Source organism: Alosa pseudoharengus, unplaced genomic scaffold (genome assembly GCF_046254945.1).
Source record: "Alosa pseudoharengus isolate Yale_2024_CS ecotype anadromous, Long Island Sound unplaced genomic scaffold, YU_APseudo_1.1 YU_APseudo_1.1_scf_18, whole genome shotgun sequence".
In the NCBI taxonomy this organism is placed as follows: Eukaryota; Metazoa; Chordata; class Actinopteri; order Clupeiformes; family Clupeidae; genus Alosa; species Alosa pseudoharengus.
The window spans coordinates 32,016,345-32,128,975 of record NW_027468650.1 but is presented as its reverse complement, the minus strand read 5'-3'; the positions used below and the strand labels follow the sequence as shown (position 1 = coordinate 32,128,975).

Sequence of the window (112,631 nt, the reverse complement as noted above, 5' to 3'; positions counted from 1 at the left end):
GAATGGCTGAATATGAGGTGTTTTAAGTGCTTGGAGGAGTAGATAGGCGCCATATAAATGCAGTTCATTTATGTCTCTTTGCCACATGAAGGTGAACCTTTGGCCCACTCTGAGGACCTACGCACTCTGGAGCAGGTTTTCTCCACAGATATCCAAGAAAAATGCAAGAATTCTTAACACTCTACTCTACCCTGCCACTGAAAAACACAGTATGATGCTGCCACTGTTTCACCGTTGTGGTGATATTGGGCAGAAGACGAGTATAGGCTAGTGCTTTGTTTTGTCCAGACACAATGCTTTAAATTGGTTTCATCAGACCAGAGGCTCACAGTCTGAGTTCTTGTTTTATTTTTTTTAAAGCATGTATTTATTGAGTTTTTGTAAGTCTGAGAGTTCTTGAAGTGATTTGTTTTGCATCTTATCACTTTTCATTACTTACTACACTGCAGTTATTACATGTATTTTAGTAACATTATACATAGAAAAAAAAAAAAAATTCTGTGCACCTACAAATGCATGCACATAATGTTTGCGGGCAGCAGAGGGCAGCATGCAATCATTCTAAACAGAGCCGTTTAAATAGAGAGTTTGGCCAACTAGGGAATCGAATGGGTGCCATGTTGAATACCAATATATCTGTAAGGGCCTTTTACATATTGACAAACATTGATGACAACATGTATATGCCTGTTATAATGGTGAAAATAAGCTATTTATGTCAACATAGCATTTTCGCCCCATAGGGTTATGCTGTTGAGTCGTATCCAACATGGCGGAGTTGGCCAAACTCTCTCTATATGCTATGCGGCTCTGATTCTAAAAACCAGGCACTGTCAAATGTTCCTCTGGTCTCAATTTCTCTTCTGGCCACTAGAGTGTACTATACACCTCTTGAATTACGGAAGTACATTTTGTTCTTTGGTCTAGCAGCTTTAATAAAACATATAATTTACTTTGTGTATGACATTTGTTTGTTCAATAAACATTGTGATTATGGCTGGACCATGAAATTACAATAATGTAGCACTGGATGTCTTCCTGGCTCGTCATACTGAGTGTGGTTATATATTGTTAGAATGACCATCCCAGACATGTATCTTAATCACATTGTTTGCCTCATTATTAGTAACGAAATGAAAAATGTTTCAAATCCACAGACCAAAACTGTGTTTCAGTGCTCTCCACGTCCTTGTCAAACAACTCCTATTCTACCTCTCAGCTCCCATCAACATCTGAAACCTGTGGACAGAGTGTTGTGAGACCAGCATTTTAGCCAAGCACCCAGCTGCGGTAATTATATTTGTCAAAGGTGTTTAAAATTGGCCCGTGTGACCCAGTCTGTCATGCTTCAGATATTAAAGCCATCAGGACACAACCTCTGCCTCTGTTGGTGCCAGCTTGGTTTCTCATGGCAACCGCAGCAGCCCTCTGCCCCAACTGCCAAGGCTTCATATAAGCAATTTGCCATTTCTGTTTAAACCCCATTATGAGTCTGATTTGGCCATACCCGTCATCTCAGTGGTGGATAAAATCTATATTTGTCCTGTTCTTTCTTTTAGGGAGGGTGGCCGGGGATGTGTTTGAGTTCTCAAGTGGATGAGATGCTTTCCTCCTCATGTAGGTCCTCCAGTTTCCTTCTCTTAGCTTGCCATAGTAAAGGAGATCTATTCCTATTAATATAACGACACTGAAAGAGCCCCCAGGTTGATGACTAGCACATAGCTGTTTTTCGTTATAGTAGATTCTTTTTCACAGAAATAACCCAGGTAACAGTAATGGGGATGTGCAAAGAAGACTTCACCAGATGCCATTTGACAATTATGGTTACAAGGTATTTTAAAGTTCCCTAGAAAATGGCCAAAAGGAAAAACATAATTCATTGACCTATCTGAGGTTTGTGAAGAGCATGTCTGAAACTCTGGCTTATCTGCTGCTGCCTGTGAAAATTCCCCTGAAACTTCCGTATGCCACACTCCACGCCTAGAATTGCTAGCAGCACATAGCCGCCCAATAATAAACGGTAGCACCTAGACAAACGCTGCCAAATGTCTCCCAGGATCGTGCCATGCATTTCAATAGCCTCTCTGGTGATATATGGTGGCTAAGCTCATTTGAGAAGCACCATCTTGCTCTTGGCAACCATAGAGCTCTCCAGCTGCTGATATGTTTGAAGCTCGAGTATCTGTCCACGTGTGGTGGTGGACCAGGTGCTATATAGTGTACTGTGGGACTTTAGCCTTCTTAAGCCTTCTCATCTGGAATGTACTGTATATGCACATTCATGGAAAAGCTGTCTTAAAAATGTATTGACCCCTCTGTCAGTTTAAGCCAGTGTTTCCCTGCATGTGTTAATCCATCTGACCTGACCAGGTGCCATAGTAGTTTGGCGACTGATGGTGTGGACGGCTGACCTTTGGCAGCATGCCCTGCCACGCTGGTCTGGTTAGAGAAGGGCACAAAAGGGGGGCAGCGAACTGAAGCCCATATGGAGACCTAAGTGGTTTAACCCTGTGAGGACTAAGCCTGTCGGCAGCCACTGCATCCTCCCCAGACTTGGGGGGGGGGGGGGGGGTTAAACCGATGTTTGAATGCTTGTGGATTGTGGATTACGGGAGCAGGATCTTTTCCTTTGTTTGCAGTGGTGGGTAGTTTGGGTGGATGATTCGGGATGGAGGAAAAATGCAATAAGACAGAAGACAGATTGACGTAGCAGTGTTTGCAGGGGGTATGAGGGGATAAATCGGAAATGCTATGAAACAGCCCCATCCAGATGGTGCCATTTTATTAATATGGTTCACCCCATACCCACACCCTCATCCTACAGTCCAAACAATCCCTTATCACTGTCTCCCCCAAGGATGAACTAAGGTGCTGTCTCATCTTCACTCCAAAGGCCTGCCATTACTGGCAAAATCCTGTCATGCCATGCGGCTGCCACATACCACTGAAAATGAATGGCATGTAAATGCCAAATACCTTTGCTGAATATCCCAATGATATCCCCATCTATCCCCAGTTTTGATGGATATAAAGCATTCTTAACTATTGTTCTCCTCCCCCCACAGACAACATCCCAACCCCCATGCTATTGCACTACCACCACTCCAGCTGTGTCTCTGGTTGCAAAGATAAGCCTTTGCTCTCATCATCCACACTGTCCATAAGATAAATAATGGCAACAGCACAGTTAATGGGAATCCCTTCTGCTCAAAACATTCCACAATGCCATTGTGTTTCTGCGGAAATAGAATTAGGAGAAGAGGGTGCATGTCGATGACTATGAATATTTTAGGCCTGGACTACTTGGCTTGTTTGGAGTTTGGGCATGTAGGCCCAACAGAAACTGACAAGCAAGTACTTGACAATACCGCCATACACATTTGAGAACACACTGCAGCAACTTTTTGCAGTTGGGTTTTGTTTTCATACTCTGATTACCTCATGTCAGGCAAGAGTTGTTTTGTGTCTGTGTAACTGTGTTTATGTTTCTAAGTAAGAAAATTAATATAAAAAAGGCTTACTGTCCAGTCACAATGGAATATAACTGATTGAGAGAACAAATCCACATTGGACTTTATGAAATTATAAATGACTGTCATGTCTGAGATCAGTTATCTCCTTTCATTTACTGACCTTCAGGCCGGCCAGTTTTCTTAACAGGACAATTAATGCTAATCCGCAGGAGCTCTTGTAAACCAAGCTTCTAATCTCAACGAGCTCCAAAAAAGAGGCATGCCTGCTGTTGCAGCAATATGTCCTCATTAAAATTCCGTGGTCGTACTGCCTCCACTAAAGTCTTGTAGTACAAGAGTGACCAAAAAGAACGCAGTGGTCTTTACCTAAGAATTCTTGGCTTCCGGTCATTAGAATGACTGCCTTCTCTACGCGCCTGTTGCCGCTTCTGCGTGGTTATCCTGGCGAATAACCAACCCTTACAGCCGGTGGGGTCGGTAGTCCCGGGTTCTCCGGGTGGTGTAGGATTGGCCCCCTCCTCTTGCCCCTACCACCAGTTAATCCCCTCCCTCTCTCTCCCCCATTGTGTTTGACTTGAATTACTGAGTGACTCCCCAGGGGGGAGCGCTGAGCTTGGAGCTGTACAGGGGGGAACAACAGTACAACAGCGCACTGACCACAGCACTCATGTGACGCCGTGATACCGAGCAGGCAACATGTGCACATTCACATTGCCTATGTGACTTCGAATGGTGACACAGCGCCTTCCTGGAATCCATACGCGCGGATCCGTGAAGTAACGGAGTTTCTCTGTGGATAGGTAAGTGGTCGCATTCACCTGCCGCCTTCTTGGTTGACATAAACTGCTTTCGTTGGATAGATTTTTCCCCCCGGATATTGTGGAGATGTAAGATCGTTTTCGTTACCAGGTTTAACACTGCGCACTTGGGGACCATGCTTAATAAAAAAAAAAATCAGTGTATTCCGCTTACGTGTGTTTAAGCACAAATCGTTATCGCATTGTTATTAAGAACACACTTTCTGTCTAATATTGCAGTATGGGTCGTCGCCTTGCTATCAATGAATAGTCTCGTGGGAACATCTCGCCTATTCGTTTAGGAGCCGGGTTTGTAGGCGATGTGAGAGAATCGTGTTCGGATTGAAAAGTAATTGTTAAGGTATCCTTTGAGATTTCAACAATTATGCTTTCTATAACGCTTTTGAAATGACGGGGCGGTGGGTTATGCAGCATCAACTAAAGTTATAGTTTATCAGTGTGGTTTGAATGTGATGTATCGATTGACTCATACGACTCTCGTTTCCCCCCTCTGAGAGAGATAGAGATAGAGAAAGAGAAATGGAAAAGAATGAGATACTGACCTTTCACGGAATGTCGACTGACCATCGGACTTGTGTGGCCCGCCCAGGGGGCAGAGTCGGAATCGTGGTAATACCGTTCTTTGTCGTTTTGTTGATCAGTTTGTAGTTATCGTTGGCCAAATGTTATTTTGCAACACTGACCTCTGGAGTTATTTTCATGTAAAGTTATTTAGGCCTAACATAATTGGATTATAGCTAATCATCCAACCACAAAGTTTGATGGAATATGTATGTTCAATGTCATTTGCCTTTTTCAGAATTAGTTAAACCTATGGTAGGCTATACCTAACTTGATATGCTATTCTCAATAGCATTGTTGTTGTCCTGGATTAGATGACATTTTGATGCCAGATCATGCCCAAGGTTTTCGTTGTGCCATGTGCCAACTTTCACACTCACTTATATATATTTTTTTTATGGTATAGTTTAATTTATGTATCATTATTGAAGGCTTTTATGAAATATAGACATTTTATACATTTTCTCTGAAATTAAAAACAAAATGTTGACATACAAGATCAAAATAGAATCCACTTTTCCTACAAACGAAATATCATTTAGTTTAGAGTTAAAAATGAAAACTCCAGAAATGGGTTTAGAAAGGGTTCTTTTGAAAAAACAAAACTTCTCTTGATTAATGCAGTGGACACTTGAACGTGTTTGTTCATAAAAAAGCGATCTTAGACTGGGTCCATTGTCAGTGGAATGCCACACAGTGCTTCCTCCTCAATGCACTTTTGTTGCACAGTTCCTCCACTAGTCTATATAACCCACTGGCAGGGTTGGGGGAGTGCTGTTCTGGTGTGGGTCAAGGGGGGACATCTGTAGCTGACAGCCTCCTCAGAGTCGGTTGACTTAACATGTCATGGAAGGAGGGCGCTGAGGATTGAAGATGTGAGAGGAGCACTTGATACACTGGGGTCAAAGGGCATTGCAAACCTCTCACTAGCCCCCTCCTCAAAACAGCCCATGCTGTGTAATAACCTGTGACTACACATGTCAGTCCTCCTCCTAATAGCTCTTTTCCTGAGGGACCCGTTTAGGTAAGCTTCACTAACCATGTGGGATTTGAGGGTTTAGCTTCCTGTGGATAGCCCCGACAGGGTGGTGTCAGAGAAAATTGGGATGGGATAGCTTATTTCTCTCGGGCCACAAATGAAATACTTCCTTTAAAGAGGTGCTGGTGCGCTCCGCAGAAAGCTCTGGAAAAACCATCCACCTGTGCCGTGATGCTGTCGGCCGCCTGTCCTGGAATTCTTTCATGTGGTTCAGATTTGTGGAGAGCTAAATGTTTGAGTGGCACATGGAGGACACTAACCATTCCCTCTTCATGACTTATGGCTGTGCAGGCTCCAGTCTTCACCCTTCCCTCGGAACGTATTGTGTGTGTGTGATAGGAGACAGACCCTAAGGAAGACATATAGTCTGCCCTTTGTCACAGTCTTTTGCCCTCAAAGCATTAGTCACCACAGTCAACATAGAATGAATTGTCATGGTGACCACAACCAGTGTATTCCCTGGTCTTATCAGGAAGTACAAAAACACAGAAATTAGACATCTTATGCGCCTTTCAAACAAGCAAAACAAAAAGGCATCTGGAAATCTCTGCCTTCCAGTGATGAAAACAATCTCCGGAAAAGATCCTATGACAACCTTATCAGGAATGTTCATGGAAAATGTGGGACAATGGGCTTTCCCTATCAGTATAAATGGGTGGGGCTCTGAGAGGGGCTTTTCCTACTGACTATAAAACTGTGAATCTGTAGGAACGCTGATTGGGGCTCAGTAAACAACATTTCCCCATCAGGCCTGCTCCCCTGGCCTGAGCAGTGAGTGGTACTGGATGGTATGAGGAATTCGGCATTCCTGTAAGGAGCATGGCTGAGCAGCATGTAATCTGGAGGGCGATAACACCTCCAACTGCAGAAGTGGTGAGAACAGCCCCTCGAATAAACACGCTGTAATGCTACCAGAAAGGAAGACAGATTTGAGGGGTATTTTTCCTATTTCCTGTTCATTGTGAATGCCTAACAGTGTTACCAATGCACCCAGTTGCCGGAGGTCTGCTCCATGGCTTCAGATGTTCTATGCAGCGGTTGTTGGACGCTTTGTGTCTAGAGCCCTCGTACTGTACTGGGCACTGACTGTCAGCTGCAGCCGTTTCTGGTCCTTTCGGTTCCAACTGTGTCCCACAGGAGAGCGGCAGAGCTTCAGTCTGGTTTGTTTGATGGTCTCTTTAGAATGCCTATTCCACTTGTTTGTGTGTGGCAAAATGTGCCTGTGTGTGGTGGAGGTGGAGGTAGTTGTGAACGTGCTGTAAAAATCACACAAACACACACACACACACACACACACACACACACAAACACACACACTCACACAGGTATCCTGCTGTTTGTGGGGAAAGCCACCGAGGGGTATGTGAACAGTGTGAGCGGATAAGCAGTCATTGGCGTGATTAGAGGTGCCGATGACCGCGCGGGGAGATAAGGGCCGGCCGTATGGGTATGGCCAGCGCTGCTCAAGCATGAAGCGTTTACTGGGGGAATTCCTGGAATTCCTCTTCTGCAGCCATGCCACCCTGCTCTCTCTCAATCCTGCCTCCTGACGAGAAACCCCCCAGCCCTCCTCTCACCCCCCACCTCTCACATATACTATTCATTGTCCTCTCCCCTTACCAGAAGAGCCATTAGAGTAATACATGTCATTTATGTTGAATTCAGCTCACAGTCTATTATGAAATATTAGCCCATGTGGATTTAACTCTGACCATAACTAAGTATTTTGATGCCTTCAAGCTTTGTATGCGGCAATTGATTTGGCCGGATGATCATTAATGTCTTTTGTTTCTGTCAGTGTTGAATACTATAATGCTTTCAAAGATAATTGATATTCTGGAATAAATCAAGTGCCCTTGAAATTTAATCATTTTTCATATCGGTCTAATGGAATGGGTTGTGAACTGTGAAGAAATGAAAATTACCACTTATTCAAGTGTCGGAGAATAGGCAATATTTTTAATATTCTGAGGAAAATTACTGATAAACCTGAAACATAATCACTGACTTGTGTGTGGACATCTCTACTCAAAATATGTGGGAAATTCCATCTGTTGAACTCAACTTATGCGCTAATAAAAGCTTTGGTCTGACAAATGCTGGTTAAAATATGGAAGCAGGTCCTCTTGCTGATGTCGAGAAGCTTTTTGGATATTCTGTATTCTATTAATTTCCTGTAATCCTTGTGTGTTTTGGACTAAAATCTCTAAATCAAAACTAGAAAATGTAATTTCAAGGAAATTACCAGTGCATGAAAATATAAACATACTGTATATTAACATAAAATGCAAAACAAACTTTTATTTGATAACAGTTGGCAGAAGTCATAGTTGATAACAACTGACAGTTGAAATGGCTGAACAGTTAAATAGTTGAGTAGTTTAAATAGTTACATTATTTAATAGTGAATTATTGTAGTGAGGACATTTATTTTGAAACAGTTGTGGGCAGAGGAAATTGTTGAACAGGATCTGTAGAGCCAGATTGTATGTTTAAAGCCTGAGACAGAGTATATAGTTTAAAAGTTAAATATAGATAGTGTAATGGATGTTGATAGACAGAAAGTTGAATGGATGTTGATAGGCAGATTGTTTAATGGATGTTGATGCGATAGTTTAATGGGTAGATGAGTTAATGGTTTGAAGAGGATGAATGGATAGAAAGTTGGATGGAATGTGCCTTATATCCTTGTAGAATAGAGATACACAGAGAGAGTTGGCCTAATTGAGCAGAAAGCAGTTGATACAGGTGCAATCAGTTTAACTAGCTTTTTGATGGGACCTAGTTGAGCAGCTGGAAGTTGATACAGGTGCAAATCAAGTTAATTAGCTCATTATGATGTCATAGTCCCCATACAAAGTCTATGGGGAAAAATAGGCTTGTTTTTTATTAATATCTCAAAAAGTATAAAGTTTACAAAAGTGAAAAATATATTCCTCAAGTCTCCTTTTCAAGTTACAAAGTTTGAACGAAGTTTCTACATTAAACGGTTGAAGCTGAATTATACGCAGAAATTTGGTGGGAAGAATAACTAGAAAATGTAATTTCGAGGAAATTACCAGTGCATGAAAATATAAACATACTGTATATTAACATAAAATGCAAAACAAACTTTTATTTGATAACAGTTGGCAGAAGTCATAGTTGATAACAACTGACAGTTGAAATGGCTGAACAGTTAAATAGTTGAGTAGTTTAAATAGTTAAATTATTTAATAGTGAATTATTGTAGTGAGGACATTTATTTTGAAACAGTTGTGGGCAGAGGAAATAGTTGAACAGGATCTGTAGAGCCAGATTGTATGTTTAAAGCCTGAGACAGAGTATATAGTTTAAAAATTAAATATAGATAGTGTAATGGATGTTGATAGACAGAAAGTTTAATGGATGTTGATAGGCAGATTGTTTAATGGATGTTGATGGGATAGTTTAATGGGTAGATGAGTGAATGATTTGAAGAGGATGAATGGATAGAAAGTTGGATGGAATGTGCCTTATATCCTTGTAGAATGGAGATACACAGAGAGAGTTGGCCTTATTGAGCAGAAAGCAGTTGATACAGGTGCAATCAGTTTAACTAGCTTTTTGAAGGGACCTAGTTGAGCAGCTGGAAGTTGATACAGGTGCAAATCAAGTTAATTAGCCCATTATGATGTCATAGTCCCCATACAAAGTCTATGGGGAAAAATAAGCTTGTTTTTTATTAATATCTCAAAAAGTATAAAGTTTACAAAAGTGAAAAATACATTCCTCAAGTCTCCTTTTCAAGACCTACGTTACAAAGTTTGAACAAAGTTTCTACGTTGAAGCTGAATTAGACACAGAAATTTGGTGGGAAGAATAAGAAGAAGAAGAAGAAGAAGAAGAAGAAGAAGACTTTGGATAACAGAACAGTGCATTTTCATGCACTGTAATAAGAGGAAACAACAGATTTGAGGGTAAAAAAATAACACGCAAAGTGGTTGTGGGTGGTTGGAGCCTTTGCTTTAGATCAATCAGCACTTTTTGAGATGCAATAGTCTAATAGGATTAGCCAGTCGGGTTAGGGTAACAGAGGGCGATGGGGGGTGCAGTCCACCCCCATGCTCCTGGCTCGACCTTCCCTCTGTGTCATGTGACTGGGGGAGAAGGTGAGGGTAGGGTGGGGGTCTTTGCTCGGGGATGTGGCTGGGAGAGATGGTCATAGGGTGGGGGTCTTCTTGTTCCTGGCAGGTGCCATCTCTTTATTAGGGCTCTGTAATTGAGCGGAACAAGATGCAAGAAAGACGTGGAAGGCCTGGGAGGATCAGTAATGACTTAACAAGGCAGGACTCTTGATCTATAACACAGAAGCTTTGCATGTCACCGCACACTTATGCATGCACAGAAGGAGGTGAATCTCAAACTAAATTTAATCTAGGTTGTCAGCCATCCTTTCTAGTAGTGCCTTTGGCTTTTTCATCGACACAGATTTTTATAACATCAAAAAAACCTGAATGAACACCTAGTCATAGATAGTTTCCATGGCAACTGACCCAACACAGACAAGACAGTTGTGTGACCTTAGTTTGCCACTTCCATCACGTCACACTCTTTTGAATGGGTGAGGTGGTATTGTGCCAGTGGTGGGGGTGGACAGCCTATTTGTGTAGTTACCTTCACTGCAACCTACTTGCAGTTTCACAGCTCATGCCTGGCTTGCGTAACCAAGGTTTGTCTTAAGGCCAGGCTGTGTGCTTGGTCCCTTTGTTTCATACTGTCAAATCCCACCTCATCTCTTTAAGAACAAGAGGAATTAGTCAGAAGGGAACCCAGTCGTTCCAGTGTATAAGTGGACGTGGTCCAGGAAGCGGCAGCAGCACAGAGAACAGGACCTCATGTTTGGGATTTGACGCCATTATTGTTGCCTAACCCCTGATACAATAATGTTATTATTACATAACCACATCTTCCATTCAGGTGATGTGGCAAGTGATTTACGGCTCAAACTTAATTATGTTCCTGCAGAGGAGCTGAAGGGGGATGGCTGCCATAGGGGTTGAGGGCAGTTGCAAAAGATGCCGGGTTCTCTAGAGAGAGAAAAGATGAGAAAGGCACACTTTGAATGGGGAGTCAAGGTTATTATCCACATCTTGCGACACTTGTGCTTGACTTTAAGTCCAGCTTTAGCTCTCTATATTATGAAAGCAATGTTTGATCCCTGCAGGCTTTGTTTTTTTCAGGGAGCTGTTGTGGGTTGCACAGAAGAAGCTATTCAGACAGTTTGGTGTTGGATGGTCTTTGCTTTGCCATGATCTTGGCTGAATATATGTGTTAGGTTTGCTAAGTCTTACCATTTTTCTGCCTGTACCAAACTTATGTAGTAGCGGGACAGAAGATATTTGTCATCAAAAAGATTCAAAGCCAGATATCAACCAGTAGAAACATTCAGCACACAAAAAGACAGCAAAGATTGAGTCCAACAAAAGCTGCCACTCATTCTTTTATCTGTTTGACAACCAGGCCATACAGTTCTAAATCTGAATCAAGAGGAAAATCTTACGCTTCCTTCCTTCCATCCAGAGGAGCCTTGGTTCACACAGACTGCCCTCGGGCTAGACAAAAGGAAGAAAATGTAAAAGTTCAGAGGCAGAATCCCTCAAAAAGTAAAAGACTAGTCCAACACCAAGTCCATAGGGGATACCAGAAACATTCTCTGTGGAATGTTAATTCAAAGGGATTTGGGATACTAAGGGACCTAAAGGAATTACAACTCAGATTGTTATTTGGTGGATTTCAAGGAGGCATGATGGTCTGAAGCTTCCACCAGTTGTGTGCATCAGCTATAACCTCACTATCCCAATAGTGATGACTATGATGATGTATTGCACATTGGAAACATGTTTGGCACTTCCTGATGTGACTTATATTGAAAAATGAAAGCATCTCTGATGAGAACTGAAGTAGAGTTTTCTCTCTCGATAGTCCTCATACCATGATGGATGTTGTCTTGGTATTCTCCTCTTCTTGGTTAGTAACGATTCCTAGGACTGCTCTACTTTTCCTCTCTCTTCATACAGGCCATTCCCTAATGGCACAATAACATATTACTCTTAACAGCCTATTTTATGTTCTTTTCAAACTGATTTGTAAATGTACTTGTTTACGTCTTGATGTCACACAAGAGTCTTCTCCATTTAAGGGCCCTGTTGTCCACACATTAGAATAGGTATTTCAGTCTCTTGAATAATAGGTCTTGACACATCCTAACACTACAACAGTTCCAGTGGTCTTGTATCTCACCTACTGTCTTGCTGTCTTTATGGCCAGCAAACTGACTGCTTTCCCTCAGTGCATAGCTGCACTCTTCTCAGGTGTTGTACTTCTCTCTCTCTCTTTTTTTCTCTCTTTCTCTTTCTCACACACATGTAGTGTCTCTCTCTCTCTCTCTCATACCTGTCTCTTTCTTTCTTTCTTTCTTTCTTTCTTTCTTTCCTTCCTTGCCCTTTCTTTCTGTGCGCTACTCTCGACTCATTTCATGGCTGTGCGATTATCTGATTGATTTGCCTGCCCGCGACGCGCTGCCATTACCCAAGTGGCCCCGGCGGCCAGCCAGACGGACTGTCACTGCAGGGTTGACTCCAGGTGAGGCGAGGGAGCCCGACAAAAAGATGAAAGCCCCTCCATTTCAATTCAAAAAAACGCTTCTGGGCGTCCGACGCCTCGGTGCAAGTCATGCACATCTCTCCTTGTGCTTTTTAAAAAAAAACGTGGCGAGACAGCTCACACCTTAATCACACAATTAGCTGCCTTTAGCACGCTGCCTGTCTCATCTCCCGGTGGTGCAGGCGTGTTCAACTTCTGCATGTTAATATCAGAGGTGTTAAGTGTTGCAGTTTTGTCATGCATATATGCCAATTAGAGGAGCGGCGTCTGTGATTTTCCTCTGCCACACTTTCTCTACTTTCCTATGCGCTCTCCCTTTGTATGTCTCTTTCCTACCTCACACTACTTGCCTGGAGAGATCCCAGCCCCCTCGGGGATAGGGTAGAGCTGTCGGGTAATCTGAGACGACATTAATTTTGAATAAGATGGAGAGAGGCGTCGGGCTGGCAAATTAATTCCCATACACAGGGCTGCTGACACTAATGAATAAAGCTCCCACATGGAGCAAGAAAAAGTAGGAAAGAGAACACTCTGTGGAGCAGTGCTGTAACTCTGGGTTTGTACTTTTGTGCACTTGTGTTTTTGTTTGTTTGTTTGTTAGTGTGTGTGTGTGTGTGTGTGGTGGGGGTGTTTCCACCAGCCACATCACCATGGAGACGGTGACAGATTGCTTTTAGAGAAACCAGGAGTGGACAAAATCAAACGCAGCAAAGAATAGTGACAGGCTTGTGGGAACAGACAACAATTCAGTTGGTACATCCTGAATCTTGGAATGAAAAGATGATAGATTCACATAGCTGCCATGAGAAAACACACTTTCCCTCAGCATTAAATTTGTAGTCCACGTTATGACACCCCAACATGTCACGAGCCTGGAGTATTAGTGTACCTCAGCCTTTCAGAGTGTCTCTGAACTGACTAGTATAGATTTTGTATCGTCCCTTATGAATTTCTATAATGTCTTTTGTCACAGTTAGACACCCCATTCAGAGCTAGCCTGCTCATATGCATTGCTCAACACCAGCGGTGATCCCCACTGCCGTGCCATCTTTCATACACAAGTGCTGTCACACCATACGGTTGAATGAAGACAGCTGAGTCTCTCTGCATGCATAATATCAACTGCAACTGATATGGCGCTGTGGCTGCTTCTCATTTCACATTATGATGAGATGAAATGAGGATGCTTGAAAAATGGATTTGACCCAGCTGGTTTGACCCAGCCTCTCAGAGAAAGGTGATGATTGAGCTGTTTAACAACAGTGCACATCCTTGAGGTAGTTTCACCCCGTGTTGTTCAGATGAAGGCAGCTACAGGTGCTTTCAGCACAACCCCCCCTCATTGGTACCTTCATCAATGTCACCTGGTGCAGGTTGAGTTATGAATCTTGGTGTTTGAGAGAATGATTTCCTCACTCCTGCCGGTCTAGTATAGATCCTGGCCAAGATTGCCCAGGTGTCCGTGCTACATAATATATGGTATTTTGGACAACAGCCGGAGGTAAATGAAATCGCCCTATTCACTCAGCTAAGCTTTTCTCTCCGTACAAGCCAAACTGGAAAGAGATGACTAGGCATTTTTGGGGCTTATTCACTGAGAGGCATGCAAATTGGCCAAAAGCGGTTACAGGACAGGCTCTTTCCAAGCCAGTAAAATCAGCGCAGATGCTGTTGATTTATGAGCCATCTATTTCTGGGATGGACAGCAAAAATGTTTGTCTTACTGAATGACACAGTAAATGATGTCGAAATGAAAGTCTGTAGGACAAGTTTGAATGTTTATGAAACAGAGGTGTAAGGTACATTAATATCTGTGTGTGTGTGTGTGTGTGTGTGTGTGTGTGTGTGTGTGTGTGTGTGTGTGTGTGTGTGTGTGTGTGTGTGTGTGTGTGTGTGTGTGTGTGTGTGTGTGTGTGTGTGTGTGTAGTGAGTCACTCCCTGTGTTCTGGCTGTCTCTCTCATAGCTCTGCTGTGCTTTACCATGCTGTAGTCATATCCTCAGGAAGCTGTCACCACAGCAACCCCTGAATCAATGTTAGCGTGGCTTGGCTCAATGCTCTCTTCCCCTCTCTCCTCCTCTCCCTTCTCCCCTTGGAATCTGCCCATCTTTCTCTCTTCCGCTAATAATAGCCCCTGCTGATCATTCCACCACCCCATTGTGGTGTTGAAAAGGATGAAATTGAGCAAGACAGTAGAGGAGAGAGAGAGAGCATAGAACTTGCTAATTCTGTTCCTGTCACCCTCCCATTCTTGACTTTCCCCAGGGTAAGGTGTTTGGCATTTAACTGCCCCAGTCATAAACAGAGGGAAATGCCATTGATATTCATTCTGTCTCGCAGACTTTTTTATTGGATGTTTTTTACTTCCCTCCCTCTCATTTTGTCACAGACTCTAATCCACGCACCGTTCAGGTTCTAGACCCTTAAATCACTATGCTATTATATACTTTCAGGGCCTTCTAAAGGAAGTTAAATCGTAGCCAAAACCTCACACCCAAGCATCTCATCTACTTTCCACACTCTTTCTGTGAAAAATCACCCATACCTTGTCTTTGCATATTTCGACAACATCCCACTGACCACTAACCAGTCCCACTGAGACTTATACAAGCTTTTGGGTATTGAATGTAATACATGGTGAAATAGAACTGCAATCTGTTTCACTATATGTCTTGCACTGTTAATTGGTCAAATGGTTGCACTGATCGTCTCGTACTGACACTATGTTTTGTTAGCTTTTAATCGTGTCGGTAGGCTTGATCCCACTCGTACCATGTGGACACAACGCAACCCAACCTCCCAGTAATGACTCCAGCATGCTGTGTGGCTATCAAAGCCTGTCCTCGGCGGTCATCCATATTCATAAAGCGCCCTGAGTGGCAGCGTGATTACTCATGATGCCGGACGAGTCGAGGCTCACGTGTCACCGCAGCTAGTGATGCACTGCACTCCGCTCTTGCTCTCTCTCTCTCTCTCTCTCTCTCTCTCTCTCTCTCTCTCTCTCTTTCTCTTTCTCTCTCTCTCTCTCTCTCTTTCTCTCTCTCTCCTCTCTGTCTCCTCTCTCTCTTGCCTGTGCTATTTACTCATTCATTTATTCACCAGTGACTGATGGTGCGACCTGGCCGGCACTACCCCGTCTTGGTGAAAATGAAACATCTGTTGGCGGTAGCCTGTTAAACATCCCCACCCCCCACCTGCCCGTACACTCCGCCCCTCGTCCAGGACCTGCCCACATTGCAACACTCGCCGTCCCAGGTGACCTGGGCTAGCGCGCGCTGTAATTAGAGCACTGAACGCTAGCGTTGATTGCTTCATTATTTCTCCAATAAGCATCTGTTGGGGGCGTTTGATGGATGCCGTGGATTTGACTCTAATCCTTGGCAAAGCCCCTTAAGAACACAGGGCCTGTGCAAAGACAGGAACCACTTCATACGTCTGAGCCAGGCTTTGTTCTGCACACAACAGACCACTTTGATGTTAGTGGAGGGTCCATAGCCGGTCACTCTTGCTCATTTTACAGCAGAAGGGCAGGTAAATGTTGACCACTCAGTTGACTCTCAAGACCACCGTTTACTGGTGAGATTAAAGACAACAAAAGCAGTGTGTTAAACATCAAACACTGACTTGAGGCTGGGACCTAAAAATAGACTGGCACTACCACTCTATATACTCCAGATCAATGCAATTTGTGCATGCTGCCAGCTCAGGGTTAAATACTTAAAAAACATAAAAGCATAAATCCTATTATAGAGGAATGCAGTCTGAAGAGAGGAGCCCCTTGAAGATAGCAGAGGAAGTGTGCTTCTGTGACTCTAGTCTGTCCCCACACTCTGATAACAGCAGAAGACTGTGACATTTGTCTCTTTAAAATATGATGTTGCAGACATTCTTTACACAAAAAAAGAGTTGTTTCCCATTGTTACTGACTTTGCACAAGGGCACTTTTTTGTTATATGGTGGCTGTGAGGCAATATAGATGTGAATGTCAGTATAAAGACAAAAAAAGTATAACAGCAATGATTTATGTTTTATATTGCATTTTCATCCATAGCTCTCACTGTACAACACACAGGGAAATGTCTAGTTATGGTTCAGTAATGAAACCTTGTACAAGGTATGTGTTGAGTAACTGTACCAGGCTACTAAATGTTCTCACTTTCACTCAGCTCCCCAGCATCACCTGTCTGAATCTGCCACAGCTGGGTCATGGCTCTGTGTACCTCCTGTTCTACCTCCCCAGTGCAACAGCACCATGTGTTACCTGTTCATATTTGCAGTGGCTACGTTGCAGCAGCATGTAGGCTATTCCTTACAAAAAATCGTTTAGCAATGTGTATCAGCTTAAAGCTAATCTACTTCAATAACTTTCATTTCAAATTTCATGATCATAAACGTCATTATCACGATTCATCACCATGAGTCAATCAAAGAAATGTTATATAGATAGATAGAGAGATACTTTATTGATCCCCATATGAATCATCAAGAATCATCACCATGAGTCAATCAAAGAAATGTTATATGAATCATCCTCATCAAAATTGTCCCTGTGCTACTGTGCTGCTGCTGCTCCTGCTGAGGACGTTTGTTTGTTTTGCTGCCAAAGTTCTAAGGACAGTCTCCATGTAAGATGAGATATGATGACAGGCGGCAGCCGCTGTAGCAAGGCAGCTCACTGCTCCGGGTTAGTGTGTGCTTCACCTCACTGTGTGTTCACTGTGTCACTAATTCACGGATAGATAGATAGATAGATAGATAGATAGATAGATAGATAGATAGATAGATACTTTATTAATCCCAAAGGAGAAATTCAAGATGGGATAAATGCAGAGACTAAATTCCTTGTATACGCCAGTATACTTGGCATAGAAACCTGATTTTACATTTTTTACATATGCATGTTAAAAAGGCAGAACTTCTGTGCAATATGTTCAGTCTGCTGTTAAGAGGCTCCTTAGGATCCTGAAGCATTTCAGGCACGCTGCTGATAAATAGCTGCTGACTAAACACTCACCAGACCCAGCTATGATGGAACTAATGAGGACCAAACAGCTCTGAGGCGCTATTTCCTCATCACAAAAAGAGGGGGGAAAGACCCAAAATGGCTGCCGTTCTCAGCTGCGTGAACGAGTCTGGATTATTTTGAGGGAAGTTCAAACAAGGATAGTGTTCTCCTGGACTCTTTCTCTCCTCACTTTTCTCTCTTAGTGTGTTCCTTTCCTTGCTTGTCTTCGTAATGTCAAAACGAGACCACTTCAATGTGTCTGCCTTTCCAAAGGCTGGCAGCCAACATACCTCAGATTCAAATTAGGAAACAAACCTCGGAAAAGGATGGGACAAATTGATGTTGTTGCTGTAGGATGTTTTTGTGACTGTCAGAGATGTACACATGTGGTACATCTTTGTTTACCACAGAGAGACTCAGAGACACACACTGTCTAGACGTGTCGTCCCGCTCTTATTTTTGAGTTAGAAAGAAAGTAGTCTCAGGCACATGGGGAGCCTCATTCAAACGTAACCACCCTGAGGCCCAAACAACAACTCAATTCCTAGCAGATGATGGCCCAGGTCTACGCTCCTGTCTGTGCTGAATGAGTATATTTATGATGAGTCATGTCCCCAGCAAATGCACCCAGTCTGGTACAGCTGATGATGCTTCAAAGCATCATGGCAGTGGCCAAGAAGTGAATAAGTGCTGGGCGGTAATGCTCGTGGTCCTGACTGAGTATACTCAATATCAGTGATGGTGGCTGGCTGAAACAAAGATGCCACTGACTAGGTCCATGTCACACACTTCAATGAAGCCTCTATTGTGCCTTTTTCATACCTAATAACAGGCACTCATTTCTGAGTATAAGTTAAAGGCAATACATTTCCCCTTCTAAATCTATCTCAGTTTTTTTCCCTCTCTTTTTTCTCTTTTGTTAGTCCATCAATAAACATTTTTAAACCCCACCGCCACTCTGAAAAAAACTCTTTCTCTCTCTCTTTCTCTGCCTATACCATCTGTATTCCTCTGCTCTTGCATTCTCAGTGATGAAGGAAGCCATGCACAATGCACATGTACCCTTCCTCACATCCTTCCTCGTGTGCTACCGTTCCTGCCATTGTCCGTGTGACAGAAGTCCAAGTCAGGGAGTAAAATTAGCCTCAAGCATGTGTGTGAATTACGCACTTTCCTGCACTTATCCCACCAGTGGATGATTGTGAGTGGCCATGAGCTAGTGTGATAAATCGACTACACAGATCAACACTGGAAAGTTAGCGCTTGGCTCTTTGCAGTCTTTTGTTCATCTGACAGTGTTTGTGTGAATGTGTATGTGTGTGTTGCATAGTTTGACATCAACATAGCTATCCCACTGCGGAATTCCTGGGCTTTCAAGAGAGGCTTGTTCCTGTCCAGAACATAGCGTTCAACCTAGTCATAAACAGAGAACAACTCATAGCTACATTGCCCTGGAGATCAGCATGTGTGACTTCAGTGTCTATTTACAGGTGCGCTGTGGTATGAAATGGACTGTTTTAATGTAAATATTGTCATCTTTATATTCTGATTCTCATCATATAACATGAATATAATGTAATTTTCAAAAGTAATGTAATTTTCAAAAACAATATGAGACAAGTAAAAGAAGCCATTTTTACATATATTGAAAACCTTGTGCTAGACATTGACAATTCAAAGCTCTCTTACTTCAGCACAGTGAATGCATTACTTTCTAGCCATGAAGGACGTGCACACCAAGGGTTTATTTTTTCAGATTACTTCCTTAAGAATGAAGCTGCAAAGAAATATCACAGCAATAAATGAAAATGAAAGATTCATCATTCAATAGAGGAACATTTTACAGACCAGCTCTTTTTAAAAGCTGTTTATTCATTTTTATTCTTTTGCGTCCTTGTGGTCTTGGTGCGTCCCATACAGTCTAAAGACTTGTTCAGTCAAGTCTTGCGGTGGCAGACGAGACTGTGGTTACCTAATGAGAGAATGAACCATCCTCCAGTGAGCTGGTGATTCCTGTTTGTGGTTTCAGACTGGCGGCAGGAAGTCAAAGCTCAGGGGTGGATTCAGGGCACACCCCTCAGAGCCATGTAGCCACAGCTAAGCAGCGTTGCTTGTTGTATTATAGCTTATTTTCTTATTTTGTATTTAAATTACATTTATTTTATTTAATGCTTAAAAGTGATTGGGAAAGGAACAGACAAACAGAATTTCAAAACCTCTCAAAATTACAGCGGATTATTTAACCATAAGACTACAGAATGTTTCAATAGCTGTTTTTCTCTAATATTGTTTCATAAACAAGTTGATCTCATATGGTTGGGGGTGCTGTTAAAAGTGTGTCCAAGAACAGACACAATTGTCTCAAAGACAAGAAGAGACAATAAACCACACATAAGTTTCAGTTTGCAATATCCTCCAAGCCAGAAGCAGTCCTGGGACCACGGATGATTGGCTACATTTATTAATGTTGCTGACAAAGGCCTGTGGGCTTTGAAAATGACACTTTCCCCCCTTTTTTCAAACACATGTGATCCATAAACATGTGATATTAATCATTCATAAAGCTAGCGAATCTGTGCAAATCTTCCCTGTGGGTTTACAATCCCACAACAGCCCTGCACAATGATTACTCAGAAGCTGTTCTTACCGCTGGATTATCAACTCATAAGGTTCATTACTCCTTCAGAGCAGGGCCACTGGATCAGGGAGGCTCGATGGGAGACCTCAGTGGCTCTTTAAGACCGTTATTTGTTATGGCAATGGCCTTGATACTGTGTTATGTCTGGTTGTTCGGTGGCCTAGCAGTTCGATGTAGATTGAGATGAGGGGTGCATGTTTCTTTTCAATGAACAGATGATGTTTAAATGCCTCTAATGTTTAAAAACTCTAGAAGTGCCTTACTTCTCCATGGAGCCTGTATATGATCATGTTATGCCAGTACAAGTGTTGCCGATTTGTGTCGTTGCAGTTTTTATGGGCCCAAGCATTCTTGATAACATGTCATTTTCAATAATTAAATTTCATCCAGATTATGTTCGGCCAACACCAAGACAAGAATTATAAACCATTCCATTTTATAGCTGAATATTGACATGAAAAATTGTGTTTTTAGTGTTTACAACCTTATCAAGGTCTTGAGCAACTCTATGACAGTGTGTCAGGAGAGAGTAGATTGTGTGTGTGTGTGTGTATGTGTGTATGTGTGTGTGTGTGTGTGTGTGTGTGTGTGTGTGTGTGTGTGTGTGTGTATGCGTGTGCGTGTGCGTGTGCGTGTGTGTGTGTGTGTGTGTGATGCCTGCTGGGAAATGCCAGGATGGATGGCTGCTGACAGCTCCCACGCCGGTCGAGCTCCACTGCTGTGTCATGCTCTGCCATGGCCTGCCCTGCTGTTTGTCTCCATTTACCCAGCATCCTCTGGGCCCATCCATCTCCATGCTACATCAGCCGCTAAAAATATTTCCTAGTTCTGCTCAGCTAAACCAGCCAGCAGAAAGGTTAGTAGGAATGTGGAGGTGTTATTCGAAAGGGACATTCTTGTTGACCCAACCCCGTGCAGTGTGTACAGACTGCAAGGGATGGTGGGAAGCTGGGCGGCACACAGTCTTGACCATGTTCAGATGAGGTCATTGCCTAAGGAACGGATCACTTTAGCACTTTAGCTATTTTTCTGTTCAATGGTGTGAGTATACTTTGAGGACAAGACTGTAAATAGGCTCAGTGTATTTTCGGGACCCATCAATACTTTTCATGTAAGATATTGAAAGGGAGAAAATAAAAAGAGATTTGAAGGTGAAATTGGTGATGATTTAATGATTCCACAATTTGCCTTCCATTCATTTCCACAATTTGCCTTCCATTCATACATTTCATTCATGTGCTGCAGAAGAGCCAAATGAAAACTAAAAAGCATTACACAGCACCTGAATTGCTGCTAGAAAATGCCTTTGGTGTCAAGGTATAAATTGGAGTCTTTTGTCATGATGAAGTAAGTTCAGGTCTTGCCAAATCACTTCGATCCAATTTGCACATTGCATAAGATGTTCCTTGAAATTTGAAATTATTATTTAATATATCAAAAAGAATGCAAATTAATTGCAACCTTATAGCTTTCCCTAGCTCAAGGGACATTTTGAAATTGAGCTTGTGTTTTTCTTGCTTGTTATTGAATGTCTGGTAGGACACAGGAAAAATAAAATTATTTTCTAATCTTTCTAAAGGATTAATACACTTGTGTGAACGCCTCTTTGATTAAGTGTATCTGAGCTACTGATATGCTTGCTGATGATGAAAGCCCATGTCCCACACTGCCTCACCTTATTTGTGATAGGAGGATTCCATCATAACATTCAGGAAGCTAGTTCACTCGACAAATCTGGAGAAGAGGTTGCATTAGCATAATTTCATATGTAACTGAGCTTTCTATGAAACTCTCATCTTTGAGCAGTAAGTTAGAAGGAGCTCTCTGCTTACTTTATAGTGAATATTAAATACTTGGAATGGGGAAAAGAGAAGACATCATTCACCGAAAGAGGCAAAAAATGAGGGAGCAATCTCCACATTATGGCTTGGATAAAAGTGGATGTGAAGAGCTGTTTTTTGTGTCGTTAGTGGCGTTGGCGAGCAGGGTGATTGGCTGGAGGAGAGAGGCGAGGGGGGGTGTGTTGCCTGTATGGCGGGGAGAGTCTTGGCTTTTGTGGCTCAAAGCAGTGTTTTAGCAGCGCTTTAGATCCTCTGCCAGCCCCAAGGTCTCCACCCTCTCCACCCACAGGGCGGGAGGACTCTTCTGAGCTTTGAAAACAGCTGATAAACAACACCGCCGAGCCGGCATCACTGGAGGCGCACTCTGCTCCACCCCACACAACACTCAGAGTCAGAACTGCGACCTAAAATCACCCCATCACTAGAGATGCAGTTAAACCCTTATCCCGCTAACATATTCTCTGAACACATTGCTATAAAATGACTTCAAAGGGAAATGCTCCAAGTTAATGTGAACACTGAGCGTAACTGTAGCTTTCTTGGGCTTGGGGAAATCTTGACTATAGAGCCTGGCTTCAATTGTTCACATACTGTAGATTTTGTGTTAGTCCCTCTGGGCTCATTCGATATGCTAAGCATCTCTGCAGAGACTGATAATGCTGACCGACTAGTGCCCAGTGCATCTAGTGCTCTGATAAGCACCTCATTGAGCAGAGTGTATCGGGGCCTCAAACGTGAATGCCATTGAACCTCTATCGGGTTAAAGGCTAAGTGGCTAAACGGATCTCATCACTAGCATCAGGATCTCCCTCTAACATCATGTTCAATAATCAATATGTCACTGCAAGGGTATGCAGCCCTGTCACACCTGGTAATGGCTAGCTTCTAGGAGATGTAATGACAGCGATGGTATCTGTGTGGAGGTGGCAGTGTACACAGACCAGACCAAATGTTCAATCAATAGTCATAGTCCACACTCACTGAACAGCTTTTAATCAATACAACAGTCCTGGGGGACTTTACTCAGGTTACTCAAAATAGCAATGCATTAAGAACAGCAACAACAGCAATGGCTGTATGACCACAGTGTTGGGACATCACCAACTCAGTTGGGGCCTGCTGGGTGTTGCACAAACAAGCATTGATTTATTGAACCATAAACGATAACCAGCAGCACCGTACAAATGACTGTAATACTGAATGTGCCTAAAACAGGTAGGATATTTTGGACAAACCTCGTCCCCTCTCCTCTTTCATCTTGCGTTTTATCCACTAATTTCATCATCCCTCTGTCTCTGGCTGCTCCAGCAGCTGTCAGCCGAAGCGCTCACCTCTGATTCCGGTGTGATTAATACACACTACCCTGCTGCTCCGACACTTGTAGGGGCGCAGCGAAACCCATGTTGTTGACTGTGCCGTACGGGGAGAATGTCAAGTCTTTCTCCACATTCTCCCGAATCCATCCTATCCTATTTCTATGTTTCATTGACATTATTTATTATCAGTGTGCCTCTGCACCGTCTTGCGTACAGACTACACGTCTCGATGAAAGGATTTCCTCCTCTGCGTGGAAGTGTTTGCCCTGGAAACATCAGGCCTGTGATAATGACACGAGTGGGATGAGGAGATTTACCGGCGGAGGCGAGCTGTCAGTGAGCGGCAGTGGTAGCGGTGCGGAGGTCGTGCTGTTGTGTGCAGCCTCGGGGGCGGGAGCCACAGCCTCCCTGGAGGGACGGCCTTTGATGCGGTAACCGTGACCTTTTCCAGCATCGCCGGGCGTCCCTCGAGGGGCCATGCTCCCTCTGCGGGGCTCCCTCGGGCTATGCCGGGGTAGTCAATCTGTCTGAGATGCAGACTTTCTTTTTTTTTTTGGAACACTGTTGTGTCGCAGAAAACATTTCAGGCTTTTGAAAACCATCTGGCTAGTTTCAGGGGATTGCTTGGCATTTGTGAGCAGAACATGACTGTGACAGGCTTAGCAAACAGCCATCAGTGCAATTGTCTCTACATTTACAAGGAGTCTCTACATTTACAATAGAAAGTCTTGATTATGTACCGGCAATCACCTTTATGAGATTGTACCGCTGAAAGGCAATACCTGGACCCTGAGTGGGTTTTACTTAACCTAGGGAAACACAGAGATCACAATGGACTGGGTTTTGGTTTGGACTCTCACTATATAAAAAAAAAACTTTTTCCTTTAAGAAACTATAGTACATGGCTGTTGACGTTATTAAGTTCAGCAGAGTAGTTTTCAACCCAATAGGGTCTTCTTATGATGTTATGAGCTACGGTTATGAAGTGCAACATGCCATTGTAGTTGGGAAGAGAGTGTTTAGTTAGGTCACAAAGACTGGAAATGAGAATGACAGGGATGGTAATGGCATTAAATATTGTGGCTTGCATTACTTTGCCACTCACTTCATCTCTCACTAACTCCTAAGGCTCCTTCAACCTTGCAAACAGCGTTAGTGTGGGTGTTTTATGCTGTGAATCGTGTTAATAGTTTGTGTGTGGGTGGATGTGTGTGGGCATTTGTGTGACTGTGTTTGTACCTAACATAAGCTCACATCAGCTTTTGAGATGCTCGCTCTCTGTCTCTCTCTCTCTCTCTCCCTCTCTGTCTCTCTCTCCCCCTGTCAGATAGCGTAGTGTCCTCAGCGTAGTCGCCCACTCCTGCTGTCAGTGGAGCAGCAGTGTGTCTGACAGTTAGTCAGTTTGTTTGCCGGTTCGCATCAGCGTGTCACCTCTGCTTGTGCCCAGTCAACCCTCCGAAAGCTCTGTCTGTGTACGGGGATCCATCCGCTTGATGCCCTACATCCCACCGCCATCCACCCAACGCCTGTGTCTGCCAGGCTGTGCCAGGTTTGGTTTTTATCAGATGACACTGAAGTCATTAAATTAACTGAAGTCAGTCTTAACTCATAAAATGTAATTTGCTGGCGGATCCCAGGTTGAGGTAAATCTATATGTAATCTACCATGAGTGGATCACTTATGTTGTCGGCAGAGCCATGTGTACATACATTTTTGTTTTGTTTCGGGGATAATTCTTGTGATATGCCAAGAAGCTTGGTCAGTGAATTGATAACAGTGGACAAACAGGGGGCAGATCAATTTCAATTTAATATCACTGATAAGAGCGCCAAACATTGCACATGTCTCATGGCCCAGTGTTAAACACACAGATCAAGATGTGTGTGTGTGTGTGTGTATCCATTGTGCTCCCCCCAGGCCGCATTTGCAGGTGGGCTGCACCAAGTTGGAATGTGTGGGCTCATTGTGGTGAGGTGAGTAAGAGGCCCATTCAGGAGCAGTGTGCTGCTCTGCTGCTTTCTCTCCCTTGCACTCTTTTGTTTGGAGTGAGTAAGCTTGCCTGAGTCGTCCCTGTGGTCCACCCACACAATCACGGCCGAGGTCAGAGGTGGCTCTCAAACTCCCATCGCTTATTCTATGACGTCGCCACGGCCCCCATCACCATCGTGAGCACCGCCACCCACGCTGTGCGCTGTGTGTCATCAGCCCACACTTCCATTTTTATTTTTCGGAGCCAGTGCCATAAGACTTGACACATCACTGTGTTTCTGCACTAATTGGGATTTAGCGCCTCGTGTGATTTGTCCCCGAGCTGTGTGTGCTCATGCTGACACGTTGAGCTAAAGTTGGTGCGCCGTGGTGACGTTGGGGGCATCAGTGTTTAAAAATACGCCCCTAGCTCCTATCAGAGTCCCTGGTGCCACACGAGGACGATAGGGAAAGGAGGAATGATGATGCTCCACCCACCAATGCTAGCCCCCCTAAAACTCACCCGCTGGGGGGTGAGAGGCATGCTGAGAAGCCTAATGTATTTTTAATGGGCCGTGTGTCAGTGTGCCGTTGTGAGGGCCATGGGGCTGTGGCACTGATTGATGACCTGGCAGTGTGCAACGCGATGAGTGACGCAGCAGCACCAACAGCAGCAGTTGTAATTGGCTCTACTAGTGCTGCAGACAGTCCTGTGACTTAGCATTAGCGCAGCACACTCACTATACGTGTACTAGGGGCCTGTTGATAGGGCTAAATGCTTATGCTAACAAGCTAACGCTCATGTAGTTTTTAGTAAAAGACAGCAAAGATAATGAATGCCAACATTCGTTGGGGATCAAAACAACGTCAATCAGAGTAGTTTTGAGTGAAATAATAAAATAGCATGATGATAGCCTTGGGGGCACGTTCGCTACGTCAAAGTACACTTTCAAAGTTAAAACTACTTTGGTTTGTCTGCAGGGACCCTCTCCGCAGTATCACACAAGTGTAATGATATTTTGAGCCTGGTCAGTGACTAAAACAAAGTAGCAATTTACTTTGACTATGCAAGCTTGCCCCCAGGTTATAGCTATATGCTATTCCATTGTAATACCATATTCCAGTTAGCCTGACATCAATTCTAGTCAGAATTTGAGACTGATACTGGTCCATTGGGACATGATTATGGGGCGTGTCTCAACCGATACAGTGGGGAAAATGCCTCTGCAATCAAATGGATAGACCTAACCAATCAGAGCAGCGAAATAGCTTACCGTGAGCTGTAGTAAGGATACCCGAACCATCCTTCTTCTCCACAAATGCCTTAAAGTTGCTTGAAGTGATGTGAAGTGGTTTCTAAGCTAAAATAATTTTTGTCGCATACAGCAAACATCACCTCACCATCCACTAGCTGTCTGCTCTGTTTTCCCTTGATCAAAGTGAAACCGGAGTTTTTCCACATATCCACTTTGTTTTCAGAACTAATTGTTTTAAGTGAAACCTTCGTTTTTGTGTAAATGAAAGGCCAAACTGCATGGAAATACATGCATTTTTCCTATGTGTGAACGGGGTCGTAGAAGCTATCTGTCTAGCTTCTAGCCACAGCGTTTTTGTTGCAAACAAAATCAACCTAAGCCTGCTCAGATGCCGTGATAGACGAGGCATTGTTGCTCATCTGTCCATCATCGTACAAAGCCAAATTTGATTGGTCCAAACAGCTCTGGTTCGGGCATAGACCTCTCCAGAATAAGTCCCGCCTCCGTAACTTCCGTATCCATCCAACTTCCGGGCGTGGATTGTCTATGAGGAATAACATGGCGTTTCGAAATATCATACCGGTAAAACATCTGTAGGTAGCGAAGTTGAAAAAGCTGGTGGGCAGATTGACCTACACACTTCTGCCATCTAGTTTCCACTGGATTTTTTGATTGTCGGTGCCGTTTAAGTAGTATACTATAGACTATACTACTCAAACGGCACCGAAAATCAAAAAATCCAGTGGAAACTAGATGGCAGAAGTGTGTAGGCCAATCTGCCCAGCAGCTTTTTCTACTTTGTCACCTACAGAGTTTGACAGGTACGATCTTTCAAAACGCCATGTTATTTCCCATAGACAATCCACGCCCGGAAGTTGGATGGATACGGAAGTTAGGAGGCGGGATATATTCTGGAGAGGTCTATAGTTTCTCCACAAATCCTGACCAAACTTCCTCACCTCAAATGTTGTGGGCGGGGCTAAGTTCGGCTGACACCCAGGCTTTATTCCAATCTTACTGAAAACACTCAGTTACCGTCATTTTGGTCTCCAACAAATGTTTACATTGACAATTCCACGCAATACTGTCACGTCCATAACGGCAACTAAATGCCATGGTATTTGTATGATTCAAACGATTTTGTGAAAAGTTTTTCATGTAAGTTCTACAACCAAGAAGAGTGAATGCTCAAATTTCAAGTAATCATCACTCACATCATAACATACCATGGCATTGTGTTGGTGTTATGGACGTGACAGTTTTGCATGGAATTGCCCACATTAGTTATCATCCAAAAATAGACCCTAGGTCATTCTTAGACCAGAGTTGTCCTTTAAAGGTCAATAACTTCCAAGGGTTGACGTAATAGCAAATGAGACAATTGTATTTGGCTAGTGATAGCACCTGTTCTGTCTGTGTCTTGATTATGTCATTCAAAACAGTTAATTTCAATGTGACCGTGGACTAACACCTTTAAACTGTTTATCAAAGGGCTAATGAAGACTGTATGAATCAGCCGTATAATTAGGTCTTATGTAAGCCTATTAACACTCTTCAAATCCTAAACTCAAACTGCCCAACTTGCTGATTACATAACTGTTGCTTTTTGTCTTGTTAATTCATAACAAGGCTTAACAATATCCAACTTAACATCGTGTACATAGTGTATGAGAACGGGTTATGTGCTTTTAGCTCCTTTTCAGTCATGATACAGTGAACCCTCGCAGGCCAGCGGTACCTGTACAGCCCACTGCTTCAGTATTTGTCAAAGGTTAAGAGGTTATCAGGGAGGTCGAGGCTCTCGAAACGTCTATCTGATCTGGATCACAGCCAGGTTCTGGCCCCCTGAAGTTGCCCACGTTGAGAGTACAGGAAACACATGCGTGGGGTCGTGACCTCCAGTGGCTATTATCAGCGCTGGTATGCAGATACGCATCAGAGAGGGCGAATCGCTGGAAAAACATGAAGCTCGGGCGGCGCGGCGCAGCGCAGCGCGCCATGATTGACTCACAGGCTACTTAAGCCCCTCGGGCTGGGCACAGAGAGAGCAGAGCTGAGCTGATCAACATCTTTAAGCCCGTTAGACATAAGGCTCTCGTGGGACGGACGCAATTAAAGCCCTCCCCTTCAAAGTATCGCCTCATCCTCTGATGCAATTGAAAGATGCCATGGCAACCATATTTGGGGGTCTTTATCTTTTCTCACTCTTGCCTCTTGTTTTGCTGTTGACTGAGATGAGCTTAGGGCCACTCCAGGAAAATGCTTTTTAGAAGCTGCTGTTTGGATTTTGTCTTAGTCGTCATCTGCTACATTAAGATTTTTAGGAACAGTTTTTGATCCACTGATTCTTGATAAGACATTGTTCTCTATCAAGTCTCAACTAAAGTGCATTATCCAGAAACAAGCCTGAACTCAATCGGAGTAAAAACAAAAGAAATAAATAATAAACATGTTTTCCTTTTTTTCTCCTCTTAAGGGAACAGTGATTTGAGTCGTGCTGTTATCAGTGTTGGCTTCAGCAGTGACTGATATGTGGTCGCAGTCTGTAGGTCCCATATTGGAGAAGTTGAGATTAAGCCGGACTAATCAGCCTCGTAAACGAGTTTGTGGGTAAATTAAATCAATCAGTCAGTCACTTCAAACTATGTCAGACAACATGAGCATGTGAGAGAGAGAGAGAGAGAGAGAGAGGAGTAGAAGAAGAGAAGAAGATCCAGTGCTATAATTCTGTGCGGTATCATTTTAAAGGGTTGATTTATGATGAGAGACAGAGGCCAGTTATATCTTCACACCTGGTTCTTTTCTACATGCTACATTAAGCAGTGGATTAATATTTGTTCTTCTAGACTCACAATGGGAAAACAATGGGTAGAATTTCTCCCGTCATAGGCTACTTCTCTTGTGACTGAATCACATATAGATTTTCCATGGTACCTACTTTGGGACCAATTTTGTGATTTCTCAAATCATATTTATATAGTATATATAGTATATAGTTCTGAATATTTTTCGATATTTGAATATTTATTGATATTTTTAGTCATATATTTCAGTATTTGTGCTATTAGCAAAATGTTCCCGGTATTCCAAAGAATCATGAATCTTTCACTCATGTCGATGTCCAGTGTTAGAAATGAGGTCATCCCACCCCATTATTATCCTCCTGCCAAGGCACCATGCAGGTTAAAAGTGGTTGTCTGGCTCTGTGCGGACGTCACCTTGGAGAGTGGATTTGTGGCGCACTCTGTGCCCTCACACCCCATTCTAGTGGTCAGAGCTGAGCATGGTGGGAGGGATAGGGATTTACTCTGCTCCTGCAGCTCTGTCCTGCTTCTTGCATTGCTATTGCAGATCAGAACAGGGAGATTCATCCAATTGCTTGAGTATATTGTCTTCCCATATGGTTTGCTGGCATGAATCAATTTCACATACTTTGACTCTCTCTCTCTCTTTGTTTCTGTGTGTGTGTGTGTGTATGTGTGTTTTGGGGCCGTTCTGATTGCTGCCGTGTTCCCTTGGTACTTGAGACTTAAGTCCCTTATTTTTTGTATGGATCAAGGGAAGTTTCAGGACGCCTTCCAGCACTAAGGCCGATTCCAGAGTGCTGACAGTGAAATAGAGGGAAGTATAAAATTAAAAGCATTGTTATTCTTGCGGCCTGTGTCCAAAGGGAGATCGATTGACAGCTTTATACCGTAACGCCATCTCAGCTGACCTTGGACAAGCTCTAAGCTCAGCTACCCATTCCACACACACACACACACACACACACACACACACACACACATACACACACACACACACACACACACTGCTTCTCCTCTGAAAGACTATTTAGAATGGCTGTCTGCAGTCATTGTTGAAGAAATCAGCAATTGGTAGTTGTTGACAGGGGGACAAATCAAAAACCTCCTCTATTTTAGTTTCAAGGAAAGTGTGCGACTTGTTTATCTGGAAAAGTGAAGTCAGTTCACGCTTGGATATTTGAATATGATATACTATTAGGGTTGCCACGGCGACCGCTGTGGTCTCAGCATGTGTCAGTTGCCATGCAGTGGTTTGTTATTCCTGAGCAAGGGGACTTGGAACACTACCAATCACACACACACACACACACACACACACACACACACACACACACATACACACATACACACACACACACACAAGTTGGCATTATAGTGATTCAGCCTCTGCATAATGCTCAATATTAGTGCTAACAGAGATTGCAAGGTTGTCCTGGAAATGCACGCTGTCAGTCTTTTGGCAAGATCTCTCTCTCTCCCTCCCTGTTTTTCTCTCCCTTCCTCTCTCTCTCTCTCTCTCTCTCTCTCTCCTCCGTTCATCGATTCCCCCTCTCTCGCTGATGTCTTGCATAAGTAGGCAAAGGGAGTTGTGAAATTGGCCAGGACTCCGAGACAGGAGCGTTGTCCTCCTGTGACTGATGACTTCTTGTCTTGTGTGATGGCCATTTACTCATGCTGCCACCCCACATCCATCCTCTGACACCAGGCCAATTTCAAAGCCACCACCCCCCTCCAGGGCTTCATAGCTCTATTGACTGCACACACCCTGCACATGTAATGCTACTGATTAGGAAACACATTAGTTGATTTTACGGCTCCAATTATGGTTCAGACTGCTGCCTACACTGAGGTGATTAGTCACTTCTTGGAAGATAGGGTGGGAAGCGATCATTACATACAAAGTTAAGCCTCTGAGATACAAAGCAAGCCTCTGAGACTATCCGCGCACACTTAAAATGAATTAATTGGTGAAACAAGTCAAGTAGACTTACCGTTTGAGAGTGACCACCTGACTTTTGCTCTTAGAATAGGGCTCGGGAGGACCTAGAGTGTTGTATTAGGAGTCCGTGCCCAGCCAACAAGCAATTCAAGGGATTAGTGCTCTAGAATTGGGTTCTGGAAGAATGAGACACCTGTGTCCTTTGGGCTCACTGACAGATGGTGGGCACTGCTGAGGTTGTGGCCAAGTTATCCATCTCTTGGCACCAGGTTAAGGAATGCCATGGTGGAACGCCTCCTATGGAACCCAGGGAGAAGAGCTACAACAGCTTGTCTACATGTGGGAGGTCCATAGTCCAGCCTTCAGGCCAGGAGTCCATACATTTTGTCAGTGTCAGGTCTAATGAAAGGGGTTCAATTAAGTTATATGACACAAGTGGGAGTGGTGTTGGCAAAGGATATCGCCGCGGCTGTAATTCGGCAAAGACAACAGCATATGATTGGCTATCAGAAAGCTCTACCGATAGACCCTCTCTATGGCTCTGCAGTGTCTCTGACTCTTACTCTCTGAACAATGACCAAAGGAATGACCCGAGAAGTGGAAAAGGAGAATCTTCGTGTCTTCGTTCTTATCAACGACTCGCTCTAAAGAATCAGTTTGTTTGCGAATGGCCCACCTCTGCCTAATGCCTACCTCTCTGTGAACAGATTGAAAAGAAATGGAATTAAATCCCAATGTTTATGAGACGCTTTCCTAAGAAATGGTAACGTCATTCCAGTGTCATATTACTGTGTTTTTGTGATAAATGTGGATGTTCTTGCTTGTAGGACCTTTGGGTCAGAATGACTTTGCTTTGGTTAGCTTGAGTGCACTCAGAGCAGGGCTGTTGCCTAACAGACAGTAATACCATGTAATACCTGCAACACCTGTACCACTGAATTGCATTTTCTTTAAATGATTGCACAGTATTTGGATATTATTTTCTGCATATTGGTATGATTAATGTTCTTCTCAGAGGAAGTGTTCCTCACAGCATCAGCTAGCTTGACTTCAGTAAGCTAACTGGATTAAGCCCAAAAGGATTATTATCATTTCAGAGAAATGCACATTGACTACAGTCTACTCTAGACATAGGCACCCTAGAGGCCACAAATCTAATTTACCAAACCATATGTATGATCCTTAGGTGTGTGTGTGTGTGTGTGTGTGTGTGTGTGTGTGTGTGTGTGTGTGTGTGTGTGTGTGTGTGTGTGTGTGTGTGTGTGTGTGTGTTTGTATGTTTGTATGAATTATTACATGTATGATGAATACATTTCTGGTTCACAGGTCAAACATAAAGTAAATGCTGTGTGAAACAGCGATTTCTTGCAACCACCAAACCCCTGTTTGCTACATGTTATTTTGACCTTTTTTTCAATCTCTGTGGTCATAGTCCAACAGGCCAAAGGAAAATGTTTTTATATACACAATTTGCCTGAGCTACTCCTATTTTGCCCAAGTACACCACCCAGCCAAGACGTAAAGGTTCCCAGGCTTTTCACTGTACCCAACTCTGACGCCCATGGCCAAGTCCATGGCCAGAGGCCTTCTGTATGAGCTAAGCTGGGTTGGGCTGCCTGCTGACTGCTCTTTGTCTGTTTTGTGTTCCACAGAGAACCATGAGTACTGTGGAGGAGGAGCCGGACCACATGATACCATGAAGAGAAGCCTGCAGGTCCTGCGCTGGCAGCTGCTGAGTGAGTGCTGGATGATACTTACTTCAAGGGCTTATAGAGGAAAGCTTAGAAAGGGGCCATTATTCTTACGTTAGTTCATTTCACCCATATGCATAGTTACAGATTCATTGAAAAGATTAAATTGATTAGAACAGACTCCCACTATATTTAATCATATACATTTTCTGACTGGAACCATCTTGCTTCTACCCCGCACCCCACCCCACCATACCCTATCCCACCCCATGTATTTTAAAGCAACACCAAAGAACTTTCCCTCTGTCGCATGCACGCTATTTGTTTATCCAGCACCGGCTTTGCAAATAACAATGTCCACAGACAAGGTAGAATATTTTGCATGACTTATAAAAGTACGATGTATTGCGACATCAGATGCAAGTCTAAATTGTAGTTTCTTACAGTATGTCTCATTCCATCGAACTACAGATCCGCTACCCGATCTGGCAAACTTACATAGTGCGGTTATAGCCGATAGAGGGCCGCGAAGCGAATGCAGAATTGCCGTTCACCCTGTTACGAGTTGATGAACCACTGAAACGATTTTGGAATTATTATTTTAAGGTACAAAAAAATCTTTGGTGTTGCTTTAAAATCAATAACAAAAAAAAAGCTTGTACGTCCTCACAATACACAATAATACACAACAGTAAGGTGTTGTGCTGTGAAACGTCTTTGTCGACCTCATTTCTGCAAGTCATCCCTCCATCCCCACTTAGGTAGAAAGTAACACTCAGTATGAGTGTTCATCTGTCAGGTTTGTTGAGGCAGACGGAGACTGCCTGGAGAGGTGTGTGTGAATCAGGTGAGGAACATCTCTATCTGATACAGCACCCAGAGAATACAGCTACCGAGAGAGAGAGGGAGAGAGAGAGAGAAAGAGAGACAGACAGAGAGATAGTGTCTGAACTGCTCTGGCAGAGGGCCAGCAGTGAATGTTAAAGGAAGCCACAGCATGAGGTTAAATCTGCTAGCGGTCCACGGAGGGTCCATCTCTCATTTGCAGCAGGCAGGCAGACAGGAATCAAGCGTTTGACAGGAGCTGTGGGGGGCTGTCAGGGGAACATTACGGCTGATGAGGGTAGACACACTTTTGAAAATGACTGCCAGTGTTTATCATTAGGGTTGATAATACACCATTAGTGAAATGACACCCAATGAAATATCACTTAAGCGGTTGCTGAGGTTGATACTTAGATGTATTACAATCAAATGGTTTTGCTTTTTGAAGACAACAGTGGTCAGACGTAATGGTGGAAAGATGACCTAGAAAAGAGAGTGAAAACTTTTGCATCTGTTAGAATTCATCTTCAGGGGAAGAGTAATAATTCAGCTCTCCAGCAAAATGCCCTTGGCTGCTTCTTGATAGAGTTGGCTGCCTGACTGATTTCAGTGCTGGGGATAACTTCCTCCCATTTTTATATACAAACTCTTTTTCACAGCTGGGGCCATGCCTCTTTCGGCCTGTCTCAGGGCTAGTTCCTGATGATTCGTCTCTCGGCCAGTGACTTCCATGGACTCAGTCCCAATACTGACAGAGCTTGTCCTTGTGACTCAGCCATATATAGTATCTTTTTCACCCTGAGTGAGGGCTATTCCTATCTCAACATATAGTTTGCTCAGTCCTTCTTAGGTCGCCCAGCTGGATAAAGTACAGTAAAAGCACGATGACAGTTTAGAGAACTGCACAAAGAGGCTGCAGAAGTAAGCTGTAGTAAATGCTCTCTTAGTTATAACAATAATCTGTCTCCGGTGGAGAGTACCCCTGCCACAACACTGTACAGTGCCAGAGAGTGAGAAAGGAAGGATGAATGCAGTGGCTGATTTGGAGTGCTCATAAGGGTCTGTCAGAGATGGCAGCAGGCAGGAAGTCATGGAAGTGAGGTCAACTTGAATCTCTCTAAAAACAGGACGTTTTTTTATCCGCTTTTTAGATTTCCTTTGTTTTTGTTTTCAAGCTATTTTTTTGGTTATTCCAGTAATTTCCCATTGTTCGATTATTCACCCTGAAGAACTTCATTTTTCCCCATTTCCTTCTCTCTCTCTCTCTCTCTCTTTCTTTCTCTCTCTCTTTTTTTCTCTCTCTCTCTATTTGTTCTCACAGTTGTGTTGTTTCCTTTGCCTGTTTGTCTCATCTGAGTCTATCTCTCCCACAGAAATATGTCTTTTGTCTCTATTGACTTGGCAGTGTGCACAGGGCAGACTGCTTGTTTTGACAAATAAATGAATTACTAATAAATAATGTTAATTAAAAGAGGTTGGTTCAGAAGTATTTTGCTCATTGTTTTTTGGAGGTCATTTGGAGGTAGGCAATTGTCATTGTTTCGCCTGTGTAGCAACTTTGGAATGTTTAGAATATGTCATGCAAACATAATGGGGACAACCTCTCATTGGCTTTTTTTTTTACATGTCATTGTTTGCATTTACTCTTGTGGCGAGGTGATCTCCCCAGAGTGGATGGAACTTCCTGTTTTAAACCCCTTCCTTCCTGTGGAACCAGCCCACAGCATCTCTCCACAGCATCTCCCTGAGCACGTCTGTAAATCAGCCACATGCTAAAAACAGCACTGCAGTAAACACACACAAGGTATCGCGCGTCCGTCTTTTTCCGTCTGCTTTGGCAGATAAACAGGCGTCTGAGTTCAAAGATGCCACAATCTGTGCGGCACAGCTCCGGAAGTCATTATCATGGGGTAGTGACTTGCCCCACTTTATCTCTGAGCTCGCATCTGTCCTGCCCTGCCACTCCCTGCGAACAGGAAGTTCCCAATCTATCCCAGAATCCCCGGGGAGTGCTGCTCCCTCCCCTGGGTGATGGCCGCGCCTACGTTTGGAGCGATGGAATTTGTTTTTCATTTAGATTCCACGACAAGACACGGCATTATGCAAGGTCTTCTCCATATTGGGAAGAAAAGCTAACTTTCAAATGAAATTTGTCTCAGAATTTGTCTTTTATTCTCTACAATGAATTTCAGCATCTACACAGTTCTGCATACACGCCAAATTGTGGATTTGGTGGAACTGATCCAGAGATCAGGCAAGCCGACTTCAACACTGTTCTCACTGATTAAGCACCCACAGGGGCGCTTGGCTTAATTTCAGCTACCGTACTTTATTTTTTATGCAATGTTAGTTTTTCCTTGGCCATGTTTTACTCAGGGATGGATTCAGACACAACCAATTAGTTGTGGGGGCCATGCTAATCTGTCTAATTATTGCCATCAGCTAATTAACTGCTGAGTTTACAGGAATGCCAACCAGGACGGGGAGTCTCGTACCCCTGGGCAAACTCGGCTGGCTTTGCCTACATTTCTGCTGCCTTAGCCATGGTTTGGGCTCAACATGATGCCAGATGGTATCTACCCCAGTTGGTGGTAGGTTGTTTTTCCCAGTGTGCTCATGTACCCATCACAGGGGCTACTCTGCATGGTTGTGCGCCATGGTGGATTTCCCTGGAGTGTGCAGTGGGGGGGGGGGAGTGCTGACGGATGTGCTTGTGTCTCTGCGCGTCCCATTTTAAGGGGTTAACACCAGGACCATTTGAATTAAAAAAAAAATTCTTCTTTTTTCCCCCAACTTGGCATTTGGTGATGATGTGGCAACAACCAAGCTGTGACTTCTGCCACATGTGCAGATTCTCCTGAATGCAACCCAACCCCCCCAGCTTTAGCAGGGGGCAACCACAGCATAATGCACATGGGTCCCACCTCTCTCTCTAAGGTGGTGTCTGCCCAGGATTGATCACCTAAGGGGATATCTGTAGATCTGCACTACACTGTATATGCTTTGGTGGACCTCCTGATTTGATTGATTAGGTCTGTTGATGCAGGAAGTTGTGTGGTTCCCATAGGAACACTCTGGCAAAAGCAAAGGGCTGGACTATGGAAAGCTGTGTTGGCCTTAGGCTGCATGCATTTCTAGTCTAAAGGTGGGGTGAGTGGTGGTCTTTCCTATAACTAACCAAAAGGAGCCATTTTGGATCTTGCCTCTTGTCAATGAGTGCAGCATCAATAGACGGATATTTAGTGCACTGCAACTGCAGCCATCGGAAGGAGAGTGGAGAACCGGAAACTGCCAGTGCCCCACAATTTATGAATGTCGCAGTCATGCGTCAGCCGAGGACTTTATGAAAGTCATAGGCTACTTACGCATTCCAAACACCTTTAATTTACAGTGTTTACCACATCAAATCTCCTCCCATGTGATAAATCACCCCCTGTGGTTAATGGATGTGGGTTGGCCTCTAACGGAAGCATAAATCAGCGAGGTAATTCGATGGTAATTTTTACATCGTTCCCAAAACCATCCTGCTTTTCCTCCCCTTCTCCCAATAATGGGAATGATGAGTTATGAGCTGGAGTGTGTGACAGTGATGAGACGCGTGAGCAGAAGGTTCAAGTTCACGCTGGGTCATGATTATGACTCCATCCACTCATATGCGTGTCACACATCTTTATGGTTTCTGTAACCTCTCTGTTATTAGCATTGTTGGGAACTCAAGACAAGATGGCAGCGACAACTTCATTCAAATGGAAATGATTTGGCTTGAGGACTTTGAGTGTGAGTAACCAATCCAGTCAACCTCCAACCTGGACTGATTCATTCACACATTAGTCTGTAATGGGCTCCTTTGAGCTGGTTGCCATGGTTATTTGTGGAAACAAACATATGCTACACACAAATTGCTCTGACTGGCTCAGTGTTCCAGCGAATAGAAACAAAGCACTCAGTCTTTTTTTCATATTCATTGCCCACCTTTGGATGAGGGCTCTTTTATGGTTTGTTAATATTGAGAGCAGTACTTTTCTCCTGCTGTAAGGTCCCTGAAAATCATCCTCACTTTTTTCTCTTTTCTTTTCTTATCCAGGCAGTAATCGTGTGTCGATACCCAACCCCATTTTGGCCTCTAATGACACACACACACACACACACACACACACACACACACACACACACACACACACACACACAGCTCATACATCTCCTGTTCTGAAGTAGCTCTTATGCTCAATAATGGGTGCTAATAAAACCGTGTTCGGTTTTCCTGTCCTCTCCATCATTCGGTCCAGTAATTTATTCCCTATTTTCACACCCTCTTTATGCCTCCCAATCCACCCCTCTCCCACCTCTCCTCCGCCTGTGATGGTGACATGGCATCAGCCCTGATCAGCGAGAGCTACACCTCGCTCTCCATCACCGCTGGCTCCAGTTAGATGTTTACTCCATCAAGGCGAGAGGAAGATTAGTCCTCCACCTCTAACTCATGCATGCACAACAAGCCTACACACACACACACACACACACACACACACACACACACACACACACACACAGACTGTCTTTCACAACACAGGCACTGGTGAAGCACCCAGAGCACTTACCCCTGCTATCATGCTCTGTGATTTGAAGGTGCTCTAGATCCTCATAGATGTGCAATGCCTCCTTATTTCCCCTTTGAATGGTTGTGCAGTGAGAAGTGTTACTGGGGACTCGGGGTGGGGGGGTGGGAGGGGAACCTCTGTGCTGTACAGTATACTGTGGCATAGTTCCAAACAGCCAGCACCAACTCAGAGGACTGAGTCACCCTGCTGATAAATGGCAGATAACCTTGGCCAGCCACAGAGGGTTTTGTCAAGTGAGACAAATGCTGCTCCCCATTTCACTCCGATGCACACAGCCGTGCGTAATACAACATGCGCATATTCTTTCTCTCCCTGTCTTATTCATAGCACACGCACGCAGACACACACACACACACACACAGACACACACACACACACACACACACACACACACACACACACACACACAGTCACAGACTTATCTATCTAATCACCATGTGCATTAAGTAACACCACAGCATCATGTGCACACATAAGCACACACTTTGCAAGGGCATTAGCTATTATCCTGGGTCCGTATCTCATACCTCCTAGTAGCTTTTAACTGGCGATGTTTTAACAATGTTGTAGGGAAAACTCCTAGAAATAATGTCCGTGTCAGTTTTAAAGTTACAACTCCTAATTGTTTGACCAAGAGTATTTTCACAAAGCATTTTAGCACTATAAAAGTAGAACCTGTCTGGGAGAGCTAAGAAGTAGTCGAGAAGGATTTCTACTTCATTACTAAACATGAATGCTTAGAATAAAGCCTCAATACCTAAACTTCTTGTAGCATAACATTTTACTTTGCACATTGTTGGCAATTCTGCAACACACCTATTGTGAAACACTATACATGATTTCTTACATTAGACACTTTGTTCAAAAGTGAAATCTCCTGTTATCATTGGAGAAAAAAAATATATTCAAAATGCTCACACACACCTGAAAACACTTACAGAGGAAACTGAACACCAATCAGTCTGAGGCTTAGCACTACAAATAGTTCTGTATTTGCCCCTTTACTCCCCATTTCTAAAACCTATCAAATAATTATTTTCAGTGGGCCAATGAAAAGTATATGACCACCAACCACATACCTGCATGCCACTTTTGCAAGCAATGGAAGGGGCATGCAGAGACTGTGGTGGGGTCAGTTCAAGGGTGGATATGGCACACAAGGTGATCTTTTCCCCGTTGTCTAGCCCGAAAGGACATCACCACAGAAGGCAGGATCCATAAATGCAATTATTACATTTTTAGAAAGGATTGTTGAGTTTTGATTGTTTCATTTTGGCATAGTGCTATGTCCTATTTGGCTGTGTGTAGAGTTTTGACATAATGGGCCAAATTCTACAAAGTGTGTAAGCAATAGGCAAAACCTGTAAGTGTGATTCTATTTTTCTTTATTTCTGTAAGAATGTTTGTTTTTTGTAAAAACGTTAGTTGCAAAAAATGTCAGTTGATTACTGCAGAAATTCTACTTTTCTACTGAGAGAGTTTCACAGAAGACTGAGTGAGAAAATGACAATACAGCAAAAATACTGTAGAAATACAAAGACTGCAGTGTTTTATATAAAACATATCAGTGTGTTGCTGTTGATTTGAAAGATTGGTTGATTTGAAGGATTGTTGAGTTTTGATTGCAGTGTTTCATTTTGGCATAGATGTGAGTTGTTTATCTCCAAGTGCTATGTCTTATTTGGCTGTGTGTAGAGTTTTGACATAATGAGCCAAAAGTCTGTAAGCAATAGGCAAAAACTGTAAGACCAATTCACAAACATTAAAATGTTGCAAAGACACTATGTCAGTCCATATGCATTCCTCTACAATTTAATTTGTAGCCTGTTATCTCTATTTATTTATCTCTCATCCTTTGTGAGTATGTGCTGCATGTCTACTCAACACCACAGACCTGTCACTCATCACCCAATCACCATGGTCACTGCAAGCAAACTTGTGCATGAAAACACGGTTATCATTGCTGGCTATGGAGCTCTTATCTGAGGAATCATCATTTTTCCTTGCTAAAAGCAGGGCTCAGAAGCTTTGTAAATAGATTTTTAAGAGAAAACTCTTAGAATCTTAGATTTATGAGTATTGCCTACTCTTAGTGCTAAGATGAAATGTTTTGTGAATACAGGCCCTAGTATGTATGGTGCATATTTCAATCCTCGCTCACATCAAAGCCACTTGGATCCCTTTACATTTTCAATGAACCTCATTAATAAGTGATGGTTATTTTTCTCTCCTCACTCTGGGTTAAGAGGCTGTGGTGTATTTCTCAGTCTGTTTATACTTGAGGAGAGGTGATGTGTTTGTACATCAGTATGACAGAAACATATGTGTGTGTGTGTGTGTGTGTGTGTGTGTGTGTCTTCGTAAGTGTCCGCGCTTATGCAGTGAGGGCCCTTGGGGGGTAGGGACTTGAAGTGTTCTTCACATCTCACTGTGTATGTGTGATAGGGACCAATGCATGTGTTTAATGTATGATTTGAAATTGAAATGATTACTTATGCATAGTACGTTTGTGTGTGTGTGTGTGTGTGTGTTGGGGGTGGTAATCCATTTCCCTGGCCTTCGTCATGGAGTGAGGCCGCTGCCTTGTGTCAGAAGTAAATTCTGTCGCTTTGTTGTTCAGAACAGCCTCATGTTTAATGCAGCTATCAGTAGCCCTGTTTTATTCATCCCTGTCATCGTATTTCAGCTATTGTGGTAGTAGGAGCTTGGGCTAGCGCCACCTGGTGGTTAATGAGGTAGGGCACAGTAGGCCAATTGTGTGTTGGACTAACTGACCAAGGCTGATATGGAAGAGATTCTGCCATTGTACTTGTCCCAGTCACAAGAGTGAGAGAACCAAGAAAGCATTCAACACTAACTACAGGCAGTGTATGTTATATGGTGAATGGGTAGTGTGTAGTCTAATGCCATACTTTACTCTTTCATGATGAGCTATGATGTGAAAAGATGAAAAGTGAGTTTGCAACTTTAACTGATATACTCCTTTTCATGTTGACACCATTCACTGAATTAGTTGCAACAGGTAATCCAGTCATGCTGGTAGTTCCCCTGTCCTTTGGATATAAATGTCCACCCATCTGCCTAGCCAGCAAAGGCACTGCTGACTCCATGTTTCCGTGCGCATCCCCGCTCATCTTCCTGGTGAGACTGTGCGGGTAGGGAGCAGGGGAACGTAGTGTAAAGGTCAAGCAAGAGCAGTAAACCTCCCGAGAGGGGCCAGGGAGATGGCCGGAGGGACGGGAGTGGATCGGCGTGCTGTATCATGAGCTGCGTGCATGCTCTGGCCCGGCCCAGAAGCCGGCCTTGCGCCTGGTGGACGTGACAGGCCTGACAAACGGGGACTGCTGGAGTGTCCTACATCCACGTGCCCCGCCTGTGAGGGAACGAAGCCGCGTGGTGCCATACAACATAAACTGTGTATGTGACAGGCAGTGAGTGTGGGCAGGCGTGTGTGTGTGTGGGCAAGTTAGTGTGTGTGTGTGTGTGGTGTAGTGTGATTTATTGCTCCTATGGTGTTTCCCTTTAATGCAGAGCTCTGAGTATATTGTTCAGTCATATTGCATGAAACGCGTTTCCTGTTCTGATGGTGTAAGTGAAGACAGACAAATCATAAAGGCTGGTCATGAATGTTGGATGAAAGTGTAGGACGCCGGAAATATATCACAGGGCTGAGTTTATGGTTCAAGAAGACCATAGCAGACAGCATTAGCACAAAAAATAACACAGAGTCAAATCCACTGTGTAAGGTGCTGAAACATACGCAATTGTTTCATGTTTAGATATATATAAGCTATAGAAATTATCTGTGGTTGTTTTCCTTGGAATTGGTTCAAACGTACTTCCTACTCTTAAAACATCTTACAAGAGATACTTTAGCTGCTGATGTTGAGTTTCTTGCTTGGTGCTGGGTCTGGTACTGAAGCTCCTTTCTCCAGTGTGTCGGTGTTTGAAGTAACCCTATTCTGGTTTTATCCCGTTTTTGCACATTTTTTCCACACTTGTCCCCCTAAACGTGTGAATAGAAGCCTGGTTTCCGTAGAAACTAAAGTAGTGCTGGAGTGAGACAATGCCTCAACACCCAGGTCACATGGAGAGGCGTGTGAGAGCTTAAGTGTTCTGTGCACATGTGTGTGTGTGTGTATGTGTGTGTGTGTGTGTGTGTGTGTGTACATGTGTGTGTGTGTGTGTGTCTCTGTAAGTTTCATATGGGTAGTGCAAAGTAAAGTACATACAGTATAAGTACATATATATTGTAGATCTGATGATATGATGAGCTAGTAAAATGTCTGAGCAAACTGAGCAAAGAACATAGTAACATCTGTGACACATCAAAATGTTTTCACACATACATTCACACACACACACATATGCGCACTCTCTCACATGCACGCACAGTGGTTTTCTTGGTTTCATTTAACTCAAGGGCACCTTTCCGTACAGTCCACAGGCAGCTCTTGGAGATTGGCTTAAACTCACAGCGTGTGAGCAGCTTATCCTCAGAAATGAACTTTTCTATTTTTGCATTCCTGCTTCTTCCCCTTATTCACTGGGTGTGAACGCTTGTCAGCTTGTGTTTGGGGGCTGGCAGGCGCTCCAGCGAGGGTGGCCTCACCCAGACAGAGCTGCTCCGTGCGCTGCGACGCAGTGATGCACTGCAGTCTCTCCCAGCTCTCCGGGCAGGAGCCTCATGTGGCATGTGCTTTCATGGGCTCCCATTCAAATGCATCAACGAGACCAAGAGGGATGGGGCAAATAAAAGACTCCCTTCTGGTCACCCTCACCATTCTCTCTCTCTCTCTCTCTTTGTGTACCTCCATCTTGCTTTCTTCCTCTCTCGCTCTCTCTCCATCTCCTCTTTCTTTGTCTCTCCTCTTTCTGTCTCTCACTCACGCACTCGCTCTTCCTCTCCTTCTCACCCTGTCTGATGAGGCTGCTACAGTTGGCTAGCCCCCAATTACTAGGGCCAAATTATTTAAGCATCCACTGCAGATGTCATCAGGGATTGTTCCAGGCCTCTCTCCCTGTCCTCTCCCCACACTCTCTGAAGCCCCTCCGAGGCCGTCACATGTATTTTTATCCTCTTCCAACTGTTCACAATTACCCCGGCTCTCTCACAGTCCTAATTTCATACCATTAACCAAACTCTCACGAACAAGCCCGGCGTAGCTCTGTCCACAGACGTCTGACAAACCTCCCTGTTTATCCCCCCAAACCCTCCTCGGTAGACCCCTCCCCTTACCTTTCCCAGAATACCACACCAACCGAGGCGCGTAAAGTAGTCGGCGGCGCGTGGCGCATAATGAGGTTAATAAAGCAATCGGGGCGAAGCCGACGCGTGGCACACACAGAGCCGTGGCGCTTGATTAAACACTGATGCTCTCTAATGAATGCAGGACAGGTCTCGTGGGCCCTTTATTGACTCGTAAACAACAGCGCCGACTCCTAAACGTGACTGCCGGGCCTAATTGTTTTTCGTTGCCACCCCCCACCACCACCAGCCCTTCTCTCTGTGGGGAGACGTCAGTGTTGGCAGGGGGAAACTGGTCAGGTGGACCAGTCATCTCACTCACACTACAAAACACAGTATTCCATCTCCCCATATTTCCTGCTTCCACACACACACACACACACACACACACACACTCACACACACATATAAACTCATAGTCCTTGCTGAAATATGAAAAGATGTATGAACACATTTCGCAAGCCTGTTGATGGTGTCTGGACAATAGCGGTCTATATAATTTATCAACCTGATTCAAACAGTGTATTGTTATTAACCTACCTTGTAGTCTCCACTTTCTGTGTCCACAATAGCAATGAATGAAAGCATCACTGTGAGGCCAGTCAAGACGTGCTTCTCTCCAGCCTCCCTTCCTCTGCTTGCCTGTTTGCCATTTCCCTCTCTCAGGCTGCCCTGGCTGAACAAGCACTACTACACCAAGAAGACACTCATATTTATTTCTCTTCCTTTTTTCTCTCTTCCTCTCCCCACTGCAGGTGTTGTAGCGATCCTGGTCGTCTCAGTGGACCTGGTGTCCTCTGTCCAGGAGCCACAGCCCAGCCGGACCCCCCAGGGCCCTTCCTCCATGGACTTAGCGAGCAGCGCCCCCCTCCCTGTCCTGGCCCCAGAGCCCCCCGGCTGGCAGGAGGGCTCCAGCAGTGGGGAGTTGTCTGCCCATGGAGGGGGGGTCCGTCATGTCCAGCCCACTGCCTCCCACAGCACCCCGGGTCAGTCACACTCACAAGCCAATGCACTGGTGCCTGGCACGACATCTGCTAGTGCTGCTGTTGATGGTTCTGGCTTTGGCGTGACAAAGCAGAAGATCCAAGGCTCGCTTCAACGTTCTGATGCTGGAAACCAGGCCCATGAACCTTATGGAGAGACTCTAAATGAGGCTCAGAAAATGAATGCCATTGCCAGTAATAATGACACAGGCGTCCATGTTGGATCAACGACAGCAAACCAGTTGCAAAGCAACACTTCTGGCAAGAAGGACCAGCAGGGTGGGCCGGGTTTGGTCCCTGGGGGGGAGTCGGTGAGCCTGGCAGAGTCTGAGTCGGACTCCTCGGGATCTCCACCCTCAGGGACTGACCTGGCCGCTGGTGGACGTGGTGCCCCCGGCGTAGCATCCGCCTCTGCCATTCCTGTACCACCAGGGCCTTACAGGGGGAGAGGAGACAGCATGGGTTTTGAGCCGGAGGGTCTTCGGACGGGTCCACAGCCAAGACCGCCCCAGGAGCCCAGTACAGAGGAGCCCACGGATCCTTCATTACTTTACTACACCACAGCGCTGAAGCCTTCCTCTCTCTTCTCCTCCTCATCCTCTGCTTTGTCTCTTGATCCTGCCACCGCAGATGGATTCCTCAGGGAGCGTGCCCAGACCATGCCCGGGTCAGGCCCACATCACACCATCACCCTGAGAGAGACGCATCCCCTGCCAAGAGAAGACCCCACAGATGCCCTGACACTAGAGTCAGGGCCTTCCACTGGCGCCACTGACACTTCCGCTACCACCAGTTTGCCCACAGGAGGGGTGACATCCAACACCACGACTTACTCCAACGCCACAGATCCAGCAGGCAACGGAACGGACACCTCTGGGTCCTCTCAACCCTCTGCGGTCCCAACTGTTGGGGGGGAAACATTCCCCTCCACAAGCAACAGCACACACACAGCATCCGTCACCACAGACACCAACAGCACGGCAGGTGGGCCCTCTCCCGACATCCGCTCGCACGGCAAAGGCTCGGCCCCGACCGAGGCCCCCTCCACAGCCAGCGGCAACTTCCTCAACAGGCAGGTCCCCGCGGTGACGAACGGGCCCTGGGGCCCCGGCAACCAGTCGGGTCCTGCTCTGGACCCCTCGCACACACAGGCCACCATCTGCCTGGGGAAGATGGACATTGTGTGGGTGGTGCTCGCCATCAGTGTGCCTGTGTCCTCCTGCTGTGAGTGTCTACAGCTTTAGCCTCTTGCTTAGTCACATAATATTAAGACCATACAGCCTCACTTAATAGTATGAGTTATGAAGTAAGTTTAGGCAAAAGACAGTATGCACAGGGACCACACTGTATCAGGACATATGTGCCATGCCATTGTAGTTTTGGTTAGGATCCAAATGCCTGCTATATCAGAAATCAGCCCCAGACCTCAGGTGGCACTGCAGTTTGTAGGAGATATTTTATGACCCTGCTTCCTGCCCTTGAAGCAGTCAGTAATCTTCCCATATGACCTTAAAATGCTGAGGCAGCTTTGAGACTTCCCTTCCCACTACATTTTGATGCTTTAACAGCCATGCTGCTCTGTGGTGTATTTAAAAGACCAGAGCATCTGTCCCAATTATGGAAAGCCACAGGCACGTGTCATTCATCAGAACAACTGTTATGTTTACCTTGTCATCACAACTGGTGTGTCTGACATGAGTGTTCATCACTGTACATAGAACTGACCTGTATTTCCCCATGCTTACTTTCATTTTTGTACTTACTTTTGGTTGTGCTACTATCCATTGGTGCTACTGCTACTGTATTATACAGATATAAGAGGAAAGCGCCAAGAACTGTGGTTGGAAAGGAACCAAATGCTATGCTAATCAACATAGCATCTCATTTCATGCTATATGCTAATCAACATAGCATCTCATTTCATGCTATATGTATTTTGCTATGTCCTTGCTGTTCACACATTAATCACATTTCCCCCCCCCCCCCTCGATCTCTCTCCCTCTGTAGCTGTCCTCCTGACAGTGTGCTGCATGAGGAGGAAGAAGAAGTCAGCCAATCAGGAGAACAACCTGAGCTACTGGAACAACGCCATCACCATGGACTACTTCAACCGGCACGCTGTGGAGCTCCCGAGAGAGATACAGTCCCTGGAGACTGCAGAGGTATGAGGGCCAGTGGCCACACTGTAGCAAGGAATGGAATGCTGTGTCATGGAATGGGAACTGCCCATGAAGGTTTTAGCAGTGTTGAGGATGTGTGACGGAGTGTGTGTTTGAGGACAAATAATTGTCTGTGATTGCTGTACCACTATTCATCTTTCAAAGATAAGATAAGAAAATGTATATAAAGGCTTAGTGTTGTACAGACTGAAATTGAATTGAAACTCTCGTATAGTCATGACAAATTGTTCAGAAAAAAAGTTGAATGACAAAGTACCACTTCGTTGCCAGCCGAGTAATTTTTGTTTGATAAATAGGGACTCAGTCTATGCCACAGTGTAACAGCGTGTGTAAATCAGTTTGTTTTGGTGTACCACCCCCACAATACACACCTCTCATACGAACATCATTCCCTGTTGCAAAAGTTACTCAGAATTGCCCTGCCCCCTGGTGGTCAAATGCGCAACTGCCACAGACTCACCTCAGCAGCTCTCACTTGATCCAATATATTTAGAAATCTCTGCCACTTTATTTCTCCCATTTCAGCATGATTATTTATGCATTTTATTCATCTTAATGTTTGCCAGCATCATTCCTCCCCTCTCACTCTCCCTGTTGTCGTTGTTCTCTCTCCATCCCTCCATCTCGTGTGGTGATGCAGAAAGAGGGTGATGCGGAGGGAGAATCATGTTTGGGCTGCTCCTGGTGACTAAAAGGTTTCCTGCCCCACCTTGGCTTTGTTTTCAGGTTACGTAGTGTTGTCCCCACTGCTTCCCCCCTTCCATATATGTGTGTCTGTTGTTCTTTACGCAGCTTTGTCGTCACCCCTCTCGCTGCACCGTGGTACTGTCCTCGCTCAGTGCTGAGTCATTCTCACTGCCCCCCATTCTATTCATTCTTAATGGTTCTGTCGAGATTTTCATTACTCTCTCTCTCTCTTTCTTTCTCTCCATATTAGCCTACTCTCTTTTTCACCATCCTAACTGTTAAATCTCTGTGTTGCCATAGTAATATCCTTCTCACTTCTCATAAATCCTGGTTTAGCAACCCCTCCCAATCTTCCCAGTTGTAGCTATTGGTCCCTGAGGGTAGCCGCTCCCCTTTGAGGTCTATAGCGGGCTAGTTTTGCAGGCAGGGTGGGGAGTCGATCAGCGTTGACCTTTACCCGTCTGTGTTTGCAGGAGCAGGAGACCTTCCTGCCGCCCAATGGAGACTACAGTGACAGTGGAGTGGTGTTGGTCAACCCCTTCTGCCAGGAGACACTCTTCATCCACAGAGACAAAGCCTCGGACATCTGAGAGACAGCAGGAGAATGAAGGCCATCAGCCATGTTGTGGCGTGATCAAAATAAGGAGTTGTGGCGTCTCAACTTGATTCCCTATCTGTGACTTTGCTTTTTTTTGTATGTGTTTAACCTCCCCTGTTCAAAGACTCCTCCTTTATATCCAAGAGAAAAAAAACTAAGCGTACATGAAGTTTTAAGGATGAATGAACCACAAATACTATTTACTATGAGGGTGAGCCCGCATATTTTTCTGATGTACATTTTCTACAGATGCTTAATTGTGATAAGGGTTTTTATGTCGTTTTTAAATAAAAGATGAGACTATGTGTGATTCTGTTCTATTTTCTGTGGCTTGGTGATGCAAGGAGATCTGCTTGTAGAGTACTTGTAAAGATGTTCCTGTGACCTTACCCAAAACTCTTAAGAAATAAAGCCTGTTGAACTTGAATTATGTCAATGAGGGGATACTGAACGATAGGGCTTTGGCTTATTAGATGCGCCCTAAGTAAATGTAGGCTACAAAGATGAAATGGAAGTCACCTTGGTGTATTTATTCAAACAGACGATTAAGGATGTGCGACTGTAATGTGGATGGAGCAGTCTTGGCAAACAAAACAACATGTACACTACACCCTAAACCGTATGTTTCAAGGACTGGCAGACCCAAAACCAAACGCTTTGCATGTATAACTTTCCTGTATCTTAACAGTGACTCAGTATCTAGCAGTGACACATTTTGCCAGGACTAGCCCATCTGCTCTTTCAGATGTCATGTTCTATTCCTAAGTTTGAGTGAATCCCCTGGTCTGTGAGCCCAAACTCTAATGCTATTAGGTGGAGAGGCCCCTCATCTGTCACCAGCTAAGGGGGACCAGATGACGTATCCTAAGTCCTTCTGTCCCGCTGTGTCAAACAGTGTGCTCTTGTGTGTGTGTGTGTCTCTCCAGCCGCATGTGTCTTGTTTCAGGTGTCTGTGTATCTGTGTGAGCGTGTGTCAGCTGATTAAACACACTATCAGTATCGGTTTAGGAAAGCAAGTACATGCTGCAGTTACAGCAAATAACTTAAGACTGTCATTGGCAGTATGTTTCAGCTGTATGCCGTGAATGTTTAAGAACAACTTCAAATGATGTGTTGTAAATGTTGGTGAAAATCATAGTTTTAAAAGCTGATTTGCCTCAAATTGTTCCCATGTAGCAAGAAGCATTTTCAATGGCAAAACTTTTGTTGATTTTAATTTTAAAAACGTTTTTTTGTTGATTCATTTTGCCGTGCAGCTTAAAAGTCCCTAAATTATATTTTAGGCAATTTATTAAAGAAAATTAAGTGTATTTGCACATGTATGTACCTGTGTGCATGACAGTGTGCAAGTGTGTGTGTGTGTGTGTGTGTCTGTCTGTCTGTCTTTCTTCATGAATTGACAGGTCTCTAACGACTATGACGTTCATTTTTTTTTTAATGCGATGATGCATTAGAAATGCATTAAGAGTCTTCATAAAACATTCAAGTACTTAAAGCTTTGTTATCAAGATAATTATTTCTTATCATGTATTATCACACATTCTGTTTGCTCAACATTTGCTGATTTAAACACTGCCTCAGTTATTGTTTGCCAGCGTGGTCTGTTCCTGATTTTATTTTATTTTATATATATATTTTAACTGTCTTTTGTGTGATTCGTTAGACATGTGTTGGAGGTAAACAGCCAGGTTGATTGTATGCTGTGTCACCATGTATGGATGTTTTGCTGGAGTGGATTGCAAGGAAAGCAGCATCATATATTCAGTCCAACATACCTTTATGTCCCTTGTTATGTATTGTAGCACACACTGTACTTTTTACTGCTGAGCAATAAAAAAGGAAAAATCTTTGTGAGCCTTATGTGATTTGTTCTGTGTGAGACAGGAAGAAGATGTTTGTGGCTTTCACACTACACTTTAGTTGTTTCGGGTAAGAGATACTTTCCCTTCCCTACTTTGCCTATTACGTCTGAGTTTTACTCTAAACTGTTGCTCTACAAGTATTTTTTTTTGATGTCATGAGCAGGTTCGGGCTACTAGCCTGCATAAGACTTTCTTTTGTTATATAGTTGTCTTCTAGAATCTTCTGCTTCTCTCTGCTGAATGTGGCTGTACTGTTCCATTGACATGGGTGGCAGGGGTGACCTGTCACTGCTCCTACTTACTCACAAGAAAAGGTTGAGTTGTGATGGTTTGTAGCTAGGCTACTTGATAAATCATGCAGTTTAACAGCAGATGTATAACTTCCCTGTGAATGGATGTATAATGCGTTTTTCTTAATGGTCCTGTTGTAGGCCTAATATGTCACTCCAAGTTGAAGGGTTTCCTTGCTACAGAGAAACTCTTCGCATGATCCTGCTTGATGTTGTCTTGTCCATTTTAATTCCATTTTGTTGCTCATAACAATATGTGCTTGATATAATGAAGATTTGATAATGAAGATGAAGGTTACACGCGCTATTAGACTTGATGCCCATAAAAGCCGAAAAATGATTTAGTTGTTTGCCTTTTCATGAATTAACAATTGAATGTAATTCCAAGGAATTAGTGCAAGCAAAGAAAGACAAAAATGAAAAGGTGAAATGTCAATCGAGAAGTGAGAAAAAGTGTGAAAGAGAAAACTGAGAAATCCAGTTGAATGGAGACAGACAGAGAAATAACATCTATAGAAACATTATATAATTGGGAACATTGTTCTAGCTATAAAAATGGCAGACTCGTCCAGTGCATGATATTTCCATAAAGAGATAGGCTACACTCTTCACGATGATGGCAATGAGTTGTTACAGTGCCGGTTCAGACCTCCATGGGGCCCTAAGCAAAATCCTGCTAAGGGGCCCTCCTACCTGAACTCTGAGCGCCAAAATGTAACCATTTTTTTTTATAGTATCATCTGACACCTCAGTGCTCCCAATACAATCATCCCACCCCATTTTGGATGTCTATGGAAGTTACCAAATATAGTGTTTATATAGTCTGGGCTGTTTGTTTATACTGTATAGTCTGGGCTGTTTGCTTTTGAGGCTTGCTGTACATATCCCCTTGCAAAAAATTCCTGCAGTTTTTTGCCTCTAAAATAATGCATTCCCTGCATAAGAGCTGCAAATATTTTCTCCAAAACTGCGGTTTTCATACTCAGAAATCTGCAGTTTGACACTTGAAGTAATGCAGTTTTTTTTTTTTTTTTTTGTAAGGGTCTGGTTGTGCTAGTAGCTTACTGACTGACTCTTCACCTGTGTGTCTGTAGGCTACTTGCCAAAGTTATGAACTCAAACGTAGACTATTTTAAACAATCATTTTAATACTTCATATAGGCCTAATTTACGATGTGCATCTATTGTCCATGCAGCACTGCGAATCAAAGTTAATACAGGCTATATTTGCATACGTTCAGTTGTAGGCTATCTATAACTAAGTTGACTGAAATATTGTAAAACAATTTAGTTCTTTTAAAATGTATGGGAAGAGTGAAATCACCTATTAGTTTAGATGGGTCCTCGCATGTTTCTGCTGAAAAACTGCTAACCGAGCTGCACGTTATTATGAACGCATTTTAAAGATGCGGTTTAAAAAAAAAAAAAAAACTGCATATGCGATTATATTTCACAACTTTACGAAGTACTGTGACTGGGAAAGGCTGGCAAGCAAGCCACACACAGATCAGGGGATTCACTTCCCTGTTAGGTAGGCCTAGGAAAGGCCAGCAACAGAGATGCACGTTGGAGAGATGCATGTTGACATCAAACCATGGAACGAACGCAAGTTTACCCGACTGCTGTTCCCGCTGTTCGCCATTCTCGTGACGTTTCTTCCGTTTTTCATGCCCTGAATGGTAATTCGGTTTCATGTTCATCTTCTTAATGTATGAGGCACTGTCGCTATAACTGTATACTTGTCTGTCACTATAGCTTGACTCCAGGAGAGACGGGGAAGGGGGCCTTCATTAACTTGCGGGGCCCTACGCAACTTGCGTAGTGTGCGTATAGGGAGAACCGGTGTTGCACCAAATTCTGTGACCTGTCGAATTTTGTGACTCTAGAGGGCGCTGTTTTATTGGAGTCTATGAATGTACTGAGCTGTACTGACACACTGACAATTCTGGCACATAACTGGCAATTCTGTTATGTGTATAATTCTTCTAATAAACTTTGTACATTTTTGAAACATGGAACATTGACTGGGTGTGGGTGTATTATTCTAGAGTAGAGCTAAAGCCTACCCCTCACCACTCCTGTGAACAGATGGACAGGACAGGTCACATATTTTGATAGGCTACTGTCAAATTATGTCACTGTAACTGCAGAAAAAAATGCTGTGGAGGTCACTAACTGTCTCCTTAAGTTTGTATATCAGTTTGAGGTGCCAAAAAGTAAATTAACAGACAATGACAAGGAGTTTGTCAATAATGTAAATAAAGTGTTTGCTGATGTCAATGACAATGTACAATATCAGTCCATTTCTGCAGAGTTATAGTGGGGTAACATAATTTGACAGTAGGCTTATCAACATATGTGACCTGTCCTGCTGAAGTCCACCTCTTCGCTGGAGTGGTGGGGTTGGCTTTAGCTCTACTCTATAGAGATAGTATAGAGAGGAAGATACACAGGCAGGCCTGTGGAGTAATACACCCACACCCAGACAATGTTCCATGTTTCAAAAATGTACAAAGTTTATTAGAAGAATTATACACATAACAGAATTGCCAGTTATGTGCCAGAATTGTCAGTGTGTCAGTACAGCTCAGTACATTCATAGACTCCAATAAAACAGCGCACTCAGTCACAAAATTCGACAGGTCACAGAATTTGGTGCAACACCGGCCCTGAGTTGTTAACAGACATTCACTAAGATGTAAAACCCAGCAGTAGCCTAACATATCTAAAATAACACCTATTTGAAGTACCATTCATGATATGTTGTCAAATATTGAAGTTGTGGAAAGTTTACATCGCTTAAACTAGCCTGTTTCCATCATTCATTCGTCTGGCCTTGAAGGACGAATGAAACAAAACGCACGTTCGACTTTTGCTGAAATAACTCCTGAACGGTTTTGTTCAGAGCTGAAAAATGCAACTGTATTTGACAGAGGATAGATGTAGTGCTAGTGACAAAATATAAGCCTTCAGTGTATGTCTTTAGGCTAAATTACATTGAATTAAAAAGTCTTTCATTCGCCCCGGTTCCCCCCTAACACCTGTGTTTGCCCTACTATTTTTATGTCAAAATGGCTGCTGTGAAAAAAGTCTATTGAGAAAGAGCAGTTATTAAATATGCAAGGACTTTTATTTTTAAAAATACATGGAGAGAGACACAAAGAAAAATTCTGCAGTCAGTTAGTTAGAGCACAGACTTGATTGCCTTTTATGATGGCACAATGACCAATGTTAAATCTGTGGCCTAAATCTGTAGGCCTATTCGTTTTTCTTCAATATCTCAAAAAGTAAATGAAAGACACAGGCAAAAAAAAAATGAAAATCTATGTGTCAAAATTTGAACCAAGTTCCTATGTTAAGTGGTTCAAGTCAAACTATACCCTGGAAGAGTAATAATAAGTAGAAAAAGCCACCGGATTACATTGCTTTGCATGCACTGTAATAATTTGAATATCATCGTGAAGAGATCTTTTTGTAAAGTAGGCCCATCTCCGAGGACTGGCAATGCAACAATCAGTTCATTGCCTAAAACAAATCTGTGATGAAAGATTTTAGGGGAAAAGTCTAGCCTACCTACATTGGTTAACAAATATCCATAGATATATATACTGTCAAGTTGATGCAGAGCCCGTCTCTCTGGTTGATGTTGACCAGTGAGTAATCCTATCCGGGGTAGCACAGAACGTAGCATTAACTTCCGGTGGAATCATTCTGTGTCAAACAGCGCCTTGTCATACAGTTAGCTTGCTCGTGGCAGGCAGCCTCTTGACAAGCGGTAGTCAGTGAGCTAGCAAGCTAACTGCTATGGTTTGCTGAACACGTGAGACTGCAGAGTAACGTTAGAGTGGTGAAATACTTCCATCGAAGCCGAGGTTTTCACTGTCATCTCAGGCCACATTCTTGATAGAGTTTTTGAAGTAAGATTAGGTGTTACTTAATCACAAAAATGGCGGATGTGGCAACGACTGGTTCGGAGAAGAGTCTGGATGATTTCTTTGCCAAGCGGGATAAAAAGAAGAAGAAAGAAAAGGGCAAAGGGAAGGAGTCAGGAGCTGGGCCAGCACCGGCCTCGGCCTCGGCTTCGGCCTTGTCCTCGGCCTCGGCCTTGGTGAAAAAGCCGAAGAAGGAAAAGGAGAAGTCCACGAAAAATGAAAATCAAGACGCCCAAATAGAAAAGGTATGCAAGTCTTTTTGGTAGTTGTAACGAAGTATCTGACGTTAGTTTTGATCTCACCAGCTTTCTTTTATGACAAGATGGGATAATGTTGAATAACCGGGAAAATAGCTAGCTAGCCATCATGTCAAGGATGAGGGTTGTGCGAACTTTGCAAGTTAACCGCTACGTAAGTTAATAGGCTGTTCCTTTCGAGTATATCAATACTAATGCTAGTAGTTATTCGACAACAAATAGTATGGAGTCAGTTTAGCTTCGTCGGTCGATGTCACGATGGTTGTAGCTAAGCTGAAGCTTGTTCGCGTGTTTGTGAGCCAGCTAGCTAGCAAGCTAGGCACACGCACTAAAGGTGCTTCTGCTAACGTTAGATCTAGTTTCTTGCGATAACGTGAACATTTACGTCAGTCCCCGGCATATAGTTGATTTAGTGTTATTACAGCTGTCAGCTGGCTTGATGGATACGGCGGTAAAAGCTACCATAGTCACTAACCTGGCCAAGAAAATAAGCTGTCGTGATTTGCTTCTACGTAGAATATTCACCCTATTAAAGTGGAAAAGTATTTGGTGCTAGTGATGTCAGTGAGCTAACATTAGCTAGAACTAGCTAGCTAGCTAACTAACGTTAACTGACTTCTCTGCCACCTCGTCATCCTTTCCAGTTCTGTCATGCTTAGCTGTAGCCTAGATTATTTTGACTGACTAAATAGCTGACTATTCTAGTTCACAAAATAACTAAACTCGATTAATAGTTGTCAAAAGTGATGAATAAAAACGAAGAGGTGAATTGTTGCGATATATAATTGCCATAGGCCACTACCTGCAGACCATTCACGAATGTCAGACAGCTGTTAACAGGGGCCATCTTATTGCTGATATTCTGTGTAACCATATGCTAATAGTTAATAATGAACAATGACACCAACGTTGGAAATGTTGTTATATTCACATATGGCTTTTCGGCTGTACGTAGATTAAATATCCATTGAAATAGTCGAGATAGAGTTAAATTAGCTAGCACCATTGTAAACCGGAGGTGAGCAATTTCTTAAGTCGTGACACCACCACCCATGAAATCGCTTTAGGTTAAACTACCCTTAAACTAGATGGTAAGTCACCGGTGCATAATCATGTCCCCTTGTTATATTTGTGTGCACTCTTTATAGGTATTTGGGGTGGTGAATTAATGTTTTGTCATTGGTGCATTTAGCTATACAGAAACTTTTCCAATTGTTTCAAAATGTGTTCCGTTCCACCTCAAAAAAGAGAATCGAATCAAGGGGAAAAGGCCACATTTACCAGATAATCTGTCATATTATATCTTATATTTCAAAATTCGCGTGAGTCTGTCCACTTTGTCTGTGTGTAGGTGAGTGGATGTCCAAGAGATCAGTGAGAAGTCTTCTGTTGTACTTGAAGTAGCATTTTTGAAGCACAGATTATCTGGAATAAGAGCACTACAATTGTCTTTTCAATACAACTCACCCCTCTCAAACAAACATATCTCAATATTAGTGCAGAGCTGTCTTTGTTTTTTAAGACATTAGAGACATTATTGTGAGCTGAGTAAGAACAAACGCCCAATGCTGGAAACCCCCCCCCCCCCCCCCCTTCCTCCTTTTCCCCCTCTGTCAATTAAGCTAATGAACACTGACCCCTGGGAACAGAATGTCCTGGCGTCTCCTTGCAAACCTGTTACGTGTGAGTCAGTCAGCCTCTCACATCTGGGCTCTGAGTGCAGGCTGGCTCAGTTGGTTGCAGTAGCAGAGAGTTCCTGAACAGCCTTGTTGGCACAGCAGTACCATGTGCTTTACCCAGATGGCTTTGTCTTCACCCGTAGGCTATGCACCTCTCCCAAGGTGCTTTTGTTTGGGAGTGTTTCCACTTTTGCATTTCATTAAAGAGCAGTGGTCGCTGTCAAGTATAAAATGGTTTCGTAGTGCTCCCTTCACCATTGGATCAAGGACAGAGGGATGGAGTCCAGTCTGGGCAGGCAGTGGATGTGTTTAGTGGTGTCGCAAACTGAGGTGGCCTTTTGCCTGACGTTTGGCTCTGTTTGTTCTCAGGAGGATGAGGAATGGAAGGAGTTTGAGCAGAAGGAAGTGGACTACTCTGGCCTCAGGCTGCAGGCCCTCCAGTTCAGGTAAGTGAAAAATGACTGCACATTTTCGCACCGCAGAGGGTCTTCCAGAGTCTTCCATCATCCAGCACAGCGTTCCTGAGGTGGCATCATGGGCTGTGTTCAGGCTGGCACAGTCATGCCAGGATGAACTCAGGAGAGTGACTGACCACTCAGTAGTAAAAACACTTTAAGCGTAGGATAGGCATTGGAATGTCGCCAGCAGGGTATCATCCAGCATGTGAAAGATGCCGTCATGGGGCATGTGGCGGATGCCATGCTGCAAGGGTGTGTTCAGGATTGCACTGTGGGGGTATGCTCATGCCAGGGTGAAGATGGAAGATGACATTCAGGTGCCCAGGACAGCACAGATTAACAAAAAAACTGAACCTCTGCTGACAGTATATCCAATAGTGAATTTTCAATTGTTAAGTCTGCTTCATCTGTCTATCCATTTAAACTTTGAACTCATAAAGAGCGGTATACATTCTGCCAAGCTATAATGACCCTATTGTGCAACCACAAAGAAGTGTATGGTCTTTGTTAAAAGCACGCGAGGGGCCAACTGAAACACAAACGTAGAGATTAGGGTAGTCAGCATTACTTGTTTGACTTGAATTGGATTGACCGAGGTCGTAGTGCACTGTACTCTGCTAAAGTCAAGGTCTTCTGGAGGTACACACACATTACAACATAAACACTTAAGTTAAGGGTTGTTTTCCGCTTTAAATGTTTTGTTCCAGACATTTCTCTCATTCTCTTTTACACACACACATACACAAGCTCTAATATCACCATCTCTCTTTTTTCTACCCCAGTGATGAGAGAGAGGAGGAGGAGTATGAGAAAGAGGAGGTGGGTGAGGATGGGGAGATCATCCTGGTGAGTGGAGACAAGATGTCTGGACCCTGGAACAAGTCAGGTGGTGGTCCCCCTCCTCCAGCTGCTCCTGTCGGTAAGAACAACATGCAGTATCTATCTCTCTCAAATTTAAATTCAAAGAGTGTTATTGGCTTGACTGTAAAGTTACAATATTACCACAAGGATTAAAGTTCTCCGTCATAGGACGGATTTCCGTCAATTTGATTTTAGAAATGTCATATTTGAGATCGATGCAGATCCGATGAGAAAAAAAATAGGAGGGGGGGGGGGGGACTGTCACCTTTGCTTTTCCTTTTTTAAGGCAACTACAAATATTAGGTAAATGTTTAAAGACCTAATAGTGTTCTTGAGAACTTTCTGTGTCTCAATCCGTGACCGCTCAAGTCCTATACGGCCTACGTCAGCCATGAGTTTCGCTTTGTATGTTGTAGCTACACACTTGTCTCGGGCGTTTGCTTAAAAAAAAAGAACACGTATGGAGGACTATAACGGTCTAAAAGTTGGATTATAGTGACACAATCGAGACAGCTGATGAGGTTGGCCAATCCGTTTAACTTTTTTGGATATGATATTGTGAGCTCTATGTGCGAATTCGGAGGCTGTGTTCTTTCCGTGCATCAATGTAGACACTTACTATCGCGAACTCTTGTCAGGGGAGGTCATTCATTTTGGGTGTCACCTATGACTTGAACAGATAGCCTGCTATGCCACCCGATGTAGGCTACTATTATTGTTACAGTTTTTAATCAATGCAACTAACATTATGTGTAAAGCGACGCAATATAAACCGTAGCCTATGCAATTTATTATCCCGTCTGTTATGACATACAACAATGTTTTTCACAATTTGCGACGGAAGGTTTTGACTGAGCGTGTCGAGTAAGGGGGTCAGTCGTGTTTGTGACGCACAGACAGCCTTGTAGCCTATTTTGCTTAGGCCTCACTTTTAACGACAATAGGTTGTGAGTGTATGTTGACAAAAAATAACCATACAATTAAAATAGTCAACTTAAAACTTTGCTTTAAAATATTATTAATTTATAGCACAAAACCATAACCAGTGGGCCTACCAGAACCTCGCATATTAGCGTCATGATTTGTGTGCGTCTATTTGGCAAGGCCACTAGCTGTCATGGATGCGTTGTTGCTAAAGGAAGGCAGGTGTCAAAAGTAAAAAAATAAATGCAGATGGGCAGCTGTAGGAAACGGGGGAGAACTAACAAGCCATGGTGTAAAGAAATTAAAGTGCCAGGAGTTTGCTTTTGCGCGGTTCGCTGCAAGAAAATTGTTTATGGATGCAATAGGAAAACGTTTTAGCACGCCACCAATCAGAAGACCGCCATAAGGTTAACGTTCGTGCACTTCAGGACATCTTCCCTACCTGGTGCAACTAGCCACCACGACAGAGGTAGGCTACGTTTATCTATGGCTGACCGTTTTTACGTTTAGAAAGTAGGCTACGCATGTTATTTCATAGCGCAACACGACCTGTCCTTAACCATATCGCAACCTCTTGTCAACCTTATACAATCTGTTGCTGAAAACAAAAGCGCCGTCTCCAGATTGTCGTTACAAATGCGCAGACCTCCTGCATGAGCCCACACAGTATTGCTGCTCATTGGAAAACTGAGTTGTCTGTAAAACTCAAAATTACCATGTTATCATTAAATGCGGATGAGGCAACAAATGGAAATATGAACAATATCTAGAATGTTCTGATTTGTTACTTTGATGAGGAAATGGGAAGTCTTGCAAACTTGATTTTATAGATTTTACTTGGTGTTGAATTGCATATTAACAAGAAAAAAATCTCCCCTTTAAACACTTTTGGCCTGAAGTAATTAAATAAGAGTGTGTTAAAGCCTTTCTACAATATTGCTGCAGTAGAAAAGAACAGCAATGGCTAATCAGCAATGGTCAGGGATGGTACTAAAATATATTTTTGTTCATCAGGAAAACTCAATCTCAATCAAGAACACTCTCAATTCGCCTTATTCACATGGCGGCCATTGGCGGCTAAAACGAGGCTAAAGGGTACACAAACCATAGGATTGTTATGTTCTATGCATTCACCTGTAGGTGGCATTAATTATATAGTAAGTGTACCCTGTAGCCTCGTTTTGGTTTAAACAATGGCCGCTGTGTGAATAAGGCGAATACTCCCTTTACTTTGCTGTTTGCATCTTTTTGTACATTAAAAACCAATAGGTCGCGACCGCAAAAGGGGTGCTATCTCTATAGGTAGATATGAACAACGTATGACTTATGGCCTGAAAAAAGTTCAGTCAAACGATTTTTTTTCACTTTAATCCCTGTTACCAAAGCAATATGATGCGCATATAACATCACATAAAAAAAAAAAGAGTCAAAGAGAAGAGTGAAAAAATCCGCCAAAGAGAAGGGTTTTCAGTCATTTGGAGTCCTACTTATCAAGATTCAGTGTGAAGGCATCTGGTGTTCCAATACTTCCGGTACTAGAATTTAACTTAAATTCAGATTTTTGGTAAAGCGCACTGAAAATGCAATGGATCGGCCTTTGTGTTTGAGGAATCCATTGTCAATGCTGCTTCAGCACATTGTGCAGAGCTTAAAATATTCAGGCATTCTCCACTAGATCTCTGGTGTGGGGTTTATGGCTGTGAGGAAAAAGTCAAAACACTTGGGAACTTGTAGATGCGTCACCTACCAATGACATGAGAGGAACGCAGCCCTCGCTCTCAACCTAGCTAATGGTACTGGCCAATCAGAGGCATAACAGGGCGGGTCTTGGCAATTAGGGCTGCACGATTTGGGAAAAATATGCAATTGCGATTTTTCTGACCGGTATTATGATTGCGATGCGATACTCTCTGGTTGACATCCTATGTAGCACAGCCAACATGCTATGCATATGTCATGCTAGTATTGTCAGCTCTATGGAGAGTAGATTTATGAAACCTGGGGATGTCCTAGGTGACATGGCGTGGGCTGTGCATTGTTCTGATATCCCTTTATTCCAACGTCTTAGTAGTTCCAAAAATGTCCTTTGGTCTGACAGCCCATTATTCCGAAAAACCGAAGCCCATTGCACCACCGTCCTGTTTGTCCGATCATACAGTAGGCCTATAGGCAAGCCTCTTACTTGCTACCTTCTACCTCTTCTACCTACCTCATTTCGTTTCAGCCATTTAGGCTATAGGCTAGCTAATGATTTGTTTCTCTGTAGGCTAGGCTATAGTTTGACTGACTTCATGCCCACATGTAAGTAGTCTATAGGCTACTTGTTGCTTTTATTTGCCATCAAAAATAAGGCCCGTTATTAACCTACTGATTAGAGCTGCAGCTATCGATTCTTTTTGGAATTGCGTATTCTAGCGATTATGTCATTGATTAATCGAGTAATGGATTAAAAAATTATTTTGCGTTAAGTGTAATTTATTAATATGCACAACAAATGTCATGCTGTAAACTAGCCCTAATCACTTCAAAGTAAATTAATATATCTGTTTTATGTAGATTTGTAGCCTGGAAATCCAGACCCAAATCACTGTACGCAATTGGATAACATCATATCGACTTACGACATTAGGCTACAGCCGCTACAAATACCATATGTTCTAACTAGCTAATACATTAAATCAGCTATAATCAATGTTTACGTTCCTCGTGTCGGCTACGCTTGGTGAGCTGGTGTTAACATCTGGCTCAAATGTTGAATCATTGTTGACATGCTCTTGTGGTATGCCAGTTCTGCTTTGCAGTGGACCTATTGCACCTTGTTTTCTTTTCTAAGTTTGAAAATTATCCCAAAACTTTGGACATTCTGTCTTTTACGGTGTTTTGTGCGTCAGTAGTAACTGTGTGAAACAATAATCCCTGAGCTGAGCAGGCCACATAACGCAAGTGATAGGAATTAAATGAAGCTTTGAGGCAGAGAGTTTTCCTCGATTATTTTTTGTAATCGAATTATTCGAGTTACTTGAGTAATCGTTTCAGTCCTACTACTGATCTTATTTGGTGAAAATCGTGGCGTATGGGCAATTTCATTGTCCACACTCATCTGTCATTTTTAACAATTCAACCTTATTTACCACATATGGGGAAAGTCACGAATGTTTGGCCGTATTTAAGGTAGCCTATATGACAGGATTCATTCATATTATAGCTACTGCCAGCTGTGTTTGGCAAATATAGGTGAGGCCAAAAAAAATGGGCAAAAAACCTTTGTCCCTGTTATAACTTGAAGAAGAATATTATCTTAATGAAAAAAACACAAATGACTGAGGAGAGCACTTTATAATGAGGTAGTTCAAATTAAGTTGCAGCGCCTTGGGTGCGTAATACAGGAACATTCCCTACAATTATTTTTACACAATTGTCCTCCAGAGCTCAAAGCTCCATCAATCAGCGTCAACGAAGTTAATCAAGCACTTAAACGCAACTTTAGTTCCAAATGAGAACCTTTCAAAAAAAAAAGTCTGGCTACGTGAGTAGAGAATGCGATAGAGAGTGTGGGAAGAATTTAAAACAAAGTTCACTGTGCTTTCTGTAATAAACATGCTTTTTCAATAGCACCATGGCTTTATTTCTTAATTCAGAGCTAAAAGCAGTCAGTCAGCCTTTGCATATAGAAATAGGCTACAAATTTAAACAAGTGGCCAGGTTAAAGGTAGCCCAAAACAGGTCAGACTGAACGCCGAGGCTAAAGCCTATATAAGCTTATGGAAGCTTGTTTTAACAGGCTTTTATCAACAATATTGACAGGAAACAAACCTATGATAAATAGCGGAGTAAAATAATGCGACTGCGTTGTTTCCATTTTCTCTACATTGTTAATCAGTTGTTGCCCATTTTATTATCCCCCATACTGCATAGCCTAGACTTAACTGCATTCTCATCATGAGTTGGACCTTGGTCATAAAGCAGCTGTCCGCACATAGCTGTCCGCATAGGCTTACAACAATGTTAACGGGAGCAACAGTCCCTTATTAAAAAAGCACTCCATAGGCTTACAACAATGTTAACGGGAGCAACAGTCCCTTATCAAAAAAGAACTACTATAGAAATTGTATAGTATTTTGTATTATATTATTATAGTACTATACTCTACTACAGAAATGTTATGGTATTACTTAAATAAAGGGTTACAGCAGACACAGTCATCACTGACTGACTTTCTTGAATTTCCCCTGGGGATCAATAAAGTATCTATCTATCTATCTGTCTGTGTTAAAAATATGCATGTGCACGAAGTGAATCTGATGGTGTATCTTTAAGGTGTGTTTGTGTATGTTTGACCTTGCCTTTGTTGTCCTCCTGTAGAAGAAGAGCCGGAGGTGCCGGAGTCGAAACCAACAGGTGTGTACCGGCCCCCGGGAGCCCGTCTCACCACCACCAAGAAAGGGCCCTCACAGGGGCCCCCAGAAATCTTCAGTGACACCCAGTTCCCTTCACTGCAGTCCTCTGCCAAGCATGTGGAGACTCGCAAGTAAGTCCCACAGACACAACACACGTCACATGCTATTTGTTGGCCTGTGGAGTAACTTGTATAGATGTGAAGCCAGACATTTGTTCACAAGCACAGATACACTTGGTTGTGTCTAGATTGCTAGCTTCCCTTCCACCTTATTCTGACATCAGTGTTTCCCACAGAATTGAATTCTATTTGTGGTGGTAGGTTTGCAGAATTAACTTGAATGCAACGGTTGTTAGCAAATTGGCGCAGCATGGTTATGATGCTAACCAGATTTAAGCACAATTTAGTACAACCTGGAAAATCTTTGTGTGGTGGTCAATGTTGATATTGTGGTGGGCCGCCACAAATAAGTCAATGTATGGTAAACACTGGACATTATAAATATAAATGGCAGGGTGCCCGTCTCTAACCTGACCCTAGCCAGATTAATTTCGCTCCGCCTAGCTCCACTCATCCATCTGGAACCGATCCATTGAAGTGTTACTTCAGAAGGCTGGGCCTAATAAAAAAATGCTTGCATATGATTGAATAAGCCACTTGTCCGTCATCTATTGACGTGCTACTTCAACCACTCACATTGAAGCCAACCCGTGACGCTAATAACAGTCTCACAGTCGCTTCTACGCTATGTCACATCTATGAAACTCCCGCCCTGCGTCCTGATTGGCTGTACCATAAAATCGGTTGCAGAAATCACTCTCAATGGAAGAGGTCCCAGATGGATGTGAGTGAAGCTAGGCGGAGCTAAGCGGAACGAAATTCATCTGGCTAGGGTCAGGTTAGCCCGTCTCTGCTACAAATTGGTTAATACTCTCAACTTGCAACCTCTAGTGGATTTTCTTCGAGCCCAAGTGCAGTAAACAAATGTAGTCCAGTGTTGTAATGTCAATACATGAATATTAAAGGGGAAATCCGGTGTAAAATGGATTTTGGATATGCTTAGCATGATAACGAGTTTGAACGTTCGTTGGGGAGCAAAAAACGCTAATCTAATGCCTTGAGTCGTTTGCCGGTCAGCGCAATCTTGAAATTAAGTCACTACAACACAGATCTTGCGTGTTTTTAACAGAAGTACTGTGTTGTTTCAAGATGGCGCCGACCGGCAAACGACTCAAGGTATTGTCTGTATACAGTCCACGAACGTTCAAACTCGTTATCATGCTAAGCATATCCAAAATCCATTTCACACTGGATTTCCCCTTTAATGCATTGGAATGAATATTCCTCACTGTTCCCTAGCATGATTGTGAGTGTATTTGTCTGTTCCAGGGACCGAGAGATGGAGAAAACCTTTGAGGTGGTGAAGCACAAGACCCGTGCGAGGGAGGACGGTTCAGTGGCCTCTATGCAGCAGCTGCAGCTAGACAACCAGTACGCCGTCCTGGGGGACAAGTAAACCCCCTCCACACAGCCCATCACACGCCCCTTCCCTGCCCAACCTCAAGTGGTCCCGGCAGACCCTCCCAGAGGAAAGCACTAATGCCAACTGTGTGAGTGTGTGTGCGTGCGTGTGTTTGTGTGTGTGTGTGTTTGGTCAGCCGCCCCCTGGAATCACAGAGGTGCCACCACCACCACCAACTTTCAGACTGAACTGTCTTTTCCATCTCTCACACACATGCGCGCACACACACACACACACACATGCAGTACTGTCATCTACAAGTAAAATAAACATGCATTTGTAGCCCCTGGTACATCAGCCACACACACACACACACACACACACACCATTTAAACATGCATACATTTATGAACCCATACACTCCCATACAAACCATACTCAAAAACCAACATAGACATGGTCAGCAAAAGCCCTGTCTTTATCAACTGCATTGACAAGGGCTGTGACAATAGGGAGTGACTGAACCTTTCCAAGGAAAAAAAGAAAGAAAGAAAGAAAATCATCAAATGTATTTGACGGCGCACTCACACCTACATGAGTGACACCGGTGACAGTGGGGTTGAGTGACAGCTGTCAGGACGTATCACTCTAGTTCCGGCTCACATCAGCGGCTGTCGCACCCCGCAAACTTCAGTGAAGAGCGTACTCTAAAAAACTCAACAAGCGCAGTACTACACGAGAGAGGATGACTGTACGATTAAGGGGCTCTGTGATTGGGAAGAACTGCAGTTAAAATACAGTTATCAATGCTTTCACTCACTTTTTTGTTGTTGTTCGTTTGCTAAATCTGTTGAGCTCCTGGACCTAACCAGTTATAGAATGTGTGTGTGTGTGTTTTTTTTTTTGAGTGTATGATGTGAGAGGTAAGGTTTGGGGAATGGGAGGAGAGGTTGGGGGAGGAGACTACCTCAGTTGTGTATCTGTGGTTACCATGTCGACCAGGCCTTTTGATTTTAAAGGACAGTTGGAGTTTGGGTGGGGGGTGGACAACATTCACCCACCCCATCCTCTGACCAGAGAAAAGGACCACCTGTCGCTTTATCACGAGAGCGAGCCTTTGTATCACCTCTCCTCGGCTCAAGGTCTTCATGTGGAAATACTATTTGAAGTGGCCTTACTGTGTACAAATCAGCAGAATGGGAAGTGGTGGAGGAATGGATGGCTCACAGAAAAAAAGGACAAAAGAAAAAAAAAGGAAGGAAAGAAAGAAAGAATGCTCATCAGCGTCCTCTGCAAAGACACTTTCTGCGCCCCCACCTTGCAGGCTGCCACTGGACTCTTGAGGCTTTTCCCACAAACCCTGAGCAGGAATGTAGAGCCGAGCTGTAGCGTGCCATCGAGAATCCCACCTAGACTGCCCTTGCCCCTTGCCCAACCCCTCCTCGACCCACCCTGGCCTACCCTCAGATCCCAGTCATACCCACCTTCCTTCTGTCTCACTGGCCCCTTATCTCTGTTATCCTTTTTTTTAAAAAAAAAAAATTAAAATTGACGTAAGATTGACATAAAAAAAAAAGAATCATAATTAAAGCTTGTCCTTTCGTATCCCATATCATTCCTTAATTTGTTGACTGTTGTAAACTGCACAAATTTTTCTCAGTTTGCTTTCTTTGCACTGTGTTTTTCTTTTGCCTTCATAGTCCTCTGAATTGTCACAATGCAAGGGTTGTTTTCTGCTGACCTGCTGGGTCCCAAATAGCATTAGAGGAGACTGTCTGGTTTATTGAAACAATCTGCTGGCACCATGTCTATCCCACTATGCAGAACTAGCAGCTCTCTTTCTTTGAATGAGCAGAGGTGCCCTATCTGTCAAAGACAAGTTTGCTCCACACTCATGTCACAATATGTCAGTAGGAAATCCTCAAAGTTATACATGGTGGAAGCCATTATCCTAGTCTTTCAGATATCTGTGTGCTTTTGCTAAACCTCACTTGGAATTTCCATGAATAACTTGTCATTAACAATGCCAACTTAACTCATTATTCGAGATATTAACCTGAAGTTGAATATAACCATTGGTTATTCATGATCTTTTAAGCGTATGGTTTGGAAGGCTACTCCCCCTAAGAGGACCCAGAGATTTGCCTGTGGTTAAAGTAAAGGCTTTTGTCTTTTCTAGCGCTTGTGTGGAATCGTGATGACCTGGCAAAAAAAAAGAAATGGCTCAACTGTTGTCCGCCGCATGGAATGCACATGGTTGGTCGTGGAGGTGAAAAACAAACACTTTTCTGGCACTCCCAGCAGAGCCATTAGACTTGAAACGGTTCACCTCAGCCTTCAGAGTTGATGTACATTTCCCTGAAACTGCCTTTCAGCATGTTACAAGTACACTGCTCTTTCTGTGAGTTCCTCCTTGACTGTGGTTACATTTTCAAATCAATTTATCAAATTCAAAGGAAGATTGATAGAAAATGATAAATGATACTGTGCTGCATACTAGGAGCTGCTGCGTTACTTCTGGACTATGGACTGCCATCTTTATGGGCAAATGCCTGTTTCATCAAGTACACTATGTTCAGTAGTTGGTTAGATTTTGATAATATCTATTTGAAGCAGGTCTCCAGTGCTTCTTTGCTTTGCTCTGCAGGAACCCTGTACTTCCATTGTCTGAGCTATTTTCTTTCAGCTTTTAATAATTCAGTTCTTCTCATTCAACAGAATTACCTAATAATTAAAAAAAAGATGGCAGCCTCAATATATCTTGGTCTATTTATTTGGACTCCACCAACAAGTGCTCATCATTTAGTCAGACAATTTGTAATTCCATTCGATTCAACAGCCTTCCGCTCAATAACAAAAAAAACCTAAACACATGTTCTGTGTTACAGTAGTCTTACTATTTACAGATGTATATTTGACATTGACTATATAATTTGGACATGATGGATATAGCACTTTAATAATCTTTATTAACAGATTCATTTTTTACGGAGCCCCCGAAGGGCCATGGTGGAAATATTTTTTTCAGAGGTGGAAATGTACTTTTTGCGTTCCCTCACAATAGTTTTGCATTCACTTTGGAATACTTGACTTTGCAAGGGAATGCAAAACTATTGTGAGGGAACTCAATAGGAGCTGAAAAAAAGAGAAATTCCCACCATGTCCCTTTGGGGGGCTCCATAAAATCCTGCTACAGTTTAAGCAAAATAAATACGTGCCGACATGGAATATCAAATGCAATGTTAATACAGCATTCAACTCAAAACTGTTATGGGCGAAAATACTGAATAATGCTGGTTTTCTGCCAATCCAGCCTCCATGAAAAAAAATCTATGAGCATTGCCATTAACATAGTTGAAGACAAAGACTTAAATTAGTTACATTGGTCATTCATAGTGCAAGTGTTACATAAAAAAAAAAAAAATAGCATGTATATCTTTGTTGATTTTACACTTGACATATTATTGAACCAAAACTTGCACAATGAGTATTAGTTTGCAGTTAAGAATTAAGCACTTCCAAAATGGCTAAAACATCACAGTGTTAAGCCAGGCAAGCAGGACCAACAACAGACGACACTGAACTGCAGCGAACAGCTCTGAGAAACCATTTCCAGGTGACAATGAGGAAGGTGAAGGCTTCAGAACACTGTCCCTAGGTCAGTTCTGTAGAGAGGACTTGTGGGTAGATGCGGTTTCCAGCTATTTCTTCATCTCCAGGATGCCACTGCCAGGCCCTCGTCTCTTGGCACTGCAGATGTTGCAAAACTGAACCCCTGGAATCTGGGGAGCAGAGAATACATGTAAATAAGTTATTTATAATGTTCATGGGGACACCGACCTACTCGAAGTATGTTTTTACTAGTTGTAAAAAAAGGGTAGTGTCTTAAATTCCTTGTTCTTGTACGAGTTAAGAGTCAAAATATATACTTTGTGAATGTATGGGCTGGAATGAGACTAAATGGATATGTGAGGAAAACATCTCTTACTGCTCCAGAGGGTAGGCACTCCTTGTGGAACATGTGTCTGCAGTGGAACACCACCACACTGAAGGGCTGCGCTGTATCTGAAACACAAGCACAACCAGTCATTACTAGCAGATAAGACATTCACAAAATAGTTCTATAAGTGCATTCTGAAGTACATTCTGTTTAGAATATAAGACTTGTGCAGTGAAGTAGAGTACTGATATTAATCCATTGCAGGACATTGTTTATTATTATCAGCGTGTAAGAACAACACTGATACTTAAAGCAACACCAAAGAGCTTTTTGTACCTTAAAATGTTTCCAAAATTATTTCAGTGGTTCATCAACTCATAACAGGGTAAACGGCACTTCTGCATTCGCTTCGCGACCCTCTATCGGCTATAACCGTAATATGTACGTTTGCCAGATCGGGTAGCGGATCTGTAGTTCGATGGAATGAGATACATCATACATCATACTTTCATAAAATCATGCAACATATTCTACCTTGTTTGTGGACATCGTTATTTGCAAAGCCGGTGCTGGATAAACAAATAGCGTGCATGCGACAGAGGGAAAGTTTTTTGGTGTTGCTTTAATATCAAATACTTTGTATACATCAGGATTCCATGGTGGTGGATGTGTGTTAAGTCTAGGGTACATTTGAAATCATAGAATCAGTAGATGTCAATTAATACCTGATGGTAAAATGGTGGTATGGCAAGATTCACAGATGTTCTCTTCTGCAATGGGAAGAGATGTTAGACAGTTTAATGCTAAACTACAGTATTTCGAACGTGTAAGTCTGTATTTAAGTACGTATAACAATTTAGAGTCAAAAGTATGAATAACAAATTGGAAACAAAATGGCGTCCACACCATCCACTCTGACGCCCCTCATTTGCGTCCTGTGCATCTTTTGCAGCAGGGACATAGAGTCCGACACCAGAATCTTCTTACAGCCCTCTCTCAGCAGGATCTGAGGAGAAACAGCGATACTGTGGGTTAGGAAGGTGTTTTCCTAATTGTTTAGAGTGCTCCTCTACAAAAGCACACACATTTGAGACCTTAAATGGAACTTATAGACACACAATTTGTAGGGAAGCACGTTATAAATGTATTTTTAGACACATTCTTGTTCATAAATATTCTGAGCTGTGTGTTTAGAGGCAAACTGCCAAAAATCAAACATTGAGGGGATACCGGTCAATGGTTCCAAGTTAAAGAGATGTTCTAACCTGCAGATTGTAGTCTTGTAGGATCTTGACCAGCGAGTCTCTTAGGTTGGGGATTTCCATGCCTTCCTTGATGCGGTGGATGAGAAGGATGGGGTCTACATGGGTGCCTATGTTGTTCAGCAGTCCTGTGATGAAGGCTGTAAGATAACAGGAAAATGTAGATTCATGTATGAATGCTACACGTTCATATTTTTGCTGTACAAAACCGTACATTCATGCTTTTGTTTCAATATGGCTGTATATTCATGTTTTTCTTTGATATGTATTTCACATACAGAAATAAGTTTTGTGCAAATTATTTCTGTCCATCTCAAAAAAAGAAAAGAAAATTAAGTGGTACAAAAAATCTCAGAAAGAAGTGGCCACCAGTTTTAAACTTCATGGGTGCATTGATACTAGGATATTCTCGATCACTCTACATATGTCTGTGTCGTACGTGGCTTATCGATGGAGTAGGAGATGAGGTCCTCCCACAGCTCAGCATCATCCTGCTCCTTGGCAAACTCAATGGCCTTGTCTACATCTGCCAGCTCCTCCATGATCATCTGCAGTGCTTGCCTGCAGTTTCCCATCCTGCCTGCAGATGGTGAAGGGAAGGTTACTTTTAAGATGTGTTCCATTACAGATTACATACCATAAAATGTATTTTGTAACATATTTTGATAGATTACTCAAAGTGAGTCACGTATTTTGAATACTTGGTGGATGGAACAGTTACGTGAGGTCATGTGAAGTTGTAAGACCCACAGTGTCAACTATAGACTATATATACAGTCTATGGTGTTAACAACCCACAACCTACTTTACCATGAGGATGGATTGACATAAGCCTATGTGCTTTGTTAACGTCATTGTGTCAAAGATCCACAGAGGTTTTGTCTGCTAAGTATACACAGATTTTTTTTTGATGAATTTCAAAAACTCAAGAGGAGTTACATGCCTTTTTGCAGACCACACTGTGAAGAAACCAGAACCAATACTGATCTAAAACATGCTGGGTGGATATCGGCCTATAAGAAAACAAATTTTACATTCTACATTCCCTGAGAGGTTTTTCATTTAGGCTACCAATAGAGGAAAGAGAACGGAGCCACTTAAGCTACATGGTGTGGTTAAAATAATTATTGCATTTGAGTTCGAAACAGCTTGGCCTACATGTTAGAATGATTTAAAATGTAATCCCTTAAATCTATCAGTGTAACTGTATTCTGAATACCACTCATTTAAATTGTGACTTCCCAATGTTGCCAGCAGAGGGCAGGAACACCAAGGAATCATCAAACAAGGACAAGCTCTAAATATACAGGTAACCCCTCACTTCACTTCTATACATCTTTCTCTCTTAAGTGTTCAGCCGTCACATCTAGGACTTAACTAAAGAATGAAGGGGAAAAGTGTTCACAATTTTTTTTTTTATGCTTTGTCTTTGTGTTATGAGGTATGTAATAGCATGATGAAGGTAAAAGGCTGTGCTTACTGAGAAGGAAGACCGTCTCCTCAACAAAGTTCCTCTGCTGACAGATCTCAAGTGCCTAAACAGGAACACAGAAATAAAAGTGAGGTAAACTATGAGGTTTCAAAAGCCCGTATTTTATCCACATCAGAAAAGAGTTAACAATCACCTCTATTAGAATAGATACAATGCTTTATCTTGAATTTCCCCTTGGGGATCAATAAAGTATGTGTGTGTGTGTGTGTGTGCGTGTGTGTGTGTGTGTATCTATCTATCTATCTATCTATCTATCTATCTATCTATCATCTTTTATTATCTATTATTACATTTCTTCTTCAGAGAAAAAAGTCATTATGTGCATGATTGAGCACATCCATTGTTACAGCTCTAACTGGCCTTTCTTAGCCTGGTGCACTTTGTGCGCCTGGGCTCTCCCTCTCTCTGCTGCAGGTGAAGTGGTACTCAGGTGTGGTTGATTTCTTCCTGATTGGAAGAGGGATAAGAGGTCCTCTCTCTCCACTCTGGCTGTTCTCCCTTCTTCTCACTTGGCTTTTGTTTTCCATTTCACTCGACAGCTCCAGACACTTCACTTTTGCTTTATCTTCCACTCTACTGACGTTCTTTATATTCTATCATACATCAACTTATTTACAATGTGTGTGTGACCTGCCCTTCATTTTACTGTGCTCTGAGCCAAGCGTGGTTAACAGCATGTGTTTGTGTTACTGTCTCCAAAAGACTGTATCTGAGTGTGTGTGTGTGTGTGTGTGTGTGTGTATGTTTATGTTCATAATTATGGGGTGAGGAGTCATTACCTTCTCCAGCGGGCAGTGTGTGCTGTCTCGTAGGAAGGGCAGCAGGTTGGGTCGGTCGTACTCGGCATACAGGCTGATCTGCCGCTCATGATAGCGCTGGCCCTTGTGGTGGTCCCGCTTGAACAGCTTATGCAGGTACTGCAGACAGTGAGACAACCTCAGCTTACTGTTATACTCAATAACTTCACACCCGATTTTATTACATTGACATTTACGACATTTATTTAGCAAACGCTTTTATCCAAAGCGACTTATAGATAAGGGATAACATTCAAGCTACATCAAGCTACGCCATTTTATGAATGATGCTTATACAGTGCACAGTACGGCTATTTTGGTTTCGTTCACGTTTTTATTTACATTGTAAAAATTGTGATTATGTCATAAATGTACATTGAGGATCCAAACAAGAGGGATTAAATTAAATACTTTTAGAATTTCCAGCTCTTTATCTTCAAATAAAAGTCTCAAGATTGAAGTAATCACATTCTGATGTACATACACAGTAAATGTCTGACATTTTCATTTCAAACACTTAGTCAATATCTGAAGGCCAAACGTTTTAAATATAAAATGAATGCAGCCCTGCTCTGCCAATTTAAACATAACCATATAAATATGTTGCTGTTGCTTATTTGTCATGTCAATGGGTCACTGGTTAAATTAAATAAAACACAATTCCTTTAAATGTTAATGGCCCAATAAAAAAGTCCCTATACTCACAACATGCAGAAGCTCTGGTCTGTCTTTCAGTTCCTCCACAACTCTGTCTGTCTGTAAAAGAGAGGGAACAGAAAAAAAACATATTGGTATTCAGTCAAACGAAGAGAAAGAGAGAAAGAGAGAGAGGGAGAGAAAACATGCCAAGAAATGAGAAGGCATTGGGTTCACCTACTGATATTTTGTCTTCGTTATCCAGCAACATGTCAACAGCTTTCTGAAAAAGGAGAGGAGAGAAGCTGATATATCCGCCGGACAGATCTATACAGACGCGACCTGCAACCTCATAGGTGTTCCATCTCAAATATAATTACACGCTGGGCTTGTGAGTGGGGGGAGAGGAGACGCCACATCTCCAGAGGCTCTCGGCTATACGCTACACTCTCCCCTACCGTTTTGACTTCTAATTCAGAGAAAGATCACCTCCTTTGAGCAGAGCAGGTGATGGAGATTGTGAGCTCAGCTCAGCTAGAACTTACTGCAGGAAATTCACCACTAAAATCCCGTTAAGGTTCAATTATCAACATATGTATCAGTTAAATATGTAGTCAAATTAGAGCACACCCTTAAATCGTATAATTAATTTAAACTAACATATTTATCATGAATTATGTAATACTCACGAGACCTCTTTAATATTTGAAAGGTGTTAATTAGGATAATAACATTGTTCATTTTGAGTTGAATGTGTGATTGTTGTATTGCGGAGGGGGGCAGTGAGTGTTAAACACCTCTTTATCGAAGTCCATGAGCAGAACGATCTTGTCCTCTATGGAGGAGAAGAGGTTGTGCTTGTGGATGAGTTGGTACACATCTTTATGCCTTAGCCTCAAGTAGATCTCCAACGCACGGTCATACCTCTGGTCATATGTGTACCTAAAGAATGGGAAAGAGAAAGAAGTAGGAGAAGGTATATATTGAACCATTTTAAACAATGAAACCAAACAGAACCATTATAAACATGGCCATGTAAGCTATAACTTAAAAACAGTGAAGACCAGGAAAGAAAAATATATTTCTACAGTAAAATTGACACAACACTGAGAATAGGATTGCTAATGTTGCAAATCTCTAGCATTTCACCGTGACAGACCCATCTCTTCACTCACAGTTCAGCCAGTGTAGTGAGCAAGGTGCGGTTGGTGGGGTCCTTCTTTAGGTGGTGGTTCACTGCCTGCACAATAGTCATGTTGTTGTACAGCTCCCCAGGCCACTCTCTAATGAGCGTGGCAAAACCCTGTCAGGGAGAACCACAGAACCACACACACACACACACACACACACACACACACACACGGTTTCATGGTTTGGTCTGGAAGACGTCCAGGGTGCTGCCTGCCTACTACCTACATTCTGTAAAGTATAAATATAAGTATATATACTCTTGATCCCGTGAGGGAAATCCCAATCCGTGAATTAGTGAAACATACACAGCACACAGAGAAACACAGTGACATGAAGCACACACTAACCCGGAGCAGTGAGCTGCCTGCATCAACAGCGGCGCTCGGGGAGCAGTGAGGGGTTAGGTGCCTTGCTCAAGGGCACTTCAGCCGTGGATGTGAGCATGGGAGAGCAGTGCTCAACCACTTTACCTGCCCACATTTTTCCTACTGGGTTGGGGATCGAACCGGCAACCCTTCGGTTACAAGCCCGAAGCCCTAACCAGTAGGCCACGGCTGCCCTGAAGCTTACAATTAATTCAATGTCTTGCCACGATCTGTGGAACTTACAGACAACACTATGTAATGTTACTGCACACCCGTTTACAGCTCTTCATTGTACCAGTAAGGTCTTGTTCAGAAAATGTTCAGGCAAATTACTTTTAATGAGTATGGTCAAATGAGTATGGTCCTACAGACCTCATAGTCAGTCTGGAGGAACTCGTGCAGGATCATCTCGTAGATGGCTGGCCGGAGACGCAGGTCTCCTCTGGGCAGGTACTGGCTGATCGCCTGCATGGGGGTTAGGAGGGGTTTTGGTATAAAAAAAGTACAAAAGAGTAGATTCACACTAAAGGGAGACAAGACTGTTTTTTTTTTTATTAGTGTCTGAAATAAGCAGAATAGAAATAATAACAGAATCTTTCCAAAATTATGTAAAAATTCTCTTTACTTGATAAGCTTATAACCTTGACACCAAAAGTGATTTTAATGCCTGGGAAGGTAAACTCACCTTCAATTGGCCTATGGTTTTGAAGCGGTAGACCTCATTCTCCCAGAGATCCATGTTCTTCCCTAAGACTTTCTGGCACTTCCTGTAAGCAGATGGCAAGACAAGCAGACAAAAACAAAATTTAGAGTATGCAACCCTATATGTTTCCTTAGATTATATATGGACATATGTATGAATATACATGTACAGTATATTTTGAAAGGAAACCCCAAATCCTCCAAATACCTGGCTGCTGTGTCATAGTCTCCTTTTTCAACCAAGTGATTGATGTATGCCATCCCAATTTTCTAAAAGAATAGTCAAAGGATAAGCTGCCTTGTTATACAGAATGCCAATCCTGGAAAACCTTACTTCTGTAACAAAGTGAATCATCCCAAACCTGGACATCATGTCGTTTGATGTTCTTAAAGCTGATCTCTGCTGCCATTAGAGCTTCCTAGAGGAAACAAACAATCAGGTTAGTATTTCCTGTTTGTCTTAATGGTACCCAACAGTCTTATTTACAGTAAAAAAAAGGCATAAGACGTTGCCACATCCTCCACATATTTCTGAAATCACCTGCACTGTAAGCCAACATGGTGGCACTGTACTTCCCTACACCTGCCTCCTCTCTACTCACCTCATACTTCTTCTTGTCCAGCAGCCAGTCGATGTGGTCATCCTGGTCCCTCTCCTTCGCCACCACGATGTCCTTAGGGCTGATGATGTAGAACAGGGACTCCCCCTCAGAGTGCTCTGTGGACACAGGGGAGGAGAGGAGTCCTCGGAGAGGTCACTTCAAGGTCACTTCACTGCACACTCAGGCTCATTAAAACTAGTGGTGTCAAAACACTATTGGCCCTAATTTAAGTGAAGGGCAAAGTGCAGTCACTCAAAGAGCAAAGTGTGTCTGAACTAAAGTTACTGTGCGGCTTTTTGGAACACTGAGCTGACCCACTGATGTTTGTGTATTAACACAAACATGTAGATTTTTGGTATTAAAGGAGAAATCGGGCGAGTTTTCACATAGATCTCCTTTTATGGAGGTAACCGAGTACTGTAGGTGCAAAAAAACCCGAAAAAAATCTGTTTTACCTAGCTCTAGTTGCTACAGCCAGCAGCTAACGCAGCCAGGCAGCTACAGCACTACACTCTGGGGGCATGTCCGTGAGCTCCCATTTACACGCCCCCAGAGTGTAGGGCTGTAGCTGCCTGGTTGTAGCAACTCGAGCTAGGTAAAACCGATTGTTTTCGTTTTTTTCTGTACCAGAGCTAGGTAAAAACCAATCTATGTGAAAACTCGCCCAATTTCTCCTTTAAACTAAGAATTAAGATTTTGCCTTACTATTAAATAAGCTTCAATTAGACATTAGACTTTTCCATTTACATTAGTGCCCAATATTTTCTTAAGTGCTTTTCAAGTGGTGGTGATATGTGGCCAAGATGTCAAATACTTACATTTACTATGTACATTTCTTTACATTAAAAACTAATTTGCAGATGTAGCTGTCGATGCATTTGCCACTATGGTTTACAATTAAATCTCCTACCGCTTTGAGGATCTTTATTTTTATGGTATGGATTAGGGCTGTCAAAATAACTGATTAATTAATTTGAGAAAAAATAACTGATTAAAAAAAATAACGCAGATTAATCGATTCTGTATGACCTTTGACCCCGAGCCGTTCTAGTTAGTAACCATTACTGTAAAATGAAGGAGAGAGAAGAAAATGTGCTGCCTAGATCATTGATTCGAACATTTACTTTTAAAAAACGGCCTGATGGTGTTGACAAAAATAAAGTGTTGATTAAAATAAAGTCCTCTGCAATGTCTGCAGCAAGGAATTTGCATATCACCGGAGTTTGTCAACTCTAAAGTCGCACATCAATGGAAAGAAATAGTGTTGACATTGAGGAGAGTGTTCATTTATTTTCATCCCCTAGGTTATATCTGTGGCCTGAAATGCCTTGTATGTGAAAAAAACTTCTTCCCGAAGCACTTTTGCATTTATTTCCTCAGCATATTAGGTCATATCATAGATTATTATGGCCATTATTTGAACAGTGAAAATAATAATAAAAGAGTTTTTGAACTTTAATGTCGCTAATGCTGATTATTCAATGATTCATTTGAATTTAAATATTTAAAATACTTTCTCAGCAAAAATTATATATGCGATTAATTTAGATTAATTAATCAAAGAGTATGTAATTAATTAGATTATTTTTTTTAATCGATTGACAGCCCTAGTATGGATATATCTCCATGTTAGAACTGTGCTGACATATTTCTTTAGTAGCCACAGAGGGTCCTGATCCCTGTTTGGTCCACATCTAAGTGCCCTGCCGTGCTGCCCTACCGAGCCGGTAGTCCCTGCACTCGTTGTCGTGGAAGTTGCGGACGGTAAGCGCGTCAGACGAGATCTCCTCACAGGTCTCCGGCAGCGGCTGAATGATGTCGAGACGTGGCCGCGCACGGAACTCCTCTTCCTAACACACACAAACACATTTTGATACACCAACTCAGACAGATGATTTCACTACATGGAATGATTCTATTGTATTGTATTTAATCTCTGGAGCTGATGTTCAATCACATTGATAAACTCTGACTTATAGTTTGGACTCACCATGTGCTCTGAGGCCTCCTTCACAAAATAGAGGGTGACAAGCTGGTCAGCAAGCGGGGCCAGGCCACTGATGAAGAACTCGGTCTCAAAGGCAGACACTGGAACGCAAGACACACAGGTATGTTACTTTATCACTTTTTCCATTAGCCTTTCCACGTTCCCCAAAAGTCTAAAAAACTGTGAGTGATGGTTACCGATCTCAACGTAGCGGCTAGGCAGGTCTCGCATCTCAGTGGGGTCTCTCTCCTTCACAGCACATATCTTCACAAGAGACAAAATTAGAGTTGTGCTGTTAAAAGTGCTTTGTTAAGAACGCCCCATCACAGTCTTAGTTTAGACAGTTTCTGACGGATACAGATATAGCACACAGCTGCTGGGCCTACCCAATATGCTACAATAGCACTCAAGGCACTCATACAGAACATGAAAACACACACACACACACACCTTGACAGAGGAGCCCCAGCCGATGATGAGGTTGGCGTTGTCCTTCCAGCACAGACTGCATGGATACATGTCCGGCCGCAGACTGGTGTTGTCCCGCAGGACGTTGGTGATACGCTGCTTAGTGCTTAAGTCATAGATCTTCACTCCCTGTGATGGATATACATACATTACACATACATAGTATCCCAGTACAGGTATGAAGTAAATATGCAACATTGACTTGGTTCTTACAGTAATGATTCTTCAACAAATCTTCTGGATTAGAATATTTGAAACGTACTTGGATGCACCCCTTTCTCCCAGAATTTGTTAACTTTGTAAATATTCTCTTGAATATATTTCCTTTAAGAGCACATGCACTCTTCTGATGTGTGACCATGCCCTGCGTACCACATTATTGGCCCACGCGATGAGGTTGGCTCTCCACTTGATGTTGGTGATGCTACCCTCGCCCTCGTGGATGACTGACGTCTTCCAGCGGTTCAGCCAATTCCTCTCATACATCAGCAGCTAGACAGATAGATAGATAGATAGATAGATAGATACTTTATTCATCGCGATGGAAATTTTAAGTAAAACACAGCTTGACACAATCACACCATTAGATTACACATTGTACATACAAAAGTCACTTCATTAACCAAGTATCTACAGCCTTTAACATACAATCATCAGACAGAGTTGCATTAATGAGTGTCCAATTGCAAGAAGGACAAAGTAAAACAGGGGCAGTTAGAATGCTAAAAGCATTTTGTGTGATATAGTGTTTCATTAAAACAAGCTCTTTAAACAAGCCACAGCATCATCAAAATTGCTTATGAGAGTAAAAGCATTTTAATACATTTAAAATCAGCTATGAGCAATAACAAGTCACCAAAATGTCCATCTGTAAATAGCTAGCTACAAAAAAACTCCTGTACATCTCCCATGTACAATAAGTGATTTTGATGCTGCTTTGCCACATGACCGTCTTTGACCATGAGAGGGCAGTAGAGCACAGCTGACGGACGACCGGACGACTGGGTTTCTCAGGCGCGGTTTCTCTCCTCTGCTCCAGGCAGAAAATCCATTTTGGACAAGTGTGTCTTAATTACCCAAATGGAACGGTAAGTGCTTTTAACAAGAGAACTCCTCTTGTATCGCGTGTCAATAAAACCCTTGGATAAAGTGTGGTATGCCGCCGTCTTCACAAAGTCGCTGCGCTGACAGATATTAGGTTACTTAGCTTTTAATTAAGAGCTGGATGAGACATTACACAAATTGGGGACACTCTCTGATCCTAAGAGAAGTATTTCTCTATTACACATTAACAGAAATTGGATCCAGTCTCTTTGGACTGTGGTATGCCAGTGCCACAATGTACAGTATGCGTCTTAAATTTCCTGAAGGTGTTCTCTTTTTTTTTCACGTCATTGTAGCCCCCTTCAGAAACTCTGTTTAGTGAGCGCTCATTTCTTTAAGCATTACCATCTTAAGATACACTTTGAGAAGCCAGACATATGATAGCCTCTTTCCTCTTTTTCTTTTGAGGTGAGGGTTAAGAGGGTTATGATAATGTCTACTTCACCCACGAGAGGAAAAATCCTGACGGAAATGACAACAGCCACAATGGAAAAGACACCTCTCAAAGACACACACAAACTCTTATTACAGTCGAGCGGGTGGAACATACTGAGAGAAAAAAAAAGATAGATAGAAAGAAACAAAAGAACTGAAAATGGAAGACCCTTCAATGTGGCTTCCATTCTACTCTTTTTCTACTCTTATGTTAACAGATCACAGCACGCAGCATGAAGGGGATGACACTCGGTGGGGCCTGTGCAGACTGAATTGAATTGCCTTTGACAAGATGTGTCTTCAGTCGAAGCCTTATTGATTTTCGTGGCGAGGGTGCATTATGGGAGCCTTAAGCCGCAGGAAGGGGACTGGAATCAGGTAGCGGCTGAGAGTAGAGGCTCGGGGAACGCTCATTGAGGGGCTTTCATTAGGACTCAAGGCGCGTCACGTGAGGTGGAGGTGGGGGTGGGGGTGGGGGTAGGGAGTGTGGGGCAGGTGGGGGGCAGCAGGATGGGGTGGGTGTGTGTGTGTGTGTGTGTGTGTGGGGGGGGGAGGGGGTATGGGGTATGGGGCAAGGCAGCGGTTGAGAGGTGGGTTGTCCTCTGATATGATGAGGACTCAATACAGGGCTTGCCTCATCAAAACCAGTCAAAACTTACATAATGTGTTCAATCAAGTTTGGCAACATATCTATGTTTTGAATGAATGTCTTCATGTGCTACCATGTAGGGCCCATGACTAAAGACGATATACCAGGATATACCAAAAATGGTCAAGTTTAATGCTTTAACATGACCAAGCTTATATTTCTATAAAAATACAACCGTGCTTTGAAACCGCATTTGCACTTATACCATAAAATGAAGACACAGTTAGAGAGGGGGACGAAAAGACAGAAACCAAAAGAATGATACATCTATGAATAAACTGTGAGTGTAGTGTCCAAGGATGTCCTTTGGCGTTTTTCGGGCTGAATTGCAGATCCATGCGAATCAACCTGCTATTTGTATAGAATCTGGCCATGAAGTGTGGTCTACATGTTTGGAGACTACGGGGTCATCTGAGTAATGACTGTTATTTGTTGTGCTCGAGAGACAACACCTCTCTGGTGAACAGCACTTTGGGGAAAATGGGCCACTCTCACTAAAAGATCAGCCCTGGCGAGAGGACGACATGGTAAGAGCCTTTCACGTCTCCCGACAGGAATAAAAGTGAGAACAATTCACAATAAAGGAGAAATAAAAAAAAAAACAGAAATTGGAGGGAAAATGTGAAACAGTGGATGTACCCCAACATAAATTCCACAAAGATAAAGCCTTCACCGTGGTGGGGAGCAGGAAAAAAAAGCAGGCATCACTTTGGCCAGAGAGAAAGATCCATCTGAAGTGGCTGTGAGGGATCATGCAAACATCACAAGTGTACACATTTGTGTGGATGAGTGTTCGGAAAATGCGCCACTGTGGACTGAAAACGCAGAGTTTACCACCCCTGATCCCTGCTGTTAGAACATGAGAGCTTCCATGCTCCCCAGGTACACGGTGTGGAATGGTCTTCAGACTCACCTTGTTGCCCCCGGTGACAAACTGCTTGTTGTTTGATTTGCTGAACTGCGGATGGAGAGCCACCACCTACAGAGAAGACGAACAGATCAGAGAGAGACACGGTACGGTAGGTGGACATCAGTAGGCCATGCCAACGGCCCCTTAACAAAGCTGAGGTACAACACTATTCTGTTCTCACTGCCTTTCAAAAATGGGTCTGAATATGTTCAAAAACAAGTGATGGACTAACTTGAATGTCAGGTATGACAACTGCCTTTATTTACCTTTGAATTAACAGTAATTGGCATAAAAAAATTTAATTACTTGGATTCAAATGACATACCTTTATAGGACAGTCAAAGATCTCATGGAAACCTTCCCGTGTATACAAACCAACAACTTGGACCTGTGAGGAAAGAATAAGACACATGTTATGGCAGTGATGGGCCATTCTCTCAATCCAAAATTGGATCTGGTTGCTTAATGGTAAAGTGTGCTGTGTCCGTATTGATGTTGAGGTGTTTTTTAGGTAAAACAAAGACTATATGGTAAGGGTATTTTGATGAACTACATAGCCTACCAAGGACAACATAGCTCATTAGACCCAATAATGTGTGTAATATCAAGCGCAATGCCAAAGTGCTATTACTGATTAAAAAATCATTATGTTTTCTTTGGAGGAAAAGAAGAAGCAACCCTTGAAGATGGCACACATTTGCTCATAGTGCATTTTCCCCAGTAAAGTTCAGGCTACGGGTGCTCTGAATATTTTAAAACGTTGGTATCGAGGGTGTCTCATTGAAATACTTTTTATAGCTGACCCAACATAGATAACTCTGGCTCCATTTTTGCCTCTGCTAGTTTTACACGAGCAGGAAGTGTTATGATGAGGTGGGTCAGCTGCTGACTCATTACTTTTCAGCATGGTCTATTTAAGACAGATGGATGACATAAAATATGGGCGCTATTGGGTGCAGCAGTGCTGTGCAAAGCTAGGAGTGTAGCAATAGTGAACCTGAAGTGCAAACATCATTATTACAGTTTCAGAGTCATTAGAAGGGGGAAAACTCGCTTGTTAGCCAGAGGCATCACCTTCTCGTAGCATGGAGGGGTTTTGTCATTAAGTGGCAAGGTCTCCACTGAGCGGCCAATTATGGAACAGGAGGCGTCCCAAAGCCTGCCCTCATCTCTGGCCCCACTGACCAGCCCACCAGCCAAAGGTAACTTTAAAGAGAACAATGCTTCCTTTTGTCATCCTCTTTTGAAAAAATAAATCAAGCTCAAAAAATAATCAAGCTCAAAATGCCTATGGTCATAGACAAAAAAAGATATGCCTCACACTGTTCCCCAAGTCCCCAGGGAAAAGAAATGGAAAAATCCTGAACTGTGACTTGCAGGGGTCTACCTTTGAGTTGCATAGATTTTTAATAAACACCATTTTGAGGCCAAAAAAAAAAAAAAGCAAGTTGAACTCTTTTTTTAAAAGGCTCCCTCCTTCTATGCGATTCCATGATTTATATTTCCTCTCAAAGCTGCAACGTTTGGCCTATCGCTGCCATCGGCGTTTAAGGTACAATCGGGGGTTAAGGTTAACAGTGCATGAGAGCGGACAATGTTCAGCACATCGATTTTAATTGGCGTAGGTGCGTCGGGCGAGACAAGATCTTGTTTTGTGCACGTGGGACTAGTGGAGGGCGCTATCGGGTGCACATATCTGCAGTGAGGCTAACCCCAGGAGGGGGCTCGTAATCAGGGAGACGAGGCCTGATAACAGCCAGGTACAGATCAATGAGGGGATTTCAGGGGGGAGAAACATGATACAGATCGCAGGGGAGGAGGAGGTGGAGGTGGAGGGAGGGAGGATGGGTGGAGGTGCTGGTTCTTTAGCACACACATGCATAAGTTTCCCAAGGCCTTACTTTTGTGTGATGATATAACCCCAAAACGGAGCATCGGCGGTGGACAACCTAGACTTGAAAAGCTCTTGTTGCTGAAAAAATGCTGTTAAAGTGGAATTTGGGTGGGGGGGTTGGGCTACCCCAACCCCCCTTCACTGTGGGTATCTAGATAAAGCACTATATAAATGTAATGTGTATTAGTTCTCGTTGTTGAAGTTGTTGTTGATTGGTTTAAGAGGATTTAAAAGAGGATACTGGAATAGCACGTTAAATGCAGTTTGTTGTAGTGTGGACACTAAGCAGCTTGCATCCTTCTCAGCACAATTTGAAGTGGTGCTGTCAGTCACCTTTAAGGCAGAGTGCAGAAGGTCAAGAAGCCAGAGAGTGAGTGAGTGAGAGGGAGAGAGAGAGAGAGAGAGAGGTTGCAAGAAAGACAGAGAGAGAGAGTGAACTTACCTTCCCATCCTCAGAGCAGATCCCAACATGCTCGCCGCTCTCATCCAGGCTGATCTGATTGATCTTAACCGAACTCTGGAAAGACAGGAGTTGACAAGTCATGCCGGACCAGGAGAACTTGATGCGTCGTGAAGCCCGTGTCAGAGAAGTCAGAACAAACTCACAGACAAGCCTGCACAAATAACGTGCTTTCACACAGGCTCGTCCACACACCTGTGCTGCAGGTGAGAACTCTCACAGAAGCACTTCGGCTGCTCCGTTACACTACAACTCCACATGTCATGTCAATTACGAACATCGACAAAGAACCACACCACCACGTGAAGCTGAATATGCGAAGACTTCCTCATAATTCTGCTGTGACCTGTCCTTTTGTCCAATTTGATAACAATGACTCAAAGATGAGAGTTGAAGCAAAAACCAAGATAACTGACAACTAAACAAAAAGTCAATATAGGTTTTGAAAGGTTACACTGCAGCTTCACGTGTCTTTAGGGAAGTTAAAGACAGTGTGTTAGGCCAAGGTGAGAAAAGGTGAAACTCTGGTAAGAGTCCAACCACAACTTACAATTTCAAACTTCTGAGTGACATTTCCCATGACATCCAGCAAGTAAACCTTCCCGAAGTGTGTGCCAAGCGCCAGGAACTGCAGTGAGGGGAGAAAAAAGAGATATATTAGACAAATTAGGTTGGGAGACGTTCAGCATTTTGCATATATTTGAGACTTAAGAGGTTTGCTTCGTCGGGGAGGGATTAGAGATGGAGGCTCGCGGTGAGATTTGGGTGGGTGGGCAGGTGGAGATGGGAGGGGAGGCTAGACCCTTGGGGCAAAAAGTGTGAAATTGCGAGGGGACGGAAAACCCCATTTATCGGTGCACTCCTGTGTGAAATGCCACTTTCTCTTCCTCTAAGGAGGGGGAGGGGGGGGATCAAGTGCCTCAACATAATTTATTCGCTACGGACCTTGCCCATTGCACCTTGCCTGTTTATGAGTGTTTTCTGTCAAAAATGTGCACTTTATTTAAAAAGCATATTGACAAACGTGAGTTAGATATACAAACAGCAAAACTGACCAGTGAAAATCAAAAAACAGATTTGTACACCCTTTGCTCTTCGCATAATAACTGAGGGGAATTTCTTTTTTACTGACAACCTAAATGCCAACGCACAAACAAACAACCAAACAAATACCAAACAAAACCTGCATGCCATTGTGTCGGTGACCGCATGCTGCGGCTGGTTTAATGCCCCTGACCACTGGAGGTCCACCCTGTGGAGGGCAGAGGCTGGGCCCCCAACATGGCCCTCAAACCCAGCCTCAATGCTCTGCCTCGGCCTCACACACAGCGGGGGGCACCACAAGGATGGGGAAGGAGGGGATTTAAAAAAAACAAACAAAAAAAACACTGGGAGCGGTTATTTCAGCTAGCAAGAGCATGTCCACATAGCCACACATGTATGCAACACATATACACATACCCACAAACACACTCACACACACACATCTCTCACATACACATATGCGCACACACACTCTTCCCACTCCCACCCTGCCTGTTCTTCCCGCGCTAGGTGTGGCAAGTACCCCCCCCCCCCCCCCACACACACACCCCATGCTTCAGTGCAGTCTATAATGAAATGCTTATATTTACAGGCACAGCCGAGCATGTCCAACAGAACCTCCTCCTGCAATCTCCTCCAAATAAAATCAGGCCCAAATAAATAAATAAATAAATAATAAAATAAAAATAAGTGGGCGGCATGGGCCGTCCATCCGCAGTCGCCCTTAAAGGGATTTACTGCTGCGAGGGGCTCACATTAAATTCCCATTCTTGAGCACTTAAAATATGAGGCAACATTAGGCCAATGTGGGCGTCGCCTGCCATGTGTTTGTGGAGTGTGTGTGTGTGTGTGTGTGTGTGTGTGTGTGTGTGAGTGAGAAGAGAGACTTGTGTGATGGATGTTTGTGAGGCAGAGAGAAGGGGGGTGAGGGGTGGAGGGAGGGCGAGGAAATGAGTGCAGCGAGGGGGCAGGAGAGGGTGCACAAACTGAAGGAAGTGTGTGTTAGGGAGAAGAGAGAGAGAGAGAGAGAGAGAGAGAGAGAGAGAAGGAAGAGGACAATCGAAGGAGACCGAAAAGGAAGGGGCTCATCGCAAATTCAGGCCCACTGTGCCTTTTACTCGTGCAAGGTTGCTTTTTTGTGGCTAAGGTGGTGGGAGAGAGAGAGAGAAAGAGGGAGAGGGAGAGAGAGAGAGAGGAGGGTAAAAAAGGAGTAAGGAGAATCCCCAGGGAGTGGAGAGGAAAAGAATAAAAATCAATAGCGGTTAATAAAACATCAGGTGAGGAGACATAACCAGGTATGACTATTCCTCCAGCGCGGCCGTGCATGAGTGCACCCGGTGCCATGGCGATTAGCCATCCGCCGCAGAACCCTCCACCCCACAAAAAAGGGAAAGAAAAAGGGAAAAATAAATGAATGCAGCTTTCGCAAAAGAGAGAGGGGGGAGTGGACAGAGAAAAGAAGATGTCTGACCAGAGACGGAAAATAAGACTATGAAAGAGGAGGAGATGAAACAGAGCTGGCCTGAGTGGAATTATGGGAGAAAAAAAAATGAGTCAGGCGCACCTGTAAGGAAAGGAAAAGGAGGATGCGTGAGGCAACCACAGTACTGAGTACAGTACCACACTGGGTAACATAGGCATCAATGATCAACAGGGCCACAGTATGCAGTTTCTCAATCATGTGCACGTGATGACCACTCTGGTCCTCTAAAGATTTGCTATAGATTTACTTACAGGTGTGCAAACTTTATATCACTCTACGAAATGTCCTTGATTACCTTCTGTTGAATTATAAATGACTGGGATGATAAGAATTGGAATAAATTCACAGTAGATATTGATAGGGTGACCACAGCAAGCTGCTTAAGGATTGGTGCTCTCATACCTTATCATGAACAGTCATGCAGCTTGCTGCATCCTTCAGGAGGATCTCTGTCACCCCATTGGTCAGCCGCTCATACTTTAGTTTAGGCTCCTCCTCGCTGTCCTCCTCCTATAGGGACATAGAGAGGTAGAAATGAAGGCAGGGTAACACACCTACACTCACACATACACTCTTACTCACTCACACACACGCACACACACACACGCACGCACACACACACACACCCACCATTGCGGGTCTGTGTCGCACTGGATAAAAGAGTCTGCTAAATATTAGTCACCTTTACCTTTAGCTTCAGAAGAGCAATGTCACAATGCAGCCATTCAGTTTTAAAGGTAGGGTAAGCCATGATGGATTATGTCGAGTTTGTTTATGTTTATGTGTAGCTCAACTCCTCCTTTAAGTGGTCCCCCACATACAGACAGTGTTTTGTTATTATTTGGGGGACAGGTTGCTCCTACATGTTGCTCCATCTGATCAAACTAATCCAGGCACCAACAAATCTTAATGCGAAAGAAAATTGAAAAGTAGCTAAAGGGAGCTAAAACGTTGACCTCAACCCACTTAACCTGCTTAATACTGTATTTTGGAGGCCTGGAAAGAGGCATCAATCTCTCAAATAACCTCTCAATGCTTTGATCACCTCTCTGGATTTGACCTGTGTGGTTGATTCTCCCCCCCTCTCAGAGTTAGGCTTTCTATTAGCCCTGTAGCCTGGCCAGCTCGAGTGGCAAGCAATGCCACAGCAGAATTACACTCTGTTCCTCCAAGCACCTCGATCAAATCTGTCCCTAGGCTGCACATTCCCTAGCGTAAGTAATGCCTTTATCCCTTTATGGCTGTTTCACACTCCACCCCAAAGGGTTTGCATTGTGTTGACTTCAGCAAAGCCCAGACCTGGGATTCTCATAATAGGTGATGCTGCATTTTCTTGGTGTTTTCTCCCTTAAATGCTGTCCCTCTCTCTGACCACTTTAATGCTCCTAAAGTAGGCTGATTTTATCAGAGCCTCCTGGACGGTTGTGCAAAGTTGCCCCTGTGATGAGGAAACTTCTAGAAATAAACCCCCAGAAACCTAATCTTCCACATAAAATAATAAGGACTGGCTAGTTAGATAAAGAAAGTGTTTCTCCCAGCTCCCTTCTTTCAACTCCCCAAGCCATTTCCTGTTCCTTCCAGATGTGAAATCTGTAATGCTTGGACATTTGTCATGGTCTACAAAGCCATTATAGTTGGAATGGGGAAGGATGGAGTAGGGGGGGGGGGATCCCAAACAAACTTTCAACACTGTGAGGGTTGAGTGGGTTATGGTGGTGGTGGTGGTGGTGGTGGAGTGGAAGGGGCGGAAGAGAAATGGCTCCGTTTCATATCCCATAATTTCTGCCTCTTGTTAGTGTTGCCGCGGTTGCTAACGCTGTGGACGAGTGTTGTGCTGTCCTTCCTGCCGCTTCTAATTGGAGCCCTGGGGAGCGTGGGATGAAGGCTGGGCGCGCTTTAATTGCCCCTTCCCAGGCGTGGTGTGACCAGCCAAACACTTCTGTGTCTCTCTCTTGCTTTCTTTCTCTCTCTCTCCCTCTCTTTTCTCTCTCTTGCCAGCATTATATCTTCCATCACCTCACTCTCTTTTTCCTCTTTATCTCTCTGTCATACACACATTCTGTTACTGTGTCCGTCTGTGTGTGTCTCTCTCTCTCTGTGTCTCTCTCTCTCTCTCTGTGTTTCTCTCTCTCTCTGTGTTTCTCTCTCTCGCTCTCTCTCTCTCTCTGAGGTTCACTGGTTAAAATGTTCTCTCTGTGTTGTATTGCCACAATGAAAAGCAAGGCTCAGAAGGCAGGCTCAAACTAATAACCGCACTAGCACCAGAGAAGATTGGCTCCTCATTCCACTAAATGTGTGACCGTCACCCACCCACCCCCACCAACCCCTATTTTCTGCAATGGCACATCTTTATTGTAACCCCAACATTTCAGGTGGACAACTCAAATGCTCCAACACCAGCCAAAAAGAAAACACCAACTGGGCTCTGTATCCAGTGTCTATTGTTGTCGGACCAATAATGGCGACTCTTCACTGACAATCAGTGTGTATAAGTGTGTTGTAGAAGGTAAGCACAAGAAGACCCACAATACATTTCCTGCAGGTGCCAGGCGATCCACAGAGGGCGGGGTGGGGGGTGGGGGGTGGGGGGCTGAAATCACACCAGCTTTTCCACCGACTGACAAGCCTATTGAGGGAGAGGGCTGAGACAGTATGGCTCGACAATAGAGCTCTGAATAAACGGGGCTGGGAGCCACTCTGAGTGAGTGTACAATCATGCAGTCCGTGTTGTCTGTCTCTCTTTATAGATATGTGTGTGTGTGTGTGTGTGTGTGTGTGTAGTGGGGCTACCCATGGAGAAGAGATAGGGAGCATACTTCCAGAGAGAGATGTCATTTGCTGGGCCAGATTTTATTTTGTATTTTTATTTATTCATTCTGAGCAGCTTTTTTTCCCTCTTCAAGGAGAGCGGGTGGAATTGTTTGCCGTCTTCTTGACATTTCATTCCCTGGATCATTTAAAGACAGGCGCAGCTCTCTCTGCAGACTGACACGCTATATTTTATTTACCGATTCACACATATGGCATACTGCACTGCTACATTGGAATCCACATACTATATTTAATAATCCTGTGTATGTATTATGTAATCCTGTGTGTCACCTAATTGCAGATAATCTGCTTCGATTTTCCCTGTTAATTGGGTGTGGAGAAATGAATATAACATGAAAGAGAAATTCAATGAATTATTTCTGGGAGAAACCGAGCTAGCCTTATTGTATTGCTATTGTTTAGTTTTGTAATTGACTGAGTTGACAAGGAAGTCAGTAAGCTATGTCTAAAATTGTGATGTAAATGTCAACTAGATTTCAAACCGAGGTTCATATTGCTGAGGCTGAATGTCATCTTGGTTAGTAAAGTGAACCAAATATTGCCTAGATAAATCATTTGAGAGATTATTAACATCCATGTTGTAATGGTGTGAAAAACTACTTTAGGCATTTAAAAACGTATTTTACTTTTACCACACCTGACTAGAATAGGTTTAATGTGTTTCATTCAACAGTTGAACCCTTCACAGTTGAACACTTCATATAGACCTCGCGGTGGTTCACTGTGACACACATTATGTGATAGGGAAACTCACTGTATACAGTTATAAAGTTGCACAAAATGGAGTCCAAGGAGAAATGTGTCACATAATGTCATCCAGAGGTGGACATCCCAGGTTCAGAAAATAAAAGTCCTGCCAAGTATTTGATCCAAACATTTAGTAAACTAGCTCATCCTAATTAGCAGCCAGGTAGATCAGATAATTAGTGATATCACCTGTTAAGTGCACAGGTAGTAAGAATATATTGCAGGACATTTACTTTTTGGAACCGGGATGTCCGCCTCTGAACTACATCCAGCCACAAACTCATAAACTGCACAAATAACAATCTCTATGATACAACATAAGAGTGTAGACTTAGTTACTTCAAACTGCTCCAACTCTGAAACCATGCCTCTTACCTCAGAATCATCTGTAGATTCCTCACTCGATTTTCTTCCCTGAAACAAGAGTGACAAGTCAGTTTGCCAGTGCTGAACGCCAACAAATTGTCCATAGAGATAAGCTAGGCATCATCACGGTCATAGAAATCATAAAGCATTCGATCATTAAGGCCCAACTCGAATTCAGATTATGTAGCAGCTAGTCTACGTCTCTGCAGTTCCGCACTGTAACAAGAATCGCGTGTTTCTGGGAACCAGTAGGTAGGTAAAACCAGTGCATAACCCAATTGTTTTCTTAATTCTCTCTGAAATAACAATAAAAAACAACAACTTTATCTTAATATACATAACGGTTTCTGTCTGAGTTTAGCAAGCCACATTAAGTAGCAAAAAGTAATTAGCAACACATAGCAATGGGCAGTATAGAGCCATTCTGTTTCGTTGAACAACTGGAAAACAGGGCCATTATGGATAGAACAATAATCAAATATACTTAATACATGTACATTTCTGGTTAATCTGATTTCATTTCAGTCTCATCTTACAGACATAGGTAGAACAGCTGCATACCTTTTCCTCCACTTCCGACATCTTTTCTATGAATATTACTTGACGAAGTGGCAACTGCGTACGTGCGCAGATTTGCGAAACATACACATAAACAAACTGCTGTCAGGTCTGTCACCGATTATAATTCAATTCGATTAAATGTTGCGACTATGCTATGATGCTGTTAGCATAACACACCCGCAGACTGAGGACGGTAAGTGAAATCATGTGACAAAAACAGGAAGTACGAGAACAGCTATCGGGATCTGTAGTTCTTTTAGGAACAGTGCGCGTGCCATATGATAGCCTACAAAAAATGACAGACTAGGCTACAAGGAACAGCCTTTAAGGACAGGGTTACCCATAGATATTAAAATATCTATGGGGTTAGGCTACCCACCAAAGATACCACTACAGTTACTTCAGAAATCATAACATATTATTTAAGGTATGCCTAACTTATTTGGAAAAATATAATCCATTTTCTTTCTTTCTTTTTTTCTGCTAGCCTATAAATGTGATGATTCCACCCCAAAGTCGACCGTTAATGCCAGGGCCATGCGTGGGCTATGTGATGTTTTCTATGCACACGTGAAGAGGATGGCTAGTGGCTTGTGATGAAATGGACCCAGACAGACTCAGTTTTGATTTGTTGCAGCCTGCTCCCGTAGACTGCAGCTAGGACCAATCGTTCACGACAGGCTGTCAATATATGTCCCATACGTTTATGCAGATGGCCGGTGGCAGCTTCGGTCCATCGAGGCACAGGTGTGTTCCAGGATAGGGCTACTCTAGGCCTAATGCAGACTGTTAGACCACAATGTCTCTGCTGTCCATGCACATTGCCTTGAGGAGACGTTAAGTAATTTTTCTACAGTAAAACTTGAACAGGTAGATTGTGCTGCCGTGTGGCTATATACAGAGTGTGATGATAGCCTATGGCCTACATGCAATGACTGTATTGTGGATGAAGCTTCCTTCAGATAACCTGTAGGCAACTTTGCATATAGGGTGAAATCAGCAAAAATGGGATAAATAAGGTTTTACATCTTGGGCAATTTAAATATTAAAAGCCAATCACTAATCATGTTATTATATGGTAACTACACGTCCTTTATTAGAAACAATCATTTTGATTGGTCTGCGATAACAAGGATAGGTGGGGTTACGATAAAAAATAACACTAGACCCAGAACTTGCAAGAAAATCCCCTGAAAAAAATGTTGTGTTGATGGTAATAAGGGCACTGCAGCTAAAGCATTGATTAACACAAAACATGATTGTATGTGATATTTAATGGATGGTTATAAACCATATTTTAGCAATACACCATATTTTTATGGAATAGGATTTTAAGTTACTGCATCAGGTGCATCAGGTAAATTGTGACAGAAAATCAGCTAAACCGTCTATTTGTCTATGTAAAATTGGCATGTCTCTAAGCCATTGGGAGCCAATAAATCAAAAACCTTGTGCCACACATATATAGTTTAACATATGATTATAATAATATAATAATAGCAAAAAAGATGATGTAATGATTGTCACAATAGTCCAGAAAAAACATGATTATGTAGTTTTTAGCATGTCCCTCCCATGGCCATAACTGACTGTCCCATTTTACCTGAACATGTCATTAGAGTGAGGTAGGGGTAGCAGAGACATGAAGTTCAAAAGGTATCACTTGTGGTATACTTCACCCTGTGCAGTTAGATACACCTATCACTATAACAGGTAGGTTCAGACTATTTTGTCAGTAGTGAATATCTCATTCCTTAATCACTCATCAAGCTTGTCATGACTGAACTTGTGTGACTGTCTCTATGTCATAGGCTAGTCTACAAGAAGCAGCTGCCAGAAATTATATGGTATATGTAACATTATGTGACTCTCATGAATGTGTAATGGCTAGATGTATGTGTAGTGGTATATGTGCATAGTATTTTCACTAAGTACCCTTTAAATAGTTGAAAAGCCCCCAGGTGGTAGACTGACTACTCCTGCATCCATTCACTAAGGATAACTATCTAATAATTGATGAGGAGCGCTGTGGTATTTCACTGCTTATCGCCTCATTGGCTACCATCAATATGCCTGCAGGCAGTCGGTGAATTATTGAGGATTAATGTCCTGTTCATTTCATTTCAAAACACCATCTTAACATCCAAGGTGTCCCAAGGTAGGCTAATGGTAGCCATTTTGACCAGAGAAATGCAGGATTTATAACGAATCAGAAATATAGAGCAGTATTTTAGAAGTGTTTACCTTCAGTGCAATATTTTAAAAGGATTTGAAAACTGTGAGATATTGTAAAAATGAAACATTAGTTAACAGCAACTGTTCTAACTAGGGATGCATGATATTGGATTTTTGTCGATATTCAATATCCCAATATTTCCAAAGTCATGTTGGCGATGCTGATACCAATACACATCTTTTTATATCCTTTAAGGGTCTGCCCTGCACTCGAATTAAACGCGTATTGTGGTTGCCTAACCTAGTTGATGCAGATTGCAGATACAGGCATAAAACATCCATTCCCATTCCTAAACTTTGTCATTGCAATGTGATGGCACAATACATTAATACATGGCACTTTCAAATAAAAAATTATTTAATATTTTTTTTTATTTTATATGATTTGTATGATACTTCCTCTAAAACCCAAGTAGGTTGTGCCTATTATAGACTTGCCGATTCTACCAGGAATATCTGCAGAAATGTTGATATGAGCCGATGCTGATGATACAATTCTTAAGCTGTTATCTGCCGATACCAATGTCGTACTGATAATATTGTGCATCCCTAGTTATAATAGAGGTGTTACATCTGTTGCAGGATATCCACATACCAATCTGCCAAATACTAAATTAATCTTTTCCTTTAAGTAATATTTTTTATGGCAGCTAGTAGTTCATCTTTAAATGAATGTTCTTGTACTGTATGGCTTGACATTCACACTTCAGCCTCAGCAAACCGATCTCCCATCTTGACCTCATCCTGTATCCTTGTGTGCTATCACCACAACACCTCCACTGCATTCTCTATTATGTTGTGCTATGTCATGACTGCGCTGCATATGTACATACTGTCCTCCACTCCATTATGTCCTGTATGGCTGCTGTCATCTCTCACAGGACCAGGCCCCGTCGCCACTGGGCCGGGGACAGGAGTGGATAGTTGTCCTCTTTAGGAAGTGACCTTTACGAAGCGCATGGCGGCGGATGTTGTGATGCGGCAGCTGACACACACCTCCATCTTCCTGCCGCAGCCCCCCGCGGCCCCTCTCTCTCTCTGGCGCACCGAAAGCCAGCTTTTGTCACTTTCAGCTCGAGCGTCGCATCAGTCTATGATTTATTAATATGTCAGCAGTATAGGGATTAGGACATCTCCCTCTCCCCTTCCCTTCTGTCTGACGTTCTGCTTTCATAATGCTGAAGTATTGTTCCCCTTAAAAAATGTGGTGTTCGTCTTGCTAGATTAAATGTGATTTTGTGGTTAAATAGCCATAGATATGCATAGATTGCTTATAAAACAAAGATATTTCAGGTTTTATTTCCTGATAAGAATGTTTTATTTGCAAAGGTGGAGAAAAAGTATGTAATAAGCCTCGGCTGATCTGATATCTCCAAGCTATTAGGCAGTCGCAAGGTCCAGATTTGTCCCATGTGTGTCTGTGGAGCCGTTCTCATCACCCGGGGTGTGACTCTGGTGCTCTCCCTCCAAGGACCCTTGCGTGATGTCCACTGTGATCCCGGGTGAGAGAGACAGAGAGATGGAGAGAGAGAGAGAGAGAGAGAGAGAGTGCCTTGGTGAATTCTACCATGTCCTATTCTGCCTCACTTTGCCTTGCTGCCAGCTCAAAACCCCCTCCTCCTAGCCTCCAGCCTCAGTTCCCCAGATCGATGTTGCCTTGTAGCCCCGTCCTGCCTCAGGTAGGGGGCGTGTGAAGGGAGGTTTTGTTTTGAATGGGAGGGGGGTCGATGGCCACTCGTGACCCTCTCATCACTTGCCTTCTCCCCACAGTGCAGGTAGAAGCACGGCCTGCTGGGAGACAATCAACACATTTACCTCGGATCCAAGCAATTCCAGGGTGGTCGATACTCCATGCCGATGTGTCGGGAATGGCAGAGAGACCTGGGATCCACAGGCGTCCACAGGTATGCTTGTCAAAGCTCGGCTGGCTGTGACAGCAGTCTCCCGCTGCACATGTGTTACAGGGCTTTGCCATTTTTTAAAGCTAACCACTCTTTGGAAATGAGTATATGTTCTGAGGGAGTTATATACAGCATAGTGTTAGCAAAGGGTATTGTGGTCGAATGGTTTTTGGACATCGTCTGCTCCACATTTTTATGTTCAGGACATACAGACACTTGTAGATAGATGTGAGGGACTACAAACAATTTATTTTAGTTATGCAGACGGTGTTATATGACAGTGTAATATCGGCCCAATAATAATGAGCCAGTCACAGAAAGTTCATTAAACTATTTAAAAAAAAAAAAAAACATTTCACTACATTTCACTTTGTTTACATGTAGTAGTAGTTTTTTTCAAAGGTCATCGTAAATATCTCGAGCAGTTCTATGAAGATGTACACTGAAATGGACCATTGGTCTCTGTGTGGAAACTAGTGTTTTCTTTCTGAAGCACATCACATCATGCCACACTCAGGCTGTGGCCTATTGGGCTTTGGCCTCAGCTAATGATATGCTCTCTGTATTCGTTCACCCAAGCAATTTTGAGTTCATTAAGTGAGGCATAAATCACATGCAAAGCTTGTATAAATAGATGTGTCTAAGGGCATGTAATTTGTTTGAATCATGGAAGGGGGGAAAAACATAATATTTCTATTAATTATTATTTTTTACACAGCATTAGCCTGATAATAAAATTAATTGCCCCTGCACAGTGGAGGACAATGTCTTATTTTTCCTGCCACACACCTTCCCTGTAATTAGGGCCTCTCAACATCACCACCACCTCCAGCTAGAATCACTGGCCCATAGCCCCCTATGGCAATTAGGATATATTACACACTTAATGACCACAGCTTGTAAAAACCAATGAAGTGAATCATTTAAAGAAGTCCCAATCATTCAGTGGCTTGCTGTTAAATATGCCAAGACAGGCAAATTAGGGGTGGAGATGTCAGCACTTTAAGGATATGTCATACAATTAAAAGCCAAATCTTTAAATCTCCCCAGGGCTTGGATGAGACTGTCCAATTTTGTGTCCAATCAGTTTTAGTATATTAATACAAAAGATCCTACTGCCCCCCCCCCTCTCCCCCTCTCTCCCCGTCTCCCCATTCCATCTTTCTCTCTTAGTGTCTGACCTAGAGGGCCGTTTGTGTCACTTCGGGCCCAGACCATGTCAGTGATGAGGAGGGACGTTGACAGTCATCCCCCTGCTCTGCTCCCGCTTGCCCCCACGGGCGCTGTGGTGTTTATAGCAGACCTCTCTGCTGCTGTCCACAATGTGGCGTTAGTCAGACTGGGTGCTAAAGGGATGAGAGTCCACTGGTTTACAGTGATTGAGCCCTTCCTCCCTCCTTCCTCTCTCACTCCTTCTCCCTCCATCTTTTGGAGATTTCGTAATGCATTGTTGCCAGGCTCGACTCGAGATATATATTTTTTTTCTTTACAATCTACTTAGCAATGATTTATCGATCGGGTCTCTCCCTTTGTGGAGAATTACTGAGCCTTTTTGGGAAATCAGATTTTCACACCTTCAGTGGTAGTATGGTGTGCGTGTGTGTGTGTGTGTGTGTGTGTGTGTGTGTGTGTGTGTGTGCATATACTTACCATTTGTGGTCCCTGGAGGAAGCAGAGCGGACTGTGTGTGAAAGGGAAAAGAAACACTGTCTGTTGAAGAGCCTCCTTATGAATTACACAAAGCTGAGAAGAAATGGTTCCCTTCATGCGTTTTGTCTTCTCTATCACCCCTGTTTCTCCTCCTCTCTAACTCCTCCTCAGCTCATTTTACAATAGGCTCTCTCATTTGAACATCAGGCCTGTTTTATAGACTGCAGTATTGATTTTTCAACAGAGTTATCCATACTGTCATTGTCAGAATTGGAGTTGTGGGACTAAAGCTAGGTGTGGGACAGCTGCTTCAATGCATTGTGGATTTCCTTTTAGAAACCAGACTAGTCAACTTAACCCAGATTGTTGAACTAACAACACAGTAAATTAAATTATTTAAGACTGCATATTTAAGTGTTTTTACACAAAACTGGAATGTTCCAACTGTCAAAAGCAGAGATGCTATCACCACCATGGGTCTGATGTGTTTTGTCCCACCGCATACACTCGTTTATCATCAATCATTTACACGTTCTGGAGAGTACAACAGTGTGAACAACAGATTTCCCCCCTGTGTACAATATTTTGACCATACTGCCCCACAGAACACGTTTTTGAGTCACAGACCCTTTTTGTCTGTGGTCCGTTCCTCAGCACTTGGCACCACTAATCTCAGTGTCTACCTTCACCAGTCATAATAGATGTATAACCACCCTCTAAACCCCTCAACCCCTGGACATGGAAGCTAGTCAGGTGTTGGTATCAAGCCCTACAAAGCTGTTCTACAATGGTAGCACAGCAAACATTTTTTACTTTTCTGTTTCACCATAAAGAATGTGGGCTATGCCCCCCCCCCCCCCCTCACACAATGAAACTACTAAGAATAATGGATTCCCATTACAAGAAAGGCTAGTGGAAAAAATCCTGAGCCCTGTCAGACTTGGCAACTGGATTACTTCAGAGGCAATATTAAGGTCCCCCGCCTTGATTTGATCAATTATACCGGGCAGCGGAGCTAATATGGACCATGCAGCTGCCGCTAGTCTACCTCAGCGTGGCCAGTCAGACTCCACACCATGCATCATTCCTCCAGGCAGGAAATGGCAGAGTATGGTGATTTATGAACACAATGTGTTTGAGTGTAAAACTCTCCACTGGACCTTTGTTGGCTGCTTTTTTTCCCTGACAGCCTGGTCAGAGAACCTAGAGGCTGCTCAGATTCACCCACGATCTCCAGGACTACGGAAAGCTGACCTCTCTGAAGAGGAATATGTAATCTATGCATTATGGATTGGCTTATCTTGTCTTTTTTAATGTGGCACAGCTGAGGACGCGCTTGCTTTTTCAGTTCCTGGACGAGTCAAGAGGCCGAGCGTTCGCTGTATCGCTAATCAATAATCCAGAAGTGTCCGAGTGTTAGCTGACACCTGCCATGCCGTGCGAGTGTGAGCGTGAGTGCGGGCCCAGGCAGGTCCAGGCCAGGCGGTATTAAAAACTATTTGTCAGTGTCAGATGGCAGACAAGCCGTCCTGACTCGTCTCACCCCGGAGCCAATCACGAGACAACGCTCTGCACTGACGCACGACCACAACAAGGTCCAGGGAGGAGGAAGTGTCCAGAGCCCTCTTTCTTTCTCCTGGCACCCTTCATTCCAACATGTGCAAGAAAAAATATATATTTTTCTTACGCTGTCTTTCACCTCTTGGTCTCCTCTCCCCTGTCTCTCTCTCTTCCTTCTGTTTTTCACGCTTTCTCTCCATGTCTGCCCCTCTACAGATTTATTTTTCGATACACTGTAAGTGCTATTCCCACCCCATGTCAGATAATCTCTCATTCTCTCTCGTCCCTCACTGACATTCTTTCCCCTATCTCTCTCTCCATCTCTCTCTCTATATCTTCCTCATTCCATCTGACTCTCTCCATCTCCTCCTTTATATCGTTTTGCTGGTGCCTTAATACAGGGGACCAGATTAGCCCACAGAAAGCTTTGATGCTTCAGAAGGTCAGTCTGGGGATCGATGGACAAAAAAATCCCAAAACACTCCTCTGAGCAATCAATGGCTTTTTTATATTTATCTGAGGTGGCCCTGCTGGGTCTTATAGTCTCAAGCTTCAAAGAGATTTCTTTTTCCCCTTCTAGACACGGATTTTGTAGTCAAGGGGCAATAACATCTTTCTTTTAATGTCCACTGATCTCTCGTGGTGGTGTTTTCCTTTGGCATGGCTTTTTAGGGGTGGAGGGGGAAACCGTGGTTATAATTGCAGTTAATATTTTGTATTATCTATGCAGTTTTATTGGTCAAATTTTCTGATATAAAACCAGACATATTGTTTGAATTCCTCAGATATTGTGGAAATATGTGAACCGATATAAACCAACTGTGTGTTGGATGAATATAATTAGCCCAAGCCTGAGGTTTTAACAAAATATAAAATTATATTGTTTGGCATTCTTATTAAACCATACAGTATACACTACACTAAATAAATGTGCTCTAGGTTTTTATTTTTATTTTATTTTGCTAGCAAGGGAAAAGGAGTATGCATCTCTCTCTCCAGGGGGGACGCATCAGTGATTCTTCTGTAGTCAGATGAGTTAGCAGCTCTGGTTAGCCTGTACAGCACACTACAGTCAGCCATAAGACCCATTCAGAAGAATCAGTCTCCTGTTACTATTGCACACTGACACTAGCGTACAGATTGCTACACATACACTATTCCTACCTACTGTTGCTACACCTCACATAGTATTTAGTGTAAATCTGATAAAAATAGGACAAAGATTCCTGTAAAATGACTATCAAAATATATTTTTTTATATCATTGGTAATCAGATCAAAACTATGTTGATGATCATCAGCAGCAAAAACACTATTATTGCAATTGCTACTGTTACTACAACTACATCTCTCCAAAAACAACAACAACATGATTATGATTACAAAAAAAACTAATGATGTCTTTGTACTGAAACAAATAAAAGCACCTAAAGGCATGGCTCCAGTGTGTGCAGATTGAGCAAGGTTTCAGAATTGAAGTGCTGTTCCCCGACTGTGCTGGGGTCTCTCTGGGGTCTGAATAAGAGTCTGTCCAGCGTGCTGCTCCCCTGTGGTGACTTGTGCCCTGTCTGCCACTCACACCGTCACGTCCCTGAGTACCCCAACCCCCCCGGCCACTGCCATGGTACAGAACATGACCACACACAGAGAGAGTAATGTGATGTGAATTTTTTTGGTGGATGTTATTAGTCAGATGTTTAATGCACTTCATGAGCTGCTTAAATGTGTCTCTATTATAAGTCAGTGATGCAATATTTTATCAAACGAATTGTAAAGGTTTAGAAATCCTTTACAAATTAATCAAACACATATGAAATGTATACTAGACAACTGAATTAGAAAGATTGAGTTGTTTTACTATTTAATTCTATATGTATCACAGCACACAAATCATTCACATAATAATATAAAAATAATAATAATAATAATAATATTGTTATTATTAGCAGCAGTAGTAGTAGTAGTAAAATTCCCAATGTTATTAGCTCTGTATTCTTTATGAAGTTGAAGTTAATGTAAACATCTGTATTTTGATGCCACGTTAGTGAGGTTGCAGCTGGTGGAGATATAACAAAGATGGGGCGCTAAAGGGATAAAAGGGGAATAAAAGAGATTACAGATAACTGCACTGACCAGACGTCCACGCAGGAAGAGGAGAGTGAGGAGCAGACAGACATGCTGCATCCAGGACAAGAGGGCCCCTCTCTGGCCCTGAGGGACAGCTAAGCCCCCTCGGCTAAGGCCATTAGCAATTAGCATGGATATCTGATGAGTGGGCGCAGAGGGGTCACATCTACCCGTCGGCAGGGGGTGAGAGCAGGGGGACGGGTCACGGAGGGTGGGGGTCAGCGGTCGAGTGCTTTTCCCTGTTCTTTCTCATCTGTGGCCGAAGGGAGTAAGGCAATCCCATTACCCCTCCCCTTCTCCCTCTCTATGTCTCTGTCTCTCTCTCTCTTCCTCCCTCTCTCTCTCTTTCCCTCTCTCTCTCTTTCTCTCTTTTTCTATTCGTCTCTCCCTATCCCTCTCTCTCTATCTCTATCGCTCTCTCTCACAAACATACACACACACACATACACACACACACACACACACACACACACACACACACACACACACACACACACACACACACACACACACTGACTTAGTCCCCCGCCCACATTGGGATCAGAAAATGTGCCCTTTTTCATTAACGTAATTAACTGTGTCAGAAGTGGAAAGAGGACCTAGACGGAGCAAGTGAGTGAGAAAGAGAAAGAAAGAAGAAGAAGAAGAAGAAGAGAGAGAGAGAAAGCAGCACTGTTGCACCTCTAAGGACCACAGGCGAGAGATTAGCGATCTGCTTCCGAGCGGTCGACACGTGTGGGGGAATTGCCAGCTTGAGACCTGCCATCCGTCGCACATGACGAAACCTCGCCGTGAAAACAGATAAGAAAGAACAATGAAGGGGGCCAAAGAAAGAGAAAGATTCCAAAGGAAACATGTGGAATGCATTCTTGCCCTCTTTCGGTCTTCCTTTCTTACCTCTCTGTCCTCTCTGTGTTTTCATTTCCTCGATTTTATTGTGTGTCCAGCGCAAGTGCAAACAGGGATGATGAGAAAATTACACAGTCAATTTTTTTTCTTTTCTTTTTAGAATTCAGTGTTTCTTTTTGGAGGGTTGTTGGTAGGTTGGGTGGGGTGGGGTTGGGTGGGGTGTTGGGGTGGCGGTGGGGGTGGGGGTGTGAGCCCCAGGCCCCGTTGAGCTTTCAACCAGTCAACAGACTGTAAAGAATAAATAATAAAAAAGTATTGATTATTTTGATGACTGCACGATTCAATTAGGTATTAATTTTGCCCTCCAGTGGACCTATCAGGCAACTCAGAGGGGAGAGTGGATGAGTGGAGAGGAGGAAGAGAGGGAGAGAGAGCGAGGGAGTGGAGGAGGGGTGCAGCTTCTGCCTTTAAACACATGCAGAGTGGAAGAGTGTGGATAGGTCTGTCTGTGTGTGTGTGTGTGTGTGTCTAGGGGTGTTTACCTCATGTGTTTACCCCGTGGAGCAGACAGCGGCGCATTGATGTGCAGAGTTGCCTGTACTTAAGTGCTTGGGCGGAGAGAGGGAGCGAGAGGGAGAGGGCCCTGATGACAAGCGACATTGTTGCCGGGGATATGAGTATTGACCAGCCTGCCGCGCTTTCCCAATGACAGCTTAAACTATTTCTATTGATCAACATTTTCATAGATTATAACGTGTCATATCAAACTCTCTCCAGCTGTGCTGACGAGCGCATTAGTTTAGGGGAAGGGGGGGGGGCGGTGTACTTGGGCACTCCAGCATCGACCACCCAGAGTGTAGGAGGGTGGGGGTTGATGGTGGCAGCATAGGGCATCAAAAGAAAAGTTGACCCCCCTCAGAGATACACACATACACATACACACACACACACACACACACACACACACACACACACACACACACACACACACACACACACACACACAGAGACACGCAAGCACATGCACACATGCACATTAGCTTTGTACTCGGTTCTGACTGCACACAAACTGATCACCTGTCCCCTTTTGAAACCCATTTGGGCAGAAACTTCTCTGCACATAAAGGAGTGGAGGAGGAGATGGGGGTTTGGAGGGAGGAAGGGGGGGGGGGTTACCCTCCCCACGCGTCTGCTATTGTTTGTGTGTGCCTCGCAGCAGGAGGGAGGGGTAAGCACTGCCTGTGTGTACGAGTGTGTGTGTGTGTGTGTGTGGAGAGAGAGAGAGAGAGAGGGAGAGAGTGGAGGTGACATCTTCTGTGAGAGTCTCCAGAGGCAACCTCGGGCTTGAACCTGCAGTAGCTTTGTCAATGCATCACCATCGTGGAGGCTGGCTCAGGGGCTTTGTGGCGAGCATGCACTAACTGGCTACAGATCAGAGGCTGGCATGAATTAACTGCTTCATCTGGTTTGTGGACATAAGGAGAAAGTGATTTTTCCCCACCTTGTCTTTGGAACATACCTTCACTGTGTTGTTTTCTTCCTTAGATTGGAGCGACATTTTGGTAAGCCAATTTAATTCATCTCTGATTTAAAAAGTGACAGTTTAGTTTGTGTAAGTGAATGTATTCAATACCGTTTTCTGAAGTTTTCAGCGTGCTATTAATCATATTAATCATAAAATAACCTATTATATAAAGACATTTTAAAGGCCAATTAAGACAATTTCATACATATTTTAATCTCTGCAATGGGTTACTTTACACAGTTAAAGAAATTACTTTGCGTGCATAGTATTTCACTGGAATTTATTGGGACATTAAAACTGATTCTCGTTTAAGAAATTACTGGATTGGATAAATAAATTGCACAACATTTTAACACCACTTAAGATGGCATCCTTAGAGTGAAAAGCATCCTGTCAGTTAACTTAATTAGGTCTTGACCACAAAGTGTGCTTGTAAATATTCACTTTTAGAGAACAGTTCAGTATATGTGTGTGTGTGTATATGTGTGTGTGTGTGTGAGAGAGAGAGTGTGTGTGTGTGTTAAAGAGGCCTTTGACAGCATCAGTGCATCTTTAATGGCAGAAGACAAGGCAGAGAAGCCTACAATCCATAACTGTCTCTTGCCAGATTGTTGCCGGCACCAGCAACCGAAGAAGCAGCCGATATGTGGGAGAGAGAGGGAGAGTGAGAGAGAGTGAGAAGAGGAGGAGGAGGAGGAGGAGAAAGAGAGGGAGGGTGACTGACTGAACGATAGAGGAGAGCAAGAGGTGGAAAGGCACAGAGAGAGAGAACGAGAGAGAGAGGGAGTGGGGGGCTGAGGGAGATAGAGAGATAGAGAGACCCAGCACCAGCAAGCACATGCACAGGAGAGTGTGAGAGTGTGTGTGTGTGTTCAGGAATCAGAGAGCAAAAAGAGTGTGTGAGAGAAATAGAGACACTAGCAGCGCGAGCCAAAGCTAACCTCCTCTCCTTTCCTTCTTCTTTCCCTCCCTTTTTCTTTCGAACAAAAAAAAAATCTCTTTATTTTCTCCCGCGGTCTTCACCTGGGCTTCATCTCCGGCTGCTCCTCCTCCTGCTGCCGCTCCTCCACCTCCACCTTCCCCCAACTCCGCGCCTCCCCTGCCAGGAGCCGATGATTACAGGGCAGCTGAGCAAGCCGCTGCTCTCCCTGCGCGGCGACATGGACGCCTCCGAGCTCCACGCGGACGACAAGCCGGGCAGCCCTGACAGCGACCTGACCGACGAGCCCCTGCTCATGTCCGCCGACGCCGACGACAAGCTCTACGGTGAGTTTATTTTTTGGTTTTCTGTTTTGAAAAATGTCTCCTCATTCTGTTGCTACCGGTAGACCGCATGGGTGCACACACACCCCCTTCTCTCAGCATCCCACCAAGTACTTCACTGGCATGAGAGGGATATATAGTCAGGCTGTGTGTGTGTGTGTGTGTGTGTGTGTGTGTGTGTGTATGTGTGTGTGTGTGTGTGTGTGTGTGTGTGTGCGTGTGGGTGAGAGAGGAGCAGGTGGTATGTGTAGTTGTATGGTGTTTGCTGCCTGTATTTGTCCTCAAATATTTGTATATGTATTTAGATATGAATAGGCGTCAGTGGTTTCATAGGCTGCGCTGACACATTTATATTTTAGTGTGAGCGGGTGTATGTATATTTTCTTATGTTTGTGTTTGTTTCTGTCTGTACTTGTGTGTATGTGTGTGTGTGTGTGTTGGTGTTCATGTCTGGCGAATTGTGGTCATGACTTATGGAAGCGCTGTGCTGAAGTTCAGGTGTGGAGGCCTGTGAGGTGTATAGATTAGCGGCCGCTGTGTGTGTGGCTCTCACACCTGTGTAAAGAAGGTTAATTTAGATACCCTAGAAAAGTCCAGCTGACGCGTAGTGGCATGGTGTTTAATCAACAGAGCCTTACGGCACCCTGGAGTCCCTCCATGAAGGGGAACTTATGGCCTGCAAAGTTGCTAAATAGAAGCTGCATTTCCTGCACGTTAGTTAAGTCAGAGTGTAGTTTGTTTTGTGTTTTGTTTTGCCTGAAGCGCTTGGTTTGTTGTGGTTTCGCTTTACTTGAGCCTGCTTGTGTGGAAGCCATGTTTAAGCAGGTGTTATTTTAGGTGTCTTTGGCATAATGGCTTGCAACAGTGAGACCTGATGAGGCTGGCGCTGGCTTGGCGAGTGGCGAAGCGCTGGTGTGAAATAAGCGTGTTTGCCTGGTGCTGCTGGAGGAGCAGTATGGGGAGACGTGTTTGTTGGCGCTCAGGAAGCAAGGAGATGTGACCGAATCTGGGGCAGAGTGGCAACAGGGTACACACAGAGACACGAACCCACACAAACACACACACACACACACACACTCACACTCGCATACATACACACACACACACACACACACACACACACACACACGCTCATCTGTCATGGAGTGTGACATTTCTTCACATTTTAGTTCTCTCCAGCAAAAATGAGTAGAGGCGTGAGACCCCTGAGGGGAAGAGATGCTGCTGGATGGTTGTTGGGTGAGACTGGAGGGGAGATGCTGCTGGATGGTTGTTGGGTGAGACTGGAGGGGAGATGCTGCTGGATGGTTGTTGGGTGAGACTGGAGGGGAGATGCTGCTGGATGGTTGTTGGGTGAGACTGGAGGGGAGATGCTGCTGGATGGGATGCTCTGCACAGAAGCATTAACACAATGTGCACACACTGGTATTACACTTAGTGGAAAGACTCAGCTAACTCTGATCAACAACATGTCAATGCGCTAATATCTGTGTTTTTGAATACTAAAATGATCTAAAATTATTATTATTATTATTATTATTATTATTATTATTATTATTATTATTATTATTATTTCTATTATTATCATCATTATTATCATCATCATTATTATATTGTAATTTAAGTATTATGTCCTGGAACTTTATACAAAAGTGTTTGTCAAAACCCATATTTTACCACTAATGGGTTGTGCATTTAAATAAGCATCACAATCCTTTTCTTTCCTCTTTTAAGGGTTAACAAATCAGCTCTAGACAGGAGATGTGCAGGGCATGTTTTCATATGTTTGAAATTATGAATATTAAGTTATGTTTATTTTTGTTCGTACACCATAGTGTTTACTGTTTTTTGGCCATATAAAAGTTGTTAGCATTTTAGAACTGTTGTATAAAATACTTACCGGTATTATATGTATATGTATTTTCTGTAGTACCTTTTATTGATCAGGGAAATTTATATTTATTTTAATGATTGTAAAATTCAGCAAAAGGTAAAAATATGAATATTTTCACAGACTTATTTACATAATATATTTAAATTCAGCCATGTTTTGCTGACACATTTATTAATGCATTGATGCAGGCCAAAGCTATATTATCAGGGGTGATCATCACATAAAGTATTCTGTAGGATGACAGCAGCAGAGAACACACTGAAAACCCTTAGATTTGCCTTTGCATGCTCTGTGCCCTGGTGAGCTCTGTCATGCCCCGCTGGAGACTGTGTGTGTGTGCTTGTATGTGCATGCATGCATGTGTGTGAGTGTGTGTGTGTGATTGTGTCTGATCCTGCCTCTATAAAGCAGTGGCTACTGACCTCTGCACACTGTGGAAACTCCAGATCAGAAACAGTTCTCGGCCAGCTAGGCTGTTGCATACTTATCGTTAAAAACAACACACCCGGACAGGCTGGCACTTGAAGGATATTATGGGATATTTATGATAGCAGGTCATAGGCGCTGAAGCCTGCCTGTATGAAGAGCCATGGCCGTTTTTAAATGTGACAAATGGCGGGGCTTGTGCCTCTGTGATCCAGAGACGGAGATGTGTCTGTCAGTGTCTCTCACCTGTGAGCAGGATTTATGGGTGTTGTAGGATTTATGAGTGTGTTAGCTTCTCAGGATTTAGATGGACTGTTGGAGTGTTTGTGCATATGCATAAGCACTCACCTTCTCAGGGACTTACTCAATCATTTTCCTCTCTCTCTGTCACTTTCTATCTGTCTGTCTCTCTCTCTCTCTCTCTCTCTCTTTCTCTCTCTCTTTCTCATACACACATACAGTAATGCAAATAATGTAGTATACTTAAAATAGAACGTTTTGTTTTTATGTAGCATATAACTAAAATAAATAACGGAAAATCCGGTTTCAATTCAGTCTGCTTCTATTATGCTTTTTGTAATAATAATCATAAAAATTAGGATTAAGATGATTTCGATGAAGAATTATTATTGTTAAAAGATCATTACAAAATGTTTGAATTACATTTTTATTTCAAATAAAACTAATGTTTAAATGGAAAATTACATAAACTAATTATTTATTTACATTGATTGGGTTAATTTATTATTATTATTATTATTATTATTATTATTATTATTATTATTATTATTATTATGTATTACTTTACTGTAGAGTTTCACAATCAGCTTTTCCCAAACAGCTGTTTAACAGTTTTCATTTTTGCTGTATTCAACTGCTATCTATCAGAGGGGTAGTGTTTTTTTTTTCTTCTGAGGATCAGACAGAGATCATAAAGAACATTTGTATGAAGGACTAAACCCTTTTTCATTCTTTCACTCCCATGCTGTCTCTCTCTCTTTCTCTCTCGGTTCCATTCTCTCACTCTTCACCCTGACTTCTCACACACACACACACACTCACACACACACACACACACACACACACACATACAAACACATACATTATACTTGCAATCTCTGGGCTGTCTTATGTGGTGTACTCATATATGTATTTGATGTAGAGTATCCTGCTTACATTTTTGATGGCAAGCTCTGTGGTGTTTGTACATAATTGATAAATTAAGTACAAAGATAAATTTCATCTATATCGTCCTTTCGTTTGTTGAATTTATGCTCTGTCTTTGAAACACTTCAGCTGAACACAATTGCTTTGATTTCACTTAATGGTTTCTTAATTACTACACTACCCAGATCTTTTTCAAACAAAAAATGAGAGGTCTATTAGAATTTAATGAAGCCGTTCAATAAAGGGAATTGTGATTTTTTTAAATTTTATTTAAAAAGGATATATCAAAGGAGAATAGCAACAGCTCTCACAACTCATCTCCATTAAGTTAGACTGTTCTTACTGACCTGTATCTCAAACTCTCTGCTTTCCTCTGCCAGATGCATTGTGACAAACAATCAGAAAACTTTTACCAAAGTCTCACAGTAACCCAAGGTTTGATTATTTTTTTTATTATGAATTATATTTTCTACCCCATCTCAGAATTCAAGTGTGGAATTCAATTGTAACCCTTTGACATTTGCTCTGAGGAAATCACCTTATTACATTTCATCAGAACAGCCATAAATAACAGGCAGCGTCCATCGTTCTCCTGTTCCTCATGCAGTAAAGAAATACACAGATAGAGCGAGGCATGCTTGCCAACACACATCTACCACCATCTGACCTTTAGTGGCCTGATGGATTGTGATTAATTACAGTTCCCATGCAAGGCATCGATTAGGTCTGGCAAGGATTGTTGGGCTAGGTAGTTAGAACTCCTCCAGACAGGAGGCCGGTGTAGGCAGGTGTGTGTGCCTGAGCGGAGGCTTACTGAGCTGGGCAGAGCGGAGAGGTGTGGTGTGGTGTGGAGGAGCCTCGCAGCGGCTGTCAGCCCACTGTAGTCTGTTTTTTGGCCGTCAGAGAAGCAGGACTCAATTACATTAGACATACAAAGGAGCAGAATAAAGAGCATTGGTTGGTGTTTTGGCATAAATAATACATCAGACATCAGCACCACCACCACCACCACCACCACCCGATACACACACACACACACACACACACAAGGGCACATACACAGACGTTATGAGAGCCTTATGAGCATAACAAGGGAGAGTGTAAGTGTGAGAGTGGAGAGTCTGGTGTTTAGGGATGTGCGCGTGTTTGTGTGTGTGATGGTGTGTGTGTGTATATTTCCTACTGTATGTGTGCATTGTGTGCATGTATGTTGCTCTTTATTTGGAGAACCATGGTGTTGGGGGTTGTATTTTTCGGGGAGGCTGGGAACTCGTGGTAAAGCTTTATTGGCTCATCTCTGCTGTGTCATGGGTGAGCGCTGCGTCTCTGCTTTGTATTCTGAGGGTGTGTGTGTGTGTGTGTGTGTGTGATTGTGTGTATGTGTGTGTGTGTGTGTGTGTGTGTGTGTGTGTGTGCGCGTGCGCGTGCTCACCTGTGTGTGTTGCTCTCTCGTGCCAGAAGGGGTTGGACCCTCTGATTGGAGCTGTAGCTCTCCACACTGCACTGATCAGTCTGAGGGTTCCCGCTGTCAAGCTGATGCATTTTTTAAGGATATCCCAAGGCAAGGGCCATTAAAAGAGAGAGCTCAGTTACACTCATGAAATGCCAGGGTTACCATTTTTTTTAATAAGCATCATGCTTTGTTTGGCTCCCTCCCACCTATTCTTTCTTTCTTTCTTTCTGTCTTTCTTTCTTTCTTTCTTTCTTTCTTTCTTTCTTTCTTTCTTTCATTCCTTCTTTCTTCTTTTCTTCTTTCTTTCTTTTCTTGAAAGACAAAAGACTGATGTGAAGCCATCATGTGGATGTGTATCACTCTCTGTTCATTGCCCCCTGTCCCAGACACACACTTGCTCTCTCTCTCTCTCTCTCACTCTCTCTCTCTCTCTATTCTCTCTCTTTCTCTCTCTCACACACACACACTCTCTCTTTCTCTCTCTATTCTCTCTCTCTCTCTTTTCTGTTTCTCTGAGATGCTGATAATAAATACAACTATCCTTTCATCCTTAAGACTATCTATCCAAACATGCCTCTAATATATCACATTAAAAAACAATCTGCTTTTGTAAAGGTTGAAACTTCACAGTTTATGCTGTATAGGAAAAACACCAAAACACACGATTGCCAGGATAGCCTGTTTTATTCAGTAAAGTGTATTTTATTTATTGTCAACAAATTGAAATGTTAAAGAGGTGGCCCCGGCGTGCTCCTCTGGTGGCGCCCATGAGAGAGGCGGTGCGCGGGCAGGGCCAGGCCTGCAGCTGTGCCCGCAGGGAGCCCAAGGCTACACGCCACCCCTGGGCTGCCGCGTGCCACCACGGCCTGGGGGAGATCAGAGGAACAGCCAGGTGATCAGAGAGAGGGAGAGACGGAGAGGTAGAAAGAGAGAGAGAGAGAGAGAGAGAGAGAGGGAGAGAAAGAGAGAGAGAGAAGTAGGGAACAGTGGAAATGGAGAGAAAGAAGTGATAGAACTGGCAGAGACAGAGAGTGGATAGATAAAATAATAGTGAAAAAGACAGACAGAGAGAAATAAAGTCAACAGGACTGCTTTTGAGTCACTGTAGTGTACAGTACAACTCTCTCTCTCTCTCTCCCTCTCTCTGTGTTTGTGTGTGTGTGTGTGTGTGTGTGTTGAAATAGATTAGTGAGGTGGCCTGACCCACACTTATGATACTCACTATAAATCTTACACAGCACTCATGTAAGCAGGTGCCACCACATGCAGTTCTACATTTGTGTACTGAGCATACCAAGCCAAAAGGAAGGCTATAATTGTCCCCTAATTGCGCACATAATGGCTTTGGTTCCCTAGAGTGTTTATGCCGACCATTAAAGGCCATGACAGGCACCAGAGGATGATAGCGACTCTAATTTGCACTTGTGTAACCTGAGGTCCGCAGAGCCCCTCCTCATTACATAAACACGCAGGGAAAACACAGATTAGCCATCATGAATAATGTGCACCACCACAGGGGGTCTCCTAGCGCGCCCCAGAGACATGCACGACACGACACCGCTCTAAACGAGCTCGGGATTGTGGCGGCGACTGCCGCTTCAGATCAGAACAGCACACCACAACTGTGACACACATGAATCTGAATCTGAATCTTCATGAATTTTATCATTTGGGTTTGAACTTAAGAGCCCTACATTTTTATCGTTCCTTTAGGCAAAGTTGTTATCCAAATTGAAAGGTTGCGTTAGGTTTGAGTGTGTTCCCTGCATGAGTTCCTGATCTTTGTACTGTTAGCACCCTGCCACCTTGTAAATTAATATGTAGGCACAACAAAGCAATGGAGACTAACCAGTGGTTAGCATCTGTACTGTATGTTCTGAGTGGTGGTTTGGTTTGATGCAGCTTTTGGAGGCTGCTGTCTGGCTGAGCCTCTGCAGAGCGCTTCTGCCCCGTAGCACGGCCACGCTGGGTCTATTGTCTCTGCAAAGTGTTACAAATGGTGCCCATTGTTTTCATGTCCTCACTCCCGTATTCCCTGTCAGCAAATTCAGATTTGTCTGTGTGTGTGTGTGTGTGTGTGTGGGTGTGTGGGTGGGTGTGGGTGTGTGTGTGGGTGTGTGTGTGTGGCAGTGTGGGTATGTGTGACAAATTCAGCTATAATTGACTCTGGAGGTGAAGAATAGGCCTTGCTTAAGTCTCCGTGTGAAGTTTGCGATACATAATTGGTTGAGAAGTACTTCTGTACTTTGAATGTACAGAAAGCATCCCAGAATGCCTTGAGATGCCGAGAGTTCCAAAGCACGAGGACCGCCTTACATCGCACAATGGGCCAGGCGAACATAAAGGAATTCTAATTATTTTGCGGTTTGCTCTCCTCCCAAACATGCCGTGCGTGCCGCTAATACACGCATTACAGGGTTCTTTTTTTCCCTAACCACAGAAGATATACAAGCGCAATCTCATTTGCCCACAAACAGCTATACAGTTGTCAACAAAAGTGAGTCCTTGGCGATGGCCTGGTTAAAATAGGCTTTTCATTTCCCCCCTACCATGAAAGCATTGAGGCGGCATGTTAATGAAAGATGAAGGGGGCAGTGTGTGTGTGTGTGTGTGTGTGTGTGCGTGCGTGAATGGCAAGAATCTGCCAGATATCATTTGCAAATGGAGAGGCCAATAGTGAACAGAAACTATGCTTGCTTTGCAAAAGCAAGTCTGAAATCAAAGTGTTCTTTGACTTTCTTAGTTTGTCATTCCAGGAGACAGGAAGCAAACACAACAAGCATGTTGGCTTTCAATTTGTTAAGACCAAGAGGTTTAAGCATGAGAGCTACTTTGTGATGGGTTCAGTTGAATGGCTCAGTATTTTTCTGTGGGTTAAGGTTAAGATAGCGACTTACCTCGATACTGTTTATGACGGACACTTATATGAGAGTAGTGGAATGTTTAATACATCAAAATAATACATCAAAAGAGATATATTTGATTCATGACTGAAAATCACCACCAATGTGAAATCATGTAGACAGAGTGAAGATGTCAGGTAGGCTTGTATGTAGAGATCAGGCATAGTATGGCTTGGTGTGTGTGTGTGTGTGTGTGTGTGTGTGTGTGTGTGTGTGTGTGTGTGTGTGTGTGTGTGTTTGTCAGGCGAGATTAGGGTGAGGGGGTGACAGAAGGCCCGGTCCAAGCGTCGTGTGGAGTGGCAGCAACTGCATACGAGCGACCCCCCCCCCCCCCATCTCAAATGGCCTCCCTTTTTAAAAGCTCATTTCGGTGGTCCCCGCGCAAATAGTCTCCCGCTCCGGCTCTCGGCCGCAAACATCCTCAATGGTCCTCCGCTATTTATTGTCAGGAGAGAAAAAAATGGACATTATCTGCAAAAGCAGTGCTTAAGAGGGCAAAGTCTTCAGTCCATCACGCTCACTCACTCGCTCTTTCTTTCTCTCTCTCTTTCTCTCTCTCGTCTTTCTCATTTCCCCCTGACTCACAAGCGAGTGGAATAGTGAGGATGTGTACAGTTGCTGTCTACTCTTTTTGCCGCACCATTCCCTCCTCCTCGCAAACATCCACCCCAGACAAGATAATAAGTTACTCGGAGGCACAATTCCATATTGTAGTTGGCCGCCAAGGCCTCATCTCTTGTCAGTTTGCATTTACTCAGCCAAGGATGTGGCGCTTCTATCATCACACTGTCAGCAGACGGCCCGTTTGGACAGACAGGGCCAGTCATTTCGCACACTTAGCGCCGACGCCAAATGGCCAGCACTTACGCCCGATTGTGCCAAAAATGGAGGACAAATTTCACAGAGGTCACCTTCAGATGAAGAAGTGGGGAGGAGGAGAAGGAGAAGAAGGAAAAAAAAGATGAGAGGAAAGATAAAAGAAAGCTGTATTGATTTGTGTAATTGAGGGGATGTTTAGAGAGAGATAAAATACATGTCTGGTTTGGACAAGAGGGACGCACTTTCTCCTGGTCTTCTCCAGTGAGGACCATTTCAGTCAGAAGTGCTTGCATGTGATGTTATAGAATATTCTGGAATCAGAAGGGGTTTCGAGAAAGACAGAAGTCTCTCGATGCCATGTGAGGACAGCCATTCAGTATTTGGTGTTTTGGTTGCCAGTCTTCTCCACCTGCTTGTTGATTGAGTCCTCTGATGAGTTGCAGAACATTTATTACTTGTGTTTACTGATACGGAATTCAACTCAGAGCTGAGACAAACTCCCACCTCGTTTTATCCGTAATTTTCCCTGAACCCAGCACACACAGCCTACACACACACACACACACACACGCACACACATACACACACACACACACACACACACACACACACACACACACACACACACACACACACACACACACACACACACACACACACACACACACACACACACACACACACACACACACACGCA

The 112,631-nt window shown here is 43.3% G+C and overlaps 4 protein-coding genes across 4 annotated transcripts in view; 3 read left to right on the top strand and 1 right to left on the bottom strand.

Annotated features, from left to right (window-relative positions):
- Positions 1 to 4,033: 4,033 nt before the first annotated feature.
- On the top strand, positions 4,034 to 49,964 carry tmem108 (transmembrane protein 108). Its single transcript, XM_076290956.1, has 5 exons — positions 4,034 to 4,273; positions 32,937 to 33,020; positions 44,423 to 45,874; positions 46,658 to 46,812; positions 47,991 to 49,964. The coding sequence occupies exons 2-5, from the start codon at positions 32,981 to 32,983 to the stop codon at positions 48,105 to 48,107; spliced, it is 1,764 nt and encodes a 587-aa protein (XP_076147071.1). The 5' UTR covers positions 4,034 to 4,273; positions 32,937 to 32,980; the 3' UTR covers positions 48,108 to 49,964.
- A 4,018-nt stretch (positions 49,965 to 53,982) lies between these two features.
- On the top strand, positions 53,983 to 66,993 carry cdv3 (carnitine deficiency-associated gene expressed in ventricle 3). Its single transcript, XM_076290957.1, has 5 exons — positions 53,983 to 54,444; positions 56,505 to 56,581; positions 57,376 to 57,512; positions 62,741 to 62,906; positions 64,164 to 66,993. The coding sequence occupies exons 1-5, from the start codon at positions 54,214 to 54,216 to the stop codon at positions 64,288 to 64,290; spliced, it is 738 nt and encodes a 245-aa protein (XP_076147072.1). The 5' UTR covers positions 53,983 to 54,213; the 3' UTR covers positions 64,291 to 66,993.
- vps41 (VPS41 subunit of HOPS complex) lies at positions 66,994 to 90,350 on the bottom strand. Its single transcript, XM_076290955.1, has 29 exons — positions 90,164 to 90,350; positions 89,612 to 89,650; positions 86,060 to 86,167; positions 83,681 to 83,758; positions 83,113 to 83,187; positions 81,102 to 81,164; positions 80,780 to 80,845; positions 78,051 to 78,170; positions 77,661 to 77,807; positions 77,408 to 77,474; positions 77,214 to 77,311; positions 76,944 to 77,073; positions 75,224 to 75,339; positions 74,984 to 75,040; positions 74,830 to 74,891; positions 74,605 to 74,686; positions 74,292 to 74,384; positions 73,539 to 73,666; positions 73,161 to 73,305; positions 72,605 to 72,646; positions 72,433 to 72,483; positions 71,710 to 71,847; positions 70,919 to 70,973; positions 69,878 to 70,018; positions 69,442 to 69,578; positions 69,083 to 69,182; positions 68,902 to 68,946; positions 68,225 to 68,301; positions 66,994 to 68,018 (listed from the first exon to the last, which is right to left on the bottom strand). Exons 1-29 carry the CDS (start codon positions 90,182 to 90,184, stop codon positions 67,938 to 67,940), a joined length of 2,562 nt encoding a protein of 853 aa, XP_076147070.1. The 5' UTR covers positions 90,185 to 90,350; the 3' UTR covers positions 66,994 to 67,937.
- Positions 90,351 to 103,121: 12,771 nt separating this feature from the next.
- Positions 103,122 to 112,631, top strand: part of pou6f2 (POU class 6 homeobox 2) — a 90,360-nt gene continuing 80,850 nt past the window's right edge. The window contains exon 1 of the mRNA XM_076291172.1: positions 103,122 to 103,275. Coding sequence (XP_076147287.1) covers positions 103,122 to 103,275 — 154 coding nt within the window. The remainder of the gene's footprint in view (positions 103,276 to 112,631) is intronic.

Excerpts from the sequence above, each read along its gene's own strand:
- tmem108 (XM_076290956.1), top strand. The coding sequence starts at position 32,981 with ATGAAGAGAAGCCTGCAGGTCCTGCGCTGGCAGCTGCTGA. Across the intron at positions 33,021-44,422 it reads CCTGCGCTGGCAGCTGCTGA|GTGTTGTAGCGATCCTGGTC; the intron begins GTGAGTGCTGGA and ends TCCCCACTGCAG. Across the intron at positions 45,875-46,657 it reads TGTGCCTGTGTCCTCCTGCT|CTGTCCTCCTGACAGTGTGC; the intron begins GTGAGTGTCTAC and ends CTCCCTCTGTAG.
- cdv3 (XM_076290957.1), top strand. The coding sequence starts at position 54,214 with ATGGCGGATGTGGCAACGACTGGTTCGGAGAAGAGTCTGGATGATTTC. Across the intron at positions 54,445-56,504 it reads AAGACGCCCAAATAGAAAAG|GAGGATGAGGAATGGAAGGA; the intron begins GTATGCAAGTCT and ends GTTTGTTCTCAG. Across the intron at positions 57,513-62,740 it reads TCCTCCAGCTGCTCCTGTCG|AAGAAGAGCCGGAGGTGCCG; the intron begins GTAAGAACAACA and ends GTCCTCCTGTAG.
- vps41 (XM_076290955.1), bottom strand. The coding sequence starts at position 90,184 with ATGTCGGAAGTGGAGGAAAAG. Across the intron at positions 74,892-74,983 it reads TCAAACGACATGATGTCCAG|AAAATTGGGATGGCATACAT; the intron begins GTTTGGGATGAT and ends CTATTCTTTTAG. Across the intron at positions 73,306-73,538 it reads CTCACTACACTGGCTGAACT|GTACACATATGACCAGAGGT; the intron begins GTGAGTGAAGAG and ends CCCATTCTTTAG.